General features: G+C 44.6%; 3 protein-coding genes across 3 annotated transcripts; all 3 read right to left on the bottom strand.

Annotated features, from left to right (window-relative positions):
- Nucleotides 1-11,643: 11,643 nt before the first annotated feature.
- Nucleotides 11,644-45,283, bottom strand: LOC309557949 (nmrA-like family domain-containing protein 1). Its single transcript, XM_082260821.1, has 6 exons — nt 45,267-45,283; nt 34,228-34,317; nt 24,117-24,355; nt 19,839-20,088; nt 15,485-15,675; nt 11,644-11,927 (listed from the first exon to the last, which is right to left on the bottom strand). The coding sequence occupies exons 2-6, from the start codon at nt 34,262-34,264 to the stop codon at nt 11,748-11,750; spliced, it is 897 nt and encodes a 298-aa protein (XP_082116947.1). The 5' UTR covers nt 34,265-34,317; nt 45,267-45,283; the 3' UTR covers nt 11,644-11,747.
- A 15,906-nt stretch (nt 45,284-61,189) lies between these two features.
- On the bottom strand, nt 61,190-89,709 carry LOC309557947 (nmrA-like family domain-containing protein 1). The gene is made up of 5 exons (XM_082260819.1): nt 89,505-89,709; nt 73,832-74,070; nt 65,639-65,888; nt 63,210-63,400; nt 61,190-61,463 (listed from the first exon to the last, which is right to left on the bottom strand). Exons 1-5 carry the CDS (start codon nt 89,542-89,544, stop codon nt 61,284-61,286), a joined length of 900 nt encoding a protein of 299 aa, XP_082116945.1. The 5' UTR covers nt 89,545-89,709; the 3' UTR covers nt 61,190-61,283.
- An 8,461-nt stretch (nt 89,710-98,170) lies between these two features.
- LOC309558549 (uncharacterized protein) lies at nt 98,171-139,067 on the bottom strand. Its single transcript, XM_082261628.1, has 11 exons — nt 138,944-139,067; nt 136,344-136,579; nt 132,321-132,570; nt 130,420-130,610; nt 126,661-126,836; nt 123,105-123,121; nt 122,818-122,880; nt 112,633-112,871; nt 101,020-101,269; nt 99,604-99,794; nt 98,171-98,366 (listed from the first exon to the last, which is right to left on the bottom strand). Exons 1-11 carry the CDS (start codon nt 138,981-138,983, stop codon nt 98,187-98,189), a joined length of 1,833 nt encoding a protein of 610 aa, XP_082117754.1. The 5' UTR covers nt 138,984-139,067; the 3' UTR covers nt 98,171-98,186.
- Between the last annotated feature and the right edge of the window lie 4,907 nt (nt 139,068-143,974).

The following is a 143,974-nucleotide window of genomic DNA, read 5'->3' as shown; positions in this document are numbered from 1 at the left end:
CCTGATAAAAGAACTAGTGGTGGAACTGCCTCTTATGTGAGAGACACTGGAGATGTTCTAAATAAGATCAATGGGCTAAAATTCACAGGGGAGGTCCTCCTCGTAGGTATTGATGTTGAGTCCCGGTATACCTCTATACCCAATGAATGGGGTACCCTAGCAGTATATGATTTCCTTGAAAATAAATTTCCTCAATATGGGCCACAAAATTAATTCCTCCTGGAGATCCTAGACCTTGCCCTACCAACAGATTAGAGGCACCGCCATGGGTGCCCCATGGGCTCCCTCCTATGCCTGTTTACATCTGGGCCTCTGGGAGGAGGAGACAGTCTATGCTTCCTCCATGTACCTCAGCCATGCCTTGACTTGGCTGAGGTACATAGATGACATACTCCTTGTCTGGAATGGCAAACAAACTAAACATAGAGCAATTTATGGGAGAACTTAATCTTAAATTGTAGGAACATCCATCTCACATTCACAGTGGACCAGGTACAAATTTCTTTCCTGGACTTAATCATTCGGCTTGAAGACAGTAGACTTCTAACATCTACCTACAGAAAGAGCACGGGGCCAATACCCTCCTCAGAGCAGATAGCCATCACCCCGAATCTCTAAAAAAAAGGCATACCGGTGGGACAGTTCATTAGATTGAAGAGGAACTGTTCCCACTATGGCGACTATCTTAAGGAAGCCAAAAAACTGTATGAACGGTTTAGAGAATGGGGTTATACACACCGTACCTTACGGAAAGCCAAACGTAAAGCAGGACGAAAGACTAGAGATGAACTTCTGGCCCCTAAAATTGACACCAGAGATAAACACATGACCTCTCCGAGGTTGATCACAAAATATGGGAGCCAGTTGCATGAGGTAAAAAGGGTGCTGGAATGCCATTGGCATATCCTACAAAGATCCGAGAGACTGGGGGCCTTAGTTGGCCCCAAACCTCTAATGGTAACGAAAAGAGCAACCAACTTAAGTGACCACCTTGTACATTCTGAATTTAAGAAAAAAGCCAATAGGAACTGGCTCATGGATCTCCCGATGTTGAAGGGTATGCATCCATGTGGCCACTGTGGCATCTGTAGGTTTGTTGACAAATCCAATTTTTTTACAAATTCCAGTAAAACCACAGTTTATGAGATACATCAGTTTATAAACTGTGGCACTACACACCTTCTTTATGTAATCGAATGTCCCTGCCAGAAGCTGTACATTGGTAAGACCAAGAGACAGCTTTGGGTTAGGATTGGGGAACATCTCAAAAGTATTCGCCTAAGGAAGAAACCCCGATAGGACTACATTTCGCGGATAAACATGATAGTAGCCCTAAAGGACTAAAGGTCAAGGGGTTCTGGGCATTAAACCGCTCCCCTAGAAGGGATGACTATGATAAAGTACTCCTCAGGAAAGAGAAGGCCTGGATCTTTAGGTTAAACACTCTGGTACCGGCCGGACTAAACACTGAGCTGAGCCTTAAAGTTTTCTTGGAACCTTGATTATATTGCTAAGTATACACAATATACCATCCAAAGCAATGTTGTTTGTTTTTTTTTTCCTCAGAAATTAAAATAGTGTAGCCCATACGGCCTTTAGACCAATAATAAACCCCAAACTTTATTTATATCTGGGAATAGTTGATGTGTATGTGTTAGTATGTCTGGGGGGCTTTAGGGTATGCAAGATAGCCCAGGTACTTTAATTAGATTACACAGACTAAACCGCACCACTAGAACATAGACTCCAAAATTGCTCTAAGTTCATTAAATTTCTTAACCTCTGTGCCCAGCTCGTTGAATTTTGTGAATTTCCTGAATGTTCTAAATTTTCGGAATCTACTGTTTGATACCCTGTCACTGCTCCATGCTATATATAAGCCTCTACCATCAATGAAGGATTTGGCTGTCCCTTTACATTCCTTGTAATAGGAATAAAATAAAATTAATTATATTATAATATATATATATATATATATATATAAATTAATAATAATAATAATTGAACATCTCTTTGTAACAGGATCACATTTTCTGTCAAGGGTCCCTACTGCCTTTTAGAACTCTCCAGGAGAGATTCTCTCTTCCCCAATATATGCAATTTTACTATGTCCAACTGCAACATGCTGTTAGAGGTCAGGGACGGAATACGCAATGGGTTCTGTCACCAGCACCTGTATTCCATCTCCTCTCCTCAGTTACTAACGCCAAGGGTCTTATATCCTAATGCTATAGCATATTGCTGAACAAATTCCTGGATGCTCACCCTACTGGGGTGTGAAAGATGGGGGGGGGGGGGGGGGAAGGATATAGGTCCATTATCAGGCGACCAGTGGGATGAGGCCTTGCAAGCAGTAGTAACAAGTTCCAGGATCTCCTCGCAGAGACTATCCCAACTTATAATTGTAACTTATAATTACAATATAATTTTGAGAGTACACACTACTCTCATCAAGCTCCATCATATGGGAGTTAATGCAGACCCTGTTTGTTATAGATGTCAAAGGGACAGAGGTGACCTTATCCATTTACTGTGGCGATGTCCCAAGCTTCACTGCTACTGGACAGAAGTTATGAACACCCTTAACAGGGTATTCCAGACCAAAGTAGCACTTGACCCTATATATGGTCTATTGAGCATCCTTGATGACGTTATCGCGGAAGAATATACATGGGTTTTCAATACTCCTTCCCTCTTTCAGGCTCGTAGAGAAATGTTACTGCAATGGAAAACTCTGGGTTCCCCTTCCTCTCAGCAATGGGTTACACACATGGGAAACGCACTCACTTTTGAAAGATATGTATACCAACATAGAGGCTGCCTGGGCAAATTTGAAAAATGATGGGCACCCTGGCTTGACACTCCAGGTCTTAGCCCCCGAGAACTGGTTCAGATGTATTTGATGCAATGTCTGGCCAGGCCGGCACAGGCATAATGGGTCTCCGAAATTAAGTTAGGGTGCATTTTTCGATGGCAGTTTGACTATAGCATACTGCATGAGGTTCGAAAGTGATGAATATAATGTATGTATTGGCAAGGTAGATGCTAAATTATCTACTACACTGTATCATATATCTGTGAAAACTGTTACAGGACATGTTGAATGGAAATTCAAATTCAATGTCAGCACCATGTAATTGGCTGTATTTTCTCTCTTTCTCTAATAAAAACCTGTTTAATAAAAAAAAAAAAAAAAATAGAATGACAGGTCCACTTTATGGAGAGATCTGTGGAAAAAAAAAAAAAAAAAAAAAAAAAAAAATCGCTGTGGAAAGTGATCCAGTGTCTATTGAGCAGCTCGGCTCACTTTCATGAGAGAGCCAGCCACCAGCTGAAGAAAAAGATACCAGGGTTATGGCTGATAGTTTCAGCCATATCCCCGATAAACCACAACATAACGAGCTGTAACTTTGCAGTGTGGAAGAGTCAATGTATAGTTGGAGTTTCTGACCTGCATACTTGTCCCATGGCAATGCAGAAACTGCGCAGTCATTGGATCAACATAACAGCCTAGGAATGCTAAACATTGACCATACCGCTCCAGGTGAGATTAGACCCCACACTCCATAATTACATCTCTAGTGCTGGATCAGAGAAGAGAAGTGCACAAACACAAAGTAACCGGGGAAGAGGAACATATATAAAAGCATTCTTACAAAGCCCTTTGAGGAGATGGAAATAAGAAGATAAATCCCTCCATCGTTGAACACTCATGGGTGACAAAAGCACAGAAATCTGCAAACTCATCCCAGTACATCACATTTCATATCGCTCCTTTTTGTTTAGTTCTGATTTCCAGCAGCCGTCCATGCGGAGAGTCCTGATAAGGCCAAACCCAGGCCTGGGCACACCTTGCTACATTAATAAAGAAAACGCAAGGTAGCACCTGGAGCAGCAGGGTGGTTTAGTGGTTAGCACTCATTCCTTGCAGCACTGGGGTCCTTGGGTCAAACCTGAGCCAGGACACTATAGAATTTGCATGTCCTCCCTGTGCCTCTGGGTGCTCCCATTTCCTATCAAAGATATGCTTATTAACTGGTTAACTGGCTTTTGTCCAAAGTGGCCTTAGTAGGTGTATGGGTCTACAAATCCCAACTGCAGCCTGCTGTGGCAGACCCTTTGTCAATGCAGTTCTAGTATGCATTTCAGGCACAGGGCCACAGGAAAAGGTTCCAAGCTTAGAAGTACACCAAAGATGGCAATGTGGTTATGGTAGATGGGATCAGTAGCACGTTCTAGTCCTTCATTTCTCTACTGTTACCAACCTCAGGTTCAATCCTCTACTCCAATCCGGTCTTCTGAATTGGTACCATCACTACCTAATTCTTACCGACCTCGGCTATAATCCTCAACTTCGATCTGATCTTCCATATTGGCACCTTCACTGCTGAATTTTTACCAACCTCTGCTTCAATTCTTGTCTCTGATACGGTCTTCTAACCTGTGAATTGGTATCTTCACTACCTAACTGTATTGACCTTGGCTTGAATCTTCGACTCCTATCCTGTCTTGACTCGAAACCTTCATCTAACAACGGTTATCGACCTCTACTTCAATCCTGCACTGTAATCCTGTCTTCTGAGATGGTACCTTCCCTACCCAACTGTTAACCTCAGCTTGAACTTTTGACTCTAATCAGGCCTTCCAAATTGGTACCTTCATTGCCAGATTTTTACCAACCTCTGCTTCAGTCCTTGACTCTGATCCTGTCCTTTTACTTGGAACCTTTATTGCCCAACGGTTACCAACCTTGGCTTGAATTCCAACCTCACACCTTGTCTTGTGAATTTTTACCTTCACACCCCAACTGGTACTGACCGTGGCTTGAATCCTTGACTCGATACCTTCACCACCCAACTGTTAACGACCTCCTGCACTGCAATCTTGTCTTCTGAATTGGTACCTTCCCTACTGTTACCAACCTTGACTTTAGTCCTCAACTCCCAACTGTTACCAATACCGATTTGACTCCAGTCCTGTCTCCTGAACTGGTACCTTGCTGCCTGACTGTTACTGAATGCAGCTTGAATCCTGTCCATGTTGTTGCCACCTGCTCTTAAATCTTGGTATTCTTGCATCTGGTTCCTGTCCAGGAGTCTATAGTCACCTGGGCCATGCACCTGCCAGCCTCAACACATCTGGCTGTAACACCGATGCTCGTGCCAATCCATGTCCTCACATTCTCAGTTGCCACTTTCAGGGTATTGGACAGGGAGGTGCAAGAGAGGCCCCTTTGTCATCAAGGTCTCAATTAGGTATGTAATAGGTTTAAATACACTTTAACCAGCAGTATAGAAGCATGTAAGTAGATAAATATGCTACAGAGGTAAACCTACATTGAGTTGTAGGATAAGACTGGTGACAAATAAAGGTATTCTCAGCTGCCACATCCACCTACCAGGTGTCTGAGAAATGGATTCACAGTAAAACAGCTTACAGCCGATATTCCGTCTCTGCCAAGGCCTCAGACAAAAAGGCCCATAAGGGTTGCCTGCCTCTCACTGAGCATGCTCTGAATCTTCCAGCAGGAGGAATCCCCCCTCCCTTATATTGCTGACGACACGTGACAAAGAGGGAATCGTTCTTGAAGAGCAGATCCTGGCTTGCCAAGAAAACAAAGAAAAAAAATAGAACATACTCATACTGCCAGATGCTAAGCAGACTTATCGGAAACAAAGACCCCATAAGAGAAAAAAATTGCCCAGAGCTGACACTTACTATGCAGCAGGGTACACACAGACAGAGCTATGGTGGCACCAGCTATCAGGAGGAAGTGATGTCACCAACTTACTAGTTCCCCAGACTTAAAGTATAACTAAAAGACAAAACTTTGTTTGTTTTGGATAGCATGGAGGGGGATTAGAGCCCTTGTCAGGTTTTATTGATGTTTGTGCCCCCATAAGGGATATTCATCCCGTTCTATTTGTCCTGTTTCCTGAAAGTAAAAGAAAATTTCATCCAAATTTTGGGTTGTCCCCAGAAAAGTAATAGAGGTGAAATTTTCCAATGAGGACACTAGTTCTGGTGACCTGGGGGTCCCCAAGGGATATCTTTTCACTTCATATTTTAGCTATAGGACATGAAGTGATGGGAAATCCCTGCTGAGAACTTAATAGCCTGTGTTCATTTGTTTGCTTTAAGCGGGTTTTACAAGTCTGTGGGAATGCAAAAGCTTGCTGGAAGCAAATCAACTGCAGGTCTCCTAGGTAGGTGCCAGAGAGAGTATAGTTTTGGATCTTTTCTGTGTATCAGAGAGATTGCCAGGTAAATCTATATTGTTCTCAGCCTACCAGAGAGCAGGATCTGCTTGTGAGGTCTGCTCAGGTGCAGCTCAGTTTGTCTGAAGTCTTTCTCACTGGTCCCAATAGGGAGGCATATTGAACAGTGGGAGGAAACCTGACAAATGAGTGCATGGGCATTGTTACAGCCCTGGTGACTGGCATAGGAAAGAGCCTCGGTACATGCTGGGGTACTGTATAAATGCCAAGGGCATATCTGCTCGGGGTCTTGAACGGGAGAGTGGAGTCCCAGGGGAATAGGCGGCTGCCCCTCCTGAGGGCCTAAAGAGTTAGAGAGGAACCGAACCCGGAGGTCCTGCAGAGCTGACTGGAAGGGAGACACCGGAAAGGGTCTGATTCTGCATACAGTGAGTACAGATCTGTGTCATAGGGCCTGTCCTGAGAGGGGCCATCCCTTCAGCTAGAAGAGTCAGTGGACAGGTGTCAGTAAAGGGGATGCTATAGTGTCCTGAAGATAATGTAGTACACCAAGTCTGTTGCTGTAGAAAAAGCAAGACGTAACCCTTTCCATACAGGTGGCAGTATGGTTAAAGCATTGTGTCTGCTTCCACAAGTAACCTGGTGAGTACAAGTGAGAGTTGTCCTTGTCAACTGAAAATAGCTCAAGTTGGATTATCCCACTATTTCCTTCTCCCATCCAAGTTCCACAATAAATACCAAAAATCAAAACCCCTGGACTGTTTATTGAGTAACGAGCCCCTGGGAGTAAGGATGGATGTGTGAACTGTACCCCAAGTGGCTGTCTGCAGGTAATCAGAGGAGGTCCAAGAAGTCATCATACAGCAAGCCCTATGGGGACAGTGCTACATGTCAATGAATTGTGACTGATCTGATCTCAGAAGTTTCTTAAAAACGGATGCCAAGCTAATGCCATGGACAGAAGCTCAAACCTAGTCAACACAGGTGATCAGAAGCACAGAACGGACCTTGTGCTAGGGGGATCAAAATGGACGGGATAGTGCAGCCAAAATGTTGTGTGCAATATTTAGGATGGCATAGCAGAAAGTGAAGGTCACCGGTGCTTATCCACTTGCCGACTGCCCTTTAGCAGTTTTATCGCTACAAGGCAGCAGCGCTGTGCAGGATCACGTGTATATACATGATCCTGTACTTCCGGATATCAGACTTGATGTCCAACGGCACCCGCTGATCGTTCAGGACACCGGCAGTTCTGTCAGTAAGGAAGGCATTGATTCTGTGTTCCTGCAAAGCACGGACATGGATCCATGCCTTCCCCTAACAAAAGCATCTCCCATAATATAGTAAAACACAGGCTAAGCACACATTTAACCCTTTGATTGCCCCTGATGTTAACCCCTTCCCAGCCAGTGTCATTGGTAGAGTGCATATTTTTCAGCACTGATCACTGTATTAGTGTCACTGGTCCCCAAAAAAGTGTCAGTGTCCAATTTGTCCGCCCCAATATAGCAGCCCTATTATAAGTCTCTGATCGCCGCCATTACTAGTAAAATATACATAAATGAAAATTCCTTTAAAATATCCCATAGTTAGTAGACACGATAACTTTTGAGCAAACCAATCAATATACACTTATTGGGATTTTTTTTGTATCAAAAATATGTAGCAGAAAACATATTGGCCTAAATTTATGAAGATATTTGATTTTTTACATTTTTTTATTGGATATGTTTTATAGCAGAAGGAGTGTTAATTTTGATGATGTCAATTTTTTATTTAGTTTAGTTATAGTCTTATGACTAAAATGCCATTTTAGTTTTAGTCGTATTTTAGTCTTAAGACTAAAATGCCATTTTAGTTTTAGTCGTATTTTAGTCATCTGAATTGTTTTAGTTTTAGTCGCATTTTAGTCGACTAAAATTGTGTTAATTTAGTTGAAACACAGCGCGGAGACACATCGGTCATCCTCCTGCTCAGCGGGGGATCGGCGGCTCGATCCCCCGCTGAAAAAAACGGAATCCGTTCGACGGACGGATAGTGTGAAAAGGGCCTAAGGGTCCGTTCAGTTTTTTCCCCTGCTCAGTGACTTTTTTTTTAAACGGGCACAGATGCACTTTTGGAGTGTCCGTTCCGTTTGTCTATTTATCATCCCACCCGTTTGCGGATGATATATGGACATAATGTATGTCTATGGGATTGCGGATGTCAGTGGATGACACCACTGACATCCGTTTTTGCATCCGTTACGTTTATTAAATGGAAGAAAAATAGGGTTCTCTTCTGTTCCAAAAACGGAACTGAATGGAAAGGACGCAAAACGGATGTCAGCAGATGGTCATCCGCAATCCCATTGACATGCATTATGTCCGTATATCATCCGCAAACGGATGGGAGGAAAAACGGACATACGGACCGCCCGTGTTAAAGGACCCCAATTCATCCCAAAGGTGTTCTATGGGGTTGAGGTCAGGATTCTGTGCAGGCCAGTCAAGTTCCTCCACCCCAAACTCCCTCATCCATGTCTTTATGGACCTTTCTTTGTGCACCGGTGTGCAGTCATGTTGGAAAAGGAAGGGGCCATCCCCAAACTGTTCCCACTAAGTTGGGAGCATGAAATGGTCTTGGTATGCTGACATGAAAGGAGATGAGCTCTGATTTGCTGCACATTATGAGAAGCTCGCAGTGTGCGGTGAAAGCAGAGTTATTTCAGTACAGGAGAGGAGCCACTACAACTGTGCATGACTGAACCGGGAAGGCCGGAGGTCACATTTATAGGCCCATTACCAAACCTTTTGTCTATGGCCATGAATGGACACTGCAAATATACAAATTACACCAAAGCCTCACTTTGTATTGTAATGCATGTTACCAAATTCACTGCAATCACTGCAAACGGGGTTTAGGAGGGTTAATGACATATTTCTCTTCAACAATCATGTTTTTCAACTGAAAACTGCAGGCTAACCCGGTGACTTTGCAATTTCTAAGACTGGTCTCAGGACTGGTTAGACCGCTTATTGTCCTTTTCCAGCATTAATGATAACAGCAAAAATAAATGAAGGGTTTAATTAAATGGAGTATTATAGCCAAAATATTATATTCTGATCACTGTACATGCAAAGCATACCACCAATAACACACACACACATTTTATATATATATATATATATATATATATATATATATAAGAAAACATGCATTTTTGTTGGCTTCTAATATATTTTATATAAATGTCTAGGAGGGTGGACAGCACCAGCAATATGTGCATGCAACTGGTTGGGTTTCCAAACAAAACACCCAATTAAATAAAATACAAGGGGGTTACAGCTAAATGAGCATACCATACTGTATATCAAAGAGTCCAGTAATTTCAGGCATCCCTGCCTTTTTTTTTTTTTTTTTATTATTATTACTAACCTGCAGTGGAAATGGAGATGTGTGTTCAGGTCCTAATTAACCTCAATATATAGAACACATGAGAAACAGGTTTAGCCTTTTGTAATTAGGTGCAGTTAGCATTCCTGCCTGTAGGTGGCTCAGTGCTATGATTGATTGGGAAGGGGAGTCTCATAGGGAATTGATCCCTTATTGATTCCATGCAATGCCTCAAAAGAAGAAAATGGTCTGATTGGACACTGAACTCTCACAAGACTTTGACGACCATCTTGGGTGAGGGAACCTTTTAACCGCTTGCCGACTGCTCACCGCATATATACTTTGCCAGGCTGGCTCGGCTGCGCGAATCGCCGTACCTGCAGGACGATCCGCGGAAACAATCCTGGGGGAGCGTGTGTGCCGCCAGAGACGCCCCATTAGCCAGAGGGGAGGCTGATTCTTGGGGCCGGCGGCCGCGAATACCCCAGGGCACCCGCGATCGCTCCCCGTGGAGAGAGAACGATGGTCAGCTGTTGTAAACACGTTCTCTCTCCAAACAGCACGGGCACCTGTGATCCTCCTATTTAGGTTCACAGGCCTCTGTGTGGATTCCACAAGCCCATCCAATTAGAAAACAACCCCTAGGCATACACTTAACCCTTTGATCGACCCTGGGTCAACCCCTTCCCTGCCAGTGTCATTATTACAGTAACAGTGCATATTTTTAGCACTGATTACTGTAGTGATGTCACTGGTCCCCCCAAAAGTGTCAAAAATGTCAGTTAGGGATCCGATCTGTCTGCCGCAATGACGCAGTCCCGCTAAAAATCGCTGATCACCGCCATTACTAGTAAAAAAAAGTAAATAAATAAAAATTGGGGTTACCAGTGACATTACTACAGTAATCAGTGCTATACATATGCACTGTTACTGTAAAAATGACACTGGCAGGGAAGGGGTTAACTTTATTGGAGAGGGAGGGGTTAAGTGTGTCCCTAGGGGTGTGTTTCTAACTGTGATTGACTGTGGCTACTGGTGTGAGAACAGAGATCAACGGTCCTACATAGTAGAACCGTATGATCTCCATTCTTACACAGGGGAGAATGACAGGCGGCTGTGTTTACATTAGCCGCCTGCCTTTCTCCCGCTCCAACGGACGATCGCGAGAGCCCGGCGGACATGGGGTCCGCCACTCACACACGTGCGGGGGTCCGTGAGCGAGCGGGAGCACACCTCTAGCGGCGCACGCTCGCTCCCTAGAGCCTCACAGGCTAGCGACGTAGTACTACGTCACTTTGCCTGTGAGGGGCTGACCGCCGCAGTAAATCGTCGTGCGGCGGTCGAAAAGTGGTTAAGGTAAAAAAATTCTTCCAGTTTCCATTTTTACCGCAGTCCTCGATCCAGCGCTGTGCCCATCTGCAGAAGCATTGGTTTATCTCTGTCTCCTTACAAGGCAGCAGCGGGAGCCATTGGCTCCTGCTGCTGTCAATCAAATCCCGTGAGCAGCACTGTGTTTACACTGGAGCCGATAGGAAACAGCTTCCTATGGTGGCGTTTTAAGGAGGAGGAGCCTGGAGTGCCTGGTGGGGGAACTCAGAAGGGGAGGTTCGGGGCTGCTCTGTGCAAGACTATTGCAAGGAGCAGGTAAGTATAACATGTTTGTTGCTTTTTTTTTTTTTAATGATGTAGCACCCTACAAGATAGGTCCGCTCTCATCCGATCCCCCATAGAGAGCAGCGGGAGCTGTGACACCTCCCTCTCCGCACTGCAAGCGGAGACGGAGCTGTCATCCGCCGGCTCAGCGGGGATCGGCGGATCGATCCCCGCTGAGCAGCACGGATCCACCTACGGAGGCGGACCGTGTGAAAGAGCCCTTAGATGAGTTTCTCAGCTAACAAAATATAGAGCAGTGAACGGGATGGACCTGTGGTTTTTCATCCTTACCAACTGCAAGCAGAATGAAATGAAGCCCACAAGGATTCAGGATATCCATTTTATTAATACAGAAGTGCAGATGACAGTCATTGTTGGTTTTAGTTGAAAAGGTCATTGCCTTGCATGGAAAAAAAAAAGTCCAAATTCTGACCCACGTGACATGGGAAACACAAGTTCATATGAAACACTACAGTCTTTTCACGATTTAGGGAACAAGCTTCACAGGTTATCAAAGGCAGCCTTATTCTCCTGTAGCCAGCACTGGAACTTCTTGGCTTTGGGGTTGAGCTGAAGGGTGAGCTGAATGTCGCGGTTTGGTTTCATCTGGTTGAAAATAAACATGTTGGCCAGTTCCTGTGCCCCGGGAATGTCCGTCTTTGCAAAGTTTTCGGGAGTCAGCTGCAAAAGTTAAAGAGTAAAAGTTAAGCTCCATTAAACAGGGACCTGCAGTGTACTATGTAACCTGACATTCATGGCCTTCTGAAAATGCTAGTTGCATGCAGATTCCCTGTCCTCAGTTTCAGCCAGGAAGTTCTAATTTCACTTGCTGCATTCTTGTCTTGGGTGAGCAATTATTGAAGGTTGACAAAAAGGCAAATAGAATTTTTAGAAGGGGCAAGTCCTGTATTCTCTAATTACAGTTACATTTTAAGTATAACTCCAGCCAAAACTGTTATATTAGCATAAAAGACCAACATGGTCTGGGGGTTCCAAGAGGCCTCCTTCATCAGGGCTTAAGAATGCCGGAAATGTCAATGTTTGTTTGGACAGAGAAATGTGTGCCAGTTCTGAAAATCTATTTCCCGCCACTGATTTGGCAGGGATTTAAATCAGCTTCTCTCAACTTGGGTTCCTCTAGAGCAGGGGTAATGAATTAAAATTCAAGGAGGTCCGGTCGCTAAAATTTTCATTGGGCTGAGGTCCGAATCTCAAGTCTGTGCTGACTCTGAACAAAATGTGCCCACCAGCTTGACCCTTAACATAAAATATGCCCATCAGCGTGCCCCTTAGCATAACATTTGCCCGCCAGCGTGACCCTTAACACAAAATAAGGGGCACGCTGATGGGCATATTTTATGTTAAGGGTCATGCCGATGGGCACATTTTATGTTAGGGGGCACCCTGATGGGCACATTTTATGATGGTGGGATTGCTGATGTGCAAAAAAAACGTGTAAATCAGCGTTGCTCTTAACATAAAATATGCCCATCAGTGTGTACCACAGCATAAATATGCACATCAGCATGCCCCTTAACATAAAATATGCCCATCAGCGTGACCCTTAACATAAAATATGCCCATCAGCGTGCCCCTTATTTTGTGTTAAGGGTCACGCTGATGGGCAAATGTTATGCTAAGGGGCACGCTGATGGGCATATTTTATGTTAAGGGTCACGCTGGTGGGCACATTTTGTTCTGCCCATCAGAGTGCCCCTAACATAAAATGCGCCCATCAGCTTGCCCCTTATTTTATGTTAAGGGTCATGCTGATGGGCATATTTTATGTTAAGGGTCATGCTGATGGTCATATTTTATGTTAAGGGGCATGCTGATGTGCATATTTTTTGCTGTGGTACACACTGATGGGCATATTTTATGTTAAGGGGCACGCTGATGGGCACATTTTATGATAAGGGTCACGCTGATGGGCAAAACAAAACGTGTAAATCAGCGTTGCGCTCAACATAAAATATGCCCATTAGCGTGCCCCTTAACATAAAATGTGCCCATCAGCGTGTCCCTTAACATAAAATATGCCCATCAGCGAGTCCATTAACATAAAATATGCCCATCAGCGTGTCCCTTAGCATATAATAAGGGGCACGCTGATGGGCACATTTTATGTCAAGGGAGCAATCTGATGGGCATATTTTGTTTCTTTTATGGGGCACTCTAATGAGCACAACAACACATGCCAGTCTGCACACTTCAGGGTTTTTTTTTTTTAAATTGCATTATTCTCCTCTAAAAATGTGCTCCACATACCTGGAGCCAGCTGAGTCAAAAGCCGCGAACAGGGGGGCGGGGCGTGCACATAGTGTCCGATGTGAGGGAGCCGCAGTCAGGAGCAGAGGGCGGGGCGCGCGAGTGACGTCACGCCCCTACTCGCGGCCCGACAGGACACCGCGATGTCCATTAGTCAGTTGCAGGGGGCGGGGCGCGCGCGAGACGTCACTCCCCTACTTGCGGCTCGAGCGGGACGTCACTCCCCTACTCACGGCTCGAGCAGGCCGTCACTCCCCTATTCCCGGCTCGCGCGGGATGTCACTCCCCTACTCGCGGCCCGACACAACAACGGCTGCTAGTGAGCCGGGAGCCGCAAGCGGTCCGGGCAGAAGCATCTCCATTTAGTGACCGCTGCTCTAGAGCAGTGGTCTCCAAACTACAGCCCACGGGCCAGATGCAGCCCTTTGCTTGCCTTTATCAGGCCCTTGGGACACTATTCCTCCCACAGACACCAGTGACGGAGGCACAGTTTCTCCATTGGACACCAGTGACGGAGGCACAGTTTCTCCCACGGACACCAGTGACGGAGGGCACAGTTTCTCTATTGGACACCAGTGACGGAGGGCACAGTTTCTCCCATGGACACCAGTGACGGAGGGCACAGTTTCTCTATTGGACACCAGTGACGGAGGGCACAGTTTCTCCCATGGACACCAGTGATGGGGGCACAGTTTCTCCCACACTGAGGAATTTCTGCCTCTCCAGTAAATTACTGCTGACACCAATGAACATATCTAGTGATCTGTAATGGATGCATTCTTTTAAATAACCAGTTTAATGAAGTCCTGGTTCCTTCTGACAACCAATGTAATGAGAATTCTTCCCAATAATCGCCAGTGTAATTGGCCTTTCTGTCCACTAACCACCAGTATAAGGAGGCTTTTCTCCCCAGTGACCCTGGACTGTGCAGGCCCAGGGTGGCCAACAATTTAAAAAAAAAAAAAGGGGGCACCTTTTGCATTGTTCAACACTGTACGGTGGTCCCTCTCCCACTGTCCACTAATGTAAGGGGCTCTTTTTCCAATGTAAGCTGTCATTTCTCCAGTAACCACCAATATGAGCGAACCCAACTTTACTGTCTGCATTATTTTTGTTAGACAAAAATCGTAATCAAACTGCACTCTTTATTCTTTTATTTATTCTTATATCCCATATTACTGTTAATGGTAATGTACCCCAACTGGTAGATATAGCAGTTATTAGAAGCAGATCCCTGTGACCTAAAAGTTATATTAAAGTGTTAGTCCACCCTAAAACTAAAATCCCTGAATTTTTAGACCTCCATGATCTAACACTAACCTATCTAGCCCTGTAAAGAAGAAATCAGTATACATACCTTTTTTGAAGCCAATCCGATCCTGTCTCCCGTGACGGAAGCTCTGTAGAGGACACAGCCGACAACGGCTGTGAAATGAATGGGGAGAGACTCTCACTTAGACTTTCTATGGGGCTTCCATTGTCGAATGTGTTCTCTGCACCCTCCTCCACAGCGAAGCCACGGCTGACAGCTCAGTGTGGGATCGGGTTGGATCGGCTTCAAAAAAGGTAACTATACCGATTTCTTCTTTACAGGGCTAGATAGGTTAGTGTTAGATCGCAGAGGTCTGTTGATGCAGGGATTTTATTGCTAGGGTGGACTTCTACTTTAAAGGTTCCGATGTGTTAAAAAAGGTTGAGAATAGTTTATCCAGATCTTAACTTTTCTTCCATCCCTAAGACCCGATGAAAAGAAACTGAGAACCCCCGAAGAGCCTTAGACTTTCATACTGAATGTATTCACAAATAAAGTGGAAATGGGGGGGAAAAAAAAAAAAAACTCAATCTGGATCTCTCTTTCTTAATTCTCTACTAGATTTGGATTTCTGTCTATGTCCATGTTGGGTAGATCTCCTGGTTTCCTGTGTAAGCTTTGCTTTAGATTGGAGCAATCACTCATCACCCCTTATTACCTTGGCATCTCTGATGTTCTTGCCAAGCACTCTGGTCATTATGGCAGCGTACTGTTCTATCGTCAGCTTCTCCATGCTGAGACCAAGGTCCTTGCCAGCGTATTCTGAGGGAGACTTCAAGATGCTAAGAACAACGCCACCCAGATCCTTCACCGAAAACATGTCCAGGGGGACATCACCCATAGGGAGGGCTGCAAGATAATACATTTCAGCATCACACTATAGAATATGATCATACTTCATTTTATACAAGTCCATATGAGGTCAAGATTTATTGATGAACTCTGAGAAATGTATTATTTTTTTGGTAAATTAAAGAATGGTTAAAATGAATGTTTTTTTACCATCTGTATCCTGTTGGAGAGATTGCCCTGTACTTCTTCTCCTAGAGGCACAACAGAAAGTGAGAGAAAATTGACTCTTAGGCTGGCCATACATTATAAAACTTTCTTGTACAACTTTCCTTTAGATTTACCAAAACCATATAATATGGGAGGTCAAACCTAAACACTTTCAATTTGTATGCAAATCAGGCAAGGTAAGCCCCTGCACTACATAGTTGAGGGTAAATCTAAAGGAAATTGAAAATGGGAATGGTATAATACATGGCCAGCCTTAGTTGTCGCCAGAACAGGGAACCTCTTCGGAAGGCTATCAATCTCCTTCTGTTCCCATGAAAATTGTCATATTTTGGCTTTCCCATCACTTTGTCTCAGCAATCATGGTCACCAGGACAAACCAAGAGGGTGATACCCCCCCCAGCAAGAAAGAAGACAGCAATAAAGGCCTTACAGATGTTCTAACCCTTCTACACTCCAGCCAAAACAGCTTACAGTGACAAACTTGTGGAAAAACAGTAAAGATTAGGCCAAGGAACCACTGGTCCAAAGAAATCCCCACAGGCTTATGCTGGCTATAGACATTGGATGGGCACAGTTGGACCACAGAAGAAATTTGTCCCCACACTCCCAGACAATGAATTGCACCAGCTTGCATGTTTGGGCCTACCGAGGGGGAATAGTGACTACACTTTCAGGAACATAGTCTTAAAAAGGGAAAAAAATCAAACAAAGTAAGACTAGTGGCAATGAATAACTGAAGGGTGCCAAGTATTGGCTACATGCAGGCAGGTGCAGCCTACTTTCTCCACGGCAGGTGGTGCCCTTCTGCAGCAGCCTTGCTGGAGAGGAAGTCAGGGGGAAGGTTCCTCCTGGCATCCTGGGTCACTGGGTAAGCTATCCTATTAGATGCTGTTGCCCCATGTAACTGAAGCAGCCATCTTGGGACAGGAAGAGCATTTTTAAGGCCCTGGTTCCAGGTGTTGATGCACTTTTTGCAGGTGGAGGGGCAGGTACCCCATCTGTGAGGGATAGTAATAGTGCTAGGGAAAGGTACCTGATGAGGAGGGCAAGAGTAGGGCTTCATTTCTCCTGGACATTCTCCTGATTGGGGACCAGTCGGCCAGGCCGTATTCAGTCCCCTGTCAACAGACTGTCATTCTGGCTGGAATATACTCCTGTCACGCTGCTGAACTACGAGTGTCCAGGTGGGTGGCTTTCCCACAGGGTTTGTTGTGAACTGTTGCTGCATTTCTTAAATACAAGTTTATTGCACCGGCTGGTGTAAAACATTGACTCCACACCATGCTGCACCCCACCTACATGTAGACAAGGCAAGAGTATTCTCACCTGCTCTGGTTTCTAATGTCTGTAAACCAGTGGCGTACCAAGGGGGGGGCGGACCGCCCCGGGTGCCACGAACGGGGGGGGGGGGGGGTGTCAGACCGCTCAGGGGTGCCCGCCGGCACCGTCGGGCCGGCACGCATCTCCTTGTGAAGGCAGGCGCGCTGCTCACAGGAGGCGGGAAGAGAGAAGGTAAGTGCTGTGCTGTCTCACTGTTATCCCCAAACGGAATGGCTGCATCGTTTCATGTCTCATTGTTAATCACAAACTGAATGGCTGCATCGGGGACGCGTACGGGGGCGGGATCAGGAGGTAATGTTTTCTAAATAGTTTCAACGGAGACACAATGGGCGGAGCAGTGCGGAGTAATGATCGGCTGGAGAGGCAGAGCTGGCAGGGCTGGAGTGCGGAGCGGAGTTCCGATCCGAGCCGAAACCAAGGGGAAACCTTAGGGGAAACCGATATCGGCACAACACTGGGACAGCTGCATAAAGAGGAATTGATCTTCTTTTCATATATCTCCTGTGTCCATTGAATGATCGATTCTCCTCCTCTCCCTCCTGCAGGCATTCAACAGGAGATATGTGAAAAGAAGATCAATTCCTCTTTATGCAGCTGTCCCACCGCCCCTAATATACAAATTCCTTTGCTGGCCCCCCCAGTGCTATCCAGCACCCCACCCCAGTGATCTTCAAACCCCCCCCTCTCCAGCCCCCCCCAAGTGCCTTTTAGCCCCCCTCCTCCCAGTTTTCTTCAGCTCCCCCAGTGCTTTCCACCCCCCTGTGCACCCTGCCCCCCTCAATGATCTCCAGTCCCCCACCAGTGCTTTCCACCCCCCTGTGCACCCTGCCCCCCTCAATGATCTCCAGTCCCCCACCAGTGCTCTCCACCCCCCTGTGCACCCTGCCCCCCTCAATGATCTCCAGTCCCCCACCAGTGCTCTCCACCCCCCTGTGCACCCTGCCCCCCCTCAATGATCTCCAGTCCCCCACCAGTGCTCTCCACCCCCCTGTGCACCCTGCCCCCCCCTCAATGATCTCCAGTCCCCCACCAGTGCTCTCCACCCCCCTGTGCACCCTGCCCCCCCTCAATGATCTCCAGTCTCCCACCAGTGCTCTCCACCCCCCTGTGCACCCTGCCCCCCCTCAATGATCTCCAGTCCCCCACCAGTGCTTTCCACCCCCCTGTGCACCCTGCCCCCCTCAATGATCTCCAGTCCCCCACCAGTGCTCTCCACCCCCCTGTGCACCCTGCCCCCCCTCAATGATCTCCAGTCCCCCACCAGTGCTCTCCACCCCCCTGTGCACCCTGCCCCCCCTCAATGATCTCCAGTCCCCCACCAGTGCTCTCCACCCCCCTGTGCACCCTGGCTCCCCCCCACTCAGTGATCTCCAGTCCCCCACCAGTGCTCTCCGCCCCCCTGTGCACCCTGGCTTCCCCCCCATCAGTGATCTCCAGTTCCCCCACCAGTGCTCTCCGCCCCCCTGTGCACCCTGGCTCCCCCCCACTCAGTGATCTCCAGTCCCCCACCAGTGCTCTCCGCCCCCCTGTGCACCCTGGCTTCCCCCCCATCAGTGATCTCCAGTTCCCCCACCAGTGCTCTCCGCCCCCCTGTGCACCCTGGCTTCCCCCCCATCAGTGATCTCCAGTCCCCCCCCCAGTGCTCTCCGCCCCCCTGTGCACCCTGGCTTCCCCCCCATCAGTGATCTCCAGTCCCCCCTCCTAGTGCTCTCCACCCCCCTGTGTAACCTGGCCCCCCCCCTCAGTAATCTACAGTCCCCCCCCAGTGCTCTCCACCCCCTTTGCATCCTGGCTCCCCCCCGTGCTCTCCAGCACCCCCCCTCTACCCCCCCAGTGCTCTCCTCCCCTCTCACTTTCCAACCCCCCCTTAATTCTCCACAGTGCTCTCTGCTTCCTCTGTGCTCTCCGGCCCCCCCTAGTGCTCTTCTATCTTCTATCATGTCTGCAGTCTCTGACCATCTCTTGTATCACATCCTCAGTCTCTGACCATCTCCTGTATTATGTCCGCAGTCTCTGACCATCTCCTGTATCATGTCCTCAGTCTCTGACCATCTCCTGTATCATGTCCGCAGTCTCTGACCATCTCCTGTATCATGTCCGCAGTCTCTGACCATCTCTTGTATCACATCCTCAGTCTCTGACCATCTCCTGTATCATGTCCGCAGTCTCTGACCATCTCCTGTATCATGTCCGCAGTCTCTGACCATCTCCTGTATCATGTCCGCAGTCTCTGACCATCTCCTGTATCATGTCTGCAGTCTCTGACCATTTCTTGCATCACATCCTCAGTCTCTGACCATCTCTTGTATCATATCTGCAGTCTGACCATCTCTTGTATCATGTCTGCAGGGAGGGGGGGGGGGACAGACTGTAAGGGGCACTGTGATGGGGGGCTGTGAAATTTGTGCAATAAATACTCTTGAAAACATTACAAATTTTTGTGAGTGTTTTTACAGTTTAAGAGGGGGGGGTGCCAGATATAGGATCCGCCCCGGGTGCCAAATGCTCTAGGTACGCCACTGCTGTAAACACGCACTAGATGTCCATTTGTATATATATATATATATATGTGTACTTTTATATATATGTACTTTAATTCCACATCAATGGGGCATCTCAGGTTATTTAACACTGATACACCATCATCTTACCCAGAGTGTAGCCATCACCATCCTTGTCCTTCTGTGGCCCAAAGAAGGTCAGCAAGTTCTCGTAGTAACAGGGTAGTCTCACACTGGTCATGGGCACTCTGATCTCCCGGAAATACTCCTCCACCTCCCCTTTACCATCAAAATTCGGCACCTCCAGCTTTCCATTGGTCAACTTCTTCACATTCTCCAAGCCACTGAACACCACCAACGTCAGGCCGAGACGTTTAGACACATCTGCAATACATTTGCCCTGGAAAGAAAGAAGTCAGTCGCAACATTCTGCTAAATATAAGTTGCCAAAAACAAATTCAGCCAACTTGTGCTCTCTGCTAATTGGATAGCTGATTGGATTTGTAGCTGTCAATCACACTGGACCTCTGCAGAGAAGTAACTGCTTGTACATACAGAGCAAAGGTCCTAATCTACAACATTTCAGTGAGGGGCAGACTACCTTATGTAGCACCCTCCTAGGTAGGTGCTAGGTTGGTAAAAGCTTAGCAGCTCCACCTGCTTATCAGGGGAGCCTGATTGTTAGTTCTGCCTGTTGCATGTGTCCAGGTGTGATTCATCTTGGTCTGAGGGAGTGTCTCCACTGTGTCCAAAAGGGGAGCCTGTTGGACAGTAGGAGGGTGGCGATACAGTATCTCACAAAAGTGAGTACACCCCTCACATTTTTGTAAATATTTTATTATATTTATTCATGTAACAACACTGAAAAAATTACACTTTGCTACAATGTAAAGTAGTGAGTGTACAGCTTGTATAACAGTGTAAATTTGCTGTCCCCTCAAAATAACTCAACACACAGCCATTAATGTCTAAACCGCTGGCAGCAAAAATGAGTACACCCCTAAGTAAAAAAATGTCCAAATTTGGCCCAGTTAGCCATTTTCCCCACCCCGGTGTCTTGTGACTTGTTAGTGTTACAAGGTTTCAGGTGTGAATGGGGAGCAGGTGTGTTACATTTGGTTTTATCGCTGTCACTCTCTCATACTGGTCACTGGAAGTTCAACATGGCACCTCATGGCAAAGAACTCCCTGAGGATCTGAAAAAAAGAATTGTTGCTCTGCATAAAGATGGTCTAGACCACAGGTGTCAAACACAAGGCCCGCGGAATCCACCCCCCAGGCCATTTTATGTGGCCCTCGCACCTCTCCTGCAGCACCCCCCTTGTTTCTGCCCCCACCTTGTCTCAGTAGTCGGTTTTACATGCTTAAAAATTGTGGATTGTATTGTTACATAGTTGTAGATAAGCATCTTCAAAACATGACGCGTTTCGTGAGCGAACTGCTCACTTCTTCAGAAGTAGATGTGCATATGCATGTCTGTAAAAACATATATATGTGTATATGATATAACAATAGTTTGGAAAGTGTCTGATAAAACTTTTACGAGGTATGTACCCCATAATGGACCCTATATAGGGACCCATACTTAGTTGGTTGAGTATGGGTAGCAGAACAGCATTCCCATCTGTCGGGGGTAAGAAAACCTGGTCCGGGAGCTGAAAGAACGGGACCAAAAAAAGGTGATTTAGGGACGGTGGTGAATCACTTTAGGCAATACCGGACCTTTTTTTATCATTGTTATTGAACCCAGGTGGAAGACACCTATTCGCCCATAATACCACCCTGTCCTGCACGAGAGACTCAACACAGTGTGCTTTAGCATCTCAAGGCATTTATGATCACTGTGAGAGCAGTGATCATTATGATCTAGTAAGAGGCCATTTGTTTTATATGGTGGAGGTGCATGCTGTCCCAATCCTATCCACTATCGTTTTTCATCTTCACACATCAAGGTGTTTTGTGACTGTGGATTCATCACAAATTGCCTATTTGTGGACTCATCATATGTTGTGGACTTTACTAGCGCTGCATTTTAGTTATTTTATTCTTTATCATTTATTTTGATTAAAGCTAGCAGCTTTAATCAAAACTAGCAGTTTTTACAAAAAATAAAAAGCTCTGACCAGCATGTTACAAAATGATGGCCCTAGAATTGCTCTCACTCCGACGTTCCTGAAGTTCCTTCCATACATATGTGCCGCCATTATTGTTTACATACTTGAACTCATTCTACATAACACCCTACCTGAATGTGCTTTACAATAATTTTTTAACCATTTTTATTTACTTTATATAATTTTGACTGACCACCAATGTAAGGGGGCCATTCCTCCCATCGACCACCATTGTAAGGGGCATTCTTCCTACTGACCACCAATGTAAGGAGCATTTTCTTCACTGACCACCAATATAAAGGGACATTCTTCCCACTTACCACCAATGTAAGAAGAGTTCTTCCACTGACCACCATATTAAGGGGCATGCTTCTTACTGACCACCAATGTAAGGGACATTCTTCCTACTGACCATTAATGTAAGGAACATTATTTTCATGTAAGGGGCATTCTTCTCACTGACCACCAATGACAATGTAAGGAGCATTCTTCTCACTGACCACCAAAGTAAGGAGTATTCTTCCCACCAATGTGTACAGATGTCAGTATTTTGGGAAAAGCACTCAGTGTACAGATATACTGTAAGTGTTATATATAGGGAATATAAAAATCATAAATAGAACCGGCGCTCCTACCCCCCCACTGCTCTTACCCCCCCCCCCCTCAGTGCTCTTAACCCCCCCCCCCCAGTGCTCTTAACACCCCCTCAGTGCTCCTGACCCCAATAAATATAAAAATCACAAGAATAAATATGAATACACATCTAAAAACAATACTAAGCAAAGCAACAGAAAATAAATATAAATAAGGTGATATAGTGGTGTGCACAGTGAAAATAAGTTCAAATATACCACAATAAAAACAGGCAGCAATATAAATAGGTAGAAGTAAATGGATGAAATAAATATCATAAAAAATGATGAATAATGACAAATTGATAGGCTGGGAAGTTGCCCCCTCCTTGACTCTGGGCCCTTGGGCAGTGCCCGAATGGTCAGTCTGCCCCTGGCCACAGGGCAGTATTCCAACATGATAACGACTCCAAAGACACCTCCAAGACGACCACTGCCTTGCTAAATAAGCTGAGGTTAAAGGTGATGGACTGGTCTCCAGACCTAAACCCTATTGAGCATCTGTGGGGCATCCTCAAACAGAAGGTGGAAGAACGTAAGGTCTCTAACATCCACCAGCTCTGTGATGTCGTCATGGAGGAGTGGAAGAGGACTCCAGTGGCAACCTGTGAAGCTCTGGTGAACTCCATGCCCAAGAGGGTTAAGGCAGTGCTGGAAAATAGTGGTGGCCACACAAAATATTGCCACTTTGGGCCCCATTTGGACATTTTAACTTAGGGGTGTACTCACTTTTGTTGCCAGCGGTTTAGACGTTAATGGCTGTGTGTTGAGGTATTTTGAGGGGACAGCAAACTTACACTGTTATACAAGCTGTACACTCACTACTTTACATTGTAGCAAAGTGTCATTTCTTCAGTGTTGTCACATAAAAAGATTTAATAAAATATTTACAAAAATGTGAGGGGTGTACTCACTTTTGAGAGATACTGTATGCTGTATGTGCAGACATCCAATAGTACGTGAAAGGTTATTCCTGCAGACAGTTTATGCTCTCCAAGGCACTGACCTGGAACAAGCATACAAAGAATTAGATAATCTGAGACAAAACTCCCTGATCTTTATATATGCTCCATGACAGGGATTCAAAAGCTACAGAAGTCACTGGATAAAGAAGACAGATAGGAATGAGCATATTCAGAAGCAAACAAGGGGACAGCAGTGGACTCCTAAGTATTTCCCTTTACAGGCTAGGTCATCCATTTTCAACCAGGTGTCCATGGAACCCTAGGGCAACGCCAGAGGTCGCTACAGGTTCCTTGAGCAGTGTTAAGATTGGCCGCAGTCTAGGGTAATTGCCACTTGGCAGAGCCAACTGCATACACTCTTTTTATCTGTCTGTATGGGTGGTATTTTTACCACCACTGTTAGAAGGCAATTGTTCCAGTTCACCGCCAGTGTAATGGTCATTCTTAGTATTGAACACCAATGAATGGGATTTATGAGGGGTTCCCTAAGACTTGCAAATTATTTCAAGGGTTCCTGTGGGGAGAAAAAGGTTGAGAAAGGCTGGATTCGATGATAAAACAATTACATTTCTTCTCTAGAAATATCTACAGAGGAGAAATGTCTACATGTCTGTATTACTTGGAATACCAGCCTGGTACATATAGTATAGTAACAGAGGGTCCCTTTATGAGGAAAGGTTTTATCACATAGCATTAACATGGGATGTCTCAGCTTACCTGGGCAACTTCCTTATCTTTGCTGAAATGTTCCAAAAAGTTGGTGACCACAAAAGCTCCATAAACTCCCTTCAAGGCGGCCTCAATGCTCTTCTCATCATCCATATCTGCGGCCACCACCTCTGCACCAGCCTCCTTCAACTTCAAAGCAGACTCTTTCTTGACATCACGAGTCACCGCCCTGACGGCAAAGGTGCCATCTTCTAGCAGAGCCTTGGCTACAGAGCCACCCTGAGCTCCTGTACAGAAGACAAAGGTCATCAGAGCAAGATGTTTTCCTGGACAGATTCTAAACAATGAACATCTCATTTTTGCTTCCTAGTGGTGCCTTAAATATAAAAATTTGACAAAAACCATTAAAACCATTTTTTTCTAATAAGAGTTAAAAAAATAAAATAAAAAAAAACCTGATCCTGTCCTCTACAAATTTACGGTGTTGTCTGAAAGCAACCTCCTAGGTCTCATCTTGGCCTACGAAATGCTTAGTCCCTATGTTGTAGACATCCGAGAGGGGGAGGGATTGCATTGTAGTTTGGCAAAAGGCAATGGGCAGGGCTGACACCACTCAGTCCTCAAAAATTCTGTGTGTTGTCAGGCCACAACAGGATTTTTAAGCAGAGTGCCTCCCCAACCTGGCTTGCCCCATTCATTTATTGGATTTCAGTTCTTCTAATCATGGAGGCTCAGCATCACATGTGAAAGTTACCACATTTTCAGGAAGCTATGTACAGCACCCTGTCAACCCCTTTCACCAACCTGTCTGCATTGCATAGAGAAGCACAGAGACTCCGTGATCACATAATTTGGTCTAAAATAAGGTATGCAATGAAGATATGTACAGGTAGTACCTTCCTAGTATAGGATGCTAGGTAACTTTAGTTTTTGGCTCCTCTGTAGTCATTGGAGCAGGTTTTACTTTCACAGGCTGCAGGTTTGATTGTTTCCCCTCTGCCTTCTGGAGGTGTGCAGAACATGGAGTGATGGGAAAGTCAAAACAGGTATCCTGAAAATGTATTGTGCTTCAGCCAATCCCTGAGAAGGTGTGCCCAGTAAGTGGCTGGAGGAGAACATAAATAGTCTAGTCTAGGGTCTGAAGCAGCCCTGCTCTGAAACTGCTGGAGAGGTTTCCAGCCTCAGGGGCTGCTGCCCCTTTGAGGCAGTCCTGCTGAAGTCTGCTGATGGTCATCAAGGTCCCAGATTTAGCAGAACTGGGAGGGCCTGTATTTAATATCTTCTGGAGCCTAAGACCTGGTTTGGAGGACTCATGGAAGAGTGCGTGGTAAGAGCAGCTGCTATTGGATATTGTGAGTACTGATCCAAGCTCAAGAGTCTAGTGACTGGGAGCTGTTCTGCTGTGGAGGGGGGGGGGGGGGGCAGCAGTAGCTCTTCCTCTAAGGTCAAGTGTTAACATAGCGTGAACAAGCAACCATATCAGGTCTTTTGACTTCGACCCACTCCACTATATGCTGGCCCCCCTAGTAACCTTTAAATATAAAACAAAAAAATAAGTGGGAAAGAAAACTGGATTTTTGTAAGAACTTACCGTAAAATCCTTTTTTTCTAAAGTCCATTGACAGACGCAGCAGCAATGCTTCTTTACACTTAGGAAGTCCCAAAGCAGTATAGGCATGAGGGGTGGGAAAAACACAACCAAAAAACAGTTAACGTATATCCAAGGCCAAAAACGTAGCCAACTGGGTAAGAAAAAAGCTCAACCAGTATCAACAGGAGCTTACCCACGAAAAAAGTTTGACCCCTTAAAGAGAAAAAGACAAGTCTCTTTACACAACAGCCTGCAAAACCTTGCCGAAGATGCCAATAAATCAACCTTGTAGAATTTTGTAAAAGTATGCACGGATGACCAAGTCGCCACCTTACACACTTGCACACTTGAGTAACAGATGTCTGATGGCGAAAAGCCCAAGAGGTACTCAGCTCTCTAGTAGAATGCACTCTCACAGGGAAAGGAGGAACCTGACCCTTCAATGAATAGGCCTGACCAATCGTCTGCTTAATCCATCTGAAAGTTGTCACAGCTGATGCAGCCAAACCCTTACGAAATCCCTCAGTAAGGACAAAAAGAGAATCTGATGTCCTAAAAGGCTGACAGGTAAACCCTGATCGCCTGAACCACATCCAGAGAATGCAAGGCAATTTCCTTGGGATGCATAGGCTTAGGACAGAGTGAAGGCAAAACAATGTTTTCATTTACTGTAAATGAACTCAGACAAAACCAAATTCAGATCCCACAGAGGCAAAGGGGATCTTCTCGGGGGAGCCAGATCGACGCACCCCTTGAATAAAGGCACAGATCAAGAAATGAGTTGCCAACGGGCATTGGAAGTAAACAGCTAAGGCCGACACTTGGCCCTTGATCATGCACAAGGCCAACCGTTGCTCAACTCCTTTCTGCAAGAAAGCCAAGACCCACACTACCGAAAACAAGCGAGGATGCAAGTTTTGCGATTCACACCAAGTACGATGATAAATATTCCTGGAAGTCACCTTCCTAGCCCTCAGCAGGGTATGGATCACAAACTCAGAGAGACCCCTGTCTCTCAGCACCTGGACTTAAACAGCCATGCCCTTAAAGCCAGCGACTGTAAAGAAGGATGGAAGATCGGCCCCTGAGACAGCAGGTCCTCCCTCGATGACCATCTTTACCAGGTCTGCGTACCAAGACCAGTGATGCCAATCTGGGGTTACCAGAATTACTGGCACCTTTTCCACCGCCAGTCTGCGGAGGAACCTCGACAACAGCTGTATTGGAGGAAAGGCATAAAGCAGAGGATACTGGCTCCAAGGAGCCACCAATGCGTCTGTGGCGTCGGCCAGAGGGTCTCGAGCCCTGGCCACGAACCTTCGTACCTTCTTGTTCAGACGACATGCAAACAGACCTCCAGGGAGCCCCACCGGACACACAGGAGATTAAATCTCTCTGGATGCAGGGACCATTCCCTTTGGTCCAGAACTTGACGACTCAGGTAATCCGCCTGCCAGTTCACTCCTGGAATGTGAACTGCTGAAAGAGCCGAAACATGTTCCTCGGCCCAAGTCAGAATCTCAGCCACCTCCTGGGCCGTGCGAGCACTCCTTCTGCCCCTTTGGTGATTGATGTAGGCCACAGCCGTGGCATTGTCGGATTAAATCCAAACCAGGGAACCTTGCAGCCGATTCGTCCAATAAAGCAGGCAAAGCTTGATTGCTCTGAGTTCCAGGACATTTATCGGTAAAGAGGACTCCTCTGTCAACCAGACTCCCTGGGCACAGAGATTGTCCAGTACTCCACCCCAGCCCGACAGGCTGGCATCCATGGTGACCACCATCCACAACAGCGGTAGAAAGGACTTGACCTGACTCAAGCCGGGCGACAGGAGCCACCACGAGAGCATTGACCTCGTGAGTCGACTCAAACATATTATTCTTTCCAAGGACTGTGGATCCTTGTTCCACTTGACAAGAATCTCCTTTTGCAGAGGCATGGAATGAAATTGAGCAAATGGGACCGCCTTGAAGGTCGACACCATCAGTCCCAAAGCTCTCATGCAAGTTCGCAGAGATGAGAGATCGTTTTCCATCAGAAACCTGATCTCTCCCTGCAACGTCTGAAGTTTGTCCCGGGGAAGAAAAACCCTCACCAGAGAGGAATCTAAAGTTAGACCCAGTTAATTCAGTCGCACCATCGGGGTCAGCGCAGATTTTTTGAAGTTGATGGTCCACCCGAAATCCTCAAGGGTCTAGACCGTGATTGACAGGTCGCCCAACAAGGTTGGGTGAGTTTGCTCTCAACAGGAAATCGTCCAGATATCCGAGTATCGCAATCCCTCTTTTGCGGAACAAAGCCAACACTGGAGCCAAAACCTTGGTGAAGACTCTGGGAGCGGAGGCTAGACCAAAGTGTAATGCCGCAAATTGAAAGTGCTCCTCAGCCACTGCAAAATGCAGATACCTCTGATGTCCCCCGTATATAGGGATGTGCAGATACGCATCTTGGATATTGATGGAGGCTAGAAAGTCCCCTTGATTTAAAGATGCTCCCGCCGACCGAATGTATTCCATCCAAAACTTCTGCACCCGCACAAAGCGGTTCAGTGACATGAGGTCCAAAATTGGATGCACCTTGCCCTCCTTTCTCCTTTAAAAACCTTGAAACCGTTCCCGCTGAGGACCTGGCACAATCACTCCTTGTGCAAGGAGATCCTTCAAGCGATCTGGAGACAGACGAAGATTTGAGGGAAAAAATCTGTCTGCTGGGTGAGACCGAAATTCGATCTTGTATCCTGAAAGAATTAGTTAGTGAACCCATTTGTCCTGAATCAGAGATGTCCAGGGTTCCTGAAAGTAACGCAGACGTCCCCCCACCCCGGGTGAGGATGCCCCTTCATGCCGAAGAGGATTTTCCGCCGAACCGGACTGGCTAGCCTTGGGCTTACTCAACCAAGCCTTCTTGTTCCCTCCAGAGGCTCTGAACAGTTTACCTTTTTCTTGCTTCCCTGAGGCACGAAAAAACCGGCTATGAGTCGTGAAAGAGGGCCCCCGCTTACTGCGGGGCACCTTACCTTTTGAGGATTGGGGGAGAATAGGAGTCTCCAAACAGACGTTCACCCAAAAAGGGGAGATCTGCTAAGGCCTTCTTAGAAGCCTGGTCCGCGAACCAGCTCTTCAGCCACACCATGCGACATATGGCAATCCCTACCGCTGACACTCTGGCAACCAGAGGGGCTGTGTCCAGGGCCGCATTACACAGGAACACCAGGGCCTGGGCCATCTGGTCCGTGAGCTCATTTAGAGTCTGGGAAAAAATCTCAGTGGTCAAGTTACCCCTAAGCACTTTAACCCATTCTGGGAAACTATCTCAGTGGTCAAGTTACAGCTAAGCACTTTAACCCATTCTGTTACCGTCAGAGAAACCAGAACGGACGCAAAGATAGGTTTTAGTATCGAGCCCGCCAAAAGATGTAGGTGACGGGAAAGGGATTCCACCCATCTATCCACCGGGTCTGATAACGCCAGGGAGTCTTCCACAGGCACCACAATAGATTTGTTTAACCTGGAAACAGGGTGATTCACCCTAGGTGACACCGTCCAGCGGTTTGAGACCGAGTCAGCAAAGGGATAACGGCGTGTAAAGCGCTTTGGCACCACCAGCACGTGCTTAATGCGCCGCCATTGCTCATTCACAATATCGTGAAAGTTCTCGGGACAAGGGAACACCAGACCCAACTTCTGGGCTTTGCGGGAGCCAAAAACGACCCGCTTTCCTGACTATGTGGGCTCATCATCCATTTTCAATGTTTCACTTACTGAACGAATCAGTCCTTCCACCATAGCGCGTTCCTGTGCTGCAGCCGAGGAGGACATATCCTCCTCACCATCCGACTGCGAGGACAGGGATCCCTCAGGGAGGGGGTTGTCCGAGGCAACCATATCAGGCTCTAAATCAGAGGACAGAGAAGGCAGTGGCCGTTTTTGGCTAGTGACATTTTTTATTACAAAATCCACCTTTGACGCCAAATTTTCCAATGCTGCAGAAAAGGACATGATAGACTGTGATCCGGATGCACCGGCTGTCGCACTGAGGGGGTCTGGAGGAGAAATTACAGCTTGGGACTCTATTTTGCAAGTTGTGTAAAAAAAAAAGGTGTATCGCCCCTATAAAAAAAAGATGTACCGCACCTTTAAATCGCGATCGCGGTCCTCACCGCTATATCACACTGAAAGCAGAGTCACCCTTAAATAGTGTCAGGAGCAGAGTGTGCCCGAGGAATGCTCAAAAGAAGACCCCTATACTGTACCACCTCACAGCGTAATCAGCAACTCTGCAGCATGGAGATTTAGCATGAAAAGTCTCACAGGAAGTGACATAGAATCACAAGAGGCTGAAGACTGCCTATGTAGCTCCAGGCTACAACAAAATGGTGCCAATGCAAAAGCATAGGAAGCTCAGGGAAAATTACCGCTGTACCTTACATACAGAGAACAGATGCCCACACTTAAGATGGCGGCTGAAAACGCTGCCATACGTTCAGGACCCAGACATGAGGCCACCACAGGGATCTACCTAAAAAGACCCCACAGGACAAGGTAACAGTGTACACCCCCCCCCCCCCGCCAGGCGCAGAATATAGCGCCCCCATGTGGGATCAGGGAGGTTAGGGCCTGGTCCTGATAGGCCTGGGGGATCTTTCAGGAAAAAGCAGAGTCCTGTTATCCCCAGGAGTGGGCCCACATCACTCCCCCCCCCCCCCCCAGAGGCTGCTAGGGACTTGAGGGGTTTAAGTATTACTCACCATATAATGGACCGGATGGGATTCCGCTCCGGGCAGACTGCCTCCCACCCTGAGCGGGGGTGCTGCCAGCCAAGGGGTACGCTGCGACTCAGGGCGTTCCAGGTTGATGCGTCCGGGGAGACAGCCACTCGCAGGCTCATTCCCATCCACAGGGGCTCCATCGTGGCGAGGCCTAGTTGGACCATAACCTGCTCACGCTCGTTGGCCAGGCTGGGGGACCATAAGGATCTAGATTATCCAGTGCGAAACTGCAGCCGGCTGTCGCTTGTACTTCACCAGGAGGATCCCCCTGACACTAGCTAGCGATAGTGGGAAAAGATAAATAAAAATAAACATTCTCAAAAGAATAAAAAACTGAGACCGAAGTCCCAGCAGGAAACCTAGGTCCTACTCCTTCACTTGGCAGCAAGAAACTGATTTGAGAGCACAGTGTGTGGGGGGTTATGCCGGAAAGGACAGCCCCTATAGGCGTGTCAGTGAATTTTTTCACTGCCTAGTCTACTCCTGTAGATGGCGCATAACCCCAAGGGTAAAGAAGCATTGCTGCTGCGTCTGTCAATGGACGATAGAGAAAACTGGTTTTACAGGTGAAGCAGCGACCGGATTACACAATAAATATTGTGATTGGCCCGCTTATCAAATATCCATATTGTAAAACCCTTGGGGCATATATGAATTATTCGTACCAGGAAAGGTTACAGGTACATGGAGAGGAGCCACAATAATGAACGTTATAAAGTGACACGTAACCGTTACATGAGCCAAACTATTAACCTGGCTCAGTGGTTAGCACTCCTGCCTTGCAGCACTGCGTATAGGACAATATCTGCATGGAGTTTGCACGCCCTCCTTGTGCAGGTTTCCTCTGGGTATTCTGTTTTCTGCCACACTCCAAATACATGCTGTTAGGTTAATTGGCTCCTGTCTAAATTATTCCTAGTTTGTATATGATATAGGGCAGGGGGAGAGAACTTATGGCTCGCGAGCCAGACGTGGCTCTTTTGATGGCTGCATCTGGCTCACAGACAAATCTATAATAAAGGGGGGCGTGTCTGGACGTGAGCCGCGCTGGACGTGTAGTCCCAGAGCTCCGCCGCGTCTACCATTCAATCCAGTGCCATCCGCGTAGCTGTGCCCGGTGCCAAGGAGATTTCTGCACCCATTGACGGTACACTTTGTGAGCTACCCACCGCTACCCTCAGTTCGTCTCTGGGTGACTGTATTGCCACGCTACGGACCCCGCGGCCTACTCGCTGTACCGCCGCGGGCTCGTGTGCTGTGCATCTGAGGGCCTTGGCAATCACCGCCCGGTAAGGAGACCTGCCATCCGCTCCCTGTGCCCCGACAGACACAATCTCCTTCCCCTCAGACACCCGGGGACCCGCGGCAGCTGCCTCTCACATCCACTTCTGAGGCCTTCAGCGGCCGGCCGCCATTTTCTCAGACCCTATACTCACCTCCATCACTCGCAGGCCTGCAGGCGCTTCACCACTCCGGCCTCATTGCATACCTGCCTGCTCTGCTCTCTTCCCGACCGGACTCCAGGCACTTTCACACGGCTCTATCTACTCACTGTATAGCTGCAGCCCATGAATATGAATATTAAATAAAGGTTCCCGACCCCTGAAATATAGTGTATGGCTCTCACGGAATTACATTTTAAAATATATGGTGTTCATGGCTCTCTCAGCCAAAAAGGTTCCCGACTCCTGATACAGGGACCTTCGACTGTAAGTTCCTTGGGCGCAGGTACTGATATGAGTGTACAGTATGTAAAGCACTGCTTAAATTGTTGGCACTATATAAATCCCCGGAATAAATAAAATCCTGATCAACAGCTGATCTGTGCAACAGATGTCATTGGGTGAACATTAACCAGACAGGGTAGACGGCCTGCCCCAATCGTTACCCAGATCAGCCTGGCGTTGGGATCAACACAAAACTCTTGGCAATGATTAACTAAGATATTACATATGCTATATACACACTCAAACGTGTTATCACACCCCATGCAGGTGAACCCTTTCTGCAAACATCAGACGTGTGCAGCGTTCAGCAGTTATATGGTTAAAATGTATATAAGACTGAAAATGTCTATACAGAAAACAGGAATGACAAGCAACATGATTCATTAAGATTGTACTTCAGATTTTCTGTGCTTTAACCACTTAAGCCCCGGAAGATTTTACCCCCTTCCTGACCAGGGGGTTTTTTGCGATTTTTTTACTGCGTGACTTTAACGGACAATTGCGCGGTCGTGCGACGCTGTACCTAAACTAATTTGACGTCCTTTTTTTCCCACAAACAGAGCTTTCTTTTGGTGGTATTTGATCACCTGTGCGATTTTTTGATCATGCGCTATAAACAAAAAAAGAGCGTCAATTTTGCAAAAATAACAATATTTTTCAAATTTTTTTATATTAAATTCCCCCCAAAAAAATGTAAAAATCAAAATTTTTTAACATTTTCGGCCAATTTGTTTTATGCTATATATGTTTGGTAAAAAAAAATCGCAAAAAGCTTATTTTGATTGGTTTGCGCAAAAGTTATCGCGTTTACTAACAAAGGGAAAGATTTTTGTCATTTTTGGTGTTTTTTTTTAACGCGTAATGGCGGCGATCTGCGTTTTTTTTTTTTGCGGTACTGCAATAAAATTTCAGCAAAATGGACTAGCCTGCTGCATTCGTTTTCACTTTGATTTTCAGGGTGCATTTCTGTATACAATTCATCTGCATATGATAATGTAATTAGGCACTTGACCTGATGGGGAGGTCCATGCTGTATATAAATTCTGTGTGACTTTTCAATAAAAGAGAATGTTCCAGTACAAGTTAAGTTGTCAGCTAGCTTTGTATGGGGTTGGCTGGAAAATCTGATATACCCTCATCATGGTGCTGCTTCTCCTTTCACTGTCCAGTCACAGGCTGGGTCTCTTGCCCTGCCAGCCAGGGGCTACACTGTGTGGCAGGGCTGTGTAAATCTCAGGACAGGATTGCCATAAATATAACATCTATTAACAGGTAAATAGCTGTAGTTTATCCGTGTATTTAGCTGGCTGCCTTAATTTCTGCTTTAAACCTTTCAACATCCAGAGATTACATTTTCCCAGGTAGCCCAGCTCGAAGGGCCAGTTCACACCAGAAATTGCACCCTGCGATTTGAGTGCAGTGCTCTTTCAGCTCATTCATTTGCATGGGCGGTGAGAAAGCAATGTTGCCTCCTCGCCACCTGCAGAAAGCAGCATGTGGTTTAATTTGCACAGCATCAAGACTGTGGCACGTGAACAGCCGTGAGCAGCCGCATGTCACTGTTCAGGTGGGCGGTTTGGGGGACAGTAAAACTGTGAATGAGCCCTTTAAGTGTACTTACAACAACACAGTTGAGTACCGTCCACCATACTTTTTTTTGCAACTGGGGTTGATTTACTAAAGGCAAACAGACGGTGCACTTTAAAGTACAGTTGCTCCAGAGCTTAGTAAATGAGGTAACGCTTAATTTTTACAAAGACACGTGCAAGGAAAATAAAAAACAGCATTTTTGCATGCACACGATTGGATGATGGAAGTCAGCAGAGCTTCGCGTCATTTACTGAGCTCTGGAGCAACTTCACTTGCAGCATGCATGGTCTATTTGTCTTTAGTAAATCAACCCCATTGTCTCAGTCCAAGCCGCACGGCACTCAAGGAAAAGCCATGAAGCACACAATTGATTGGTGAACTTTTGGCACAGGAGCCCAGAGCTGCACCGTCCGCTCGCTGACAACATCCCAGCCTGTCGGAGGGCAGAGAGCCTGCAATGGGGGGGGGGGGGAGTTCACTCACCTGTGGCTCCGAAGACGGTGATCACTTTCTTGGACATGGTGACGGTGAAGATGACACCTTCTGGTCTTCAACGTTGAGCTGCGGAAGGCTCTGCTAGAACAGATGAGGAAGGAGAAGAGAGATGAGTTTATATAAGAAGCTGTAGTCACCCCCACCCCTGACTACTCTCGGTTAGAGCCAAAGGTCACTGTGACTCAGCAATAGTACAATAGATGGCTGGAGGGGGGGACAGAGCCTGACCGGGCAGAGGAACCCCAACCAGAGACCCCTCCATCTACTCATCCCATGCCAGGGCAGTCAGCAGCCAGTCACATGGAGGAGCCTCAGCCTCGGAATGGATCTCTTTTCCTCCCAAGGCTTGGATACAGAACAAAAAACTACAATGTATCAATTACAGAAACTTCAAATGCCTTGGATAACCCCAGATAATAAAAATGACACAAATGATACCCTATAAAAATAATCCACACACATACGTTACTTAATACAGCATTAAATTCAAAAGCAAGCATTTATTATATTACAGCTTTACCAATTCTTCGATGTGATGACTGCATTCCTTTTTTCTTTTTATTGTTTATTTTTTCTTTTAGGCTCTCTCCAGTGGCGGCCCATCCATTGGGGGTGCAGGGGCGCCAACCCCCCCCCTATCCATGCGTACGGCCCCCTTATCTACATGCAGGGCGCCGGACGCATGGATTCCAATAGGGGATTTTTTATTTTTTTTTGAAGCGCGTGATTAGGCTTCAAAAAAGGTTGGGCTCAGGGTGCAGAGCACTGCGGCCTGAGCCCACCCAGTTGTGTGACAATGAATGAATATTCGCTATTATCACACTGATTTTCCTCCCAGCCAATCAGGAAGCGGGTCATGAGACCCCTTTCCTGATTGACTGAAAAGAGAAGCGATTTTACTGGCCATTGGCCAGGAAGCGGGAGGAAACGTATGGCCGGAGGAGACTCACAGCCGCTCGGGGAAGGAGCAGGTAACGATGCTGGCTGTCCGGCTGGGCATCTGTCCCGGGAGGGGGGAGGAGGGAGGGGGTGGTAGATTTGATTGCCTGCTGGCCAGCCCACCGGGGGGGGGGGGTGTTGGGTTTTCCGCCCCCCCCCCCCCCCCCAAATTTTCATTCACCAGCCACCACTGGCTCTCTCTAAATTTCTAAATTTAATTTGATGATCCAGACAAGCACAAGCTCTCCAGCACAATGTATCAGTTTACATGGATGAGACCAACGATTTAACACTGGCAGTGGTGCTTTACAATGATCAACAGAAAATGAAAAAATAGTCCTGGCACTTGTCATCCGGATGAAACCCTTTGACAAATAATCCATAAAACCTCTGATCAATATTGTAAATCCACCACTAGCAATGCCGCCAATCCCTGGCATTGGGATGTAAATGCAAGACATGTTGACTGAAAAAAAAGGGTGGCGCACAGATGTAGTATAGATGTAAATACACCCCAAAAATGTATGCACAGTCAGCAGGGGGTAATTAAAAGTTAATTTATTCACAATAACAGATAAAAGATGATAAAATAAAGAGTAGCCACCTGGTCCTGGATGTCCGTGAGGACGTTGATGTGGTCCCGAATAAAACAATAGGGTATGGTAACCACTATTGTAAATTCCTCTTCTGGGGTGTGTGAACCCCTGGGATAGATGGAGGAATCCCTGGTGTAAAACAGGGATCAAAGCCGGATAGACTGTTGGCGTGTGTGTCAGCGGTAACACACCAACGCCGCAGACTTAACAGCGTCCAGGGATGACGTCACTCGGTCACTGGGCAACCAAGCCCAGAGCAGGAACCAGCCTGGAACTCAAGCTTCTTTGTTGCCGAGACTGCTTGTTTTGCACGCCTGCGCTTTGTCAAGCCCTTAATAATAATAAATTACCTTTTAATTACCCCCTGCTGACTGTGCATACATTTTTGGGGTGTATTTACATCTATACTACATCTGTGCGCCACCCTTTTTTCCAGTTTACAATGATCAACGTTTATTCATGTAAATCCTTTGACTACAGGATTCGTCAACTTGGGTCCTTAACCGGTTGCCGACCGCCGCAAGTACATATACTGCGGCGGTCAGCCCCGGCCAGGCAAAGTTACATAGTAGGTGAGGTTGAATAAAGACAATAGTCCATCCAGTTCAACCTGTGTAGGTGTGTGTGGCTGTAATCATCTCACATACCCTTGAATGTTCTGATGCTTGAGATGTAAGTCTAAGAGTCTTTTGAAAGCCACCATACTACCCGCAGAAACCACCTCTTGTGGTAGAGAATTCCACAATCTTGTAGCCCTAACAGTAAAGAACCCCCCACGCTGCCTGAGATTAAAACGCTTCTCCTCTAATCGCATTGTATGCCCCCGAGTCCTCATGCAATCCCTTCGACTGAACAGCTTTTTTTCTAAGCTGAGATCCCCATTGAGATATTTATAAATTGCTATCAAGTGACCGGTACGTCACTAGCCTGTCACTAGCTTGTGAGCCAATAGCGGGCGAGCGCGCGCCCCGGCTCGTTCCCTAACAAGTCAGTGCGTGTGACCGGCGGACCCGATGTCCGCCGGTCACTCGCGATCGTTCGCCGTGAAGGGAGAAAGGCAGGCCGCTAATGTAAACAAAGCCGCCTGTCATTCTCCCCTGTGTAAAAATGGAGATCACACGGTTCTACTATGTAGGACCGTTGATCTCTGTTCTTACACCAGTAGCCATGTCCAATCACAGTTAGAAACACGCCCCTAGGGACATACTTAACCCCTCCTTCCCCAATAAAGTTAACCCCTTCCCTCCCAGTGTCATTTTTACAGTAACAGTGCATATGTATAGCACTGATTACTGCAGTAATGTCACTGGTACCCCCAAAAGTGTTAAAAATGTCAGTCAAGGGTCCGATCTGTCCGCCGCAATGTCGCAGTCCCGCAAAAAAAATCGCAGATCGCCGCCATTTACAAAAATTACAAAAATCTTTCCCTTAGTTAGTAAACGCAATAACTTTTGTGCAAACCAATCAAAATACGCTTATTGTGATTTTTTTTTTTTACCAGTCATATGTAGCAGAAAACAAATTGGCCAAAAATGTTAAAAAATTTTGATTTTTACATTTTTTTGGGGGGGAATTTCATATAAAAAAAATGTGAAAAATATTGTTATTTTTGCAAAATTGACGCTCTTTTTTTGTTTATAGCGCGTGATCAAAAAAATCGCACAGGTGATCAAATACCACCAAAAGAAAGCTCTGTTTGTGGAAAAAAAAGGACATCAAATTTTGTTTAGGCACATCGTCGCACGACCGCGCAATTGTCCGTTAAAGTCACGCAGTGCCGAATCGCTAAATAGGCCCTGGTCAGGAAGGGGGTAAAATCTTCCGGGGCTTAAGTGGTTAAGCACTAGAATAAAGACACAGACTGCATGACATGGGTTTAATACGGCCACAGCAGCCAATTTATTAACGAAATAATAAATAACATCACATGTACCATAACAATAAGTACAAAATTCAACAATGAACTTCTAACAATGCCCAACAACAAGGGGTCTTTGGGTGTGCTTAACCACTTTGCCTCTGCTCACTAGAGCTGTACTGCGGCAAAGTGGCTCTTGTAGGTTTGACGACGTAGACCTACGTTGGCAGACCCTCCCCCTTGTAGGCGGCGCGCGCGCCGCCGGGGGCGCGCTCCCGCTGTATTCAGTCACAGCAGGAGTCGGGCCAGGGGAGGAGCAGCGGCGATTGCCGCTGCTCTTCCCCGATCGTCGGGGAATCGAGTGTGGAGATCCGCCCGCCTGTGTAAACACAAGCGGGCGGATCTCCGAAGTGACAGGCAGGGTCAGATTGCAGGGTTCAGCATAGCTGAACCCTGGATCTGTCCTTGTGTCACTCAGTCACCTCCCCCCACACGTCAGTAAGCACCAGGCATACATTAACCCCTCCCTCTCCAATAAAATTAACCCCTTCACTGTCAGTGTAATTTTTACAGTAACAGTGCATATTTATAGCACTGATTACTGCAGTAATGTCACTGGTACCCCCAAAAGTGTCAAAAATGTCAGTCAGGGGTCCGATCTGTCCGCCGCAATGTCGCAGTCCCGCAAAAAAATTGCAGATCGCCGCCATTACTCGTTAAAAAAAAAAACACCAAAAATGACAGAAATCTTTCCCTTAGTTAGTAAACGCAATAACTTTTGCGCAAACCAATCAAAATACGCTTATTGTGATTTTTTTTTAACAAACATAGGTAGCAGAAAACAAATTGGCCAAAAATTTAAAAAAATTTGGATTTTTACATTTTTTTGGGGGGGAATTTCATATAAAAAAAATGTGAAAAATATTGTTATTTTTTCAAAATTGTCGCTCTTTTTTGTTTATAGCGCAAAAAGTAAAAATCGCACAGGTGATCAAATACCACCAAAAGAAAGCTCTGTTTGTGGGGAAAAAAGGACGTCAATTTCATTTTTAAGTACGGTGTCGCACGACCACGCAATTGTCAGTTAAAGTCGCACAGTGCCGAATCGCAAAAAGTGGCCCAGACGTAAGACAGCAAAATCCTCCGGTAGTAAAGTGGTTAAGGCACAATTTTAACTGTAATCGTCCATGTCCTCAGCCGCACCCCAACCGGCTCGAAGACGATACGACCTCATACATACTTCCCATTTCCCATCCCCCCCCCCCCGGGGGACTTAGCTCCTGGGAGAACGAACACAAACCAAATGAGGAGCGCCATACCCTAGGTGGGCCCCCACCATTAGGTAAAATGTAAGTAATTACTGACCCCCCACAAACACCCCATGACCCGCAAACTGCTGTGACAAAACGTGCAATATACATAATCATGTATCATTCTTTTCCATTTTTTTGTATTCATTTTTGTTTTTTTAATATAATTCTGAAAATGTATTTATTTATTTATTGCTTTATTTATTTATTTATTTTTATAGAAAAGCAATTAGAGTGGAAAACACACAGTTATTCCCCAATCCGTACTCCTCAACAACCCATAACATACAGGGCGTGTGGGAGGGAAGTTACCTCTTCTCCTGAATTCTTTGGACTGAACCCAATTCTTTGGACTGAGGACACTGTCCCCGGACCAAGTGTGTCCCCGGTTCTGTCCCCGGATTCAGGGGCGGTGTACCTATTGCTGACAGTCTAGCAGTACATTCAGCAGTGTGACCATCCATCCAGCACAGTGTCAGTGAGAGTGAGTGGAGCAGAGCTGTCAAATCGAAGCTCTGATGTCGGGGATGGGCGGGCTGATATGTGGAGCTCCTCCTTCCTTCCATCCACAGCTAGTCAACAGGCAGTATAACACTCCTCCCCCCACCCCTCTCCAGCCAGCCACATTTGACTGTAAGCAGGGCTGAATAAAGGGCACCAGAAGGGAGATGCAAGAAGGTATGACTACAATTATAGCAAGCACTGTTACATGTAATGCTGGTCGGCTGCAGGGCTTCCAGATATCTGTGTGTTCAGGAAGTGTGCAGGTTACCAATCAGCCTCCTCTCCCCTCACTCCTTATGTTTTTATTTTTTTTTGTATCTCCCTAACCTGACCTGCACATTGCCTGATACACTGATAAGAAGACCTGCAGCAGCATTCTCTAAAACTAGGAACACATGGCTGTTAACCATTTCAGCTTCTATTCAGCTATTTAGCCAGAGCTCTGTGTGCTGCATGGGTTTTTTTTATTTTTTTGGAGGATTTACTGCTGGTTCAGGCTAGAAGCTTCACAGACCCAATAACTGTTTACTGTCCTCCATTAATCTTGAACAGTTAACAGTTTTGAAATTGGATGTGCTGCTGTCTTCTATCACTTGGTTGTACTTTCAAAGGATTACTGACTTGATCTTGCAGAGCTGTTTTAAATAGAGTGGAGCAGTCCTGCGATACTATTCACTTTTACACTGGGTTCAGCTGTAAACTCAGTCCCTGACCATCTCCTGAATCAATCATGTCTGCAGTCTCTGACCATCTCCTGTATCATATCTTCAGTCTCTGACCATCTCCTGTATCATATCTTCAGTCTCTGACCATCCCCTGTGTCATATCTTCAGTCTCTGACCATCCCCTGTATCATATCTGCAGTCTCTGACCATCTCCTGTATCATATCTGCATCCCCTGTATCATATCTGCAGTCTCTGACCATCCCCTGTATCACGTCTTCAGTCTCTGACCATCCCCTGTATCACTTCTTCAGTCTCTGACCATCTCCTGTATCACGTCTGCAGTCTCTGACCATCTCCTGTATCATGTCTGCAGTCTCTGAGCATCTCTTGTATCATGCCTGCAGTCTCTGACCATCTCTTGTATCATATCTGCAGTCTCTGACCATCCCCTGTATCACGTCTGCAGTCTCTGACCATCTCCTGTATCACGTCTGCAGTCTCTGACCATCTCTTGTATCATGTCTGCAGTCTCTGAGCATCGCTTGTATCATGTCTGCAGTCTCTGAGCATCGCTTGTATCATGTCTGCAGTCTCTGAACATCTCTTGTATCATGTCTGCAGTCTCTGAACATCTCTTGTATCATGTCTGCAGTCTCTGAACATCTCTTGTATCATGTCTGCAGTCTCTGAGCATCTCTTGTATCATGTCTGCAGTCTCTGAGCATCTCTTGTATCATGTCTGCAGTCTCTGAGCATCTCTTGTATCATGTCTGCAGTCTCTGAGCATCTCTTGTATCATATCTGCAGTCTCTGACCATCCCCTGTAATATTGTGTCTGCAGTCTCTGACCATCCCCTGTAATATTGTGTCTGCAGTCTCTGACCATCTTCTGTATCATATCTACAGTCTCTGACCATCTCCTGTAATATTGTGTCTGCAGTCTCTGACCATCTCCTGTAGTGTCTCTTCGGTGTGTGAGTAATGTGAGGTGTATATGTTTTATACAGGCTGAGTGTGAGTGACCTTACACAGACACACCCACACACAAAATAATATTCACACACATACTGACAAAACATACACACAAAAAATATCTTCAGCCATATCCCCGATAAACCACAACGTAACGAGCTGTAACTTTGCAGTGTGGAAGAGTCAATGTAAAGTCTGAAGCTTCTGATCTGCATACTTGTCCCAAGGCAATGTAGAAACTGCACAGTCATTGGATCAATATAAAAGCCTAGGAATGCTAAACATTGCACATGCCACTGCAGGCGAGATTAGACTCCACACTCTATAGTTACATCTTTAGTGGAAGAGAAGAGAAGAGAAGAGAAGAGAAGAGAAGAGAAGAGAAGAGAAGAGAAGAGAAGAGAAGAGAAGAGAAGAGAAGAGAAGAGAAGAGAAGAGAAGAGAAGAGAAGAGAGAGAAGAGAAGAGAAGAGAAGAGAAGAGAAGAGAAGAGAAGAGAGAGAAGAGAAGAGAAGAGAAAGAGAAGAGAAGAGAAAGAGAAGAGAAGAGAAGAGGAAGAGAAGAGAAGAGAAGAGAAGAGAAGAGAAGAGAAGAGAAGAGAAGAGAAGAGAAGAGAAGAGAAGAGAAGAGAAGAGAAGAGAAGAGAAGAGAAGAGAAGAGAAGAGAAGAGAAGAGACACAAAGTAGGCGGCTAAGAGAGACATAAATAAAAGCATTCTTACCAAGTCCTCTCAGGAGATGGGAATAAAATACTTCTATTGTAGAAGACTCTCATGGGTGATAACAGCACAGTAAGCACACAAACTCATCCCAGTACACCACATTTCATATCGTTCCTCCTTGTTTAAGGCTGATTTCCAGCAGTCGTCCGTGAGGAGAGACCTGATAAGGCCGATCCAAGGACTAGGCACACCCTGCTACATGAATAAAGACCTTGTATTGACCTTGCCTTGAATCTTCGACTCCTATCTTGTCTTGACACGAAACCTTCACCACCCAGCGGTTACCGACCTTTGCTTCAATCCTGTCTTCTGAGATGGTACCTTCCCTATCCAACTGTTATCAACCTCAGCTTCAATCTTTGACTCTGATCAGGCCTTTCAAATTGGTACTTTTATTACCAGATTTTTACCAACCTCCTGCTTCAGTCCTTGACTCTGATCCTGTCCTTTTACTTGGAACATTTGTTGCCCAACTGTTACCAACCTTGGCTCGAATTCCAGCTTCTGACCTTGTCTTGTGAATTTGTACCTTCACTGCCCAACTGGTACTGACCTTGGCTTGAATCCTTGACTTCTATCTTGTCTTGACTCGATACCTTCACCACCCAAACGTTAACGACCTCCTGCACTGCAATCCTGTCATCTGAATTGGTACCTTCCCTAACCAACTGTTATAAATCTTAGCTTGAATCCTATAACTTCACTCCTGTCTTCTGAATTGGTACCTTCCCTACCCTACCCAACCTTGACTTCAGTCCTCAACTCCCAACTGTTACCAACCTTGACTTCAGCCCTCAACTCCCAACTGTTACCAACCTTGACTTCAGTCCTCAACTCCCAACTGTTACCAACCTTGACTTCAGTCCTCAACTCCCAACTGTTACCAACCTTGACTTCAGTCCTCAGCTCCCAACTGTTACCAACCTTGACTTCAGTCCTCAGCTCCCAACTGTTACCAACCTTGACTTCAGTCCTCAACTCCCAACTGTTACCAACCTTGACTTCAGTCCTCAACTCCCAACTGTTACCAACCTTGACTTCAGTCCTCAGCTCCCAACTGTTACCAACCTTGACTTCAGTCCTCAACTCCCAACTGTTACCAACCTTGACTTCAGTCCTCAACTCCCAACTGTTACCAACCTTGACTTCAGTCCTCAACTCCCAACTGTTACCAACCTTGACTTCAGTCCTCAACTCCCAACTGTTACCAACCTTGACTTCAGTCCTCAACTCCCAACTGTTACCAACCTTGACTTCAGTCCTCAACTCCCAACTGTTACCAACCTTGACTTCTGTCCTCAACTCCCAACTGTTACCATTACCAACCTTGACTCCAGTCCTGTCTCCTGAACTGGTACCTTGCTGCCTGACTATTATTGAACGCAGCTTGAATCCTGTCCATATTGTTGTCACCTGCTCTTGAATCTTGATATTCTTGCATCTGGTTCCTGTCCAGGAGTCTATAGTCACCTGGGCCATGCACCTGCCAGCCTCAACACATCTGGCTGTAACACCGATGCTCGTGCCATTCCATGTCCTCACATTCTCAGTTGCCACTTTCAGGGTGTTAGACAGGAGGTGCAAGAGAGGCCCCTTAGTTATCTAGGTCTCCATTAGGTATGTAATAGGTTTAAATCCACTTTAACCAGCAGTATAGAAGCATGTAAGTAGATAAATATGCCACCGAGGTAAACCTAAATTGAGTTGCAGGATAAGACTGGTGACAAATAAAGGTATTCTCAGCTGCCACATCCACCTACCTGGTGTCTGGGAAATGGATTCACAGTAAAACAGCTTACAGCCAATATTCCATCTGCCAAGGCCTCAGAAAAAGAGGCCCATAAAGGTTGCCTGCCTCTCACTGAGCATGCTCTGAATCCTCCAGCAGGAGGAAGCCCCCCTCCCTTATATTGCTGACGACACGTGACAAAGAGGGAATCGTTCTGGAAGAGCAGATCCTGGCTCGCCAAGAAAAAAAAATTAGAACATACTCATACTGCCAGCAGACTTATCATAAACCAGGGGTGTCCAAACTTTTTTCAAAGAGGGCCAGATTTGATGAAGTGAACATGCTTGAGGGCCGACCATTTTGCCTGACATTCTTTGGACCATTAAAATTAAATGCAAATTAACTATTTTATGCAAAGTTTATTGCAAACGGCATACTTTTCATTTCGTCACAAGGATGACAAATCTAAACCGGTGTTATGCCAGTTATCATGGAGAGAGCGCTGGTCCTGTCATACTAGCGCCAAATGTATTCGATCAGATTATCGAACGATCTTGCGCCCATTTTTTGTTGCATGCTAGTCTCATATGAAAAGTGAAGAGGTTACTTTCATATGAAAATTCTCATACAACAGAATTCAACTTCAGAAGTGATGTCATGTGTTGAATTGTTTTGTATGTGTTCTTTCGTCTCTGAGCATGCCTAGTCTTGCTATTACGATTTTTTTTCGGACGATAACTGTACTAATTAAAGGAAAATCGGACGTTGTGTTGACGTATGATAAAAATTTTATAGCCTGCACATCCAGATTTTGTCGTCCCAAAATTCGTTATCGGCTGTTGAAAGCACTATACTAACAATCCGAAAATCAGCAGATCGTTCAGCGGATGAAATTTTACTTCCGATTTTCGTATCGTGTGTACGGGCCTTAAAAACAATAAGGTGATACCACCCTTCTCCTGCGCTTAGAATCCAAGCTCCCCGACCATACTCCCCACAGGACTCAGAACTGGCGTCTCAAATGGCTAAGGTCTTGCTGCCCAAAACGAACTGGGGTAGTTCAACGGTACTAGAGGCAAAGAGAAACAAAGAAAGGGCGCACTGACCTAGCACACTATCCTCATTAATAGGCTTTATTCATGCAAGATATAAAATGGCTACTCACAAACATAGGTGAAAAAAGATCATATCAAGCTCAGTTGCTCCAATGTCAGGAGTAGTCCATAAGTTAGTCCATAATCCGATGAGATGACGGCTGACGAGTTTCGAGGCTCAGCCTCTTCCTCAGAGCCACCAAGGAAGAGGCCGAGCCTCGAAACACGTCAGCCGTCATCTCATCGGATTATGGACTACTCCTGACATTGGAGCAACTGAGCTTGATATGATCTTTTTTCACCTATGTTTGTGAGTAGCCATTTTATATGTTGTACGGGCCTTAAGTCTGAGGCCATATTGAGCAAGGGATATAAAGCTGGTGGGGATGGGCGGTGGATGTTAACATTTAGTGTATTCACAAGTAACATGGGTGTTGAAAGATCCAGAGATCCCAGTGGTCCTGAGCAGCGCTCTGGGATTCACAGGGGCCACAACAGTAGATTTTTCCAAATTATCTGTGGGGCCATATTAAAGTTGCCTGGGGGCCACAAATGGCCTGCGGGCCGGACTTTGGACATGCCTGTCATAAACAAAGACCCCATAAGAGAAGAAAATAATTGCCCAGAGCTGGCACCTACTATGCAGCAGGCTACACACAGACAGAGCTATGGTGGCACCAGCTGTCCGGAGGAAGTGATGTCACCAACTTGCTAGTTCCCCAGGCTTCAAGTATAACTAAAAGGCAATTTTTTTTTTAAAGTTTTGGATAGAGTGGAGAGGGATTAGAACCCTTGCCATGTTTTATTGATGTTTATGTCCGTTTTAGGGATATTCACCCTCTTCTATTTGTCCTGTTTACGGTTATCATTGAAAGCAAATAAAAAATCCACATTTTTTGTGTTGTCCCCAGAAAAGTAAAAGAAAATTCCACATTTTGGGTTGTCCCCAGAAAAGTAATAGAGGCGAGATCTTCCAATGGGGACACTAGTTCTGGTGACCTGGGGGTCCCAAGGGATCTTAAATTTCAGGGCTATAGGACAGGAAGTGAAGGGAAATCTCTGCTTTAAGTAGCCCTGCTGAGAACCTAATAGCCTGTGTTCATTTTTTTGCTTTAAGCGGGTTTTACAAGTCTGTGGGAATGCAAAAGCTTGCTGGAAGCAAGTCAACATCAGGTCAAAGCACCTGTCTGTAGCACCCTCCTAGGTAGGTGCCAGAGAGAAAGTATAGTTTTGGATCTTTTCTGCTTACTAGAAAGATTGCCAGGTAAATCTATATTGTTCTCGACCTACCAAAGATCAGGATCTGCTAGTGAGGTCTGCTCATTGTGCTCAGGAGCAGCTCAGTTTGCCTGAAGTGTTTCACACTGGTCCAATAGTGAGGCATATTGGACAGTGGGAGGAAACCTAGTGCACAGGCATTAGTACAGCCCTGGTGATTGGCAGAGGAAAGTGCATCGGTGCATGCTGGGATAATGTATAAATGCCAAGGGCACATATGCTCGGGGTCTTTCAGCTGGAGAGGGGGGTCTCGGAGGAAGCTGTTGGGTCTATTGTTGTTGGGGTCCATTTTAGCTGAAAAAAAAAAAGATCTTTCCTGACAGACTCCATAGTTATTTCCCGATACGTATGCTGCCATGGAGTCTGTCAGGAAAATGGAAAATTGATATCAAATACTTACCGTAATTTTCCTTTCCTGATGGACTCCATGGCAGCAGGAGTTCCCTCCCAGTTTCTAAGGAGGATAGAACATGTGTGCTGAACAGGTGCAAAGATTTATGGGAGTGGATGTCCTATAGGGTAGGTTTGGAGGTGGGACTAAACCCGATACGTAAGCTGCCATGGAGTCCATCAGGAAAGGAAAATTACGGTAAGTATTTGATATCAATTTTCCATTATTTTTGTTAGGAAGGATCTATTGCTGCTGGCTGCAGGGGATCTACAGTATCTCACAAAAGACCAGTATGAGAGAGTGAGAGCGATAACACCAAATTTAACACACCTGCTCCCCATTCACACCTGAGACCTTGTAACACTAACGAGTCACATGACACCGGGGAGGGAAAATGGCTAATTGGACCCAATTTGGACATTTTCACCTAGGGGTGTACTGACTTTTTTTGCCAGCGGTTTAGACATTAATGGCTGTGTGTTGAGTTATTTTGAGGGGACAGCAAATTTACACTGTTAGGGTCCATGTACACTGCAACTTGTAAACGGCCGTTTAGGAGCAGTTGGGCGTTTTTTTCAGAAGCCCCTGAACCCACCTCTATGTTATCTTATCTGTCCATGTACACAGGGTCGTTTACAGTCATTTGCAGGCAGTTGAGTTCAGGGACGTTTTTTGGAAAGCAATTATTTGCGTTCGAACGTGTGTTTCCCGGCGTTTTAAATGCAAAAACGCAACCGAACGCGACATAACGGACGTTTTAAACGTCCTAAAAATTCCAGCATTTCAAGGGACTTTTTTTATTCGTCCCGTGTACATGGAGCCTTATACAAACTGTACACTACTTTACATTGTAGCGGAAAGTGTCATTTCTACAGTGTTGTCACATGAAAAGATATAATAAAATATTTACAAAAATGTGAGGGGTGTACTCACTTGTGAGATACTGTACTTTACTGCTTTTCTTGATATTAACAAATTTCATACAAATTACTTATCACCACAAAATTTTACTTGGTTCTGTATTCTCTAAAAGGGGCGGTACTGGGAGATGGGTAGGGGGCGGAACCAAGGCATGTTGCCCAGAGGTGGGTAGGGGCGGAACCAAGGGATGTTGCCCAGAGGTGGGTAGGGGGCGGAACCAAGGGATGTTGCCCAGAGGTGGGTAGGGGGCGGAACCAAGGGATGTTGCCCAGAGGTGGGTAGGGGGCAGAACCAAGGGATGTTGCCTAGAGGTGGGTAGAGGGCGCTTTGATTAAACTCAGGAAGGTGCCTCCTGTCCAACTTTCCAGCCCAAGTTAACATTGCTGGTATGTGGATAGACCCATCAGGTTGTAATGTTAGCATTTGGGTGGGTGGGTGGCTGAGGGGTGGTAAAACCGATGGTGAGGCCCCTGTTTTTGCAGCGCTCCCCATCCCAGCTAAAAGAGCCCTTAAACCTGCACTAAATATCTAATTTGTTGTGACGAACATTGAAAAAAAATCTGTATCGGAGGTCTACCCTTAACACCTCAGGAAATGCCGCCATGGCTAACAGAAGATAGACTTAGAACTAAACTAGAGAAACTTAACATAAATAAATCACCGGGACCGGATGGCTTGCACCCGAGGGTTCTTAAAGAGCTCAGCCAGGTGATTGCCAGACCATTATTCTTGATCTTTAAGGATAGTTTACAGACGGGTATGGTGCCAGCTGATTGGAAAAAAGCCAACGTGGTACCAATATTTAAAAAGGGGCCGAGGTGTATCCCGGGGAACTATAGGCCGGTCAGCCTAACATCTGTAGTCTGCAAGATTTTGGAGGGGATGTTAAAGGACCACATACAAGACTTTAGTAATGAAAACTGTATTATTAGTAGCAATCAGCATGGATTTATGAAAAATCGTTCTTGCCAAACCAATCTATTAATCTTCTACGATGAAGTGAGCTGCCACCTAGATAAAGGTAAGCCGGTGGATGTGGTGTATTTGGACTTTGCAAAGGCCTTTGACACCGTTCCCCACAAACGCTTACTGTACAAACTAAGGAAGGTAGGTATGGACCATAAGGGGAGTACCTGGATAGAGAACTGGCTCCAGGGGAGAGTCCAGAGGGTGGTGATTAATGGGGAGTACTCGGACTGGGCGGGTGTGGAAAGTGGGGTCCCCCAGGGTTCTGTCCTGGGACCAGTCCTGTTTAATTTATTCATAAATGATCTAGAGGAGGGGATATCTAGTACAATCTCAGTATTTGCAGATGATACTAAACTAAGCATGCCATTATCTTCTATGCAGGATGTGGAAACCTTACAAGCGGACCTGAACAAAATAACGGGGTGGGCAACTACATGGCAGATGAGGTTTAATGTTGAAAAATGTAAAGTAATGCACTTGGGGGCGAAAAACCAGAAAGCAAGCTACTCACTAGGGGGGGAGCCTCTGGGTGAGTCTAGGATGGAAAAAGACTTGGGGGTACTGGTAGACAACAGGCTTGGCAGTGGCATGCAATGCCAAGCCGCTGCAAGTAAAGCCAACAGAATGCTGGCATGTATAAAAAAGGGGATTCACTCCAGAAATAAAGAGATTATTCTCCCGCTCTACAAGACTCTGGTCCGGCCACATCTGGAGTATGCTGTCCAGTTCTGGGCACCGGTCCTCAGGAAGGATGTGCTGGAACTGGAGAAAGTCCAGAGAAGGCCTACAAAAATTAGGGGAATGGAGGACATCAGCTATGAGGAAAGACTACAAACACTGAACCTATTCTCTCTGGAGAAGAGACGATTGAGGGGGGATATGATATCAATGTACAAATACTATACTGGTGACCCTAGCATAAGGAACAAACTATTCAGAGAAAGGAGATACAATAAGACACGTGGCCACTCACTAAAACTAGAGGAAAGGCGGTTTAACCTTAAAATGCGTAAGGGGTTCTTCACTGTAAGAGCGGTAAGGATGTGGAATTCTCTTCCACAAGCAGTTGTATCAGCAGGGAGCATTGATAGTTTCAAAAAACTGTTAGATGGGCACCTTAGAGACCACAACATACAGGGGTATACAATGTACAACATACAGGGGTATACAATGTACGGTTAAAAGCAAACACACACACACATCATAGGTTGAACTGGATGGACTGATGTCTTTTTTCAACCTCCCTAACTATGTAACTATGTAATTATTGAGCACACCAGTCAACAGTAATGTAAAGTACAAAGTTCAGGAAACCACAGGACCAGGAAATCAAAAATGATCTCTTAGTACCTTCAGAAATCTGATTGGTCACTTTGGGTTTCTGCCCTTGGTACGTTTTGAATTGCCATTTCGGGCCTGTATCGATGGGCTTTTCTTTGCCTCAGAACTGCTTCTCTCCCTATACCAGCCTGAGACTGAAGAAGTAGATTAAAGCTGGATACATACAGGACAGAATGAGATCGACTGCGGGTCAAATGACCTTGTCAGTGAAGTCTGAATAATTTTGGAAATGGCACTCTTGATTAACCCCATCCACAAAGCCCCCAAGCCAAACTGTAATTATAAGATTGCAATCTCACTATTCACCACTAGGTGGAGACAACAGCCTATAAGAAAACACTAGCAGCCAGATATTGGCTGCAAAGAGCAAGAGCATTAAAGTGATTGTAAACTATCACCATGTAAAACAATCCATTTCCAAATAGAAATGAAAGGCAAAACATTTTTGTATAGCTATAAAAAAAATTATAAGTACCTTTTTTTTTTTTTTTTCCTTTTTTTTAAATAAATGATCACATCCCCTCTGTCCTCAGCTGTATAAGAGCTGGGGGAAGAGAAACAGCAACACACTGAGCTTCCCAGTAAATGGCTGTGCAAGGGGGGGGGGGGGGCGTGTCAGGACAAGCCTGATCATTGGAGGAGAGCACACTGAGTTCCCAGCATAGCTAGAAAACTGACCACGTTGTGCTCTCCTGCTTAGTGTGGTCAGTTTTTAATAGTAACGCAAAGGGACTGGCAGGAACATCAGGGATTTTACACAACATAGGCAATACAAAGAGAACAGGATACTTTTTTCTACAAGTACAAAAGGCACAGATCAGGAATATGAAATGTTGGGGTAACAAACACTTTAACTCCCAGCAACCAATCGGAATCGTCCTTCTACAGCAGCGTTTCTCAAACTTTGTTCAGTTGTGTCGCCTTTTAAAAATAGGCAAAAGCTAAAGGCACTCAAGTCAAGACCATAAATGTTATTTATTAATGGGAAACCCCAGTCTGGGACAATGCACACAATCCCCTTGAAAAAAAAAAATGTCTTCACATCAGTGCCCCTCCCATTACATCAGAGTTCCTTTTTACATTACAGTACTTCTTTCACCTGAGAGGCTCCCCATTACAACAGAGGCCCCTCTTTACATCAGAGGTCTCCCCTTACATCAGAGGTCTACCCTTAACATCAGAGGTCCCTTTCACTTTAGAGGTCTACCCTTCACATCAGATGTCCCTCTTCACATGAGAGGTCTACCCTTTACATCAGAGGTCTACCCTTTACATCAGAGGTCTACCCTTTACATCAGAGGTCTACCCTTTACATCAGAGGTCTACCCTTTACATTAGAGGTCCCTCTTTACATCAGAGGTCTACCCTTTACATCAGAGGTCTCCCCTTTACATCAGAGGTCTCCCCTTTACATCAGAGGTCTCCCCTTTACATCAGAGGTCTCCCCTTTACATCAGAGGTCTACCCTTTACATCAGAGGTCTACCCTTTACATCAGAGGTCTACCCTTTACATCAGAGGTCTACCCTTTACATCAGAGGTCTACCCTTTACATCAGAGGTCTACCCTTTACATCAGAGGTCCCTCTTCACATCAGAGGTCTACCCTTTACATCAGAGGTCTACCCTTTACATCAGAGGTCTACCCTTTACATCAGAGGTCTACCCTTTACATCAGAGGTCTACCCTTTACATCAGAGGTCTACCCTTTACATCAGAGGTCTACCCTTTACATCAGAGGTCTACCCTTTACATCAGAGGTCTACCCTTTACATCAGAGGTCCCTCTTCACATCAGAGGTCTACCCTTCACATCAGAGGTCTACCCTTCACATCCGAGGTCTACCCTTCACATCAGAGGTCCCTCTTCACATCCGAGGTCTACCCTTTACATCAGAGGTCTACCCTTCACATCAGAGGTCTACCCTTTACGTCAGAGGTCTACCCTTTACGTCAGAGGTCTACCCTTTACGTCAGAGGTCTACCCTTTACGTCAGAGGTCTACCCTTTACGTCAGAGGTCTACCCTTTACGTCAGAGGTCTACCCTTTACGTCAGAGGTCTACCCTTTACGTCAGAGGTCTACCCTTTACGTCAGAGGTCTACCCTTTACGTCAGAGGTCTACCCTTTACGTCAGAGGTCTACCCTTTACATCAGAGGTCTACCCTTTACATCAGAGGTCTACCCTTTACATCAGAGGTCCCTCTTCACATCAGAGGTCTACCCTTTACATCAGAGGTCTACCCTTTACATCAGAGGTCCTTCTTCACATCAGAGGTCTACCCTTTACACCAGAGGTTCTACATAATCACTTGAGCCAGTGGTCCTCAACCCTGGCCTACAGGGCCCTCTAACAGGCCAGGTTTTAAGTATTACCTTGGGGAGATGCAGACTAGAATACTGCAATCACTGAGCAGCAAATTATATCACCTGGGATGTATTTCAGTTATCTTGAAAACCTGGCCTGTTAGTGGGCCCTGTAGGCCAGGGTTGAGGACCACTGACTTGAGCAACTGTGTAAGTCGGGTTGTAGGTCTCAGTTGGGTTTTTCCCAATGAAAACGGTGGAGCATGCGGGCAAACGTGGTGGCTTAGTGGTTAGAACTTCTGCCCCCCCAGTGGAGTGATGTCTTTGACCCCAGCATCTAAGACGATGTGGCTGGCGATATTACAGCGTTTCTGTATATTCCAGTGTTCTCATTCAGTTTTACTACATCTGATGAGTGGGACGTATTGACACACTCCACTGGGATCTTGGATCTGTTGTTTATGTATTGTTTTTAATCATGGCATGGATCTTGTTTATACACCACCTATTGCTAGTAAACTAGATTATATTTTACTCAACTACTAATATTATCAGATTATTATATTTCAAATATATTTATATTCTATATTTTTCAGTAGGTTTTCATCTCCAGTTACATCCCTGATGAAGGAGCTTTTCTGCCCCAAAACACGTGGGTGATTGATGTCATACCAGTGTATTGTATGGTGGTACACTTAATATTTCCATGTCTTCTTTCTTTGGTTGTAATATATTTGTATATTTTTGCTGCTACATATTTCTGTATCGGTACTTTTATGGATGTATATTAAGTAAAATAGTTTTTATCTAAACCAAAACTCTTTAGGGCCATTAAAGTCCCACCCCCAGGGGATCCTCTATATTTTGTATATTTTTTGGGACTCGGCACTTGAGGTGTGCACTGACTATATCACATAAACTTGCCAAAATCTCCAACCACGTCACTTCCGGTGACTCTGAAGCAGCAATAATTGGAGATTTCGACAAGTTGCTGTTTTCACAGCACACCGGCAGTGCATACAGTACACTACAGTACACGCTATCATGACTGGACATTCTTAGTCCGCCCGCTACTAACCAGCAACATGGCCACCTCCGAGGCGGCAACAACTTTTTTCCTCTTACCCGGTGTTCTGTCAAAACAGCCAACTCTTCATGTACCGTAGTATATACGATGCCGGTGTTCTGTGAAAACAAACTCATTGAAATCTCCAATTATTGCTGCTGGAGCGTCACCGGAAGTGACGTGGTTGGAGATTTTGGTGAGTTTTCGGCAGAACCATGGCAACTCATTTAGGGCAAACTGGGTCCTTGAAGAACACAGTCAGCACCCCAGTTGAGAAACAATGTTCTACAAGTCTGACCTTCACAAAGTAAATATGTTCTGATTTCTACGAGTTACAAGATCCCAAATATAACTTATACTTAATGACCTTTTATGCTATGAACGCTTTCAGAATATTTGAAGGCAATTAGATCTACTTGAGTCCGACATGGTGAAGGTGTCCACCCAGGCCCAACACCTACTACAGCCATACAATCGTCAACAGTGCTAAGGACCTAAAACAACGGTGCAATTGATTGAGTTTTGACAAGCCAATCTGTGACACTAGCAGCGCTAACATATATTGCACATAAAATGGTTAAAAAATCATTGCACATGAATGGTTAAAACATCATCAACTGAATGTCCATCAGTGATCAAATGCACTCACTATAAGGTATGATTGTCTTTCAGCCAAAGAACAGTCCCATATATCAGTGCAGGTGACAAAGTACGATAGAAGTGCAGCTAATTGTATAGTCCGTGTGCCTCCACCAGCAAGCCCTGATCACCCATCAAAATGGAGACTCACCAGATCTATGATGAATATAAGCTTGTAAGCATCCCAGCTGACTCTTCCACTAGGCAATAAGCACCCACCGCTTGGATCTCAAATGAAAATCCTTTTCTTAATCGCCCATAAATTCATGTAGGTGTAAGCACAACAAGGGAACACATAGCGTAATTCTGCAATAATTTATTGAAAATAAACACCAGTTCCCCACAAATGATACTCACAAAACAAGCATGATAAAAGGCTTTGTCGAATGCATAGGAGCAGCGTCCATCCGCCTCTGTCTTCCACCCGACCGCTTTCGGCGCCCAGCGAGCCGGATCGAACAGTATGGCGTGACATCTTTCCTTGCTAAGGTGAACGCGCACTCACGCTCTGACGCGTTTCGTCATCAAAGACTTCCATTGAGGGCGTCAAAGTGCTAAGGACCTGAGGTTGAATTCTCCTCAGTAACAAGGCCTAGCTACTTCCCCTTTGTGTTACTGGGCAGATAAGGTATAATATGTATAGCTTGTCATGTACCCCTTATTGGTGGAAAGGAATATTACCACCCGTATGTCTTTATATACTTAAGATGATGTGACGGTCTAAATAAACAAGTTCTGCTTTTCATGATCCAGTGTGTGTCTGAACTGCATCATTCCCTGGGCTCTGCATCAGGGGTAAAGGTGGAATGAAGGCCGATGGTAAGAATCAGCCGCTTCAGTTAGTGGTGTCAGAAGTGTATTGGGATAGGTTGTGGCCACCGGAAGACAAGTTTGAGGTGCATGCTGCCCTCTCCAGTTGCTCTCTTATTACTGACTCAAAGTGGGGTAAAGAAGGGCCAGACAGCAAGCTGTTTAGTTGCATTTTGTTTTTGCCGGTTGCTTCAGATGGTCATTGCTGCTGCCAGAAGCGTCAGGAAATCCAGAGCTGTGGGAGCTCATAGAGAATTTATAGCCTAGGCAAGGTAAAGGTAACCGGATCCAGGAACCCAGAAGCCTCCCTCCCACCTCTTGACAAATATATCTGTATATAGAGTATAACTCAAACTTTGTGGCATTGATATTAGTGTGACAACCAATAATCAATTCCACAGTAGTGCAATTACTGCTACTATGCAATGTTTAAAACATATGTCCACAAATAATATAAACAAACGTGAAAAAAATAATGAAAAATTTACATACAAACATTTGAGCTTCAAAATCATAAAAAAAGTCCATACAAATATCAAAACAGCAGTGTATGAATCAAAAATAGATCTCCAAAGTGATTTAGTCCATGGAGGTTTGTGACTGGTAATCACATCCCTATGTGAGTAGAGGCAGGAATAATACTCCTTGTATCCACCACCAGTGAAATTAGATAGAGCCGTCTCCCTTATGGAAATGCACTCATCAGATTGAGTTGCCCTTCACTCTCATGAAAAGGAAAATAAACTTTTAAGATAGGATCAATATCCACCTGGTAGTATCACTCCTTAATCAGCAGTTCTCATTTCATCGCATGTGTGTGAGAGAAAACAAGAAGCAGTAAAATCCTTTTCTTGAAGTTCATGGAGGAACACAAGAAGTCTAGAAGTCTCTCCCTTTCAGGTTTTACTGTCGTCTACAGGAGGAGAGGACCCAGGCTGTGTACGGCGGTCAGACATGGGCTAGCACTTCCTTCCTCCCCTCCTCTGTCTTCTCTCCTCTTCCTCCTGGGTGGGACCCCGTTGTGCCAAATTTTGCCACTGCCGCCCCTTCAACCAACCAGCGGTGTGCAAGAGAGTAAGAGAGCAGACAAACACCAAGGCTTCCTACATTCTTCCTCTAATTTTACTGGTGGTGGATACAAGGGGTATTTTTCCTGCCTCTACTCACATAGGGATGTGATTGCCAATCACAAACTTTCCTAGAATTAATTACTTTAGAGGTTTATTTTTGATTCATACACTGCTGTGAAGTTCAAATGCTTGTATATAATTTTTTCTATATTTTGTTTCAGGTTTGATTATATTATTTGCAGACATATGTTTTTAACACTGCATCGTTGCAGTGATTGTGATACTGTGGAATTAATTATTGGTTGCCACCCTAATATTAATGCCACAAAGAGTTATACTAAAGGGGTGGGAGGGAGGCTTCTGGGTTCCTGGATCCGGTTACCTTTACCTTGCCTAGGCTATAAATTCTCCATGAGCTCCCACAGCTCTGGATTTCCTGACGCTTCTGCCACAAAGTTTGGATTATTTATTATTTAAAGCGTAACTTCACTTTTGTTTAGAAAAAAACATTCCCCTCTGGGTGATCTCTGTACATTACAAGGATTTTAAAAAACCTTGTTGCAGATTCCTACCTTTTGTTATGCCTCGTACACACGATCAGATAATCGGACGACTTATCGTTCGCATTTTGTGGCATGATACTAGAATCTAATTCAACAATGCGTACTAAATGTATGATTTGTTCGCACGATTCTGGAAAAGCTTCCTGGTTGCGTAGCTATGTATCGGATAGTGCAAAACAAAAACAATGGCAGCCAGGCTTTTTCCAGGTTATTTTCATGTTTCTGATCATGTATGGTCTTTTGTCTTTCGATTTTTAATGAACGCATACTGTACCGATTAAACGATTGTCATTCGCTAGGCTATCAGACGACAAAAGTTTTCGTGTTTGTCCCTTTGGATTTTGTTGGTCAAAATGTCGTGATCGGCTGTCGAAAGCTGTGTACTAATGATCAGATTATCGCGCGATCAATTTGAAAGCGATTTATTTCGTACGATTATCTGACCGTGTGCATGAAGCATTATTCTGAAGAAATCATTGTTTGTTCCTCTGTTCCCCTGTCTTGAGTGGGTCTAATGGGAGTAGTTTCATATTTATCAATCAACTGTGGAGCTGCAGGGCTCTAATGAGGAAATCTGCTGGGCCTGCATCTCTTTAGACGTGTTCCTAATGGGAGTATCTCACCAAAAATGACATTGTTATTGCAGGGGATGCCATAAATCTGACTTGTATCTTGGTGCAGACTTCTGGGAAAATTGGTGAGCCAATCACACAAGCGGCCCAGTCTCCTAAGGGAGGGGATCATGCTCTGCTTCAGTATGTCACAGTACATGTTGGCATTCATGGTTCCCTCAATGAACTGTAGCTCCCCAGTGCCAGCAGCACTCATGCAGCCTCAGACCATGACACTCCCACCACCATACTTGACTGTAGGCTAGACACACTTGTCTTTGTACCCTTCACCTGGTTGCTGCGACACACGCTTGACACCATCTGGACCAAATAAGTTTACATTGATCTGCTTGTCTTCAGCAAACTGTTTGTGGGCTTTCTTGTGCATCATCTTTAGAAGAGGCTTCCTTCTGGGATGACAGCCATGCAGACCAATCTGATGCAGTGTGCGGCGTATGGTCTGAGCACTGACAGGCTGACCCCCCACCCCTTCAACCTCTGCAGCAATGCTGGCAGCACTCATACGTCTATTTCCCAAAGACAACTTCTGGATATGACGGTGAGCACATGCACTCAACTCCTTTGGTCAACCATGGTGAGGCCTGTTCTGAGTAAAACCTGTCCTGTTCAACCACTGTATGGTCTTGGCCACCGTGCTGCAGCTCAGTTTCAGGGTCTTGGCAATCTTCTCATAGCCTAGGCCATCTTTATGTAGAGCAACAATTCTTTTTTTTCAGATGCTCAGAGAGTTCTTTGCCATAAAGGGGGCCATGTTGAACTTCCAGTGACCAGTATGAGAGTGTGAGAGTGATAACACCAAATTTACCACACCTGCTCCCCATTCACACCTGAGACCTTGTAACACTAACGAGTCACATGACACCGGGGAGGGAAAATGGCTAATTGGGCCCAATTTGGACATTTTCACATAGGGGTGTACTCACTTTTGTTGCCAGCAATTTAGACATTAATAGCTGTGTTCTTAGTTATTTTGAGGGCACAGCAAATTTACACTGTTATACAAGCTGTACACTCACATTACATTGTAGCAAAGTGTGATTTCTTCAGTGTTGTCACATGAAAAGATATAATAAAGTATTTACAAAAATGTGAGAGGTGTACTTACTTTTGTGAGATACTGGATGTCTAGCAATGAAAACTGCTGCTATGAAACATTTTATTTCTGCATGCTTATGGGCTTATAGTTGAATTCCTAAAATGGCAGAATATTATTTATTTATTTTTTTTAACACCTCCAAAGGTTACGAATGACTTTTATCTGGTAGTTGTTTTTGATTCTGTGGTTATTCATGTTGAGTAAATGGAGAGTATCTACCCCCCTATTTACTCCTCTATCCGGATGTTCTACTTGAAGAAATCAAGGCCTGAAAGCTCCAGTGAACACCACAAAAGAGATCTGAGGTGTTAGCCTGAAGACCCAAATCCCGACTTCTTTGTTTCTTTACATCATAAGTTTCAGTCTGTCTGTGGATGTCATGTTCTGTCCTTACCGAGAGGCAAGCTTTTATGGGGTGGTAGATTTCTTCTGGCTATATGGGAAAGTACAGAATCCTCAGAGGTGTTTAGAAGTTTAGGAAATGAACTTGAGGAATGAAATAATGTGGACTTTGTACAATCTGGAAACTTATGGACATTTACAAGGCTCAATACAATAGAGACTCTTTTTTTTTTTTTTTGTTCTTTTCTATTTTTTTAACCACTTTACCACTAGAGCATTTTGCTGTCTTACGTCCAGGCCACTTTTTGCGATTCAGCGCTGTGCGACTTTAACTGACAATTGCGCGGTCGTGCGACGCCATACCCAAACGAAATTTACATCCTTTTTTTCCCACAAACAGAGCTTTCTTTTGGTGGTATTTGATCACCTGTGCGATTTTTACTTTTTGCGCTATAAACAAAAAAAGAGCGTAAATTTTGAAAAAACAACAATATTTTTCACATTTTTTATATGAAATTCCCCCCAAAAAAATGTAAAAATCTAAATTTTTTTTAAATTTTTGGCCAATTTGTTTTCTGCTACCTATGTTTGGTAAAATAAAAACTATAAGTGTATTTTGATTGGTTTGCGCAAAAGTTATTGCGTTTACTAACAAAGGGAAAGATTTCTGTCATTTTTGGTGTTTTTTTTTTTTTAACGCGTAATGACGGCGATCTGCGATTTTTATTGCGGGACTGCCACATTGCAGCGGACATATCGGACCCTTGACTGACATTTTTGACACTTTTGGGGGTACCAGTGACATTACTGCAGTAATCAGTGCTATATATATGCACTGTTACTGTAAAAATGACACTGGCAGGGAAGGGGTTAATTTTATTGGCGAGGGAGGGGTTAATGTATGCCTGGTGCTTACTGACGTGTGGAGGGGGAGGTGACTGTGTGACACAAGGACAGATCCAGGGTTCAGCTATGCTGAACCCTGCAATCTGACCCTGCCTGTCACTTGGGAGATCCGCCCGCTTGTGTAAACACACTAGATCCCCGACGATCAGGGAAGAGCAGAGGCGATCGCCGCTGCTCCTCCCCTGGCCCGACTCCCGCTGTGACTGAATACAGCGGGAGCGAGCCTCCGGCGGCGCGCGTGCGCCGCCGAGAAAGGGGAGTGTCTGACGGAGTAGTACTACGTCGTCAGACGATAATGAGCCACTTTGCCGCAGTAGTACTACGGTACTCAGTGGTAAAGTGGTTAACCTAAAGACTGTCACATTCCCCTTATCTTTTCATGGACATTTCCTATACAGTTTAGCTGACCTTCAATTATGTATCATGGTCTTGTCATATGTAATTTAATATGTCCATGGCTTTTATTTTTAAAGATGCTTATAAAGATAGGCCAATGCATTTATAGGAAAGCAATTCAGAATGATGCATGTTGGAATCAGAAACTGTGACAAAAGGAAGGTTGTTTAAGGGTTAAAATATTTGTTGCCCATGAACAGGTATTCTACAGCAGTGGTTCTCAACCATGCCACTTCCCTCCTTCCGAGCTTCGAAACAGCTGCAGGTCCTCCCAACATCCCACAGTGACTCCCAGCTCCCATATGGTGCTTTTCCACTGCATGGAACCGAACGGTTCGGCTTGCTTTTGACCTTTTCCACTGCTGGTACCGCATGGTATGGTGTAGGAACGGTTCGGTACGGTATGGCAGCGCTTTTCCACTGCATGGAACCGAACGGTACGGCTCTCTAAAACATTACCACCTCGATTGTGGTTCCAAGAGGTACCAAACCGGTACCATATCCCACAATCCTTTGCATGCAGTCACTACTAGCCACTGATTGGTCAGAGAATCGTTGTTATCCCACCCACTTAACTTTAGTACTACTTTAGTGGAAAAGCAAACCATACCGAACCGTTCCATGCGGTACCAGCAGTGGAAAAACAAACCGGGCCAAGCAGGGCCGAGTAGAGCCGAGCCGGTACTTGCAGTGGAAAAGTGCCATTAGTGCTCCTCAAACTCCAGCCCTCAGCACCCACAGAGTTCCTCAACATTCCATAGTGCCACCAAGTGCCCTGCAGTGTTCACTAACTTGCTGCAGAGCCTCCAGTGTCCCCAAGCCCTTGCAGGGCCCTACAGTCTCCCACAGTGTTCCTGCAAAGCCCCCAGCCTTGTGGAGAGATCCAATCCCCCACAGTTCCCCCAGCTTCCTCTAGAAACCTCATCCCCGACAGGGTCACCAAATCTACTGTAGAACCCTCATGCCTTCCAGAGTGCAGAACTTCCCGGCATTTCAGAGCATGCTTTGTATTCCCATATTTGTATTGTGCGAATGTCAACTTTTTTTTACTGTTGGGGTTTGGAAGGTTTTAGAAGAATTTACCAGACCCTGGTCTCAATAAGTTGAGAGGCGCTGGTCTGGAGTTTCATTTTCTTTTTAGTCATCCAAAACCAGCCAGTCTTATCACTAAGAATAGACAGCGCAAGATTTTTGATTCGGAAACCCACTTCCCATCAATCAACTCTTCGGTATAATAATGGCTTTAATGGCTTTTACAATAGTCATTCAAACAATTATAATAGACTATATCGGCCAATCTTTACCAGAGTTTTATAGGACTCTAAGGTTCCTCTTGACGTTGTTGAAGGCTTCTTGAGCTGTGGTTGATTGACCTCCAAGTTGCAGGTGCCTGCATAGGTCTGAGGTCACTTGCCAGAGTCAGGTGCATGAGCCCAATGATCTTTTTAGCACTGTGAAAGGATGGCATTCTGACCATCATTGTAAGGGATACATTTTTTCCTCTGACCACCAATGTAAAGGTCATTCTTTCCACTGACCACTAATGTGAGGATCATTCTTTCCACTGACCACCAATGTAGTGGTCATTCTTCCAACTGATCCCCAAAGTAAGAGACATTTTTCCACTGACCACCAATGTAAGAACATTCTTCCCATTGATCGCCATTGTAAGAAACATTTTTCCAACTGATCACCAATAAATTAATTTGTGCAAGGATTCTCCAGACCTTCAAATTATATTGTATTGTATAAATGTTACCCCAAAGGATTCCTTTGGGGTAGTCAGGTTGAAAAGGTCTGGTTTGGACTATATAAACATTTATAATAGACTAAATAGGCTACAAATTTTGGGTAATTTATTCAGAAAACAGTTATCTTTATCCATGTAGAGCAGGTAGGCTTGCAGGCTGATATTGGGTAGACAACACAGCATTACAAGTCCTTAAAAGCTTCCTTATTTGCTTCCATAAACTGCTTGAAGGTTTTAACCTTGGGGTTGAGTTTTCGGGTCAGCTCCACGTCGCGGTCCGGTCTCATGTGGTAGAATAAGAACATACTGGCCATCTCCTGCGCTCCCGGGAAATTCAGTTTTTCGTATGCCTCAGGGGTAATCTGTATACACAGCAATCAGAGATTAGGAGGAAGACTTTTAAAAGCAGAATGCCATTTATTAAATAATCTGAGCCCCCTCCCATAACAAAGAGTGTTCTTTATTATATAACATAAATCTATATAAATGCCTACTACTTTTCCCATCATGAACCTCAGGGAGAGAGCGTGATGACAGTGCCTAGAACTACAGGAGGCATGAGATCAAAATACACTAGATAGGAAGCAGTTGTGCAATTCTGTATGTCACACAGCTGGAAATATAACTTTGGCAAGGGAACCACTCATTCTTTAAAAAAATTTGCTTACATGCAAAGAAACCTTGAAGAAGACTAGAGATGAGCTATTGAATTCGCTGGACGTTCATTAAACAATTGAGAAATATTTGCAAACCCCACTGAAATCTATGGGAGCTGAACCTTGTCATTTTATTTTCTGGCCCCTTTCAAAGCCAAATTGCACACTCTGAATAAAAAAAAAAGAAAGAATGAGTGGCTTGGCACGGTCACAAGGGTAATGTCCCAATGCAAAAAAATGTTCATCGGGGAATGGTCCCTCTGGTTTTTGAGACTTTGAGGGCAGCATGGTAAAAATAAAAATCAATAGCTTCTCCTGGCCTCCCATTTCTGGACTTTTGGGTTCTCCTCCCAATTGGTGTGGCTCCTCTATCTTGGGTCTGTATGGTATAGTGCCTATCCATTCTAATATTGCTTGCACTGATATTTGTAATTAATTGCTGTATTTTTGTCTCTTTTGTTTATACCCTGATATAGCAATATGACCATATGTGTAACATCTTAAATGCCCCTGAAGAAGCCTTCGGCGAAACATGTTGGGCACCTGCTTGTGGACTAGAGCCGGACTACTCACCGGAGTAGCCACTAATATTTAAGTGTATCATGGTCTTGATAACCCTGTTGCTAGTATTCATATGATATATCCACTCAATTGTTTCTTTGTCTGTTTTATATACATTTCAATGTTTTCATTCCACTCTATCTCTAGTGGATGATTTTATCCATGTATGATTAATAAAGCTTTGATTTTTTTATATATACTTTGGTGAATATTTAATTTCTATTTGGTACCCATAAAGTCCCACTTTTTGGTCTCCAGCCCTCATCACTCCTCGCTTTGGTGAGAGCTCTGTTTATTCAGAGCTATATTTGTTTAAACAATCAATAGCTGTGTAGCTGCCAAAACCCTAGCAACCAATACCCTCATCGGTTGCTAGGATGTAGGGAGTCAGCCCACATAGCGTCCTTGGATTCTTTGATGCAGGCAGCCACCAGCATCCTAGCAACCAAGGAGAGGAAAGCCATTCATTTGGTGGTGGCAGTTATACAATCACTAATTGAATGACCTCAAGCTGCAGTTTTGGTGGGTGAATGAACTGGCCATTTAGTTTGCCCATTTGATGAACTGCTAACCTATAAAGTTCCAGTTGAACGCTACATGGCCTTGAACCTCATCCCTAAAGCAGATGCAATAATTCATTGCAGTGAGGAGGTATTCTGCTATAAATGTAGACTAGTCAACACAAAATTGAAGTTCTACGTTGAACCCCATTACAGACATTTTTAAAAGAACTAAAATAGACCCCAGCAGGTGTTAAAAATATAATAATAATAAAAAAAAAATTTCAGCTGCTTTCATTCTCTGCACATTTGTGTGTGTTTCAGTCTGTGTAGATGATGGCAACATCACCAGAAATAAGTAGGCAGCCATGGAGATTATGATCAGCCTCACCTTGGAGTCCACAATGGTCTTGCCAATCACCTCGGACATGATCTCTGCGTATTGTTTGATGGTTAGCTTGTCTGCACTCAGTCCGATATCCTTCCCAGTGTATTCAGCGGGATTCTTCAGGATGCTGCGGACAACCGGACCGAGGTCTGTGACTGATATCCCATCCATTGGAATGTCTCCCATAGGAATGACTGAAGGAAATTGGTTTCAGGGCAGAGTAATAAGAAAGTTATAATAAATAGAATATGGTTTACTCAGGTCAAATATAATTAAAAAAAAAACATCTGTGTTCCCCTCGCTTTCTAGCCTAGACCTAGAGACACAACACCAAGTGAGCGGAAATTTCCCAAAAGTGAGGAGAGATCCCTTCTTAGACAGTTGTCACCAGAACAGGTGTCTCCATTAGATTTCCTCCCGCCGGCTGTTCCAGGGACAATTGTAAAATTGTATTTAAATTCTTTTTATTCATTTTAAAAAAAGAATGTACAAAAACAATACTCTAAAAGTCAATATAAAGAAATGGTAGTGGTAAAAAAAAAAAAAAGCACTTGTGGCTTTATCGTTATTTAATCATTTTTTTGTATAATTCTCCTTTAAGGGGGCGTGGCAGGGGGTGTGTCTATGCCTACATACTTTTGCTAATGGATGTCCCTCGTTCCCATCTCAAAAAGTTGGGAGGTATGGACCATACTAAAAACAATCTATTTGCGATATTAGGGACTGCCTGTATACCCGCTGTTCCGATGACCATGGTCACCAGGATACATAGAGAGGGTCAGTGCCAGTTGTAAAAATAGAGGCCCATTCATTACATATTGAAAGCTGATCAAATTAAAATGGATACGATTGTTTTTTGTTTGTTTTTTTAATAAAATAGAATGGACAAGATGATTTTTAAAGTAGAGTGCTTAGGGAGTGAAATTGAAAATGAATAAAAGATAGAGATTTGACATTTTAATGATGTTTTAAGGTATTTCCCTATTCACCAAGCTGCCTCAATTCTGTATTAGTTTTGATTTTCAAAATAAAAAAATTAAAAAAAAAAAAAAAAAAGATAGCGATTTGATCAAATTGATGTTCTAATACATTCATTAAGCATAATTATCAAAAAGCTATATTAAAATTAATTGAAAACTAACCAATAGGGTCAAATATGAACTGTTGGATAATTCAATTATAAATGATGATGAAACATGATTAGAGATTCATATAGGGGGCCCCTTGATGATAGAATTGATAATTCATACAGAATATGAGGTTTCAATGTGAGTGAATAGAGTTAATGGATGTATCTCCAGTGAACCACAAGGATTCCACAATATATCGAATGATACTTATCCTGTGAGCTACCAAATAACTAAACAGATGTTGCAACTATGTGTAATACAATAAAAGTAGATATTCGGAATGAATGAGTAGTTTCATACTATAGCAAATAAAGCCTGACAGATGTTCTAATGCCACTCTATTCAAAACAAAATTAGAAAAAAGTATTGGTTTCAGATATACTTTACAAAAGCAGGGTGAGAAGTGTGTTCAGAATGGTCAATCCGGGGGAGGTCAGTGAGACCCAGGCAGCCATGGTGGACACGCCATCCTCATTGCAGCCTAGCAGAATTGGCCTGTATATGCAGAACAGAATTACTGCACTGATACACTGGTTAAATTTGTTGCTGGCGCATTCGCTAGAACGTTGGCAGCTAAACCACAGTGTCATTGGTTGCTATGCAGGGTCCTAACAGCCAAAGATGAGTGTGAAAAATGGGTTGGCATCTGGAGTATCCAGTATAGCAGGATAACCAGAAACGTGCAAAAGCCCTCGTTACCCCGGCAAGCCACCCACAATACACCTAACAAGAAGCAGAAATTATGTTTGGTGGATTGTCTCAAAAATAAAATGGCAAGCAAAGGCCAATTTAGGATATAGCCTGCAACCATCCACTATGTAAGGCAATCCTAAGAATATGGTCCTAAGAAGATGGTGCCTAAGAAGATGGTGCCTGCTTATGAAGCATGTAAAATTAGAGAGTCTAAAAAGGGAAATGGCATAAAGGCCAGTTTTGTCTTCCTCCAGTATTCAGATTGTGGTCTTAGGTCTGTAAATGGTAGGAATTGTGGTCCTAGTTTCAATATTTCTCCATAGGAGACTGGGAAAGGGTGCTATTACCATGCGTGACTCCAAGATTTTGGACTTTTCCTCCTCAGCAAAAGTAGAAACTGCTGATAGCTGGAATATTTTATGAACCAGCCAGCAAGGTCACTAAAAATTGTCAAAATTCTAAACCTTGTTCCCTTGGTGAGGGTCCTTAGAGTTTTTTTTATAATTGCTTCACAATCATTTTTGTTTGACTGTGCATTTATTTTTATCTACCATGAAGACCATCTGGACTATTACAATAAATGTGTACAATATTCCCCTAAAACCTTACCCAGCTGATACGTCTTTCCATCTTGGCATTTCTGTGGCCTGCAGAGCGTCAAGAAGTTCTCGAAGTAGAAGGCAAGCCTTACGCTGGTCATGGGTACTTTAATTTGTCTAAAATATTCCTCCACTATCCCTTTACTATCAAAGTGAAGAACTTCCAGCTTGCCTCCGGTAAGTTTGTGGACATTCTCCAGGCCACTGTAGACCACATGCTGTAGTCCCAGCTGTTTGCAGAGATCTGCGATCTGTTTTCCCTGAAACATAAGAAACAACAGGATTTTATCAGGAGTTACTGTGCTTTGTTCTTTAAAAAGTACTGGGCAATATCATACCCGACAACAAAACCACCAAAGTTTTCTATTAATGGTTCCTCTTAGAGGGCACTTCTCAGCTTCTAGCCAATATTAACATGGGGCAATATAATACACGAAGAACAAACCAACACCGTTTTCCATTAATGGTTCCTCTTAGAAGAACTTTCTCAGCTACTAGCCAATATTAGCATGGGGCAATATCATACCCAACAACAAAACCACCACAGTTTTCCATGAATGGTCCTACTTAGAGGAACCTTCTCTGCTTCTAGCCAATATTAACATTGGACACAGCTATATACAGTGAAAAAAAACCACCACGGCTTTCCAATAATGGTTCCTCTTAGAGGGACCTTCTCAGTTTCTAGCCAATATTAACATGGGGCAATATCATACATGAAGAACAAACCACCTTAGTTTTCCATTTATGGTTCCCCTTTGAGAAACCTTCTGTGCTCCTAGCCAATATTAACTTGGACCAGTATCATACCCAACAACAAAACCACCATAGTTTTTCATTAATTGTTCCTTTTAGAGGAACAATTTTACAATATTAACATGGGGCAATGTCATACACAGCAAAGGAACCACCAACGTTTTCCATTAATGGTTCCTCTTAGAGGAACCTCCATAGCTCCTAGCCAAAAATAACATGGAACAATATTATATCCCCCAAAAAAAAAATGAAAAAAAAAACACCAGTTAATGGTCCCTCTTAAAAGAACCTTCTCAGCTACTAGCCAATATTAGCATGGGGCAATATCATACCCAACAACAAAACCACCACAGCGTTCCAATAATGGTTCCTCTTAGAGGGACCTTCTCAGCTTCTAGCCAATATTAATATTGGGCAATATCATACACAAAGAACAAACCAACACTGTTTTCCATTTATGGATCCTCTTGAAGAAATCTTCTGTGCTCCTAACCAATATTAAAATGCACCAGTATCATACCCAACAACAAAACTACCACAGTTTTTACAATATTAACATGGGGCAATGTCATACACAGCGAAGAAACCACCATAGTTTTCCATTAATGGTTTCGCTTAGAGAAACGTTCATAGCTCCAATGAGAACATGGGACAATATCATACCTAAAAAAAAAAAACACCAAATTTCTATTAATGGTTCCTCTTAGAGGAACCTTCTCAACTCCTAGCCGATATAATCTCAGGGCAATATCATATACCAGGGCTGCTGTTAGAAATAACGGGAGCCCTGTACAGCCTACCTGACAGAGCCCCCCACAAAATATCAAAACTGTTTTTTCGCCAGAAATACATTAAAATCATTATTAGTGGACACGAACACAGCATCATTTACAAATTTCCTTCTAAATCTAAAGGATATAACTATATTGAGTTAAAAAGAAAAAAAACTCAGTGTGTGTAGTGGCTGTATGAACATAGCTGCAGGTCCTAATTTGACAGGCGTGTGGTTGAAGGTGCATGGCCAGGAACACAAACAGTGTCCACGCACCAGCACCCCTGTCAAATTAGGACCTGTGGCTGTTTGTATAGCACCTGCATCCCCATAGTGTAGGGATCTCCAAACTACAGCCCTCCAGCTGTTGCGGAACTACACGTCCCATGAGCCATTGTAAAACTCTGACATTCACAGACATGACTAGGCATGATGGGAATTGTAGTTCCTGAACAACTGGAGGGCCATAGTTTGGAGATCCCTGCCATAGTGTAAAAGGTGGCTCCAAACCACTCATTCACACTGTGTGAATAAGCCCATTTTTAAAATGATTTTTTCCAATTTTTTTGTTCTTTTTTTAAATTTTTTAGCAATACTGTTGTCCCCACAACTTTGGTGAAATATCAGGCGTCTAAACAGACCCTTGATGTCTCACTTTTGGAACAGAGAAAGGGACTAGGGACATAGATCCCCAATCCTTTTTCTGCAACCGTCAGCTGCACTGGAAGATGAATGAACAGGAAGTTCTCTGTATGGAGGCTCCTGTTCATTCACAAACCGAAGCACAGTAAACACACTTTACTGTGCTTCAGTTATGAATGAACACAGTGAATGATCGGTTCCGATCACACACTGTGTTCATTTAGGATAGAAAGGGGCTAGTAAATATGACACATTTACCGGCCACCTTCCCCGCTCTCTATCTTCAAGCATCCCCCAGTGTGCCATGTGTGCAGCCAGCGGGAGGGAGAGGAGGGAAGCTGGCAGAGCTACGATGTTTGAAGAGCACACGGCATGTCAGGTACACAGCAGGCGCACACAGCAGGGGGGAAGGGATGTAAACAGAGAAGGTGATTGCTGTGACGTGGGGGGGGAGGAGGATACTTTAACAAATCCCCTTTAGCTGCTGCAGGGGGATTGGTTTCAGTAATCTCCCCCCCATCACCGCACTCATCACCCTCTCTGTCCACATTATTTTTTCCTCTGTGGTTCCCCCCCCCCCCCCCTGTTGAACTGATAGCGGGTTTTTGCCTGTTATCAGCTGACAGGGCAGAGCTACTCCAGGCACTGTAAGGAGTTTGACAGTATTGTCGGGATCCATCTGGCTGACTGATTGACAGCTGCACCCACCCCTTCTCCAGTCCGGCATTTCAGTCAACACTAGAGGAGCAGAGTTGGTAGCAGTGGCTGAACAGACTGAGAACTGAGCTGGTGGTCATGCGGGGGATCAACTGACTGCTCATGTGATCGATCAGTTCTCATCATAACTGCTTCCTGTTGGACTGAACACATATTAGTTACACAGGTTCTGTGGCTGATAAAGGTGGTATATAAACTCACTTGGTGCCTTATCTGCATTAACTCCTTGGCACCGGCCACATGCAAATATGCGGCCTCTCAGTGGCTGGGCCTTGTAGCTGAGCAGATGCATATTTGCTTGCATGAGTACAAACAGCGCTGTGCTGAGAGTGCGCCCTCCGTGCTCCTGACACAGTTACCGGCGCCTGGTGGAAAACCCTCCATACAATCGGGAGATTTCCAAACGTGACTGTTGTGACAACCAATCTTAGTGGTCACATGACCTTAAATCCCTCGACATGTAAAACCCCTTAAGGGACCAGCTCCTGTCGGCTCCAAGGGGTTCAATTAGCCTCAGAACCTGTGTAATTCATATGTGTTCAGGTTAAAGAGATGAGGTGGCAAATATAGTTGGGTCTCCAAGACAGAAAGTGATGGGAAATAATCCCAGTAAGACACAGGGTTTAAAAGTAGATATAAGTAGTTCAAAAAGTAACCCTAGCTGAAACACTTTGCTATAGCACTGTGCATCATAAACCATTACCATCTTTTTATTACAATACCATTTTTGCCTATTTTTAATGCTTTTGATACACCTTAGTGCTGCTGTAGCACTGCCCCTGCAGGGGTTGCTGAGTATCAACTTCCCTGGGTCTTCCTCTGATTATCCTGCAGCCAGTTGCTTGGGTATTTTCACTCGACCAGGTACACACTCATCCGCTTGTTATCCAATGACCAGTTTGGGGGATTTTTTATTTTTTTTATTTATTGGTAGAACTTGGATAGGAGAAGGAATTATTGGGATACTCCAACTTTAACTACGTACAGATGAGGACAACTCTTTCTTGACCTCCTTTGGTTAGACTGAATAGCAGACCCTTTGCTGAACTATACAGCAATTGTATGGAAGAATATGCCCTTTGCTTGCTCTGGCAGCAGGCTCAATAAACTCTGATTCTTTGGGACACTAACCAGCAGTGCTGGGACAAGGTCATCCAGCGCCCAGGGCGAACGTGCAAAACTGCGCCCCCCCCCCCCCCCCCGGGTTGTGCATGACCAATCATTTTACCCATGCCTGATTACCACACTTGATAATTACACCTGTGAATAGAGTGCTAAGGTCAGGACTGAATAATTTACCCCTATGAGGCATTTCATATATGCATGAATACATACATACAAACACTCAATATATACATTAAACCACCAACTAATATACCTGTCTAACCCAAATGTCTTCCCTGAATTTTTTTCATAATAAACGTTTAAATCCCAACTTCAGGAAAAAAACAAAAAATCAACCCTTGCAATGTGGCCTGAAAAGTCCCAGTATATTCCTAAGACTAGCATGAAAAAAAAAAAAAAATGGTTTGATATTCTCATCGTGTGTATGGGACTTTTTTATTCTAGGAGCAGTGGATAAGGGTAAAACCACTTAGTCCCAGTTCACACTGGTGTGATGCGGGAAACCCTGCTATTCAGTGCCGGTTCCCGCATTGCACCAGAATCGCACACTGGTTTACACTGAGATCTGCAAATCTCTGGGGGGTGTCAATGTAAAGGTAATGATGACACTTTCAGATTGGTTCGCAGATCGCAGTTCAAACTGTGAAATGGTGCAGGAATTGGATCCCATAGGTGTGAACACCCATGCAATCCGATTCCAGTGCGAACCAAAAAAAAGGGCCCTGCTCCATTCTTGTGCAAATGGGAATGCAATTTCAGCCAAAAAGTTTGTATGGCTGAAATCACATTGCACAGACATCGCATGTGATCTGCACCACAATGTGGTGCAAATCACATGCAATGTCTGACATTGCAATAGTGTGATTCTGCACTTAAACTGGCACACATGCATAGGTTTTTTTTTTTTTTTTTGGTTTAGCCAGTGGGCTGAATTGAAAAAAAACACTTACAGATTCATCCATCCACACAAGAGGTGGATGAAGAAATCCCCTCCACGAGACGTATTCTGACGCTGGGGACTCTTCTCTGTCAGAATACACTGATCAGCATTGCAGCTGATTGGCTGCAAGCTGCTGATCGAACTAGGTTTTCCAGCAAGCTCCCATTCTACAGAAGCTCCCATTCTGACAGGCGGCTTCTAACAGGCAAGGCCACACATAGATCAAAATTCAGCTGGTCCCTGCTGAGCTGAACAAATTTTGTTTCATGTATACCCAGCTTTACCTTAATCCTTGCTCCAGTAGGCTCTCTCCAGTGCTGTGATTGGTCCTCGGGAGCTCCTGGGTAAACACTGTGACTGGCTGGGTCCCACTCCAGCCTCATCATACCATACAGGGTTAATGTTCCTGTATGGTATGTGATGAGACTTTGGGTGGTAGAGGAGAGCACTGTAGCTGGCTGAAGAAAGTATACATGAGGCTATTTCCCCCAGCACTGCAAGGGTGGACTGTTTCATTTTGCTGGAGTTGGGCTGCAACATATCACTTGTTTCTGATCAATCTTTGAATAGGTTAGGAATATACTGGGACTTTTCAGGCTCTACATACTGTAGATGTATTCCACACACACACTATATCTTATTAAAAGGCAGGATTTTCATTAAGTTACAGTGTGTATGTGGAATACATTTACAGTATGTGGAGCCTGAAAAGTCCCATTATATTCCTAACCTATTCAAAACATTTTACTTTCTCTTTAGTAAACCTGCACTGCAAGGGTCAGTACAGGTTTACAGCACAGCATTGCACAGTAAAACAGGACAGGACAGATCGGGACTCACAGGAGGAAGAAATTCAGTCTGCTATCTGTCTCTTATCTTCAGCTTGAGGAGGAGAGGAGAGCTCCGATGTCTGCTGGGCAGAAAACAGTGATCGAGGCTGCAGTGTAGTGTGCTCTGCTTGCTCCGCCCACCTGCACAGGAGCTCTCACGGTCCCCATCCAACCAGCCAGCCTGTACGAAACCTGTGCCCAGGAGAGTGTTCCTCTCCTTTCCAGCAAGGGGCGGGAAGCCTGCAGAAGGTATGGGCGCATTGTTGGCTCTGATTTTGGACATGTTTTAGCAACACAGGAGCTTAGAATAAAGGTGATTCTTCAGTGTTTTGGCGCCCCCTCCCACACTCCGCCCAGGGCAGCCGTCCCTCCCGCCCACCCCTTGTACCGGCCCTGCTAACCAGTATCCCCTTTAGCTGGCACCGGTCCGATGACTTTACTAACTTGAAGGGATGGCCCTCACAGAACAGGCCCTTAGACGTAGGTCTGTACTCACAGTAGCCAGGAACAGATCCTTCTAGGTGTGTCTCCCTCCCAGTCAGCTCTGCAGAACATCTGGGTTGTAGCTCCTGTGACTCTGGCCCGCCCCGCAGGTCGACTACCTGGGGCCACATGGCTGCCTGTACAGAGGAGGGGCCCGCTCTCCAGCCGAGGACCCCGTGCACACGTGCTCTCTTGGTATAAATACAGTCATCCAGCATGCCTTAAGGCACCTTCCTCTACCAATGGCCAGGGCTGTATCTACACCCATGCTCCCATTTGTCAGGTTTCCTCTCACTGTCCAATATGCCCCTTTCTATTGGACCAATGTGAAACAGACAGACAACATGAGCAGCATCTGATCACACTGAGCAGACCCTATCAATGGATCACCGCTCCCTGTTAGGCAGAGAGTACCTAAATTTGCCTGACGGTGCCACTGTTAAGCAAGGAAACTCAAAAACGATGTACTCTCTAGCACCTACCTAGGAGGGTGCTACACAGCTAATCTCCTGCAGTCTCTTTGTATCCACTTCTTGGCTACCTGCACTTCAGCGATGACTGAATGGCATTTTTTAGGGTGGGTTACCTGAGGGTGACAACAGTGAACCCTGCCTGCCTAAAGACATGCCCGGAGCTTGAAGGAAATGATAAGCATAGGACATACATGACAGGGTGGAAGAAAACCAGGCATTAGGGGGTTAAATTAGTTGTTGGGATATGAGAGGTCAGGACTCTTACCTTATTGGCAGAGCAGACGAGATGATGGGGAGGAGCAGGAGAGAGAGTAGTTGGAGGGGAGGAGTGAAGGGGCTTCACTTACAGACTGAAGATCATAGGAGAAACATTCCTTCCTCCTGCCCTGGTGATGCCGTTTTCTGTTGTTCTGCTAAGGAGGTTGGACGTTGGGGTCCTTGACGAGGATCCAAAACATGGCGTCGAATGACAAAATGGTGGGACCCATCTCAGGTATGGGTTTCCATGGTTAGTTTGGTTCAGTCTAGACTGACCGGGTAGTGTAAGGTGGTAGGGGTCTTTGGTCAGTTAGGATAGTCCTCGATGCGGTGTTTTGGTGGACAGAACCTAACCTAATAGTACCACAGACTCCAAAGTTGTGGAAGATGGTATCGTCAAGGATCTGCAACCATTCTTTGATCTGGATTGGTTTGACTATTTTATGTTTTTCCGTTATTTATGGTTTTGTTTAATAAAAGGCCGAACCGGCCATTTAGAGTCGATTCACACTAGCGCGATTTGTCAGGCGACTTGTCAGCCTGACAAGTCATGGTCCCTTGCGGTCCATTGACCGCTACTGGACCCGTTCTAATAGGAGCGACACAAGTCGCTCCGACTTAGAAAAAGGGTCCTGTACTACTTCGGGGCGACCTCGGAGCGACTTGCATAGACTTCCATTATGTGAAGTCCATGCAAGTCGCTCCGAAGTCGTGGTGCATGGGAATGCACAAGTCGCCCCCGAAGTAGTACAGAGTCGTGCCGCGCCAGTGTGAACCAAGTCTTAATCCCAATGCTGAGTTAGTGTTGTAATTTAAAGGTAAAGGGGGGTGGTGTTGGGTACTGATCCAGGTAATATGGTTAAACAGGTGGGATCTGAACTACCCTAGTCATGTATGTCAGCAGAGCTCCTTGTAATCTCCATTAGGAGGGCAGGTAAAAACTGAGAGACAGGAACAGAATGTCATCACTCTAACAGGAAAAACCTGAACAAGGACCTTCACTGCAGGATCACCAGGGATTATTTTATGAAATCTGCACATGTAAAAAAATAAAAAAAATAAAATGGCTTCCGAAATTACAGTCAGAAAGAGGAGAAGAAACCTTTTGTTTGTACAGAGAAAATAGTCAAGGAACACCTTCCCCCTTTTTGCAGAAGCAACTTCAATGGAAGTCAGTCTGCACCTAAGTTAAGTCATGAGTTGTTACCTGTTTGACCTCCTTATCCTTATCCATATGTTCCCAAAAGTTGGTGACCACGAAAGCTCCATAAGTTCCTTTGAGGGCGGCCTTCACACTCGTCTCATTGTCCAAATCCGCTGATACGACTTCCGCACCGGCTTCCTTCAGCTTCTGCGCTGCCGGTTTAGTGACATCACGAGTCACAGCCCTGACCACAAACAAGTTGTCCTGAAGAAGAGCCTTGACCACTGAACCACCCTGTGCTCCTGCAAGAGGGGAATCAAAAGGAATATGATAGCAATGTACAAATACCGTACTGATGACCCTAGCATAGGGGAAAACATTTTTTAGTGAAAGGGAGTTTAGCCACTTCAGCCCTGGAAGGATTTGCCCCCTTCGTGACCAGGCACTATTTTGCAATTCGGCACTGCGTTATTTTAACGGACAATTGCACGGTCGTGCGATGCTGTACCCAAATAAAATTTACATCCTTTTTTTCCCACAAATATTATTTGATCACCTGTGCGATTTTTAGTTTTTGCGCTATAAACAAAAAAAGAGCGACAATTTTGAAAAAAAAAAAAAAAAAAACAGTATTTTTCACATTCTGCTATATGACATTCTCAGAAAAAAAAAAAAAAGTAAAAATCTAAATTTTTTAACATTTTAGGCCAATTTGTTTTCTGCTACATATTTTTGGTAAAAAAAAATCACAATAAGCGTATTATTCTTGCGCAAAAGTTATTGTGTCTACTAACTACGGGAGAGATTTATGTAATTTTTATTGTTTTTTTTTTTTACTAGTAATGGCGGGGATCTGCGATTTTTTACGGGACTGCGACATTGCAGCGGACAGATTGGACCCCTAACTGATATTTCTGACACTTTTGGGGGTACCAGTGACATTACTACATTAATCAGTGCTAAAAATATGCACTGTTACTGTAAAAATGACACTGGCAGGGAAGGGGTTAATACTGTTGGTCATCAAGGGGTTAAATGACAGGGGAGTGATACTAACTGTGGGGGGGTTGGGCTTGTGAGATGATCACAGAGACATGGGATCCTATATAGCAGGATCACATAGCCTCTGTGATCATCTGAGGGAGAAGGACGGATGGCTGTGTTTACATCAGCCGTCCGTCCTTCTCTGTCAGCGGGGGGGAGATCGCCGATGTCAGGCGGCAATCGGAGCCGCCTGACACACGCACTGGCTTCCCCCACTGGCGAGCGGGGACGGGAGCGCGCCGACGGCGGCCCGCGCTCGCCCCCTAGCTCCTCCCAGGCGAGTGCCGGACTTTGCCTGTACGAGCCAGCCCGTCGCAGTACATCTGCGGCGGCTGGTCGTAAGCTGGTTAAAAAGACACGCGGCCATTCACTGAAATTGGAAGAGAAGCGGTTTAACCTTAATCTGCGTAGAGGGTTCTTTACTGTCAGAGCAGTAAGGATGTGGAATTCTCTTCCACAAGCAGTGGTATCAAGGAGCTTAAAAAACGATTAGATGGGCATCTTAACGATCACAACATACAAGGATATACGATGTACTATTGACATAAACACACACACCACAGGTTGAACTGGATGGACTGGCGTGTTTTTTCAACCTTTCCAATTATGTAAATGGGTAACCAAGATGGGATACAGCCCCAGAAGGTTCATTTGTCTGGAGCTATTACACATAGATTCTCCAAAATGAAATACCATAGATTTGTAAATCCAGATCCCTTTGCATTGTGAAAGAAGGTGAAGAGCATAACCAGTGAATATCAATGGTTTCACAATATTGGAGGCTAGAGGTTTACTGATCCATTTACTTCAGAGGCTCATCCAACTTTTGGGTAACCCCAGAAGGGGGTCATACTACGCTGGAGGACCACTGGTTTTCTCATGTTCAAGGCCCATTAACCATTTAGTTCTGGTGAGTGGATCCCCAAGAGGGTTTTTGAAGCACCTTTCCACTGTGTGGAGCACCTCAAGCACCTTCTTTTTGACTTCAGCACCTTATTGAAGTTGCACTTTGAGTGGACTGTTTACCCAATTTTGGACATTGTTTATACCACGTTCTGCACTTTAGCACCAGTTATTTTGACTGTCCATATTTTGCATTTAGCACTATTGCACTTTATGCACAAAATTATTGTCATTTAGTTTTAGCACTATTGCACTTTCATTATTTCATTAATTGATGGCATTTATTGTTAATATTTGGTGTAGCACAATTGCACTCTACACTATTTAACCACTTGCCGACCAGTCACGTTGACTGTACTGCGGCAAAGTGGCTCGTTCCCGTCCAGCGACGTAGACCTACGTCGCTGGACTCCTCACCTTGTGGGCGGCGCGCGCGCGCCGCCGGAAGCTCGCTCCCGCTGTATTCAGTCACAGCGGGAGTCGGCCAGGGGAGGAGAGGCGGTGATCACCGCCGCTCTTCCCCAATGTAAATTTTTACATTTTTTTGGGGGCGGATTTCATATAAAAAAATTTGAAAAATATTGTTATTTTTTCAAAATTGACTCTCTTTTTTTGTTTATAGCGCAAAAATTAAAAATCGCACAGGTGATCAAATACCACCAAAGGAAAGCTCTGTTTGTGGGAAAAAAAGGACATAAATTTTGTTTGGGTACGGCTTTGCACGACCGCACAATTGTCAGTTAAAGTCACACAGTGCCGAATCGCAAAAAGTGGCCTGGACGTAAGACAGCAAAATCCTCCGGTGGTAAAGTGGTTAAATAATTGATGTTTCCTACATTCACCTTATTTCTTGACATTTACACCATTGCAAGCGCTGTTTTTTGACATTTTATTAATTGTTTTCTATGTGTTTATGCATTGAGCCTACAGTGCATCTGGAAAGTATTCACAGCGTCTCACTTTTTCCACATTTTTTTTATGTTACAGCTTTTGCCCAAAATGGATAAAACCCATTCTTTTCCTCAAAATTCTACAAGCAATACCCCATAATGACAATGTGAAAGTTTGTTTGAAGTTTTTGCAAATTTATTAAAAATAAAAAATGAAAAAACTCCCATGTACATAAGTATTCACAGCCTTTGATCAATACTTTGTTGAAGCACCCTTGGCACCAATTACAGCCTCAAGTCTTTGTCAGTATGACGCTACAAGCTTGGCACACCTATTTTTGGGTAGTTTCTCCCATTATTCTTTGCAGGACCTCTCAAGCTCAAGGTTGGATGTGGAGTGTCAGTGCACAGCCATTTTCAGATCTCTCCAGAGATGTTCAATCGGGTTCAAGTCTGAGCTCTGGCTGGGCCACTCAAGGACATTCACAGAGTTGTCCTGTAGTCACTCCATTGTTATCTTGGCTGTGTGCTTAGGGTTGTTGTCCTGTTGGAAGATGAGCCTTCGCTCCAGTTGGAGGTCCAGAGCGTTCTGGAGCAGGTTTTCATCAAGGATGTCTCTGTACATTGCTGCATTTATCTTTCCTTCAATCCTGACTAGTCTCCCAGTTCCTGCCGTTGAAAAACATCCCACAGCATGATGCTGCCACCACCATGCTTCACTGTAGGGATGGTATTGGCCAGGTGATAAGCGGTGCCTGATTTCCTCTAGACATGATGCTTGCCATTCAGGCCAAAGAGTTCAATCTTTATTTCATCAGACCAGAGAATTTTGTTTCCCATGGTCTGAGAGTCCTTCAGATGCCTTTTGGCAAACTCCAGGCTGGCTGTCATATGCCTTTTACTGAGGAATGGCTTCCCTCTGGCCACTCTACCATACAAGCCTGATTGGTGGAGTGCTGCAGAGATGATTATTCTTCTGGAAGGTTCTCCTCTCTCCATGGAGAAATGCTGGAGCTCTGTCAGAGTGACCATCAGGTTCTTGGTCACCTCTCTGGCTAAGGCCCTGCTCCCCCATATCGCTCTGTTTGGCCGGGTGGCCCACTCTAGGAAGAATCCTGGTGGTTCCAAACCTCTTCCATTTATGGATGATGGAGGCCACTGTGCTCATTGGGACCTTCAATGCTGCAGAAATTCTTCTGTACCCTTCCCCAGATCTGTGGCTCCATACAATCCTGTCTCAGGGGTCTAAAGACATCTCCTTGGAATTCATGGCTTGGATTGTGCTCTTACACGCACTGTTAACTGTGGGACCTTATCTAGACAGGTGTGTGCCTTCCCAAATCATGTCCAATCCACTGTATTTTTCACAGGTGTACTCCAATCAAGTTGTAGAAACATCTCAAGGATGATTAGTGGCAACAGGATGCACCTGAGCCCAATGTTGAGTGTCACGGCAAAGGCTGTGAATAATTATGTACATGTGGTTTTTTCATCTTTTTTTTTTATAGATTTGCAAAGATTTTAAACAAACTTCTTTCACATTGTCATTATGGGGTATTGCTTGTAGAATTCTGAGGAAAATATTGAATTTAATCATTTTGGAAAAAGGCTGTAACATAACAAAATGCGGAAAAAATGAAGCTCTGTGAATACTTTAGGGATGCACTGTATGTTGATCAATGGAAATCAAGGCAGCTCAAAGATATGGTGTGAACTAGCCCTAATACTGCATGTTATAAATTATAATACATGTACACAGTTGTCACAACTATGTCAATTTACTTTAAAATCCAGGGAGTCACCGTGTTATTTTACCCTTCTCACCCTGCATGTACAAATCTCTCAGTTCTTCTGATTCATCAGCCCTGACCTGGCTCTGTTCCCTGCATGGTTGGCAGGTGTCCCTTATTTTGTAAGACAGTCCTGATATGCGAAGGTGTTGCATATACTGTAGCTGCCTGTACAACTGAATTACAGGATGCAGCTCTGCACAGGTATATTTATATTTAAGCAAGAAAAAAAATGATATCTATAGTTTACAGTACATTAACATTATCACTAAGTTGTAGATATACGCATGATTATAAATAATACATTAATAAATAATCTGGCATACTTTACATATTAGGCCAGCCTTTCTCAATTTTTTCAACACAGAGGCACCCTTGCAATAACTTTCTGGTCTCTGGGAACCCCTGCTAAAAATGACTGTATCTCCCACTCAGGATACCTTAGTGTGATGGTCAGTGGGAAGAATGAGCCTTACACTTGTGGTCATTGGGAAGAATTATCCCCTTGCAAAAAGGTAAAAAAATCAATGGTTTCAGTGGGAACTTATCTGATAGGTAGAAGTTGGTCATTGCTCAAGGAACCCCGGGCAACCTCTGAAGGACCTCAAGGGTTCCATGAAACCCTGGTTGAGAAACCCTGTGTTAGACACTCAGAGCCAATCATTAACATGGGTCTGCCCCCTTGGATAGGGATAAGGGCTCCTTTACAATAGTGGTCACTGGGAGAAGGACCCCGTTATATTGGCTATTAATGGCGAAAGTTTCACTTACATTGGTGGATTCAGAACCTGGTCGCGTGACTAATGACTTCGCTAGAGGATCCTATAGGATTATAGGCATACGATGTACTCAAAGTCAAGAGAGAAGGGTTCCCTTACATTGGTGGTCAGTGGAAAGGAAAATGCCCTTGTGCCACTGTATAGTTTCCTGAGATCATAGGCGTGCGCAGCCTAAAGCATTAGGGTGTGCACACCAAAGCTCAAACACACACTACCAATCACTCACGATGTTCATTCAGAAAGGTAAGGGGCCGGTAAATTATATATTTCCCGATCCCTTTCCTCACTCATCCTAAAACATTCCCACAGCAACAGCTGGTTGGGGAGGAGAGGAGGTAAGCCGGCAAAATTGCGGGGGTAAGGGGAGGGGAGCCAGGGCAGTAGGGAGAATCTGCACTGCACAGGGTGATTAGGGTGTGCCTGGGCACACCTGGCACACCCTGTGCGCACACCTATGCCTGAGATATGAGAGGAGAGGCTCCACTAGTCCCATGCTGTTGAATCTTCCAGCACTGATGCCAGAACTATGAGATACATCTGATTACTCATAAAGACACCCCCACTTTTGGAAGAACCTTCCATGGAAACCTGGTTGAAAAAGCTGCCCTATAAATTGTTTCCTAGGTTGATTTCATGTTGAATTAACACTCACTGCTCAGACAAGGCCTGATTGCTTGATGGCTCTAACATTTGTCCTAGATGCCCCAAAAGCTACATATATATAGCTGCCACTTCCCCACTTCCCTAACAATGATTGAACATGGTTTTGAAACATATAAATCAATCTTTTCCCTCCTGGAGGGGGTCAATGTCTTTTGCCAAAGCCGAGGTTCTCATCTGTTCTAGCGACAGATGTGTTAGTAGGGAGAGATATATCTTTAGTTCCATTATAGAAGCAGCTCTGTCAGGGGGGTACCCCATGGGGTCCCAAGAGTGGTCTGAAGAGTAGGTGAAGGACCCAGCCACCCAAGCTAACACACATTTTTCGAATCACAAATTGTTGTCCAGTAATCTTCATATTTATTATTAGCTTTAAAGCAATGATGAAGTGGGACTGCTGAGCCCCAATACGTGTTGGCTGTTATTGGGACCTCTTGTGGTGTTTAGTAAAAAGATACTGAGCTCATACAATACCTTTGGCACTTTCTTCCTTCTTCTACTCTTGAGGCAGGGCAAGTGTTATGTGAGGTCTGTGAGCAGCTTACAACTTCAAGGTCAGCAACACCCCACCGGAAGTAGTAGAGATATCTGTAGCACATACATATATGCTGAAATGGGAAGGCGTGCTGACGTCACCAGGTGATACCCAGAAGTCGGGCGGCAGCGTTCCATTGAACGAGCTGTGAATAGCGCTATTGATTTCTACATAAATGTGAGGTTTTTTTACTGTGTTTAAAATAAAGTGTCCTCTACATACTACACTATTGTGGCCCCTTTCTTGCATATCCCTTTGTGAGCATTGGGCTTTGGACGTGACCGGGCTTTGTATGGTGTTTGGTGTACATCGCGGCTCCCTGCTGACTGTATAGACTACCTAGAGAGAGGCACTATGGCACCCGCAGGAATCCATTGATGCTTCTATCCTTTGTTTGATGCCTTTGTTTGATGCCTATATACATCTGGGATCTGGTACGCGTTTAGTGTGCTTGTAGCATGCAGCACTAACCGTGGATGAAGTCACATTAACTGGTGGTGGATTCTTTCCAGCACTCAGCACCCTACATTGGACTTTTGCTGTTCTTTTGGACATTTATTAAATTTATATAGAACACTAATTTGTGTTATTATATTGGAACATTCATCACTGATTATTTATAGTTTACACGTTATTGGTTGATATTAATCACATATTCACTGGTATTGTTTTATATAAGTTTGATTTACCATCAACACCTCAATTTAGCGCGGCTTTCCTTTTGTAATTTCTCTTTTAGTGTTTCCCACTACAGCTGCAGCTTTATTACACTAGTTATTTATCTTTTTTATTCATAATTCTGTGCCTAGCGTTGGTTATTTTTTATACTATATATGCTGAAATGTCATCTTCTCTGCAGTCTTCATTGTTGGACAGAGCTGCAGAGAAACCCTTTGGCAAAAACTATGTAAGCTGCCATTGGGGAGGAAATCCAAATCTAAAAAGACATCATCAAGTGATGCTGGAATGTCAACACCTATTTCTGTGGAAGGTTGGAGAAACTAAATTTAGATCCAGATCTGACCTACTCTGGAAAGGCTGCTCGTGTAAAATAAGGTTCCCCTTCGGTGGGAACTAAGAAAGTTCATAGCACAAAACATATCACAGGAACACCAGGTCAAACTGCTTTAATTGTTCATCATAAGACCACAGAAAACATCCAACGTGTTTTGGGGGCCACAGAATTCTCCTTTCATCAATGAACTTTAACAAGGCTTCGATGGACTTAGATAAATCTTTACATGGGGACACTAAAAAAAAACCTAAAGCCTGACTGTCACAGGCTTGCCAACTGGCTATGTTCATGTACTGTCTCCCAGCTCCTATGTGCGCAGTTTGGCCATAGAGCTGACAGTGACAGCATATGACCATCAGGTGACTATGGAGTCCCAGACATTTCAGCTAATGCCAGGCTCAGGAAATGTACCTAAAGCTAAATAAGGTACAAATATGAATATTAAGTAAGCAAAGCACAGAATATTTAGAAACTGACTATTATTTAATTAACCCAGTTATGATTGTATGATTGGCTCTAGCATTTGTTTTGGTTGAGTGGAAAGATGATAGTGGAGGGAGCCGGCATGATTAATAAATGGCCATATTCACAATCACAACTTGATGAGGTCATCTGTTTGCTCTCTCCTCTATGCAGCATATTCTTTGCATGCAGCAAACCTGATTGGCTCCCATTCCTGCCCCTCCCTCTTCTAGTCTCAGTGATACTTTACAGAGGATTGCAAGGCTGATATCAAGTCAAATTCAGATACTTATATTAGTTACATTTACATAAAACCTCTAAATACTTATAAATACACAGTGTTAGTTTATTCATGACAACTTCGCTGCATTCATTTGTGTCTCAGCTATAATTGACATCCTACTCTGTACACATTGTTATCTATATTTCTGTATGCCTTTCTAATGCTGTGTTCTATGGCAATCTCCATGTTCTTTACCTGGGATGAATGCCAGTGAGGGGGTGTGCAGGAGCTGAGCGCATTCTACTCATTCTACTGACACCAATAATAGAGTGCCATTCTTCCCACTAAACCAACGATGAGGCACTATTCCTCCCAGTAAACCAATAATGGGGCACTATTCTTCTCACTTAACCAACAATGGTACAATGGTCCTCCCAGTAAACCAATGATGGGCACTATTCTTCTCACTTAACCGACAATGGTACAATGGTCCTCCCAGTAAACCAATGATGGGGCACTATCCTTCTCACTAAACCAACAATGGTACAATGGTCCTCCCAGTAAACCAATGATGGGGCACTATTCTTCTCACTTAACCAACAATGGTACAATGGTCCTCCCAGTAAACCAATGATGGGGCACTGTTCTTCTCACTTAACCAACAATGTTACAATGGTCCTCCCAGTAAACCAATGATGGGGCACTATTCTTCTCACTTAACCAACAATGGTACAATGGTCCTCCCAGTAAACCAATGATGGGGCACTATTCTTCTCACTTAACCAACAATGGTACAATGGTCCTCCCAGTAAACCAATGATGGGGCACTATTCTTCTCACTTAACCAACAATGGTACAATGGTCCTCCCAGAAAACCAATGATGGGGCACAATTCTTCTCACCAAACCAACAATGGTACAGTATTCCTCCCAGTAAACCAATGATGGGGAGTTGTTAGGGTATTTTCTACTCCTACTGGCCACAGTCTGGCCCCCTGAAGGACAGTAAATTGGTCCCTTGTTTCGAAGTTTGAAGACCCCTGGGTAAGGGGATGCTCTAGCCATGGCATTCGTCAAATGACCAGTGACTGGAAGGAGTCCATACCACCATGTACAACAGGTTTTGAAAGCATTTCAAAGCCTTTTTTACTGTTTATGACTATGAAGAGAGGTTGTAATGGTTTGGGGTCAATTTGGGGTTATTGTAATGGCTATATAATTATATGTTTTATATTTTTCTATATAGTTTTATAGTCTATACTTTATAACCTACCATTATGATTTATGTGGGGTAAGACGCCGCTCAAGATGGACCCAGTGCTTTGGATGTGGATATGGCTGTGTATGGCCTCAGCCAGCGCTGCTCCAGCTACACCCTCTGACATGTTTTGTCCCGGCTACCTACCGCTGGTTGAGGCCATACACAGCCATATCTAAATCCACATCTGAAGCACGGGGTCAGTTTTTAGTGACGTCTTACCCCACATATTGCCTTTCTTCTGAATTAGTGCCTAATGCCTGCTCCCACTGTCTGAATACCAGTAGGGACACCTGTTATCCTCCAGCTTTGAGCGGCACTCAAAGTCCACACGTGATACCGTTATGATTATGTATACATTTTATTGACCATTAATATTTTTCATATTATCAATAATTACATTATTATTTTAATATTATTATCTTGCTACATTTTATTACTCTATGATTGTGTTAAATCATACTACTTTTTTACGATAATATAAATATCTTGTTGTATTTATGTTTTTTTGTTATGTTACACTACGCTTATCTTGTAAAACAGGGGGTCTCCATATTATAGCCTGCAGGCCACATGTAGCCTGTTATGAGATTTTGAGATTTTGTCTGGCCCACACTAGGGTCAGTGGTGTACCCTCAAAGTGCACAGAATGACAAATTGGGTCAGCTGGTCTCCACCCAGGATTCTGATGGGGACCCTGATGAAAGGAGAGACTTTGACAGAGACTCTCACTCCAACTTACCCTAACAGGCAGTATCTCACTCAAATAGCCATGTATAAGAAAAGTAAAAACTTATCAAAAAATAAAGTAATTTAAAGTACCCATACCTTTGAAGGACCTAACATGTTTCACTCTAAAAAGAGCTTCATCAGAGGTGCAGTGTGCAATAAAAGTAAGGGAAAATATGTGTGTCATCACATGGCAAAAGAACAATGTCCAACAAGGTAAGTTAGTTTTTAGGGAGCCAGATTAAGCCTTTTAGCATCCGCAGTACCTTAGAGTATAGTGCCAAAGCCCTTTTACAGCCTGAAGGGAACAGGGTTGTCCTCTATTGTCCAAAATCTCATTGCTCCTTTAGATGTGGATACTATGTAGCACTGCCCCCGTAAGGACTGCCAGAATCACACTTTTCGGGTCCCCCTGAGTTGGCAGCATACAGTTCTTTAGTTCTCCTTCCTTGGCTTGTTTCAATGATCAGTCCAGGGGGATTTGGCTATTTTGTGTTTATTTAAATTAGGGATAGGAGAAGGGAATAGTGGGGTACTCCAAATGAACTATGCACAATTGGTTGAGGACTCCTATCTTCAGCTACAGCCAGGCTGTTGATTCACCCTGCCACTATAGGTGAATTTGGGAATTAAGTCTCTTTCCTAAAATGACATGGTGAGCTTGTAATTATCTTCAGGATACTCTCACTAGCATCCTCTTTACATCCACCGCCAACACCCATCCACTGACTATCCTACACTTGGGGTGGCCCCCCTCAGGTCAGGCCCCTCTACACGAGTCCCTGTACTCACGATACTGTGGTCTCCAGTGTCTCCCCCTCAGTCAGCTCTCCTGGACCTCTGAGTTAAGCTCTTCTCATCCATTCCTCCGGTCCTCAGGATGACCTCCTGCAACTGCATGCCACTACTACAGAGGAGGAGGCATCAACCCCCCTCTCTCCGGGGACTCTGCTTTCCAGCCAAACATGTGCTTCTGGCTTTTATACAGTATCCCAGATTGCACTGAGGCGACCTGCACTCTGCCAATCACCAGGGCTGTATCAAAGCCTATGTATCCATTGGTCAGGTTTCCTCCCACTGTCTAACATGCCTCCATATTGGACCAGTGTGAAACTCTCTCTAGACACAATGAATCGCATATTAAGTACAATGAGCAGACCTTACTAACCGATCCTGCTCTCTGGTAGGCAGAGAACAATATAGATTTACCTTCAGCCCCTCTGGTAAGCAGACAAGGCTCAAAACTAAACTTTCTCACTAGCACCTACCTAGGAGGGTGCTACAACTATAAGACCAGTTACAGTATATGAGACAAAGGTGTGACACCTCCAGTTGTGTCCTTAATTTATGCAGTTTCTCACTCAATTTAGCATTTACACTATATTATATGGCATCATCTTTGCAATTTTAATTAGGTTGAATAAAATTTATGTTTTTAGCTTAGTGGTTCCTGGTGCACGGGTAGTTACACCCCCCTTTATGTTACTGCCTATCTTTATTTGGTTGTATCAACCTACCTAAAATGAAGGTCCTCCCAAATTTACCTACCTTTTTCTCACTTCCCCATTTTGGATCCCCAAATCCTTTTACAAAAACGTACCCAATTTGTATTTTCTTTCCTGTGGGGACCTCGGCACCTCGCTATAAACTAGCCACTCTTACCAGACCAACTTTACAGTGCAGCCTGGCTATGCTGGATTTCCATAAATATTTTATTGCCACACAGCTTGTAACAACCCGCTGGTGATTGGTGCCTGAATAACTTATCTGTCATAATGAGGACAGCCATTTTTAAATTCTGTGGAGGCTTTTCAAAATCTCCTACTTCGTGGTGTCAAGCCTACCCCCTAACCCCCTTATGAAGACTACGATCAAAGCTTGGTCGATAAGCCAAAAATAAGAGCTACAGTCTTCTCCTGCATCCCCCCCTGTTACGGAACAGGGCACCCCTGAGCAGGTACCTCCGTTGACAGATGCTCCTAGTGCTTCCCGAGGGCTCCAAGCACTCCACCAGACACCGTAAGCACTTCAGACTCCACGAACAGCCGCAGCTTGGTTAGGGTCTTGGCATCTCCTACCCACCCTGGACCAACGACAAGGCCCCAGGTTCCTGTGGGTGAACCTCTCTTTCCCCAGAGAGTGCAGCACGAACAAGCTCTTACACAAGCTCTTATAAGAGCTTAGTGATTCTCTAAGGGAGTATGGAAGACCATAGCAATCCCTGCAGCAGATTCCCCCAATAACGAGACAAAGCTCCGAGATGAGGGTAAAACAGGAACAACATTTATTGGAAGAACAGAGCACTCTTTTATACAGAAATTGGAACATCCTTCCCCCAACAACCGCTTTCCATTGGTCAATTGTAAAGTACTTGCAGTTCTCACTAAGGTCCTCTCCAGCATATGCAAATGAGGGCTTGAAAATGAGTCAACAGGGATTGGTCAGATAGGAGACAGAAGCCCCAGGGGGCAATCAATGTACACAATAGTCAGACACAGAACAATGGTTCCCTAACGAGCCCTCAATACACATTACTCTGAGTGTCAATAGACCGCCCGTCTCCTCAGAACTTCCTGTAATGCCCATATTAGGAGTTGGCTTCCTGTTCCTTACAGTTTACAGGAATACGTTTTAGCTTCCAGGAGAGGCGAGGCTCCATTAGCCACATGTTTAAAGAAACACAAAAAGACACAAAAATGCATAACTCCCAGTCTACTGAACAGAACCCCTACATTCAACCCATCCCCAGATAGCCTGGATCTGAGTGCTCAACATATCCAAACAGCGCTCAGATGCCACAAACACAGTCAAATTGCCATGGGGTTTACGTTTAGCCTGGGCTGATGAGAGGGTCCATAGTCCCATTGCAGGAGGCGAGCAACCAGGCTTCTCCAACGCCCAGTGGCGAGATTGGTCTCGTCACACCCCCCCTCCCCCTCCACACCACTTTGGAATAACCCCACCCTAGCTCAGCTCTACATATTTTCTGACCCCCGTGTCTGGGCTAAAATTAAGGTCAAATGCTTTGGGGATATTTCTTTTGCAGGCTCACTTCTGCCCTTTGAGACTCTCTGCTCCAAGTTTAATCGCCTGCAACACTACCAATTCAGATATTTGCTCCCATGCCTTCCGCAGTCAATTCGCTCAACAGACTTTGACACTGTCTAGCTCTTCTCTGGAAGACCTGTTGCGCTCTTTTTAATTATCAAAACCAACATCTTCATTCTACCAGCACCTCATCTATTCCACCCTGCCCAATATCTCTGCCTTCTGGAACAAGTGGTTTAGGAACATTCTGGACATTGAAAACAAGGATTGATCTGACATCTGGGATCAGCTGTTTAAGCAGCTGGCCTCCTCTAGGGACAGGCTGGTTCAATTTAAAATCCTCCAAAGATCATATATCACTCCCCATAGGCTTCATGAATTGAACCCAGCTCTTCCCCCTACATGTTGGTGGTGCCACCCAATAAATGGAGGCTTCTTTCACATTTTCTGGACCTGCCCCCTCATATCACAGTTCTGGGTGGAGGTGATAAAAGTGATCAATAAAGTAGTATTGTCTCATATCACCCTGGACCTCAAGCTCTGTCTTTTGGGCCCCGTGAAGCCCATGGCTTCCATGACTCATGAAAGAACTTTATTGGGGCTACTGCTTTACAATGCCAGGAAGTCAATCACGTTGCATTGGGGAAAAAAAAACAGCTGCCCTTACCATTACCTTTTGGAAGGTGTTGGGTAACTCCAATCTTCCCCCTGTACCAAGACACTTACGAGAGCAGAGGCAGGAAGAAAAAGTTTCACCAGGTATGGGCTCGATGGCCTGGAAGACCCCACCGAGGCTGTTGATACACTATACAAACTCATAGGGACCTAACCTTACAGTAATTCTACCTCCAATCATCATTCCCTACCACCTTTTAGTCTATGGGGAAACAACACTGAGCTTGTCCTGGAGTGAAGCAGACTGTCACATGAGCCAACCTCTTTTCCTTTTTTCTCCCTTAATTTGTTGTATGGTCAACCCAAATGTTTTTTTTTACAGATATGGTCTCTCCTGTAAGGGTTGCCCATTCGGAGTTTGTACCCTTTCACTCATTTAAAAAAATAAAAACAGATTTGAAAAAAAAAAAAAAAAATGCCTTGCGTCTGAAACATGATTGAAGTTCCTTTATAAAAAGGGACAAAACACAGAATAAAAAGTAATTTTGAATGAGTTATAAGATACATTAATTTCCAAATATAGGAATGTATTTTAGCTGTTATTAATGAAATACAAATTTTGTTTCACCATACTTATAAAGTCTAAATCTAAATAATTTAACCCCAACATAACCCCATCACGTTCGATTTCCCAAAACATGGTAGTCTTATGGTAGTCAAACACACTTTAGTTTCATCATCCAATCAAGGTGTGATTTGATCAAAACAATCAAATCTGCAATTAGTCAAATAGGAATGCCATCTCTTCCAAACAAATAAACCTGACTTTGATTGGATTCGATCAAATAAAAGTCAGGGTTGAAAATGATTGGTTGCGTTGCATGGATTAACAGCACTGAGCTTAAAGGACTGAATGGGGAAAACAGAGCTACAAGTTACAATCATATCTTCCAACTATTGTTCGAAATTAACTTCCCCATTATTGAAGGGGTTGTCAACTAGAGACCAATTATTCCTATTCGGAGAGATTAATCAGAAAATACAGTAAAACCTTGGATTACGAGCATAATTCGTCCTGGAAACATGCTTGTAATCCAAAGCACTCGTATATCAAAGCAAATTTCCCCATAAGAAATAATGGAAACTCAGATGATTCGTTCCAAAACCATTTATTTATAAGTCCGTCAGTTTTTTGTCCCTTGAATCGCTTGTGGAGTGCAGCGTGGAAGGAATGACGTCGATGGTGGTACTGAGGACGGTCTATGTGGACAGCTTTACCCCGGATGCCTGTATACTTAGATGTGCCTGTTTTAATCATCAACCATGTGAGTTGCTAAATGTTGTACCTTTATTAAATGTACCATATTGCTACACTCAGAGGCGCCTCTCTTCTTTATTATACTTAGTTGTGACGTGACGCTACTTATATATCAATACATCGCTTGTTTATCAAGTTAACATTTATAAAAACATTTTGCTTGTCTTGCAAAATGCTCTCAAACCAAGTTCTCTCAATCCAAGGTTTTACTGTAAATTGATTATTTATCGAAGCCTGTATGGCCGCCAATAGGGCTTTCAGATCTGCGCTGACCCAGCCAAAATACATAAGGATGTACAAGCGTCCTCAACTCCCTGGAAGGGGGAGGAGTGCATTTTGGTATCTTTGCCTTGGCTGCCCCTGGACCTTGTCCCGACACAGTGCACACAAGGTGAATGCCGTCTACTGAATTATTTTCATTTGTATGAATGCAATCCAGTGTCTCTGGTGCAACTTTATTTCACTCACCTGTGGCTCCAAAGACGGTGATAATTTTCTTGCCAGCCATGGCTGAGGACGTAGGGCACTCAAATGACAATGGATGTCAAAGAAGAGCTTTCTTGTAAACCAACAGAGGTGGCCTGACTTCTTACTTCTGTCACAGTTGCTCAGGAATATACACCACTCCCTGCACAGAGAGAGTTGTTTTCAAACCACAAAAAGGATTTATTTAATTTGAAGCAGATAACTTAATTCTTTTCATTCAGTTGGTAGACGCCTGTTGGGTGTTGGTTTTGTTGGCAGAGGAAGCAGCCAATCAGGGCTTTCCCTAGAGGCATTGCTGAGCATATTTATTTATTCCTCCTACAACTTCTGGCTGCACTCACTAATTATCTGAGCAAATGCTGGTAAGAAATTGAAGCGTAAACTCTATTACTGGAGGAATCCTGCAAGTCATTGCTGTGTACGTTCATGCTCTGTCATGCTGCTGTGACATCCTGCAAATGTAGGTGTGCCACCTATCCCTGTCGTCTCACATAAGATTGTATTTTGTTAATAAAGATTATATTGCTAGAGAATGAATTTAATATAGGCACCACATCCCTAAATAGTGTTCAAGAGCAAATAGATGGGGTAATGGAACTTTATAGGTGCTATTGGTTATTAAATGATGGAGAAAAAATCATTTTTTGTAAAAGATATATACAAATAAATTTTATTAAAGATAGTGATACAAGAAGAATACTTTTAAAACATATAAAAGCAACGAGAAGGCACTTGATTATGATGTCTGCTCAACATGTTTCACCATCTTTCAAGATGGTGAAACATGTTGAGCAGACATAATCATGTGCCTTCTCGTTGCTTTTATATGTTTTAAAAGTATTCTTCTTGTATCACTATCTTTAATAAAATTTAGTATTTTGTTAATGTTTTGCAAACTGTAATTTATTTTTAATGCTTCTGGGAGCTACAGCTACTGATGCACCAAAAAACATGATTGCAACAGCATTTAAAGGAAGGTTTTGCATGAGATGGTATATCCATCCTCCATTTACCCTACTCCATGGAAGCCATGATTTCTATACACTGCTCAAAGACAGCCATGGAATGAGGCATGTTCTATTCTAAGATGGTTTAACTGAGCTATGCACTGATTTGGTTGGAGAACTTTGTGATTTCTTTAGTCCCTGCTCACCATAACTGGTATGGTTTTTCTGTCTTTGTGGGTCTCAAGCCCTACACCAGAGAAGCCATGGTTTCCATACTCTGCACTGATAATGGCCATAGAATGAGGCATGTTCTGCTGTAGGAAAGCTTTGCTATGCTATGCACTAAATCATTTGGGGGCTTTTTGATTCCTCTAGTCCCTTGTCCCCATAACTGAAATGGTTATTGTGTCTTCTTGGGTCCCAAGCCCTACACACCACAGAAGCCATGGTTTCCATACTCTGCACTGATGACAGCCATAGAATGAGGTATGTTCTGTTGTAAAAAAGTTTTACTGTGCTATGCACTGATTCATCTATGGGGCTTATTGATTCCTTTGGTCCCTTCTCAATACAACCTGTATGGTTCTACTGTCTTGTTGGGTCCCAAGCCCCACTGCATAGAAGCCATGGTTTCCATACACTGCCCTGATGTTGGCCATAGAATGAGGCATGTTCTGTTCTAAGGAAAGCTTTGCTGTGACACACACTGATTTGGTTGGAGAGACTTTTGATTGCTCTAGTCCCTTCTTGACGTAACCTGTATGGTTCTACTGCAGGGGTGAGCAATTCATTTTCCCAAGGAGCCTCATGAGAATCTGGGACTGTTCTGCTCAGTATGAATTTTGGACCTGGGACAGTCCGTGAGTATATAAACATAGATGTAGCACCCTACAAGGTAGGTGCTAGGTAAAAGCATAATGGGCCTTGGCTGCCTAACCGCAGGGCCATGATTTTCAGCTGGGCTGTCATGTCTCCCAGGTGTGACTGCTGAGAGGGGAGTCTCCCTACTGGCTCCATGAGAGGATTCTCGTTGGGCAGTGGAGGAAACCCAATCAGTGGCTCATTCAGGCCTGTATCTACCCCAGAAGGCTGTTTCTGCCGCAGAGAATTCTGGGAGTGGGTATAAGTTTGAGGGGAACGCATGATGCAGCATCTTTGGCGGGAAGCAGAGAGCCAGGAGGGAGGGTACGGCTGTCTCTCCTCGTGTCAGAAGGAACGGGTGTCTCAGGTGGCTGCCTGAGAGTCCAGAGAGAGAGCTGAGCTGAGCTGCAGAGAGGATCCGGTGTGCCGAGGACCAGTGGAGATAGAGGGGTTCAGTTCCAGGAAAGCATGCCAAGTTCGTTAGTACTGTGAATTGCCCCTGAGGGTCTGCCTGAAGTGTAGAGGGGACCACTCCAATGAAGGTCCCAGGGATCCGGGAGCCAGCTAGTGTCAAGGGGGTGCCTAGTGAGAGGACCCTAAAGTGTTAGAGGGGGTGTCTAGTGAGAGGACCCTGAAGTGTTAGAGGGGGTGCCTAGTGAGAGGACCCTGAAGTGTTAGAGGGGGTGCCTAGCAAGAGGACCCTGAAGTGTAGAGGAGGTGCCAGCGGTTGGGCCCTGAAGAGTTAAGTGTACAGTGTGAAGTGTACAGTGTTAAGAGTTGCAGCAGCACAAGCAGTTACAAGGAGCTACCTCAGTCAGTGAAGGGCTGGAGGGAGCTGTTCACCAGACTTTTGAGCTAAACAGAGTGTCAGGAGTCAAATGTCTTACAGTCCTGAATCTTCTGAATTAATCTGAGTATTAAAGTCGACGTTTCAGCACAGTTCAGAAGAACAGTATCTTCAACCGCCAGGAAGCATTGGCCGGCATACAGCTGGCGTCAAGACAGCGCTAACAGGCATTTTTCTGTACAGTGTCCCAGTTGAACCTAGTTGAGCCAGAGGAGCATCCCACTCATTCCCTTTTCCCATCCCCATTACAAAATAAACAAAACAAACCAAAGATGCCAGAATGGTCATTGTCTCAGTTCTCACACTTGGGTTTTCAACTTAAATGTGTTGGAAGTGTTACCGGTAACGATGGCAGAACCATATCAGGCCCAATGCCTGGAAATATTGCTACATTTGGGGGCTCGTCCAGGATTTTGCATTGGTTACTGTGCTGGTTGCCCCTGGCAACAGCAGAAGAAAAAGCAGGAAAAGTACATTTTTGTGCCCAGAACTGTTGTTCAAGTATCAAGCCAAGTGTGAGGCCGGATCAGCGGGAGGCAGGGAGAGTGCGATGAAGCTAGAAGTGCATATGGAGGGTTGCTTGTGACAATGCAAATGTTCAAGTAAAACCTGCAATCTGTAGAAAAAAAAGATGACACTGGAATATAGCATATCTCCCCATGCCTAGGAGGGTAATGTGCTCAAATTTCAAATTTAAATGAATATATAGCAGCAGCTGTAGGATAGTGGTGAGTGTCAAAAGAATAGCCTAGGCTATATACAGCGCTTGCTAGTGACCAATTAATGTATATAGGTGGATAAATTAAATAATAAATTGATAAATATGGAAATTACAGTGAATACAAAATATGATGAATAATGTGATGAATAATAAATAGTAAATATATAATATATAATATAATAAGTAGTAAAACTTGTAGCAGATATTGTGATAAATATTTGTGCAAAAATTATGAATAGTGAGAAATAAAGTCCAACAAAGTTGCAAAATATATAATATAACAGTCCTTTCCAAAGTATAAATTGAATCTAGTGCAGGTGCTTTGTGCTCAATATTCAAAAGTTTGTGACTTTCGTTGCGTGGGTTCCTCTTTCCAATGGCATATGGTAAAAATTGGATCACTTACCAGAGATAGTGGGTCTTATGTGCTGTATAGCACTAAGACCAGACATGCTTGGAGGCCTTCCAGGCCAATAATGGGGGTCCCCTGTGCTGCTCCTAGTGGGGTGCAGGTTGGATCCCTCCTCACCTGGTTTCACTCCTCAGGGTGTGGAGTCAGGGTTATGCAAAGAAATAATATGCTCCATTTGGTGTAGTACGTTTTTAAAAAGTTTATTTTCCAAATAGGATAAACATTCAATCAATAAAAAGTGACTCCGAGATTCAAGACAACCGCTATCTAGCAGAGTGGTGAGCTGAGTGTTCCTGCTTGCGTTCCACTGTGCGGTACATCCCGCCGTGTGTTCCAAGTTCTGACGCGTTTCGTCACTTCCTGTGACGTTATCAAAAGGTCTACCTTATGTTATCAAAGGTCTAGGGGTACAACTCAATATGCAAAACTAATAATGCTAAATTTTGGTGATGGTGAAATGATCATTTCAATGCGAAATCAGTTTTGCAGTAATATGTAGCAGTTGCCTCATCTTTGTGATTCTGCTGCTGGTGATAGAACATCAATGGCCAAACTACCCCTCAGATAAGGCACCTTTTCTACACCAGTAATCCCCAAATTGTGGCCATGTGCTCCTTTACTTGCACTTATGTGAACCTTAAGCACTATTTCTCCCACTGGTACCAAGCACTATTCCTCCCACTGACACCAAAAGTGGGGAATGATTGAAACCAACGATAGGGCACTATTCCTGATAGGGCACTATTCCTTCCACTGACACTAACAATGGGGCACATTTCCACCCACTATTACTGTTATATCTTACATACAAGTGTTTGTATGATCACTCTTTGCACATCTTGAAAAACCCCAAAAAAACAAACTATCATGTAACAGTGATAAAACAGCCCTCCTAAACTGGCTCTATGTATAGAAAGTTTGGTAACCCTTGATCTACACAATTCATCCCTCAGTTATTTTTGATATTGGTATGCCTGTCTTAAGATCGAACTTTATTGTGAAAAAAACTTTAGTTCCACTTTAAATCTTTTTTTGTGATAAAATCCAAAGTAGAAAACTGACAGCAGGAGTCGATCTCCTGTAATCTTCCTCTCACCTGTGGCTCCTAAAATGGTGATAGGTTTTTTGCTAGCCGTGACAGAAGAAGAGGAGTATGCAGAAAGCTTTACATGCGATGGATGCCAAAGATTTGTTTGTATGTAGGTGTCAGAGAAACGGCCATGCTGCAACTGGCAACTCCGCCAGTACTTACAATGGCCGCCATTGACTCAGGCCATAGACTCATTGTCAGTGAAATGGCTGTGCTGCAACTGGCAACTTTGCCAGTACTTCCCATGGCCGCAATGGACTCAGGCCATAGACTAATTCACTGGCCTATAAAAGGACTCTGCTCAGCCCATCAGATTGCTGGATTGTCTTCAGCTCTTCCTGTTTCCTGAGCATTGCTACTTCCTGGATTCCAGTTTGACCCGGCTTGTTCCTGACCTGTCTGCTCTCTCTCCTGGCTTTGACCCCTGGCTTCGTTTGACCATCCCTGCTCCAGTTTGGCTCTCCCGTTATCTGATCTTGGCTTTCCCACGGACTTGTCTGCTTCTGGCCTTCCTGCTATACCTTTGGCTTGCACCTGTTGCAGCTTCCTGCCGAGCCCTGTGTTTGACCCCCGGCCGGTCTTACACCTACTGCCTGGTTGTTCCTGGTTCCTCCTTGGACTGTCCGGTGTATTCCTGCCCAGCACTCTGCTAGAGACCGCCTGTCTACCATCAGCACCCTGCCAGCAACCAGTGCTTCTGTGGGCGCTACAGCCTCTGTCTCAACCCCAGGGGTGTGCCGCACTCAGCCGCAAGGGGAGCCCTCTCTGCATCTCGGCCTTGGATCAGGTACGTGACAGTAGGCCTGCAGAGGTGAACTTCCTTCTTACAGGCTTGCAGAGGTGGCCTTGCTTCTTGGAAGTCTGCAGAGATAGATTTCCTTTTTATAAGCCTACAGAGATGAACTTCCTTCTTATAAAATTGCAGAGGTAGGCTTCATTCTTACAGGTCTACAGGAGGTGGACTTCCATTTTTTTAAGCATGCAGAGGTGGACTTCCTTCTTATAGGCCTACAGTGGTGGACTTTTTTCTTATAGGCCTGAGCCTATAAGCCCACAGTGGTGCACTTCCTTTCTTAAGGCTTGCAGAAGTGGATTTTCTTCTTAAAAGCCTGTAGAGATTGACTTCCTTCGCAGAGGTGGACTACCTTCTTATAAGTACACACACAGTTCCTTTGAGTGTTGAATGGCCTTTGGTTTCTTTCCAAATCATACTCATTGCTCCCACACTGGGCAATGAGAAACCACATATCACACAGTTGGAGAAGTTTCAAATGTAACTTATTTGCCAAGGGGGGACAGCAGATGCTTGCTAATGTACCATATGAGCACTATATGTGATAAGGACACCCTTCCCTGTGAGTTTTCCAGTTGTATTTGTACTTACCATACAAGTCACCACTTCACTCTCATTTCAAGCTAGATACATAAGGACTGATCCCATATAGGATGATCTTCACAGGCTACCAACCATATGCAATGGCCCATTGCATCACCCTCAGCTGGATAGATCCCACCTCATAGTCCAAACAGCGTTGGCCACACGGTGGTGACATTGTCCACATGTGGTTTGGATCTTTTAACATATCCAGGAGAAGGTCTCTTGACGGACTTTGTATTACATCCGATTCAAACTAGCTCTGGAATATAATTCACCATAGAATCCCTTTCTAAGGAATTTTCTGCACATATTTCAGCCAGGAGCTATAAATGATCATCTTATAATTGGAACAGGCACAAATACACAATTATTGATTTTGACACATATTGTACCCCCCATTGGGGCACATGCATTCAAATATATATGTGCTAATATATTTTTGTTTATGCAACTTCCCTGCAGCTGCTATGGTTGTGTGTATTTCTAATAATTGGCTAATTATGCTTTTATGAGATCGGTAGTGGTCTAGATCAGGGCTCAAAATTTCAAGTCCTGAGCTACTAGCCAGGCCTTAAGGGTTACTCGCCACTACTTGCCCCACCTAACCCCTACCCTGCCCCGCCCCTAAATGCGCCCTCAAAAAATTATTTTAGAAAATTACACTGTTAAATGTTTTTGCATGACTGCAGAAGTTGCACAAATAAATATTAATAACAACAGTGTGATTGTATGTGCGTTTTACCTGGATTTTAGGTGCATTTCTATTGAATTCTATTACACAGTGCGTTTTCTGAAGCCGCATCAAAGATGCAGCATGCAGGACTTTAAAGCGCTTTCATGAAAACGCACTTTGTAATAGAAATTCAATAGAAATGCACCTAAAATCCAGGTAAAAAACGCACATACAATTACACTGGCCAAACCACAGTTCACCAGTTATTAAGGATAAGAGACTGAATAGGGGGTCTGGGTTGTAATAATATATGTTAATGAAGAGCAGAGTGAAGGACTGTAGAGAAAGTGCTAAGGCTGTATTTTGGGACAGGACAGGGTCAGCTAAATGACTGCTTGGAATGCTCAGAGCTGGGACCAGAGGCTGCAGGACATACAGTACAGATTTATGGAGAGGAGAGCTGAAAGATAGAAGTAGATGAAGGGTTAATGTGAACAGAGGATTTAAGATTGTGCAGGGAAGATAAAGACAAGTGTGAGGAGAAAGTGAAAGTAACCTGGCCAAGTAGAACAAACCAACAGGGGGGGGGGGACTTGGAAGAAGAGAAGTGATTAACGGCTGCAGGAGAGATAAGCGGCTGGAACTGAGGAGTCCAGAAATCATGCATTGTGCTGCTGCAATAACAGGAGGGAGAATGACATTCACTCCTGTCAGGCAGGTGAAGGCAGAAGCTCCTAGTGCGTCCGTCCCCCCCTCATCACAGATATGGACACTCACCACCCCTGCACGTCCAGACAGAGTTCTGTTTCTTCCTCTCCTTGCTCGCATTCAATCATTTATCACTCGCAAAATGCGAGAAGGCGAGTGAAAAATTTGAGGGCTGGTCTAGATAGTTGTATTTAATGAAGAGGATTCCTACATATGTCAGATCACTGGGCCCTGTTACACTTATCTATGGATATAACATACAGAGTGTATAATTGAGGTTGTGTTCACTCAGGCTTTTAGCTTTCCTTTTTTTTTTTCTTACTTTCTTAGAGGTCTGCAGAGGTGGACTTTCTTCATAAGCCTACAGAGGTGGACTGCCTACAAGAGCGGACTGCTTTCTAGCAATGTGCTACATCCCTGCTGACTCAACACAACACGCCCCTCAGTTCAGGGAAGAATTGTGGAAAAGGTCATATTTAATTTGTAGTAGATCATTCAAGACACATTCCTTTCAGCGGGTGGGTACAAGCCTGTTGGTGTAATCCATTTTGCACTGCATGTGTTGCACACTCTAGACCCCTGCACTTTACGTGTTGCACACTCTAGACCCCTGCACGTTACACACTCTTGACCCCTACACCCTGCACGTTACACACTCCTGACCCCTGCACGTTACACACTCCTGACCCCTGCCATGTATTTCTGACCTCTGCATTTTGTGAGTTAGGCAATCCTGAACTCTAATCTCTGTGTGTTACTAAGGAATACATTTAAATAAATATATTTGTGCCTGAATTTTAACTCTAAAATGTCTGAGGACCATTAGAGAACAGTACAATGTTTTGTATGTTTTACTTGTATGTGTTTAAGGCGTCTGAGATCCATCAGAGGATCCCATGGTTGAACTAATGGCCAATGGTTGAAGCAACAAATTATGAGTAATACGAAAAACAACAACAACGCCTTTAACGTAGATCGGTTTATGATATAAAAAAAATTCTGCTGATACATAGTAGGGAATGACATATTACAAGTCTGCAAGAGCGTCCTTCTTGGAAACTAAAAACTGTTTTAAAGTCTTCAGGTCGGGGTTCAGTTTGCGGGTCAGCTCCACGTCTCGCTCAGGTCTCATCTGGTAGAATCGAAACATATTTGCCATCTCATCTGCTCCCTGGAAGTTGAGTTTTTCGTATGCCTCAGGTGTGATCTATGTGCACAACAAAAAAGGAGTTAAAAGTAGAACTAAAAAAAAAAAAGTTTTAGATAGAGCAGAGAGGGATTAGAACATCTGTAAATTTGAATTGGTGTCTTTGTCAACGTTAAGGAGATTCCCCCTTGCTATTTGTCCTGTTTACTATTATCATTAAAAGTGAAAGTAAAAGTAAATCCCACATTTTGGATTGTCCTCAGAAAACTAAAAAGGGGGAAGCCTTCCTATGGGGAAACAAATTCTGGTGACCTGGGGATGCCCAAGGAATTCCCTTAATTTGCAGGGATTTCCTCTCACTTCCTGTTTGGCTATGAAACAGGAAGTGAAGGGAAATCTCTACAATTGAAAACATGGCGAAAAAAAAAAAATTTGGCAAGCATTATAACCTTCCCTTGCTTTATCCAAAAAGGAGACAATTTTGCCTATAGTTCTAATTTAAGTGAAAGATTTTTGACACTAAATAAGTATTGTTTCGCTGGTCCAGGTGGAGTTGAAACATTTTGCAGTTTTTCCAGAAGAGCATCAGATTTGATATTCAGATCCGAATTATCAAACAAATTTTGGTCCAGGTGCCTGGACCAAAACCCGGCTCAGTCTCTCAGCGAGCCAATGAGAGCCTGAGCCGGCCGCTACCCCCCACCCTCCCCTCCACAGCCCAGCGCACCAGTGAGTGAGGAGGGGAGCAGAGCAGAGAGCGGTGACTGACAGTCGGCAGCTCTCTGCTCATGGAGCTGCCAGAACCGAGCGATAGGAGGTGTTTGATCGCTCGGTTCTTAGTGAAGAGTCGCCGGGGGACATATGCAGCATGGGACCGATGCTGCATCCATCTAGTTATGTATAAATTTGGGGAAAACGCCAAACCCATATTTCTCTTTAATTTCCCCATGGGCCCAAACTACTATTGCATCATGTGATGTCATCCAAATGAAACAAATGCGTTTGTTATGCTCATAAGATTTGTTGCTTTTCATTTCTATGTCAATTCAGATACTTCCAAACAAAAATTTAATTTTTACCCGAAAAACAAATCCAATCTAAAAATTAGTTGCACATATCAAGCAAAAACTATTACACTAAAATGTCCTGATAGCACTGAAGGAAAAGGCATCAGGTACCAAAGGAGCATGCTCTGTGACAGTCACCATATTGGTTTCAGTTTCTGAAATGTGAGTTTTTCTGCCTCTACGGATGATGGCATCACCACCAGAAAGACGTGGAATGTAATCAGCCTCACCTTGGAGTCTACAATGGTCTTGCCGGTCACCTCAGACATGATCTCAGCGTATTGTTGGACAGTCAGTTTATCTGCACTCAGGCCAATATCCTTCCCAATGTATTGTGAGGGATTCTGCAGGATACTGAGGACAATTGGGCCAAGGTCTGCAACAGATATTCCATCCATCGGAACGTCTCCCATGGGAACGACTAAAAGGAGAATTAAGGACAAAAACAATAAGAAAATTAAAAAATTATAACTATTCAAAATTAGGTTTTAACCCCTTGAAGCCGAAGGGTAAAACAAATCTTAAAGTGATTTTAAAGTCTAGTTTTTTTTTTTTTTTCAATAAATAATAAAACAACAAATCATGTTATACTCCTCTCCTCTGTACAGTTGGTTTTGCACAGGGCAGCCCAAATCCTCCTCTTCTCTGGTCCCTCTTCAACTCTCTTAGCCCCTCCCTCTTTGAGTGTCCCCACAGCAAGCAGCTTGCAATGGGGGCACCCAAACCAAGTCACAGCTCTGTGTATCCATTCAGACACGGGGCTGCGGTTCAGCCCCACCCCCTCTCCCTCCTCATTTGCTAAGTAAATTTGATTAACAGCAGTGGGAGCCAATGGCGCCACTGCTGTGTCTTAGCCAATGAGGAGGGGAGTCCAGAGCAGATAAGACAGTTGTGGACGTCGCTGGATTATCTTAATGCATAAATAAAAAAAAAGCACACACAAACATCTGACTTTACAACCCCTTTAATGCCTAAGCACAATTTTGCAACTTTGACTTGTGTTAGTAATATCATCACAACTACTTTTTGCATCCAGGTGGATTATACGGCATTTTTTCCCCAGGACAAAATTGGGCTTTAATTTTGTGGTAAATGGTAATGGAAATCCCCATTTTTTATTATGAATATTGGAAAACTGGCCCAAAAATAAAAAAAATTATGGATTATATAAATATATTTTTTTTAATTTATCTGTATATTTCTTGCTACTTCCATAACCTTCCAAAGAACAACCCAAATAAATTCTCCTGCTCCTCATGATTGCAGCGATACTACATACGTGTATGTCAGTTGTTGTTTGCACCAATAGTACAGCCCATAAAAACAATAGAGCGCATTTTGATTCTTTTTTATCCTAACTAAAAAAGACACTGACACTCATACAAATTTAAAAATATAAATAAAAAAGTTTTACCTTTAGTTATACTTTAAAAAATATATATTTTTAATCTATTGGGATGGATGTTGCCTTTTGTGGCTCTTGAGTTCTATTTCTCACTGATGCCCTTTCCTAGTGCCTTCACCATGGCACTCATCACACTACATGCCTCACTGTGTGCCCACCTTGCCTTGACAAGTGGCTCCATCAATATACAAATACAGTATAGATGCAGATACACAATACTGTATATTCATTAAAACCTTACCCAATTGATAGGTCTTGCCATCCGGGCATTTCTTCGGCCTGCAGGAGGTCAGGAAGTTCTCAAAGTAGAAAGCAAGCCTCACGCTTGTCATGGGTACTTTAATCTGTCTAAAATATTCCTCCACTTCTCCTTTACCATCAAAGTGAAGAACCTCCAGCTTTCCTCCGGTCAGTTTGTGGACATTTTCCAGACCGCTGAAGACCACATGCTGTAGGCCCTGCTCTTTGCACAGGTCTGCTATCCGTTTTCCCTATAATACAAGAAATCACATGGCAACAGTTGTAGGGAGGCCTCATTAGGAATTACATAGTTTTTGAAAGTTGGTGCAATATTGAATTCAGTAAGAAAACAGCCTCTGTGCTCAGTTATAGAAAACACATCAAGTTCTGGCCACCTCTAACATACTCTACTAGTCATAGCCCAACGTAGCACAACACTAGGCAATGCAAGATTGTTTTACCCAGAGCAATTGTTCAATAGCATTTTTTTTTTTTTAATTCAGATTTGGCCGACAGATGGCAGCAGTGATATGGTACAAGTACAAACACATACAGTGGGGAAAATTATTATTTGATCCCCTGCAGATTTTGTAAATTTGCCCACTTACAAAAAAAAAAAAAAAAAACACACATGATACAAATGTTATAAATTGAGCTGCAGTTCAGGGAGTCAAAGTAGCATTTGATCCCCAAGCAAAACATGACTTAGTACTTGGTGGAAAAACCCTTGGCAAGCACAGAGGTAAGACTTTTTTGTTGTTGGTTACTAGGTTTGCACACATCTCTGAAGAGATTTTGGTCCACTCCTGTTTACAGATATTCTCTAAAAATCCTTAAAGATTTCTTGGCTGTTGCTTGGCAAATCGAAGTTTCAGCTCCCTCCATAAATTTTCCATAAGATTAAGGTCTGGAGACTGGCTAGGCCACTCCGTGACCTTAAAGTGCTTCTTCTTGAGCCACTCCCTTGTTGCCTTGGTGGTATGTTTTGGGTCATTGTCATGCTGAAAGACCCATCCGTGACCCATCTTCAGTGTTCTGGCCAGGGTGGATTTGATTTAAATCAAGTCGATTTAAATCCTAAATTTTTAAAGAGCAACTGTCATCCCTGTCCCGCAGCAGCTTCTTCTCTGACCCTCTGTTGACTCACCGGCAGTACCATTCACTTTAATGAGACAGCTAGGGATGTGGCAATGACAAAACAAGGTGAGGGACGTATATAAGGTGGAGGTTTCAGCGCTTATGGAGAAATAGATTGGCTGCAGCCTACCTCAAAAATATAGACTGTGAGGTTAATATTCAGTATGTAGTGGGGGTGGTGTGGTAATTGGCGCTGCCTAAAGATATTAATGTGTGTTGGTATAATAGATTCTTGATATCACAGTAAAATATGGTACAATCATATACAGGAATAGTAAACCATGTATAAAATACTATAAATATAAAATGCAATAATGTTGACGGTGGATAAATCAATAAATATAAAGTGCTTAATGAGCAAGAAGTGACAAAATTAAGTGAGCAAAAATACCAAAAAAAAAAAAGTATAAATCGGTAACTATAAAAATCAAGTGCAATTGGTCCTAAAAGTTGAAAAAAGGACCATTAAAATGAAAGAAATGACCAAGAACTATGCGTGGTGGTGAATAAATATATATCAGAGAAAAAAGTGATCAAGTGCAATTGGTCCTAAAAAGTATAAAATTGATAAAAGGACCAGTAAAAATTAAGAAAATGTAAAAAAAATATATTAAAAAAAATGTAAAAAAGTGGGTAGAAAAGTCCATAAAGTTCACTAAGTGATTTTGAGAGTAAAGTATCAAATTGATGGGTGATTCTCAAGGTGATCCAGGTGTTGGGTGCCGGGTGAGGAAACCAGTGCTGGGTGAGGGACGTGGCGGCAGCTGGTCAGTGAATGCGCGCTAACAGGCGCTGCCATAGTGTGAAATTGTATGAATGCATCAATGAAGTGCATGTTATCTCAGCTTGCAAAGCTTAGATTCATTGAATGAGTTTACCAAAAAAATGTAAATATTACAAAATATAGATATATGCAGAATATATACAGTATGCTACATAGCTAAGCTCAATTTCATGCTGCATAAACTAAATTATTAATGTATCTTAATTAGAAAACAATCTTGAGATAGATTTTTACTCTAAAAGCAGTTTATTAAAATACATTTGAAAAAAATAAAAATCCAATTTTTTTGGATTTTGTTAAAGAAAAAAAATAATCGATTTTTATCCACCCTGGTTCTGGCTGAGGGAAGAAGGTTCTCATCCAAGATTTTACAATACATGGCCCCGTCCATTGGCCCCTCAATGCAGTAAAGTCTTTAGCAGAGAAGCAGCCCCAAAGCATAATGTTTCCACATCCAGGCTTAACTGTAGGGATGGTGTTCTTAGGGTTATAATCAGCATTTTTCTTCCTCCAAACAAGGCGAGTCGAGTTAATGCCAAAGAGTTCAATTTTGGTTTCATCTAACCACAGCACTTTCTCCCAATCCTCCTCTGAATCATTTAGATGTTCATTGGCAAACTTCAGATGGGACTTTACATGTGCCTTCTTGAGGAAGGGGACCTTGCGGGCGCAGCAGGATTTTAGTCCATGGTGGCGTATTGTGTTACCAATGGTTTGCTTGGTGACTATGGTCCCACCTGCCTTGAGATCATTCATAAGCTCCTCCCCTGTAGTTCTAGGCTGATCCTTCACTTCTCATGATCATCCTCACCCCATGAGGCAAAATCTGACATGGAGCTCCAGACAGAGGGTGAGAGAATTGTTATTTTTTATTTCTTCCATTTGTGAATAATCGCTCTCATAGTTGTTTCCTTCTCACCAAGCTTCTTGCTGATGGTCTTGTAGCCCATTCCAGCCTTGTTCAGGTCTTCAATCTTGTCTCGGATGCCCTCTGACAGCTCTTTGGTCTTGCCCATGATGGCAAAGTTTGAGTGGAATAAAGATGTCTGGACAGGTGTCTTTGAGGGCCGGTTCACACTTGTGCGATGCGGGAAGGCTGCGAATACGCAGCCTGTTCCCGCATCGCATCCGCACAAGAGGCATTTCACACTGCCATATGCGATACGCAGGGGGTGTCAATTAAATGTTAACGACACCCCCAGTTTGATCGCATATCGCAGTGCGATCTGACAGTTCTCACAGGATCGGATCGCACAAGTGTGAACCACTGTGCGATCCGATCCTGATGCGGCTGAAAAAATGCCTCCTGTGCGTCTTTGGTGCGGGTGCAGTGCGAATTTCAGCCATACAAAGTGTATGGCTGAATTTGCATCCGTACAGGAGATCGCATGTAATGAAGGAGCAGTGCGCTCCGAATTACATGCGATCTCGCAAGCCGCACATATGTGAACCGGCACTTACACATAACGAGTTGTCATTTGGAACACCTTCTTAAGGCCCCTTTCACACTTGCGGACCGTTCAGATCCGCCTGTCGGTTTTTCAGACGGATCTGAACGGATGTCCCATGCATCTCTATGGGGCATCGGATGTCAGCGGAGACATGTCCGCTGACATCCGATCCAGTCATTTGGATCTGGACGGATGGAAACCCTATTTTCCATCCGTCTGGCGGATCGGATCGGATGAGAATGGACAAGTGGTCCATTCTCATCTGATTCCCCCATAGAGGACAGTGGGGATCTGACACCTCCCTCTCCGCACACAGAGTGGAGACAGAGCTGCCATCCGCATGCTCAGCGGGGGGGAAATCGGCGGATCGATCCCCCGCTGAGATAACAGGAGTCCGCCGACGGACTCCCTGTGTGAAAGGGGCCTTACTTTACAGGACTATTTGTGTACCACATACCGTAGCCAGCCTGTGGGAGCCAGAATTATTGTTGGTTTGTAGGGGTTTAAATACTTATTTTACTCAAAAAACTGCAACTCAATTTATAACATTTGTATCATGTTTTTTCAGTATTTTTGGTTTATATTCTGTGTCTATCATTTAAAATACACCTATGATAACAATTATAGACCCTTTATTTCTTTAAGTGGGCAAACTTACAAAATCTGCAGGGGATCAAAAAATTATTATTTCCCATTGTAGCTCCCAACTGTCCCTGATTTTGAGAGACTGTCCCTCATTCAGAATAAGGTCCCTCTTTCCTCCTTATTTGTCCCTCATTTTGGTCTGATCTACTGTATATGAAATACACTATTTATCTATCAAAAAGTGTTTTACCTTTCATCCAATTTCTACATTTATAAATTCTAAAAGCCAATACAGTATAAAGGAATAGCAGTGGTAAAAAAAAAAAAGCACTTGCAGGTTTAACTAATCATTTTTTTGTACAATTCTCCTTTAAGGGGGCGTGGCAGGGGTGTGTCCTATACCTACATACTTTTGCTAATAGGCATTTCTTATTCCCATCTCAGAAAATTGGGATGTATACCACCATGTTGTGTAGGTTCTCCTCTATCACCTTAGTTGACAGAAGCAGGGCATTACAACAAATAGATGTTTTGCTACTCTGTATGAAAAATGGAGCCCTGAGATCCTCATCAGCGCTTTTAACTGTAGCACCCTACAAGGTAGGTGCTAGGTAAAAGTATAGTGGGCCTTGGCTGCCTAACAGCAGTGCCATGATTTCAGCTGGGCTGTCATGTCTCCCAGGTGTGGTTACTGAGAGGGGAGTCTCCCTACTGGCTCCATGAGAGGATTCTCATTGGGCAGTGGAGGAAATCCAATCAGTGGCCCATTCGGGCTTGTATCCACCCCAGAAGTCAGATTCTGCCACAGAGGATTCTGGGAGTGGGTATAAGTCTGAGGGGAGCACATGACGCAGCGTCTTTGGCGGGTGTCTTGGGCGGCTGCCTGAGTATCCAGAAGGGAGAGCTGAGCTGCAGAGAGGATTCGGTGTGCCGAGGACCAGTGGAGAAGGAGGGGTTCAGTTCCAGGAAAGCCTTCCAAGGTCATGAGTATTGTGAACTGCCCCTGGGGGTCTGCCTAGTGTAGAGGGGACCACTCCGGTGAAGGTCCCAGGGATCCTGGAGCCTGCAAGTGTTAATGGGGGTTTCCTAGTAAAAGGACCCTGGAAGTGTCAAGGGGGTTGCCTAGTAAAAGGACCCTGGAAGTGTAGAGGGGGCGCCAGCGGTTGGGCCCTGAAGGGTTAAGTGTGCAGTGTTAAGAGTTGCAGCAGTACAAGCAGTCACAAGGAGCTACCTCAGTCAGTGAAGGGCTGGAGGGAGACATACGCAGGACTTTTGAGCTAGACAGAGTGTCAAGAGTCAAGGATCATTACAGTCCTGGATCTTCTGAGTTAACCAAGAGTGTTAAAATCGAAGTCCTAGCACAAGTTCAGCGTAACAGTATTTTCAAGCGCCAGGAAGCTTTGGTCGGCATTCAGCTGGCGTCAGGACAGCGCCAACGGGCATTTTTCTGTCCAGTTAAACCTAGTTGAGCCAGAGGAGTATCCCACTCATTCCCTTCTCCCATCCCCATTATAAAACCAACAACACAAACCAAAGATGCCGGAATGGTCATTGTCTCAGCTCTCACACTGGGGTTTTCCACTTAAATGTATTGGAAGTGTTTCCGGTAACAATGGCAGACCCACCTCAGGCCCAATGCCTGGGAATATTGCAACATAACCTACATGCTGGGATTGACTTTTCTGACAGTAGACAGTGTTGCACCAATTCAATTCTTGCTAGTAGACAACCAATTAAAACACAAATTTGAAAAGTGTGTGTGCGTGTGTGTGTGGGGGGGTTGCACACTTGCACTGTACAGAAATAGTTGTCAATAGTTAACCTGCAACTGTTCACAGATGCAGCTTATTGTATATAAAATACATATATTGCAGATCGGATTGGTGTGGCAGTTTGATCCCAGGTTTTTACCCCCCTCAGCCCCCTGCTGGTCACTTACAATATTGACCAAGGAATGGCTGGGGAAATATTAACATGCAGGCTGAGGTCATATTCTCCCACTCACTATGTCCCAGGATCCCCTGGGAGACAAAGAGAAGTAATTGAGCCCATACCAAACCTAACTAATCAAATAGTGCTCTCCCTGGTTTAAGGGAGGCCAAAAACTTTAACAAACAGTCCCTATATGGGGCGCTACATACAGTATATGAGATATCAAGCCAGCCCTTTACCTTCTCTAGCTTCTGTTCCAGCAATGGATTTTGTTTCACTCTAGCCTTGAGCTTATGAAAGGCTTCCCTAACAAATCAAGCAAACCGATAACATAGCTCCCAGCTTTTTGAGATGGTAACAAAGGACACCTATTAGCAAAAGACACGCCCCCTTAAAAGGAGAATTATACAAAAAGAAAAAAAATGATTAGTTAAACCCACAAGTGATTTTTTTACCACTACTATTCCTTTATACAAACTTTTGAAATATATAAATGCAGCAAATTAGAAATTGGATGAAAGATTTAGCACTGAGAAACTTTTTGAAAGCTAAAAAAAGTGCATTTTATATACAACTCTATAGATCAGACTAGGGATAGATCGATACGGTTTTTTCAGGGCCGATACCGATATATTGGTCACAACGTATCGGTATCGGCCAATATGGGCCGATATTTTGTACATCCTATTTCAGGGTCCGAGACTAGTCTTCTCCTCCTCCAACCATTAGGTGGTGATGCTCATGTAAGGGTAAAATGATGTCACATAGCATAATTCCGTTTACAAATGTTATTGAATATGCCACTCACATATGTACAAATTAAAGATATAAGCAATTCCACATAAGCAGATCTGCTGGCAGATCGGTATCTCTCACCCACTTGCCGTAAGTGACACCCAGGCGATACCGCTCCATCCGGCATACGATCTCGGGAGGTCACGTGGTCACGCCGGCAATATCGGCCAGTTCCAGGGCCGATACAGATATATCGGTAAAAGTCAATATCGGCCCTCTGATAATCGGCCGATCCCTAGATCAGACCAGAATAAGGGACAAATAAGGAGGAAAGAGGGATAGAGGGACTTTGTTTCAAATCAGGGACAGTCCCCTCTAAATCAGGGACAGTCCCCTCTGTAGTATGGTAAGCAACGGGTTAAGTTGCTGTCTGCAAAATGTTACTATTATGTATATGTCTGGGAGCTGGGTGTGGCTGAAGTTAGTTGCATGCTGATGTGCAGTGAATAAAGAAGCAACCTGTACAGCTTGTCTGTGTTAATACACTACATTTTGGCGACGAGGATGGCTAGCTTTCTGGATTTACCGGCTATCGGACCGTTTGATGTGTCTGGAGACCACACTAGTCTCTCACAGCGCTGGGACAAGTGGAAGAAGGGATTTCAGCTCTATGTTATAGCCACAGGAGTGACTGCACCTGCTCAGAAGAGAGCCATGCTGCTGCATCTAGCTGGACCTCAAGTTCAGGACATTTTTGAAACCCTGGGAGCAACAAGGGAAGATTCAGACTATGAGACAGCCATGAATAAACTGAGTGAGTACTTTGAGCCAAAGAAAAATATTCCCTATGAAAGATATAAGTTTAGACAGGCTGTGCAAGAACTGGGAGAAACCACAGACAGTTATGTGACTAGGCTGAAATATCTGGCAAAGTCTTGTGATTTTGGGACTGTAACTGAGGAGATAATCAGAGATCAGGTCATAGAGAAATGCACATCTGTGCACCTCAGGAGGAGATTATTGAGAGAACCTAGTCTCACACTTACTAGTCTGCAGGAGATTGCAAGAGCCATTGAACTGTCTGAGCTCCAGGCTCTGCATATTGAAACCAAGAACACTGCATCTGTCAATACAGTCTCCAAACCTACCTATAATAATAGGAATATCTGGAGTAGGAAAGAGAGTTTTCCAAAGAGGATTTTACACATCACCTGCAATAAATGTGGCAGGGCGGGACACACAAGTCAGGACTGCACTGTGGTACAGAATAAAATGTGCTATGCTTGTGGAAAGACAGGTCATTTTGCAGCTGTGTGTAGAAGTACAACCAGAGATAACAAAACCAAAGGACAATCTGCACAAGTAAATGTTATAGCTGAGGATAAAAAGAGTGCTCCTGACTGTGAATTTATATTCTCCCTGTGTTCTCTGCAAGCCGGGACATTAACCATTAAGATTGGAAATACAGATGTGTCAGTGTTGATTGACTCTGGAGCTACATGCAATGTTATGGACTTGGCTTCTTGGCACAGTCTTAATGGCAGAGAAAATCACCTTAAATTGTGTAACACCACTAAACAGATTTATACTTATGGCTCCAGTACACCACTGCAACTTAAAGGCAAATTTTATACCTCTGTTCAAACACATGAGACTGGTCCTCCATTGCAGACCGAATTCTATGTTGTAGATGGCACAGGGTCGCCTCTGCTTGGTCGTCAAACCGCAATGGCACTAGGGGTGTTACAGATTGGCCGTGATGTAGGCAGCGCAAGAGTGAATATGGTGTCTCCTGCTATTTCTGCATTGAAAGAGGAATTTAAAGATTGCTTCTCTGGGTTTGGAAAATTAAAGGATTTTCAGTTGGAGCTTCACATTGATCCACATGTAAAGCCTATTGCACAGCCAGTACGCAGACTTCCTTATAGCCTGAGATCACCTGTTGAGCACAAACTGGCAGAGCTGCTAGACCTTGACATTATTGAACCTGTGGAAGGGCCCACTCCGTGGGTATCGCCGTTAGTTGTTGTACCAAAGGGCACAGATATTCGGATTTGTGTGGACATGAGATGTGCTAACCAAGCTGTGCAGAGAGAGAGACATCCAATTCCCACTATTGAAGATGTTCTACATGCAATGAATGGGGCAAGTGTCTTCAGTAAACTGGATTTGAAATGGGGTTATCATCAGATTGAATTGACCCCAGCATCTAGAGTCATCACTACATTTGCAAGCCATAAAGGTCTTTTTAGATACAAGAGGTTGATGTTTGGCGTATCGTCCGCACCGGAGGCCTATCAACATGTGATTCAGCAAGTGCTACATGGTTGTGAAGGCACGCATAACATTTCTGATGATATAATTGTGTGGGGAACAAACACACAGGAGCACGATGAACGTCTCCGTGCAGTGCTAAATCGCTTGAAGGAGAAAGGGTTAACATTAAATGAGAAGAAGTGCACATTTCAAATGAATAAAATGACTTTTATGGGCCATGTGCTGTCTGACAGGGGCATTGGTCCGGAGGACTGTAAAATTAAAGCTGTGTCTGATGCCAGAAATCCTGAAAACCCTGCAGAAGTACGCAGTTTTCTTGGGCTAGTGAATTACTGTGCCAAGTTTATTCCAGATATGGCGACTGTCAGTGAACCTTTGAGAGTGTTGACTCGCAAAGCAGTCCCGTGGAAGTGGGGCTTTTTGGAACAAGGTGCATTTGATGAACTTAAGAGACGGCTGACTTGCGCCACAACTTTGGCTTATTTCAATCCTACTGCACACTCCCAAGTTATTGTCGATGCTAGCCCTGTGGGGTTAGGCGCCATCTTGGTTCAGAGACAATGCACAGGCGATTACAGGCCTATTCAGTATGCAAGCAGATCCCTCACTGATGTAGAGAGACGTTATTCTCAGACCGAGCTTTGGCTGTTGTTTGGGGATGTGAAAGGTTTCACACCTATCTCTACGGCCTTGATTTTGAAATCATCACAGACCACAAGCCTCTGGAAGTGATATATTCGCCACGCTCAAAACCATCCGCCAGAATTGAGAGATGGGTTCTCAGATTGTTACCATATCGCTTTACAGTGCGGTACAGACCTGGACCGACTAATGCGGCAGATGCACTTTCCAGATTGCCTCAGTCTTCTGCACCTGTTCATAACCTGGCAGAAGAGTACATTCGTTTTGTGGCTACTAACGCCATGCCTCAGGCATTGACACCGCGGGAGGTTGAAGAATTGTCATCTGTGGATCCGGAAATTGCTCGGTTGAGAAAATGTGTAAGACAAGGGGTTTGGGTGGATTGTGACCCAAGCTATCACAGAATCAAACAAGAGCTGAGTATTGCAGGACAACTAGTTCTACGTGGCCATCGTATTGTGATGTGATGCCTAAAGACTTACGGAAACATACATTACATTTAGCCCATGAGGGCCATCAAGGCATTGTACGCACCAAACAAAGATTACGTGAGAAAGTCTGGTGGCCAGGAATTGACAAGGATGTGGAACGTTTGGTTTCTTCATGTCGAGCATGTCAGTTGGTGGGCAGCAAACCTAAACCAGAACCAGTAACTCACACTGTTCTACCTGAGGGACCATGGGAAGATTTAGCCATTGATCTGTGCGACATTCCATCTGGACACCATCTTTTAGTTGTTGTGGACTATTATTAAAGGTGGCAAGAGGTGGTAGTTCTCACTAAAGCTAGATCATCAACTGTAATTGAGGGGTTGGAGAGCATTTTTGCATCTCATGGGTTGCCTAAACGGATTGTGAGTGATAATGGTGCCCAATTTACTTCTCAGGAATTTCAGGATTATCTGAAATCAAATGCTATTGAACATCATCGTACAACTCCATACTGGCCACAGGCTAACGGGGAAGTGGAACGCCAGAATCGAACCTTGCTGAAAGCTTTGCGGATTGCTCATTTAGAGAGAAGAGACTGGAAAAAGGAACTGTGGCGTTTTCTTTTGGCTTATCGCACAACTCCGCATACTGTCACTGGCGTTAGTCCTGCGGAACTTATTTGTGGTCGCAAATTCAGGACAAAATTGCCAGACATTGGGGGTCCTCCTACAAGTCAGAAACCTTTTCAGCATATTGATGAGGAAAGGAAGATCCGGGCTGAACAGTATGCAAACCACCGCCGCCATTGTCAACCTAGTGGCCTTCAACAGGGTGATAAGGTGTTGCTTCAAAATGATCGGTTTAACAAACTGGCTCCGTCTTTTGAACCTGAGCCTTATGTTGTAAAGGAGAAAAGAGGTACTCAAGTGGTTTTAGAGGATTTAGATGGACACACAAAAGTGCGTAATTCCTCATTTGTGAAGAAATTTATTGAGTCAGAAGGTCAAGTATCGGAAGATGGCGAACAGGCAAAGAGTAGTGATGATACTGCCAGTGATCCAGACTTCAATCCACAACCATCCACATCAGAATGGTCAAGAGAAAAACGAGCAACAAATCCACCGGCCTACCTTAAGGACTATGTGTATAGTCAGGAGTTTATAGTTTAAATTTTTAGTTGTTCATCCATGCATTTTGTTAATCTTATTAATACGTTGTGCATGTTATGTTTTATTCAAAGAGAGGAGGGAATGTAGTATGGTAAGCAACGGGTTAAGTTGCTGCCTGCAAAATGTTACTATTATGTATATGTCTGGGAGCTGGGTGTGGCTGAAGTTAGTTGCATGCTGATGTGCAGTGAATAAAGAAGCAACCTGTACAGCTTGTCTGTGTTAATACACTACACCCTCTAAATCAGGGACAGTTTGGAGCTATGCTATGACTCAATGAGCTTTTTATCAGCCCTGATGAAGAAGAGGAGCATTGCCCCTAAAACATGTAGGCTTGATTTATTTTGCACAAAGAAAGAAATAGTTGGATTCCTAATGAGTACTGTATATTGGTTCCTGTGATTTATTTCAGCTTTGGGCACTCTTTTTACCCCCTTGCACATATATAAAGTCACTAAGAGTGGCTTTTACCTGTGTGACTTCTTTCTCCTTACTAAAGGAATCGAAGAAGTTGGTGACCACAAAAGCTCCATAAGCTCCATTGAATGCTGCCTTCAGGCTCTTCTCATCATCCATATCTCCAGCTACCACCTCTGCACCGGCTTCCTTCAGCTTCACAGCAGCTGGTTTGCTGACATCGCGAGTCACCGCCCTGACTGCATACGAGCTGCTTTGTAGAAGAGCCTTGACCACCGAACCACCCTGTGATCCTGCAAGAAAGGCATGAGGTATTTAAATGCATTGCATGTCTGTAAACAGAGGGTGAAAGTTGACCTTTTTAGAATTATACAAGTCTGCATGAATTAATTTAAGATATTTAAAGCGGAGTTCCGGCCTCAAACATCGATAAAAATCGATTTTGGGCCATCCGCTTGCTAAGGGGAACCTGAAAAAGAAATGGATACTGACGATTTTTTTTTTTGGTCACTTCCGTTATTATAGAAGAAAATATACTCCCCTTCCTTCCACTTCCTCCCTCTGCGGCCGCGGCCCGCGCCGTCACTTCCGGCTTGCGATGATTCCTGGGAGCTGAATGTCATCGCTCCCAGGAGTCAATGCGCCTGCACCGGCCCCGCTCGTCACTTCCGGTGCAGGTACAGGTAAGTGCAACCCGGGACAGTTCAGAGGCTATCCATTATGGAATTTACTAGCCCTGACTGTCCCAGGGGTATTTTTAGCTCAAATTGACCCCCGAAGCTGGAACTCCGCTTTAAGAATAAAAATACAAAATAAATTTTCAAGACTTGTAACTTTTACCATAAAGCAATTGTGCCAAGGGAAAGGTATGGGAGCTGCCATTGTGAACCACTTCTTTTAAGAATGTTTTAAAGTGGTTCTAAAGGCTGAAGGTTTTTTTATCTTCATGCATCCTATGCATTCAAACCTTACCTGAGCTCCCTCCGATCCAGCGCTGTTCACGATAGCCTCGGCTGTCTGGGACTTCCCCTCCTAATTAGCTGAGCCTATTGGCTCCCACTGCTGTCAATCACAGCCAGTGAGCCAATGAGGAGAGAGCGGGGGCGGGTGTCTTATGGATAAAGAAGTGGCTCAGGAGCAAGCATGCAGCAGGAGCAAGCGGCTTTCTCTGGGGGGGGGGGGTCACTGTTCGAGGGGGGGGAAGAAGCCACGAGCACTGGCGGGGGACACAAAAATAAGGATCGGGGATGCTCTGTGCAAAACCACTGCACAGAGCAGGGGATAAACCAGGTTTGTTATAAAAAAAAAAACTGAACTTTAATTCCTTGTCTGTCACGCAGAGGCTTGGGCTTCAGTGTTTTATGAAATTCTGACACATATTTGCACCGTGCTTCTTCTGGGTCTGTTGGTCTTTTTTGTTATTAGCGCAAAAAATAAAAACTGTGGAGGTGATCAAATGCCAGCCAAAGAAAGCTCCATTTGTGAGGGGAAAAAAGAAAAAAAGGACAAATATATATTTTTTTTGGTACAGCTTTGCACGACCGCGCAATTGTCAGTTAAATTAACAGCGACGCATCGCAAAAAATGGCCTGGTCAGAAGGAAGGGGGGGGGGGAACCTTCCGGAGCTGAAGTGGTTAATGTAACTTTACTTAACAAGATGCAGCATATCAGTTCAATATGAACAACATCCTTTTCCCTAAACTAACTACTGTAGTGTGGCTGCCCAGGCATACCTTCATCAGGTGAGAGTCAATCTTGGCATTCTGCATGGCTTGGAGATATCAAAAAGTCCTGGTGTCCTCAGCAGACTGCAAGGCGTAACAGTCCCAGTACCTCCAATGGTGAGCGGGGACAGAACCAACCCAATCGGCTACCCAGGGCCCTGGATCTCAGTCTTCCCCCTTTTCATAGCACAGGTGAACTGGCTAGGACCAAAAAGCCCAGGAACTGCGCTTACAACAAATACCCTTTTCCCCTGGCCTGGGCCAGAGGCTAACTCACTAGAACCAACATTTTTCAACCTTCCTACCCCCACAGCAGCTTACACTGACAAGTAACCTACCATATGGAGGAGAATAGGGGCACAATGACCAACAATATTAATATTATTATTATATGTTAAAAAAGAAAATAAGTCAAGTCTACTTACAAATTTGGAGAAGGAGAGTGCTTGCAACTGGACTAATGGCAAACAAAGCGAGGCACTACTACTACTGTATGTGTAGCCTAAATGACATGGTATTAAAAACATATACAGTATCTCACAAAAGTGAGTACACCCTCACATTTTTGTAAATATTTTATTCTATCTTTTCATGTGACAACACTGAAGAAATGACACTTTGCTACAATGTAAAGTAGTGAGTGTACAGCTTGTATAACAGGTTAAATTTGCTGTCCCCTCAATATAGATCAACACACAGCCATTAATGTCTAAACCGCTGGCAATAAAAGGGAGTACACCCCTAAGTGAAAATGTCCAAATTGGGCCCAACTAGCCATTTTCCCTCCCCGGTGTCATGTGACTCGTTAGTGTTACAAGGTCTCAGGTGTGGATGGGGAGCAGGTATGTTAAATTTGGTGTTATCGCTCTCACTGGTCACTGGAAGTTCAACATGCACCTCATGGCAAAGAACTCTCTGAGGATCTGAAAAAAAAAAGAATTTTTGCTCTATATAAAGATGGCCTAGGCTATATGAAGATTGCCAAGACCCTGAAACTGAGCTGCAGCACAGTGGCCAAGACCATACAGCGGTTTAACAGGACAGATTCCACTCAGAACAGGCCTCGCCACAGTTCAACCAAAGAAGTTGAGTGCACGTGCTCAACATCATATCCAGAGGTTGTCTTTGGGAATTAGACGTATGAGTGCTGCCAGAATTGCTGCAGAGGTTGAAGGGGTAGAGGGTCAGCCTGTCAGTGCTCAGACCATACACCACACACTGCATCAAATTGGTCTGCATGGCTGTCATCCCAGAAGGAGGCCTCTTCTAAAGATGATGCATAAGAAAGCCTGCAAACGGTTTGCTGAAGACAAGGAGACTAAGGACATGGATTACTGGAACCATGTCCTGTGGTCTGATGAGACCAAGATAAACTTATTTGGTTAAGATGGTGTTAAGCGTGTGTGGCGGCAACCAGATGAGGAGTACAAAGACAAGTGTGTCTTGCCTACAGTCAAGCATGGTGGTGGGGGTGTCATGGTCTGGGGCTGCATGAGTGCTGCCGGCACTGGGTAGCTACAGTTCATTGAGGAACCATGAATGCCAACATGTACTGTGACATACTGAAGCAGAGCATGATCCCCTCCCTTCAGAGACTGGGCCGCAGGGCAGTATTCCAACATAACAACCCAAAACACACCTCCAAGATGACCACGGCCTTGCTAAAGAAGCTGAGGGTAAATTTGATGGACTGGCCAAGCATGTCTCCAGACCTAAACCCTATTGAGCATCTGTGGGGCATCCTCAAATGGAAGGTAGAGGAGCGCAAGGTCTCTAACATCCACCAGCTCCGTGATGTTGTCATGGAGGAGAGGAAGAGGACTCCAGTGGCAACCTGTGAAGCTCTGGTGAACTCCATGCACAAGAGGGTTAAGGCAGTGCTGGAAAATAATGGTGGCCACACAAAATTTTGACACTTTGGGTCCAATTTGGACATTTTCACTTGGGGTGTACTCACTTTTGTTGCCAGCGGTTTAGACATTAATGGCTGTGTGTTGAGTTATTTTGAGGGGACAGCAAATTTACACTGTTATACAAGCTGTACACTCACTACTTTACATTGTAGCAAAGTGTCATTTCTTCAGTGTTGTCACATGAAAAGATATAATAAAATATTTACAAAAATGTGAGGGGTGTACTTACTTTTGTGAGATACTGTCTTACATGGAGGCTGCCATTACTGACCTTATTTCTAATTGGTATTTGTATACCGCCGTCAATTTCCTCCGCATGTTACACATACATTGTACATTCACATCAGTCTCTGCCTTTAAGGGGCTTGCAATCTAAAGGTCCCAAACTCACATTCATACTAGGGCCAATTTACAGGAGCCAATTAACCTACTAGCATGCCTTTAGAGTGTGGGAGGAAACCAGAGTACAAAGAGGAAACCCACCCAGGCACAGGGAGAACATGCAAACTCCGTGAAGGTAGTGCCCTAGTTTGGATTCGAATTGACGCCCCTAGTGCTGCTAGGCGGAAGTGCTAACCATTTAGCTGACCTTTTAAAAATATGTTAGCTGCTTGGCTTCCATAATGTGATATGGAATTCCATACTTTCACTGAACTGAAATGATGACGATCAGGAAAGTCCGATGGTGGAATTTATGGCTGTTAGACAATTCTGGGCAACAAAATATTGTTCTACAAATCACTTTGTTGATGGCTTTACTAGGAGACGCAATTGAGCGCAAGCTAATCTTCAGAATATTTTGGACAGGGACAGCCAGGCAAATACATTTTGTAAAAGGGGGGCAAAATTGGCAGCACATGTGACATCAGTAAACTGAAATCTGATTTGCTGCTCTAACATTAAGTTAAGCTATTGTGATTTTTAAATTTCACACAATGTGCTCCCCCCCCCCTCCAGTGCCGGGACAAGGGGTGGGCAGGAGGGACAGTTGCCCTGGGCACAATGGTTTATTGCAGGAATGGGGGGGCACCTTGACCCTAAACCTAAGGGAAGGGAGGGCGCTGTTTGGCATCTTTGCCCTGGGCGCTGGATGACCTTGTCCCACCACTGCCCCCCTCCCTATCTAAACTAAGCCATACCCCAGCCCAGATGCATCCTAACATTCTAATATGCATAGGCGTGTGCACAGACAGGGTGTGCCAGATGTGCCTGTGCACACTCTAATCACCCTGTGTGGTGCCGGTTCCCCCCAAGCCCCCTAATGGGGCTCAAAAAAGGGAGGGATATAACTCTTGTCAGTTTATTTTCTACAATCTGTGTCCCATTGGGGAGATTTACCCTTACTTCCTGTCCCATAGCCAAACAGGAAGTAAGAGGAAATACCTGCAAATTATGGGAATCCCTTGGGGACCCCCTGGTCACCAGAACTAATGTCCCCATGGGATGATTTCCCCCTCTATTACCTTTCTGTGGACAATTCAAACTTCAGGATTTTTTTTCACTTTCAATGATAAACAGGACAAATAAGAGAGGGTGAATTTCCCTAACGGGGGCACAGACTGCAATAAAAACCTGACAGGGGTTCTAATCCCTCTCCACTCTATCAACACTAAAAACGTTTTGCCTTTAGTTATACTAAGGATTGGGTCAGGTGCACATTATGTAAAGATGCAGTTATCCTTTAAGAAGTTTTTATGAATAATGTCCCAGACTGTTTTATTGAGTACATCGTCTTCTGGCTCCATGGAGTTGACATTTCAAGATGCAATTAATATTTTATTATTCTGCAGCCTGCTTTAGGCTCCATGTACACGGGACGTTGTTAAAAGTCCCTTTGAATGCTGGAATTTTTAGGACGTTTGAAATGTCCGTTCGGTCGCATTTGTACCCGCGTTTAGGTTTAGAACCGTTCCTAGAGGTCAAAAAAATGATTCCCCTTTAAAATGGAAAAAACGCGAACGCCAAACGCGGGTCATCGCGTTCAGATGCGTTCGGTCGCATTTTTGCGTTTGAAACGCCGGGAAACACACGTTCGAACGCAAATAATTGCGTTCTAAAAACAGTCCCTGAACGCAACTGCCCGCAAACGACCGCAAACGACCTGGTGTACATGGACAGATAAGATAAAATGTAGATGGGTTCAGGGGCTTCTAAAAAAAAACGCCCAACTGCTCCTAAATGGCCATTTCCAGCGTCCCGTGTACATGGAGCCTTAGGGCTATTTGAAACTAGGTGGGTGCAGTCCTTTGTAGATGTGCCCCAGCACATTGCAGTATTAGCCCCGAGCTACCCCAGTGCGACTTGTCATGCGATTTGACAGGTCTAAGTCACATGACACCTCGAGCCCTGCCTGGCAGGATCGCTCGGGTGGGCTGGGACTACGATTTGAACACACCTGAGCCCATCCCTACTATTAAGGGCAGGGACTCCCTCACCTCCATGATCTGAGAATTGCCTGTCTAAAGCCTTGTACACACGTGTTGAAATTTGGCAGGGAATTTTCGTCCGACGGATCTGCCAATTTTCGGCTTGTTAGTATGATGCTTCCAACAACCGACTCCGACTTTTCGGCTGAAAAAAATCTGGTCTGCAGGCTATAAAATTTTTGTCCACGGTCAAAACACGGCCGATTTTCATCTCATTAGTACAGATTTCGACAGGGAAAAATCTAATGAGAAAGACTGGGCATGCTCAGAGAAGAAAGAACACAAAGAAAGCAATCCAACACATGACATCACTTCTGAAGTAGAATTCTGTCGGGCGAGAAAATTCGTGTGCAGTCTAGAGCACATTCCAACCAACAAAACACCACTCTGGACAAAAGACGGACGATCGGTCGGCCGATAATCGTTGCGTGTGTACGGGGCTTAACATTCATCCCCCTTTTTGATTTGATACCAATATCCCTCTTTAAACAAACCCATGCTAAATTCCATGTGGCAAACTGACAGCAGGAGATAAAGAAAATCTAAACCCAATTGCTGACCTTAGCTTTAACAAATAAACGCTTTCCAAAAGTGGTTTTCACTCCTTTTCAATCTATGGATTTCATTAAAAGATTATCTGATGATCCTGCCATGAAAATTCTTGCTTGGGCACTTCCTGTAAAGTGTGACTACTGCCTCCCAATTCCAATCCGGTGTCACCCTTTCATGCGCTCCCATTGTGAAGACTACAATGGGTAGTGCCACTGTCCTGTCAGAATACCGCTGCCTATCAGATTCTGCCACCAGAAGTGACGTACGGACTAGAACAAGTTACTGCGCATGCGAAGGTGATCTGTCAGAATACCGCTACCTATCAGATTCTGCTACCGGAAGTGACGTACGGCCTAGAACAACTAGAGGAGATGCCTGAGAGGGGACATGATAGCAATTTATAAATACCTCAATGGTGATCTCAGCATAGAAAAAAAGCTATTCAGTCGCAGGGACTGCATGAGGATGCGAAGGCATACAATGCGATTAGAGGAGAAGCGTTTTAACCTCAGGCAACGTGGGGGGTTCTTTACTGTTAGGGCTACAAGATTGTGGAATTCTCTACCACAAGAGGTGGTTTCTGCGGGAAGTATGGTGGCTTTCAACAGACTCTTGGATGTACATCTCAATGATCAGAACATTCAGGGCTATGAGAGATGATTACGGCCACACACACCTACACAGGTTGAACTGGATGGACTATTGTCTTTATTCAACCTCAACTACTATGCAACTTAGTGCGCATGCGCTATGCGTTCCAATACCTGTCCTAATGCAAAAGAACACGAAGCAGAGGCGGACATCTTCTTACACCCACGCAAGTCTTGAATTTTACATTTATTTTAGCAGTTAGCTCACCTCATATACTAAAATAGACTATTTCACCGCGACCAAGTGAAATAGTCTATTTCACTATATAATCAGTTTGTCGCTGAGCAGTGCGGGGTGTACAAAGATGGCCGTCGCCACCTTCTACCTGCAGATTTCTCGCTATACTTAGTAGAATACAATAATAATAGAAATGTAATACTGTGATTCAGTATATAAGGGGAGTTTACAACTAAAAATAAATGTAAAATTCAGGACTTGCGTGGGTGTAAGAAGATGTCTGCCTCTGCATTGTGTTCTGTCCCATTAGGAAACCTATTGGAACGCATAGCGGCCATGTTGAAACGCATGCGCAGTAAGTTGTTCCAGTCCGTACGTCACTTCCGGTAGCAGAATCTGATAGGTAGCAGTATTCTGACAGAACACCATCACAATTTGTGTATGTATGGTCAGTTGGCAGGAAGCCAGTCCAGAGCAATGATGTAAGAGTGCATGTAGACAGGAATGGCTGGAGGAGGTCAGCAGCAAGGAAGAATAAAAATAAGTGCCGGTATAACGTGAGAATTACCTACCCCGTGAGAAAAACCTACCCTCGTCACTTCCGGCCAGAAACAGCTGAGCAGCGGCGCAGTGCGCATGCTCAAAGCCCCCGATACGTAATGGGGCAGCTGAGGATCAGACTAGTGCGCATGCGCACTAGTATGAAATTATCACGGTGTCCGTGATAAAAACCTACCGACGCGGCGGTTAAATTAAAACAGCTGGGCTGCACTATGAATCATCTCCGCTCCTCTCCCTGTCACTACCCTGATCTTGGCTAGTAAATATAAAAGCGGCTCTCGGCTCCGTGATTTATGTTTTCATACACCCGCCGCCGCTTTTATATTTACCAGCCCAGATCAGAGAAGTGACAGGGACAGGAGCGGTGATGACTCGTATTGCAGGCCAACTGTTTTAATGAAACCGCCGCATTAAACACACTGCCGTGCAACCGGAAGTGACGAGGGTAGGTTTTTCTCACGGGTAGGTAATTCTCACGGAACACCGGTTCACATTTGTGCGATGCGGGAAGGCTGCGAATATGCAGCGTGATCCAGCATCGCATCCGCACCTCTGGCAGTTCACACTGCCATATGCGATACGCAGGGGTGTCAATTAAAAGTTAACGACACCCCCAGTTGCGGTCGCATATCGCAGTGCGATCTGCAAGTTCGCACAGAATCGGATCGTACTAGTGTGAACCACCATGTGATCTGATTCTGCTGCGAATAAAAAAAAGCCTCATGTGCGAGTTTAGCGCGGATGCGGTGCGAATTCAGCCATACAAAGTGTATGGCTAAAATTCGCACCGCACATGAGATCGCATGTAATTTAGGAGCAGTGCGCTCCGAATTACATGCAATCTCTGCAATCGCACAAATGTGAACCGGGCAGTGTTGGGGGTAACGAGCTACAAAGTAACTACATTACTTTTTTTGGTAACTAAGTAATGTAACTAGTTACAATACTAATATTGGTAACTTCACTACTTTACTAGGCTATAGGAGGTAACTTCACTACTTTACTAGGCTATAGGAGGTAACTACACTACTTTACTAGGCTATAGGAGGTAACTTCACTACTTTACTAGGCTATAGGAGGTAACTACACTACTTTACTAGGCTATAGGAGGTAACTACACTACTTTACTAGGCTATAGGAGGTAACTACACTACTTTACTAGGCTATAGGAGGTAACTACACTACTTTACTAGGCTATAGGAGGTAACTACACTACTTTACTAGGTTATAGGAGGTAACTACACTACTTTACTAGGCAATAGGAGGTAACTACACTACTTTACTAGGCTATAGGAGGTAACTACACTACTTTACTAGGCTATAGGAAGTAACTACACTACTTTACTAGGCTATAGGAGGTAATTACACTACTTTACTAGGCTATAGGAGGTAACTACACTACTTTACTAGACTATAGGAGGTAACTACACTACTTTACTAGGCTATAGGAACGCGCTTTCCTGCGTTACCCAAGCCGTGCGATACAATCTTTATTTCGAAGAATAGAGAGGGATGAAGTTTAGGACTTTTTGTTGCACTTTATGTTTTATTCAGTTTTTTCAGGTTTTGTTCTCATGTTTCCCAAAGCCTGTGTTTATACAATAAACTCTATGCAGAAAGAGTGTCATGTATCTTCTTCTACACGGTCAATTAAGAAAGTGGAAAGTAAAGTAATAAATAGTGAAGTTACTTTTCAAATGCAGTAACTAGTAAAGTAATCTCGTTACAATTTACAGAAGTAACTAGCAACTAGTTACATTTTTTGAGTAACTACCCCTACACTGGAACCGGGGCTAAGAGCCGGTTCACATAGGCGCGACCTGACTTGCCGGGGCGACCTGTGAAGTCGCGGTGCGCAGCACGCGCCGCAACCTCCAAGCGACATGCATGGACTTCATTTCATTGAAGTCAATGCAGGTCGCTCCAGGTTGCCCTAAAGTAGCTCAGGACCCTTTTTCTAAGTCGGAGCGACTTGTGTCGCTCCTATTAGAACGGGTCCTGTGCTAATCTATGGCAGGCGACCCGCTGCGACTTGTCAGGAGACCAGGTCACCTGACAAGTCGCCCCAGTGTGAACCGGCTCTAAAAGAAAAAAAAAAAAAAGGGATGAAAACAAATCTATATAAAAATAAATAAAAAAAAAAACACAATCTAGTCTATGATGTTTTGGGCTAGCAAACTAAATATAATTCAATTAGGGGTTAGATATTTAATTGCTGGAGTTTTTCCTCTCACCTGTGGCTCCTAGGACGGTGATAAGTTTCTTGCTAGCCATGATGGATGAGGACGCAGAATGTTCTGGAGACAATAGATGTGCTTGTATGAAGGTCTACAGAGTTGGATTGCCTTCTTATAAGTATGCAGAGGTGGTTCTTAGAAGCCTACAGAGATGGCTGGTCTTCCTAAAAGTCTGCAGAGGATGGTCTTATATGGCTAACGAGGTGGATGGTCTACTTATGAGTCCACAGAGGTGGATTGCTTTCTAGCAATGTGCTTTACCCCAATGACTCAGCACAGCACACCTCTCCCAGATAAGGGACTATAGTGGAAAAAGGATTTGTTTAGGTTGTAGATGAAAAAAATGATCTTTTCATTCAGTGGCGACATTCCTGTTGGGTGTATTCTCTGTAGGCTTTGTCTATAGCTCAAGCAGCCAATCATAACTTCCTGCATTTACCAGTTATCCAATCAAATGCTGAAAAAGGCAGTTGCAAATTCTCTGCATTAATATCTAGTCTTGCAAGTCATATCCTTGCTGACTCATGCTGACATCCTACAAATGTAAGGTGTACACCGGCTCCCATTGTTTGGGTTTTTTACAAGCTGTCATGTATTTACTAGAAACTAGGATTAGGAGTTTGAAGAAAGTTTAGCTTTTGCCTCTAGCCATGCAAAGGAAGAGGTGAGACTCTAAAGCAGGTGGAAACAGCACTAAAAACTAGTGATGAGCTGATTGGATTACCAAGACTGTGATTTGGTGCAAATATGGACCACCTGTGGTTATTGGATGCTTGCCGCATGTTGTCGATTTGCTGCACTCTGCATAGTCAGCTTGTAATTGAATCCAGAAGACCCCTTACCAGTTTATTACATTGTAGGAAAGCAGGACCATGCCTGAATGCACCTCTTTGCAGACTATGAAGCCAACATCCTTCCCTGGTCTGATGCCAACTAGGTAAGCCAACAGGCAATAATGGCACATGCATCACCTATCACTTTTATGGAGATGCCTTATCAGGACTTTACTTTGTTACTAGATCAGGGTTGTCAAAACTTTCTAAATAAAGGGCTAGTTTATTGTCCATCAGACTTTAGGGGGGCTGGACTGTGGGCAGTGGAAGTAGAAAACTCCCTTGCATCAGTGGGATTAAACAATGCCTAAGGCTCTGTGGTCAAGTTCGTTTGTGCCCGATCCCGCCAGGAAGTCGACACTGCACTCCACTAATCACAGGTAGTGAGACATTTCCCGATCTGTGCAGCGGCACGTACGAACTCGAACACGCCCGAGCTCGTCCCTGCATAGCACCTATGGTCACCTCTGTTGGTGTCAGTGGAAGGCATGGTGTCTCATCATTGTTGTAAGTTGGAGGAATAGAAGAATAACCCCCCTCTGTTGGTGTCATTGGAAGGCTTGGTGTCAGTGGGAGGAATAGAAGAATAATCCCCCTCTGTTGGTGTCATTGGAAGGCATGGTGTCTCATCATTGGTGTCAGTGGGAGGAATAGAAGAATAATCCCCCTCTGTTGGTGGAAGGCATGGTGTCTCATCATTGGGAGGAGTAGAAGAATAATGGGTTTGTGTTTGCAGAAAAAAAATAAATAATCCCCCCTGTTGGTGTCAGTGGAAGGCATGGTGTCTCATCATTGGTGTCAGTGGGAGGAATAGAAGAATAATCCCCCCCCTGTTGGTGTTAGTGGAAGGCATGGTGTCTTATTATTGGTGTCAGTGTGAGGAATAGAAGAATAATTCCCCTCTGTTGGTGTCAATGGAAGGCATGGTGTCTCATCATTGGTGTTAGTAGGAGGAATAGAAGAATAACCCCCCTCTGTTGGTGTCAGTGGAAGGCATGGTGTCTCATCATTGGTGTCAGTGGGAGGAATAGAAGTATAATCCCCCTCTGTTGGTGACAGTGGAATGCATGGTGTTTCATCATTGGTGTCAGTGGGAGGAATAGAAGAATAATCCCCCCTCTGTTGGTGTCAATGGAAGGCATGGTGTCTTATTATTGGTGTCAGTGTGAGGAATAGAAGAATAATCCCCCTCTGTTGGTGTCAATGGAAGGCATTGTGTCTCATCATTGGTGTCAGTGGGAGGAAAAGAAGAATAATCCCCCTCTGTTGGTGTCAGTGGAAGGCATGGTGTCTCATCATTGGTGTCAGTGGGAGGAAAAGAAGAATAATCCCCCTCTGTTGGTGTCAGTGGAAGACATGGTGCCTCATCTTTGGTGTCAGTGTGAGGAATAGAAGAATAATCCCCCTCTGTTGGTGTCAATGGAAGGCATGGTGTCTCATAATTGGTGTCAGTGGGAGGAAAAGAAGAATAATCCCCCTCTGTTGGTGTCAGTGGAAGACATGGTGCCTCATCATTGGTGTCAGTGTGAGGAATAGAAGAATAATCCCCCTCTGTTGGTGTCAGTGGAAGGCATCGTGTTACACTGACACCAATGATGAGACACCATGCCTTCCACTGACACCAACAGAGGGGGATTATTCTTCTATTCCTCACACTGACACCAATGATGAGGCACCATGCCTTCCACTAACACCAGCAGAGGGGGATTATTCTTCTATTCCTCACCCTGACACCCGCATCCATCTTTGCCCGTCTTCCTTCTGGGTCTGCGGACTCTGGCTGCATTACTGGCCGGAGCCGCGGTGACGTCACTCTCGCGCATGTGCGTGGGAGCTGCCGGTCACGGCACAGGGCTCTGAAGAAACAACACAGGCGGCCGTTTCTTCAAAGCACATGCGCCGATTACGTCATCGGCTGCATGCAATGTAAATATCTCCTAAACGGTTTAGGAGATATTTACAGTACCTATAGGTAAGTCTTATTAAAGGCTTACCTATAGGTAAAAGTTATAAAAGTGGGTGTACAACCACTTTTAACACTGGCAAGGGTGCTTCAAATGATCAGTTTTTATTTATTTATGGAAAACCTTTAATACCAAAAGAGAAAAAAAACAGTTTTCTGTAACTGAGTATAATGTGTGAGCTGGAGTTCAGCTTCAAATTGTAAGTGTATTCAAATCTGCTACTACATCTAACACACCCCTCAGACTGACAATGCTGCTGTCCAAAGGTGTCCTCTGCGCTTCTTCATCCAGAGTGGGGGCACTCTAATACAGGAGGTGTGTTACAGGTTTGGTGGTCCAAAAAAGTCCAAAGAAAAGAAAACAAATGCAGCCACCACATCTAATGATTGGTAAGCTGCAATATATTTCATTTTTTGTTTTGGGTTTAATACTGCTTTAATGACAGGGTCTCTTTGAACTTTCTACACAACTATGTAGTGCGAGGACCTCCCTGATTGGATAATAATTAAAAGTCTGATCCTCCTACTATAATTTTATTGTATAAAAGCAGCTGTGCACAACTGGTGTGGCTGGCGTTAGATTTAGTAGAGTGAGAGCCTACTCCAATAATCAATTCCATTGATAGCCAATCAGATGGGCTATTGCATCACACAGTTTTTGGTAAATCTAATGGTGATTGTACAAGACCATGATGTGTGTGATTGGCTTTGGGGAGATCTTTATACTGTAGTCCCCTCCCTGTACATAAAGGACCTGAAGATGCCTCGGGTCTTTCAACGATATTATCACGTTTTAGTGGATTGGCCCTTTGATATATTCATTAAAATCATATACATAAAGATAAACTCCATTCAATAATAAATATAGCATAGTCAAGTGTGGGAATATTTCTCTACATTCTACTCTTTTTCCCTCTTCTGGCATGTCAATATCCAAGTATGGATCCAACTATGCCTGTTAGATATTAGATACAGACCATGGAACGACCAATAATACATCTGGCTCACGGTTTATTAAAAAAAAATATTTTCCATTGTTTTCACTCTTTACAGAATGCAGCCTTGTTTTCCTCCATCCAAGGGCGGAAAGCCTTGACCTTGGGGTTGAGCTTGTGGGTCGCTTCCACGTCCCGTTCTGGTCGCATCATGTAGAACCGAAACATGTCAGCCATGTGCTTTGCTCCATGGGCGATGCGCTTCTCGAAATCATCAGGGTGGATCTGAAGGGGCAATAAAAGATTAGGATCTAATCAGTGGTGGTGCTCCATGGGCCGGGGGGGCAGCAGACGGACCACACCATACCCCCACCCCCCGGACCACACCAGCTCCAGCCCACACTGGGCAGGCAGCGGCGACTTCCCCCTCAGTCTCTTCCCTCCTCCTCCTCCTCCTCTGCTCCTTGGCCAATAGCATGGCTTTTCCTTTCGGACAATCGGGAAATGGGTCTCAGGACCCGCTTCCTGATTGGCCAGGAGAAGAATCAGTGTGGCAATAGCGAATATTCATCATGAGCTATTGTCACACAACTGGGTGGGTTCAGGGCGCAGTGCTCTGCGCCCCCCAGCCCACCCATTTTTGAAGCCTATTAGAGCCTCTGGCTCTAATCACGTGCTTCAAAAAAAAAAAAAAACCCCATTGGAATCCATGCGTCCGGCGTCCTGCATGTAGATTAGGAGGCCGGACGCATGGATAGGGGGGGTGGCGCCCCTGCGTCCCCAATGGATGGGCTGCCACTGGAACTAATTCTTATCCTCCTGGACCCTCTCCGTCCTACCAAGCAGGGCTGGCCCAAGACATTGTGCTGCCTGGGTCCAAAAATTAAATGCTGCCCCCCAAAAAAATAAATCATGCCCACCAAAAGGCCCACACAATTTTATTTTATATCATGATAATTAAAACTAAAATAAATTCATCAGGAAGTCAGATTTTATATGCAACAGCACCTTGTCTACATGCACAATTATAGGACATAACATTATGTTCAATTCCAAGCAACAAATTCCAGTATTATTTTGTTTGTCTGAATGTCCGACGTCATTGCGCACACCACAATCGCATAAGGAACGTTCCCCGGAGGAGACCCTCTGCCCCCTCATACTCATCAGTTTGCACTATGGACGGCAGTATGAGATGGGGAAATGCCACCAATATATGGGGAGAGGAGACGGAGGGGGACCTCATCACTTCACCGGCCTAGAAGCAAGATAAAGAGATCGTTTATAGCCTGGAGGGCTAGACAAGTCTGATAGGTCTTGGTGCTATAAGGCACACATGACCCACAACGTTTGGTGAGTGATCGAATCTTACCTTTGCCATTTGGATTCACTATTGCACTGAGCACCTGCACTTTATTCAAGAAGTTTTGCACAGAAGAATCATAACTTATAAATATATTTTTTTGTATCTATTTTTTTTTGCACAAAAAAAAAAAAAAAATTTCTGCATATATGTTTTTCCCACATATTTATTGGAACTTTCACTGAAAATTCACTAAGGATTTATTGGAATATTTTGAGTTCAAACATTATATTTTTATATGTATTATTGTCTATTGTGGAATATTAATTTAACACTGTATATTTATATTAACTTAAAGCAAGCGCTATAGGTAGCCTTTTAGACTACTCTCCTACAAATGCCACCAATAACCCGCAAACTGATGACATAAAACTGCTGGGAATAAAATAAATCTTGGGCATCAATTTGCTGTCCCTCTCAAAGTTCTGCCTGGGTCCAATGGACCCAGTGGGACCCATGTTAGGGCCGGCCCTGCTACCAACCCATAGAGTTCCTTTTTTTTTTTAAACAAACATGTTATACTTACTTCTGTGCAGATGGTTTTGCACAGAGCAGCCCCGATCTTCTGCTTCTCGGGTCCTTTAATGCTCCCTTAAGGCTGGCTCTCCTGGCCCCTCCCTCCTGATGAGTGCCCCCACAGCAATCAGCTTGCCATGGGGGCACCCAAGCCAAGTCACAGCTCCCTGTATCGATTCAGACACGGAGCCACGACCTGGCCCCGCCCCTCTCTCTCCTGATTGGCTGAATTATTTTGATTGACAACAGTGGGAGCTAATCGCACCACGCTGCTGTCTCAGCGAATGAGGAGGGGAGTCCCAGGCAACTTAGACACTCCTGCAACATCCCTGGAAAAAGATGGGCTCAGTTAAGTATGAGGGGGGCTGTTGCACACAGAAGGTTTTTTTTTTTATCTTAATGCATTAAAATAAGAAAAACCTTCTGCCTTTACAATCTCTGTAGCCCACAGACCCTTCTTTTGGGACCCATGAGGTCACACCTTCTTGGCTCCGCCTTCTAGACCAACTACAGGGGGAGACCTTGATCTTTCTTTGATGTTATTCAACGGATGTTCCCCACCTTCTCTAACATGATGTTATATAACACTCAACACATGTTCCCTCACACTGATAACCAATGATTGGACAACCCAGGAACCAGGTGGAAGACCTTTGGGACTCTAGCCTCCCTTAGTAGCCTATTTCTCTTTACCTTCCAATCAGTGCCGGGACAAGGTCATCTAGAGCCCAGGGCGAACATGCCAAACTGCGCCCCCCTCCTTTGAACAATATGTGTCAGAAAAACCCCCCCACAAAAACACTGAGCACTAATCTGCATGCTTGCTCCCTAATCCATCCCCTGCTGAATTAACCCTGCTCAGCACTAATCTCCCCCTGCCCCATCCCTCAAATGCCCCCAGTTCCAATGGCCCTTCTACACCTACAATTTCCCCTTCAAGTACACATCATCTTCCCTCCTCTTCAACTCCCCCCTCCCAGCACAAATACCCCCCCCCCCCCCAAATCCTTCCTCCTATCATAAATCTTCTTCCCTCATCCCCCCTCCCAACACAAATCCCCCTAAATCACCACTTTTTAGCACTCTAGTCCTAACATCCCCTCCTAGAACAATACTTACCCCCGCCACCCCCACAAATGCCCCCTTCCAACACAAATCCCCCCCCCAATCTCCTTGTGGTGCCCACCCCCCTACTTCACATGATATCACAGTGTCCAGGGCAGCCTTGTCCCGGCCCTGCTTCCAATCACTGTCTCTAAAGGCTCGTTCACACAATAAGAAAATCGGATGAACATTTTCGTCCAAAGAATTTTCGTACAATTTTCGTATAGTGTGTACACAACTTTCCACAGCAGATTCTGAATTTTTGTAGAAAAAATTCTCGAAGAGACAAACTCCAAAATTTTTCTTGTATGGAAGAAAACGAACAATTTTCGTTTAATGTTTTTTCGTATGATTTTTGTACAAGAAAAATCAGAAAAGAAAGACAGCGAATGACCAGAAATAATAAACAAAAAAAAAAAAACCTTTGTCGTACGAGAATTTTCGTTCATCGGGTTCCGACTTGCTGTGAAACAACGAGGAAAATCGGACGATCGTTCATCCGATTTTCTTATAGTGTGTGCCCCACTTAAATTTTTAATTTTACTATACCACAAGGCTTATTGTAAAAATCTTTTTTTTTTAAAATTGTATAAATATTACTTTAAACAGATAATGAAGTCATTGACTATAAAGTGTCATACTTGCATATGCTAGCCACGTAGGAAGTTGACCCTGACTGTCCGTAAATAAATGTATGAAAGAGTCAAAATGACAGGAATTTGTGTCAATCATCTTTGTTCCTAATTGGAAATTTCAGCTGGTATGCAAGGGATGAGAAGAATCAGTACAGATAAGGCTTACTATTATTAGCACAGTTTAGAGCATTGCGTAAATTACTGGAAATCTGTAACCAAAGGCTATTATTTCATGTAAACCGATCGTTACCTTGGCATCTTTGATGGTCTTTCCAGTGACTTCAGACATAATATGCGCATATTGTGCCACTGTTAACTTCTCTGCGCTGAGTCCGATATTCTTCCCGTTATAGTGGGATGGATGCTTCAGAATGCTGACAACACATGGACCTAAATCCTTTACCGAGATTCCATCCAGGGGGACGTCACCCATCGGGAGGTCTAATATCAACATAGATAAAAATGTAATTTCAGCTTTATTCAGGTGGTGTCCCTCTCTCTTTCTCCCTTCCCTTGCTTTTTGTTTTTTTTCCAGTATTGATATGACTTAACATTTTCAGTTCTACTTACAGTTGTTCATTAAGTCCCCGCCCCTGCAGAGCTTCTTCCCACTGCAGAAGCTAACCGCATCCAGTTAGATACCATTTTAATAAAGGCATTGTTCTTTGGCTTATTGAATAAATCTATCTCTCTCTCTCCTGAAAACCCTTAACAGCTGAATAGATGATTTTTTATTCCTTATTCCCTTTTGTCTATGTAAATAAAATTTGGTTAGAGGCTAAGTTCACACTAGCTGCGGCCGTGGGTCCCAGCAGGAGTCCAGTGCACCCCCGTTCTCCATTTCAGGTCTGAATTTTTGCCTGAATTTGCACCTGGAACAGAGCTAAAGACGCACAGGACCCTTTTCCAGTGCGGACTATGGCCGCCCCGGAGCTGTGTGAACCGGCTCCATTGAGAGCCGGTCACAGTCTTATGTCAACGTGAATTGGATGTGGGGATTCGCATCAGTGTGAACCCAACCTTAAGTGCCAGGAATTTCAGTGAAGCTTAGGCAGGGCTTTCATCTCACCACATGAAATTAAGAGCTAGTGGGAAGGACAACAGATAGTTTTCTAAACTTGCAGTGTTTTTTTGAGGGGGGTAGGATCCATGGCAGTGGTGGTGGTGAGAGGGGTGGGATCCATGGCAGTGGTGGTGGTAGTGAGGGAGGGGGGATCAGGGGCAGTGGTGGTGGTGGTAAGGGGGGGTGGGATCAGTGGCAGCCATGGTGGTGGTGGTGGTGAGAGGGGTGGGATCAGTGGTGGTGGTGAGAGGGGTGGGATCCATGGCAGCGGTGGTGAGGGGGCTGGGGATCAGTGGCAGCAGTGCTGGTGGTGAGGGGGTTAGGATCAGTGGCAGTGGTGGTGGTGAGGGGGATGGGATCAGTGGCAGCGGTGGTGGCGAGGGGGATGGGATCAGTGGCAGCGGTGGTGGCGAGGGGGATGGGATCAGTGGCAGCGGTGGTGGCGAGGGGGATGGGATCAGTGGCAGCGGTGGTGGTGAGAGGGGTGGGATCAGTGGCAGCGGTGGTGGTGAGAGGGGGTGGGATCAGTGGCAGGGCTGGTGGTGAAGGGGATGGGATCAGTGGCAGCGGTGGTGGTGGGGAGGTGGGATAAGTGGCAGCGGTGATGCTGAGGGGGGTGGGATCTATGGTAGTGGTGGTGAGGGGGTGGGATCTGTGGCAGTGGTGGTGAGAGGGGTGGGATTTGTGGCAGCAGTGGTGGTGGTGAGGGGGGTGGGATCTGTGGCAGCGGTGGTGAGGGGGGTTGGAATCTGTGGCAGTGGTGGTGAGGGGGATGGGATCAGTGGCAGGGCTGGTGGTGAAGGGGGTGGGATCAGTGGCAGTGGTGAGGGGGGTGGGATCAGTGGCAGCGGTGGTGCTGAGGGGGGTGGGATCTATGGCAGTGGTGGTGCCATCCTCCCCCTACCACCACCGCTGCCTCTTACATAGTAGCTAATCTTGTTATAAAAACACACTGTCCTCCATCATACAAAAAATATATACTGTATATACTGTGTGTGTGTGATAGATAGATAGATAGATAGATAGATAGATAGATAGATAGATAGATAGATAGATAGATAAAAAAAATAACATTCTCAGCCACCTACTTAAAACATAGGATTTCCCATCTGCGCACTTATGCGGCTTATAATCGCCGAGGAAGTTCTCATAGTAGAAGGAAAGCCTCACGCTGGTAAAGTGACATCCAACATGTCGGAAATATTCCTCCACTTCTCCTTTGCCATCAAAATGATGGACGCCCAGTTTTCCCCCTGTCAGCTTTTTCACGTTCTCAAGACCGCTGTAAACCACGTGCTTCAGGCCTAAGCGCTTGGCGAGATCGGCCACCAATTTTCCCTAGGAGAGAAGAGGACAAAACAGTTCCTCAAAGTACGGGGGAAATAGACTGACGTCTGAGATCACAGGTCTCTTATATGGTCAGTCCGACCAGAAGTAATATTCCAAGGAAGAAAAAAAAACACACAACGCCATTTTTACCTCTCAACCTGCTGAGATTGGAGAAGAGAAATCTTAGCACAGAATATTTAGATAAGGGACACACCCATGTCACAACCAAATGCCAAGGATCAATTGAACTTCAAACAAACAGCTAAATACACAGATGAATTACAAATATGGGAGCTGATTCACCTGCCAAAGGATTTGTCTTTCTTTCCATCCAGTCCTGAGATTAACACAGCTCTGCCACACAGCACAGCCCTGTCCGACAGGAGAGGAGACCTGATTTATATCTGCTGCAGTTGAGTGACACTTACAGGTCCAACCTGTGAATGGACCATAAAAAGAGAAGCAGCAGACTGATGAGCTCATCACTCTGTCACTTTGCTCACTCCTCCTATCAACTGGCTCCTTGCTGGCACAACTAATTGGCTGCTTGAGCTGCTTCTCCCTCTTCCAGTTTGAGCTTACCATTGTTTTCAGCCAAGATTTACACATTTGTCACATAAGATTCCATTAAAAAATGTCTGGCTATTCATTACAGGTACTCATATAGCACTATCAACTTACACATCTCTTTACATCTACAAGTGTGTCTCATAATATTAGAAGATCATCAAAAAGTTAATTTATTTCAGTAATTCAATTCAAAAAAGTGAATCTCATATATTTTATATAGATGTGTTACACACAGAGTGATATATTTCAAGCATTATCACTGGGCTTGGGGAGCCATGTCATCTGCTGGTGTTGGTCCACTGTGTTTTAGTCCAAAGTCAAAGTCCAAAGTCAGCGCAGCCCTCTACCAGGAAATTCTAGAGCCCTTCATTCTTCCCTCTGCTGACCAGCTTTATGGAGATGCTGATTTCATTTTCCAGCAGTACTTGGCACCGCCCACACTGCCAAAACTACCAATACCTGGTCACATGATCATGGTATCACTGTGCTTGATTGGCCAGCAAACTCGCCTGACCTAAACCCCATAGAGAATCTGTGGGGTATTGTCAAGAGGAAGATGAGAGACACCACACCCAACAATGCAGATGAGCTGAAGGCCGCTATCAAAGCAACCTGTGATATTGCACTCCGCCTGTGACAGGAGGAGCCATTACGCATCGCGATTGGCTGAACAGGGCGCCACTGCATTCTGATACCTGCAGCATTCATGTCAGTCCCCTGCCTAGAATCCTTCCACATGCTGATGAGAGGTGGGGATGGGACCGGACCAGCATGTGATTGTAGGCAGCAGAAATGAAGAACACAGAGGTAACCTAAGATGGGTCACCCTGTAACCTTCAACACCTCTTCCTAGGTAGCCAAGCCACCTAATCATGCCATGCCTCCTTCTTCATGCCTTGTATCCTTCTTCATGCCTTGTTTCCTTCTTCATGCCATGCGGCAAGGTATGAAAAAGGAGGCAAGGCATGAAGAAGGAGGCAAGACATGAAGGAGGCACGGCATGAAGTAGGCAAGGCATGAAGAAGGAGGTAAGGCATGAAGGAGGCAAGGCATGAAGAAGGAGGTAAGGCATGAAGGAGGCAAGGCATGATGAAGGAGGCAAGACATGAAGGAGGCAAGGCATGAAGAAGGAGGCAAGACATGAAGGAGGCAAGGCATGAAGAAGGGGGCAAGACATGAAGGAGGCAAGGCATGAAGAAGGAGGCAAGACATGAAGGAGGCAAGGCATGAAGAAGGAGGTAAGGCATGAAGGAGGCAAGACATAAAGAAGGAGGCAAGACATGAAGGAGGCAAGGCATGAAGAAGGAGGTAAGGCATGAAGGAGGCAAGGCATGAAGAAGGAGGTAAGGCATGAAGGAGGCAAGGCATGAAGAAGGAGGCAAGACATGAAGGAGGCAAGGCATGAAGAAGGAGGCAAGACATGAAGGAGGCAAGGCATGAAGAAGGAGGCAAGACATGAAGGAGGCAAGGCATGAAGAAGGAGGCAAGGCAAGATGAAGAAGGAGGCATGGCATGATGCCTTAGCCTCCTTCTTCATGCCTTGCTTGACTTCCTTCATCATACTATGCCTCCTTTTCTTCATGCCTTGTTTCCTTCTTATTATAAATATACTGGTTTTCATATAATTTACATGTAAAACAGGTATACTGGTTTCCCTCCCTTCCTCCCTCTTCGCCTCCCCCCCCCTCATTCCCCCTCCCCCATTAAAAAGGTAGGGGAATACATGGGCAGGGCAAGGGAGGTGGGGTTAGGGGCGGGGCCAAGGGGTGTCAAAATGAGGTTTCGCCTAGGGTGTAAAAAATCCTTGCACCGGGCCCTGCCTCCATGCCATGCCTAATTAATGCAATAATTTGTGCAAAAGGAGCCCCGACCAAGTATTGAGTGCATACTATACTGTACATGGACATACTTTTCTGCATGCCAACATTTCTGTATTAAAAATACTTTTTTTTTTATTGGTCTTATGTAATATTCTTTTTTTTTGAGATACCAAATTTTGGGTTTTCACTAGCTGTAAGCCATAATCATCAACATTAAAAAAAGAAATGCTTGAAGTACATCACTCTGTGTGTAACACATCTATATAAAGAACGAGTTTCACTTTTTGAATTAAATTACTGAAATAAATTAACTTTTTGATGATATTCTAATTTTCGGAGATGCACCTGTATATTCACATCAGTCCCTACCCTCAAGGGGCTTACAATCTAAGGTCCCTAACTCCCATTGTAGGGCCAATTTAGACAGGAAGCAATTAACCTACCAGCGTGACCTTGGAGTGTGGGAGGAAACCCACGCAGACACAATGAAAACATGCAAAGCCTGTGCAGGTAGTGCCGTGGTTAGGATTTGAACCAACGATCCTAGGGTTGATAGACAGAAGTGCTAACCACTTAGCCACTGTGGTTAAGAGAAAGCTGTGTGTATCTTGGGTGAAAACATTAATAAATAGACCCCCCAGTAGGCAGGGGAGGACTGGGCCAGGGGGCAGGGGGGCAATTGCGCCCTGCGCCGCTCTGATGCCCTGTAAAAAGGCTGCACCACTTCTGCCACAGACATGCATAAAGAATTCCTGGTGAATAGAAGTAAAAAGTCCCCATTGCTGACCTACTGAGTGCGGGATGAAGACAAGGACAGAGTGCAGATACCCCCCCTCCTTCCCAGCATGGATGGTGTAAACTGTGTCAACTGTGTATGAGCAGAAGCCGGTTCCATGCTCCATTGGAGACCCTCCCCTGGTCAGCCCCAACCGAGCTGTCCCAGCTCCCCCCAACCGCCCCCTGCTGGCCAGGTTGGGAACCCAGATTCGTCTGGTGGGTAGAGAGTACCTGGAGCAAAGCATGAGCCTGGAATGGGGGTCAGAAGGAGGCAGGGAAGAGGGAGAGTGAAAAGGGGGCCTATGGACTGTACTTTTCCCCTGGGCCAAAAGGTGCCAGTCAGCCCCTGCCAGTAGACATATGCGTAATCACCTCTACTCTTACTTATATTAGCACTTAAAATAACCCAAACAATAAACTAAAGGATAGACTAAATGCCTGGTGCAATATAAGCAATGTTGGCATTAAAATAGTACATGTATTTTTCAAATCTCTAACCTAAAGCCAGAGACAGCCAGGAAACTAGCTGTTTCAGTATCCCTTTCCTGAACTCTTTCCAGTGTATATTGCAGTAGTACTTTGTGGTATAATATTGCAATTCCTGTTAGTATTTACCTGGGTGATTTCCTTGGTATGGTCGTGGTCCGATGCATTGGTGACCACAAAAGCTCCATGAGCTCCTTTTAGTGCGGCTTCCAAACTCTTCTCATTGTCCAGATCCCCAGCTACCACCTCTGCCCCGGCTTGCTTTAGCTTTGCAGCAGCTGGTTTGCTGGGGTCCCGGGTCACTGCCCTGACCGCAAAGGTGCAGTCTTCCAGTAGAGCACAAGCCACCGAATTACCCTGGGCACCTGCAAGAGAAAGTGACCCTAATTATTTAATATCTTGGTTATAAGACAAGTTTGGTGTACAGAGACATCCCTTGACTTCTTATTTATCTTGGATCAGCGTTTCTCAACCTTTTCACCACAGAGGAACCCTTAAATAATTTTAATGTTTTAGGGAACGCCTATTAATAGTTATTATATCTGCTATTCACAGTACATTAGCACGGTCAGTACGTTGTAGCGTTAATCCTAAGTCTCGGTTCACACTAGGTCGCTCCGACTTAGGGGGCGACCTGTGAAGTCGGCGCGATTTGCACTGACATCATAAAATTAATGTCTATGCAAGTCGCCTCCAGGTCGCCCCGAAGTAGTACAGGACCCTTTTTCTAAGTCGGAGCGACTTGTGTCGCTCCTATTAGAACGTCTCCTGTACTACACAATGGGAGCGTGATGGACCACGACTTGTCAGGCTGACAAGTCGCGGTCCAAGTCGGATCAATGTGAATGCGGTCTAAAAACTGCTCTCTCTAATAATGAAATTTAAGTTAAAAACAAATAATTATACTGACCAGAAAGAGAAATAGAGCTAAATGCCCCCCTTCATTGAGGGTCAGTGGAGAAATGTCTCCTTGGATTGGTCGTCAGTGGAGAAGTGTCCCACTTACATTGTAGATCAGCAAAAAAGGGCCTCTTACATTTATAGTCAATGAGCTGAGAGACATCTCTCATTACTATAGGAATATATTTTATTTTAGTAATCAGTGGAGACCTCCTCCTTACATATCCTTAGATTGGCAGTCAGTGGAGAAAAGTCCCACTTATATTGTAGGTCAGCAGAGAAGGACTTCTTATTTTTATGTTTATGATCAATGAGCCAAGGGACATCTCATATTGGTGGACAGCTGGAGGAAGACTATCCTTTACTTTAATGGTCAGTGGAGAAGCCCCCCCCTTTACATCTCCTTAGATTGGTGGTCAATGAAGAAGGGTCCCACTTAAATTGTAGGTCAGCAGAGTAGGGCTTCTTACATTTATGGTCAAAGAGCCAAGGGGCATCTCATATTGGTGGACAGCTGGAGGAAGACTATCCTTTACTTTAATGGTCAGTGGAGAAGCACCCCCCCCCCCCCTTTACATCTCATTAGATTGGTGGTCAATGAAGAAGGGCCCCACTTATATTGTAGGTCAGCAGAGTAGGGCTTTTTACATTGATGGTCAAAGAGCCAAGGGGCATCTCATATTGGTGGACAGCTGGAGGAAGACTATCCTTTACTTTAATGGTCAGTGGAGAAGCCCCCCTTTACATCTCCTTAGATTGGTGGTCAGTGAAGAAGGGTCCCACTTATATTGTAGGTCAGAAGAGTAGGGCTTCTTACATTTATGGTCAAAGAGCCAAGGGGCATCTCATATTGGTGGATAGCTGGAGGAAGACTATCCTTTACTTTAATGGTCAGTGGAGAAGTCCCCCCCCCCTTTACATCTCCTTAGATTGGTGGTCAATGAAGAAGGGTCCCACTTATATTGTAGGTCAGCAAAGTAGGGTTTCTTACATTTATGGTCAAAGAGCCAAGGGGCATCTCCTATCAATATCTTTTACTCCTCCTGCCCCCATAGCTTGCATTAACGGTCAGTGGACGAATGTCTTCACAATGGTGGACCATTGGAGGTAAAATATCCTTTACCCTAGTGGTTACATTAATGATTATTCAAGGAACCACTAGCAGCCTCTAGAACAGTGATCTCCAAACTGTGGATTGGGCGCTGGATGTGGCCCTTTGTTTATGTTTATCTGGCCCTTGAGGCACTATTCCATCAACTGATATTAATGACAGAGTACTATTCCCCCTACTGACACAATTAATAGGAAACTATTCTTCTAATTGGTATCAACAATAGGGCACTATTCCTATTCCAATTAAAACCTCTACTCCCACTGGCCACAGTCCAGCTCTTCTAAAGCTTGAAGGACAGTAAACTGGCCCTGTGCTTGTAAAGTTTGGAGACCCCTGCTCTAGAGGAGCCCTGTTAAGAAAGACCGTCTTGGGTTCTCCAACAGCAAGCTCTCCCTGCCATAATTCCTGACCACTTGGAAGTTTTGCTTGTTCCTACCCATTTTTATGTGTTCCAGCTCCACCTTTTGCATTCTCCATAATAAAAAAAACTGTCAACGAGAGTGGAAGACCCTCAACAGGTGTGCAGAGATTGCACTAATAGAGTCCCATAATGACCAAAGAGACTGTCTAATGGTTTAACTCTCCAGATTGTGCTAAACGCTGTACTATGAGGTTAAGGTAGATTGTAGATTAACCTACATAGTAACAGCCCTACAGGCTAACAGTGCTAATCACTGAGCCTCTATGCTGTTGCGACATTCAGTCATTTACTTACCAGTGGCCCCAAAAACCACGATGATTTCCTTTCCAGCCATGGCGAATGAGATAAGAGGCGAGTGGTAATAAATTTACCAGAAGACAAAGAACCCTCAGCTTTATATAAAATTAGGGTGCCCACTCCTTCTCTCACTTTTCTATTCATGCTGCCCATGTGACTCAGCAACGCAAACATTTCCCAGGCCAAAAAGTTGAAGCTGGTCCAGATCTCCAGATCCAGATCTGCCCGGAATGCAGTGTTTTGTTCTCTGATTCCATAGGCAATTATTGTTTGATCCCTGTGCACACAATCCAGGGTGCAGTGTTTTACCTGTGGAAGCCCGCCAGCCAATCAGAGCCTTCGTGGTTAAGATGCAGCGCTCTTCCGTAACGTTATTGTTGAGGTGATGAGATTGACGGGCAAAAAAGAAGGATTATAAATTACTGAAGCAAACAATCAACGGGCTTGGTTCTATATGTTAAGACATGAAAGGTTTCAATGTGTGTAATTTAGGATTATCTGTTCATGAAGTAAAAATTACAAAAAAAAATAAATGCAAGTTGAACTCCATGAAAGACCATAAATGTAGGTGAACAATGGCAATCTTGTGGTTTACCTGAAACATGATCTGCTTTATTTAACCATTACCACCTATCAATCCATCCATCAAGGTTGGTTAAATAATGCCCCTGGCCCTGCTGCTCCAATTCATACAACTAGCAGCCAATGCCCTCCCCACAGCACAGGGTGGTCAGTGGTGTATCAACCCCTCATAGTGCTTAGTCTGTAGTCCTGATGTCATAGATAGAGTAGGTGGGTTATTTCCTATAGATCCCCTTAAGTCTTTATCTGCCCATAAATGCACCTGCTGGATTATGATCTAGTCCTGCTCAGCCAATGAGCACTGCCTATAAACCCTCCCAAGGCTCTGTGTCAAAGCATCATAGAACATCCATTAATTGCCCGAGGGATATGACTAAGGACACCTTACAGATCCCTCCTCCCTGTGATTAGAGAGACATCAAAAGTTTGCAGATAAGTATTGACATCATGGTAAGTTAAAGTACAAATTTCTTGACTCCATTTGTAGGCAGGTAGAGTTTATACTGCCCCAACCAGGAGGGTTCCTGTTAAATGTGTTTCCAGTTTTGTTATTGGCAAGCTTTCCTGAGTCTGACCCCTTAGTTCTGTGTGTTTATAAACAAGGGACAGGGGTCCGGACCTGAGGCCGAAAAAAGGGGTACTGAAAGTCCAAGGTTGCTGCTGTTACCGGACTCTGCCCTGTTGGCCTGCAGGATATGCCTGGAAGAAGACTGGGACGTCAGCTAATGTACATCCATCCCCGGGATCCTTCTGCAGCCTAAGGGGATTGCTGGGACTTGCGGTCCACTGTGAAGATGCCAATCCTGGATTTTGCCATCATGAACTCTCTTCTGTGCAGGTATGCTGGGGCAGCCACAAGCCTGAGTTAGGGAGTAGCTTAGGGGAAGACTGTTGCCTTTGTTTATTTGTTATGCCACATTATTCAAGTAAAGCTGTTCAATTTTTGCCTTTTTCCAGGACTGAAGTTCCTCAAAGGGTTTTATGCCAGTAACTGGCACACAGCTTGGGTCAACCAAGCACATTTGGGTATGAATACATTAGTAGAAGAGTTAATACAGTGTGAGGATACAAGTTGTTACCACGGGTAACAAAGGTTTCTCTAGCAGCCTGTCATAAGAAGAATAGCTTCTAGCAGGAGGAGTTATTGGCACGCTCTTCGTGAGCAGGTCCATTTTCCATAGCATTGGCAGCAGATTAGCGCAGCAGAGGTCCCCAGCCTGTACACAGGTATTGAAGAGAAAGAGTTAGGTGAGGTGCACGCAAAAAGTCCATACATGGATTCCATACCATTTCTGGGAGTGAGGTAGCTGTGATACTCTGGACAGGTGAGGAGAGCATTGACGCTTTATGTCCCTCCTAAATGTATCCATAACCATGGTGGTGTATATTACATTGAAAAAGCTTATTAGAGATCAGTTGTCTGTGCAAATAAAGATACCCCATGTTTAAGGCAGTGACCCTATCTCAAGTGCCTAATGTAGCCCAGAAGGACCCACCCCAGGGTAGGCCTCTCGTGTGACCCTTGCTTGGCGCCCAACAGGTAGGGAAACATGGAGGATATGACTACCACCCTACTACCCCACACGTTCACATTTGAGGATATTTTTGCTGCAAAATGAGGAGAGAGTTCTGCTTTTGAGGGTAAATTCACCTGTTCAAGAAAAATCCAAGTGACCCCTCTAGACCCATAGTAGCCACGAGGCTCTGTGCTGCTGGTGTAGCCAGGGGCTGACTGGCAACTTTCAGCCCAGGGGGCAAGTACATACCAGAGGCCCATGGTGCAGCGACTCGGCCCCCTCCCACTCTCACTCTTCCTGTCCTCCTCCTGACCCCCATTCAAGGCTGAAGCTCCGCTCCAGGTACTCTCTACTCACTGGCCGAATCCGGGTTCCCAATCTGGTCAGCAGTTGGGGGGAGCTGGGACAGCTCAGTCGGGACTGCCTGGGAGAGGAGAGTCTCCAGTGGGGCATTGAACTGGCCTCTGCTCAGACACAGTTTACACCATTCATGCTGGTGGGGAGGTGTGCGCTCTGTCCTTGTCTTCACCCCACACTTAGTAGGTCAGCACTTAGTACTTCTCTTCACCAGGAATCCTTAGGGCATGTCTGTGGCAGAAGCCTTTTGATGGAGCACCAGAGCGGCCCGGGGGGCAATTGCCCCCCTGCCCCCTGGCCCAGTCCTCCCCTGGGTGTAGCGGTCTGTGCACTGTAATACACACCTCAAACTAAGTAGCCATCGTAAAGCTTGTAATGGCAAGCACTTATTGCTCAGCACAGTCATGTTACCGTGCTGACGCAGATGAAGCACATCTAAGGCTTTTTTTTCCAGCTAAGATGTCCCAGAGTAAAGCGCTTCTCACAGGTCAACAAAGTCAAGCTGACCATTGAGCACTTTCTATTGCGAGTATCCGATTTGATACTCAATTTGGGGCTGAGCATTGCAGTGCACAGTGCATGGACCACAACACTGGCAGCATGAGGCTATATGCAGTGAGTTCCTGAGGGAGGAGGGTCAGGATATTTGGAGTTATTGTGCCTTTTTTTAATTTTTTGTGAAAGGGTGAACTTAGATTTAGAATCAGGTCACTGCGGAAACGGCGGATGCATGCGCGCCTCTGACCCGCGAGTGCACATCACGTACCTATACGGATTTTGCGTAGCCGCAGTATATATTTGCCGTGGGCGGTCCGGAACTGGTTAATTTCTTAATTTTTCAAAAAAATTGTGACAAAAAAATTACAACTTTAAAAAACTCATTGTGCCTCTTACTAAATACCTTGGGCTGTCAACTTTCCAAAAAGGGGTAATTTGGGGGGGTGTTAGTACTGTCCTGGTTTTTTCTGGTCTCAAGAAATGAGACTGATCGATTTTCAGATATATACCATATTTGTAGACTCTATAACTAGACCTTTCCTTAGGGGCAGACTGGCAACTTTCAGCCCAGGGGGCGAGTACAAACAAGAGGTCCATGGTGCAGCGACTCGACCCCATTCCCACTCTCCCTCTTCCTGTCCTCCTGCTCACCCTCATTCCAGGCTGAATCTCCACTCCCAGTACTCTCTACTCACTGGCTGAATCACTGTTCTCAACCTGGCCCGGAGGGGGAGGTCGGGGGGGAGCTGGGACAGTTGGTTGGGGCTGACCAGGGGAGGAGAGTCTTCAGTGGGGCATTAGGCCGGCCTCTGCTCAGACACAGTTTACACAATCCATGCTGGGGGGGGGGGCTGCTCTCTGTCCTTGTCTTCAACCCACACTCAGTAGGTCAGCATGGGGACTTTTTACTTCTCTTCACCAAGAATCATTTAGGCATGTCTGTAGCAGAAGCGGTGCAGCCTTTTTACGGAGCATCATAGCGGCCCAGGGGGCAATTGCCCCCCTGCCCCAGTCCTCCCCTGCCTTTCCTACAAACTAAAATATATACACTGATTTGGGCTCTTTTTACTAAAGAAATGTAGCAGAAACATTTTTGCCTAAATGTATGAATCTCAATTGAACAATGGCCTCTTATATATGAATTATTTGTCCCTCTTTTTGGTAATATAATCAAATTCAAAACAAGGTGTGCATGCCCCCACACCAAAAGACCTAGGGACGATGCCTAAAGATTATTAGGACTTTATTGGATTGATTTGTTGGGTGTGTGTGTTTTCACTTATAGGGAAAACAGAAAATTGTTATCATACTCACCATAATTTTCCTTTCCTGGCCTATCCTATCAAATTGCAATGCCCTCATGAGCCACCTGGCCCAAGGTACCACCATTGCCCACAAGATCTTAAAAAGATTCCTGGGGCTGTGACAATTCTGTAAAAGGCAAACACCTGAACTGGAAGTGACATCTGGCCGCCGCAAATCCAACATGCCTCTGGTGCTAGGCATTGATCGGTACCTGGAAGTATGAGGAGTCGGCAGGTCTATTGACACTAACTGGTTCTCCAACTGAACTATCCCTGTGACTGTCTGCATGGCCTCCATCTTGAACCTCCTGGTTTGCATGTACACATTTGATTCCTTAAAACTGAAAATTGACCAGAGGCTCCTGCCTTACGTACTAGAAAAACTGGGGAGAAAAGCACCCAGATGTTTCTATGTTCCTGGCATCCCTGGGATGATGGTCTTGTAGCAGTATAAATTCTTTTAACATAATCTTGCAAACGTTTTCTCTTCTGAGATCTGTTGGTCATGAATGAAATGGATTCAGTGGTCAACTTTGGAATTCTCCATTGTACTCCCACCTAACTGTCTTGACCCACTGGTCTTTGAGGAGTGCTGTCCAACCCCTCCAAAATGAGGCTACAATCATTAACTTCACTCAGGCCTCCTGGCCCCAACTGGAAGAGACCAGAGGCGGGCTGGCCCGGGGGGCAAGGTGGCAATTTCCCCCCGGGCCGGTCTAATCCCCCTCAGAAAAGGCCGCTCAGTTTGGGGTCAGTCCCGCCGTCCGTCG

Source organism: Pelophylax lessonae (genome assembly GCF_965119305.1).
Source record: "Pelophylax lessonae genome assembly, chromosome: 6".
Classification (NCBI taxonomy): domain Eukaryota; kingdom Metazoa; phylum Chordata; class Amphibia; order Anura; family Ranidae; genus Pelophylax; species Pelophylax lessonae.
This window is presented reverse-complemented; position numbering and strand designations above follow the sequence as displayed.

Coding starts and splice junctions, on each gene's coding strand:
- LOC309557949 (XM_082260821.1), bottom strand. CDS start 34,264: ATGTCCAAGAAAGTGATCACCGTCTTCGGAGCCACAG. Junction 24,356..34,227: donor CACCGTCTTCGGAGCCACAG/GTGAGTGAACTC, acceptor TCTTCTGTACAG/GAGCTCAGGGTGGCTCTGTA. Junction 15,676..19,838: donor TGGTGATGGCTACACTCTGG/GTAAGATGATGG, acceptor ATTATCTTGCAG/CCCTCCCTATGGGTGATGTC.
- LOC309557947 (XM_082260819.1), bottom strand. CDS start 89,544: ATGGCTGGCAAGAAAATTATCACCGTCTTTGGAGCCACAG. Junction 63,401..65,638: donor TGGAAAGACGTATCAGCTGG/GTAAGGTTTTAG, acceptor AATTTCCTTCAG/TCATTCCTATGGGAGACATT. Junction 61,464..63,209: donor AGACCATTGTGGACTCCAAG/GTGAGGCTGATC, acceptor CTGTGTATACAG/ATTACCCCTGAGGCATACGA.
- LOC309558549 (XM_082261628.1), bottom strand. CDS start 138,983: ATGGCTGGAAAGGAAATCATCGTGGTTTTTGGGGCCACTG. Junction 130,611..132,320: donor TGGGAAATCCTATGTTTTAA/GTAGGTGGCTGA, acceptor TGTTGATATTAG/ACCTCCCGATGGGTGACGTC. Junction 101,270..112,632: donor AGGAGAAAGAAGTCACACAG/GTAAAAGCCACT, acceptor CTTGTATTATAG/GGAAAACGGATAGCAGACCT.